Below are 144179 nucleotides of genomic sequence, written 5' to 3' on the forward strand. Positions count from 1 at the left end.
TGGCCTCCAGGTTCTGTATGATGGTGTTGGCACTGGAGGGTGCTAAGAAGGAAATGTGAAAACAGATGGGAATGGAAAGAGTTCTTTGGTCCGCTGTTGCACAGACTTATTCACCCCACCATATATGACCAAATCCATTTCTTCAAGGAAGTAAAAAGAAGCACACCACCAGCTCCCCTGCTTATGCAAAATCTTGCTCTATTTAGGTTATAAATCTAGCTGGCTTCCATTCCAATTGTAGACAGCAAAAAACTCCTACTAAAGTCAAGATTATAATATAATCTATCATTTGGGAGCACAGAAAAAATGGAAAAAGCAAGCCCTTGTCTCATCCCACATCTTCTTTCCTTTTAAGAATGCTTAATTTTAAAAAATACATACCGGTATATTGTTTGTTTCCATTGTTTAATTAGTTTCCATTGCTTTAACCCAAAATAGTGATACTACTTGACATTAAAGGAGCACAATGTTCACAAAAAGTCCTATGAAAGTTCAGGGCTGGGTGGCAAAGATGAATCAAGACTACTATTATTAGTGTTTAGTATTCAAAGTACTTCACATACATTCACTTGTTAAAATGTTTACAAGTCTCTGTAAGGTAGATCAGTTTTGTTACTTCCATATCATGGGTGGGAGATGCAAGTTCAAGAGTGCTTTAAGAATACATGGTGAATACATGGGAAAGATGGAGGGCACAAGGAGAAGGGGACGACAGAGGATGAGATGGTTGGACAGTGTTCTCGAAGCTACTAACATGAGTTTGGCCAAACTGCGGGAGGCAGTGTAGGATAGGCGTGCCTGGCGTGCTCTGGTCCATGGGGTCACGAAGAGTCGGACACGACTGAACGACTGAACAACAACACATGGTTGACACAACATTTAAACCTAGGACTTTCTTAATTGCAGCTTAAGAGTGATGCCCAACTAAGTCGTAGACAGAGTTGGGACTTAAGTTACTTAATTCCACTGATTCCAATGGGTGTATTCTGCATAAAACTAGTGACAGTGTAATCCTATGAATGCTTCCTCAGAAATAAGTCCCCCTGTGTTCACTGGGGTTTACTTCCAAGCAAGCCTATGCAGAATTACAAATTTACTAAGCAAGTCTCACTGAATTCAATGAAGCTTACTGTTCCCAGGTAGGTGAGTATAGAATGGTTCAACAACATATGGCATGTTGAAAGGATGGCGAAACAGGCACACAAAGCGAAAGAAGACAGAAAAAAGAGCAATTGTAAAAGGCGTAGCTCCCCTTTTGTCAGCTATAAGGAGCAAAAGTTTTAAGTTGGGATTGATACAATAAATTAATATTGATTGCCTTATACTGTATTTACATAGTGATTTATTACAAATTTGTTATGTATTTATGTGAATAGAACTAAAGGAATATAATTTTAATGCTTTCTACATTTATGCTCTTGCTATGATGAATGTATTATATGTTGTATGTTTGTTCATGTATGCATAATTTAGAATTATTTAAAAGGAGGAATAAATAGCTTAGGTTGCTTTTACCACATGGGTTTTGCTCAACCCTACTCATTTCCTTTTCTTAAGTGCTGATCTCTGGCCACCTTTCTTCCAGATCTGAAGAATCTGTTCAAAGCTCTGTTGCAAAAGAGCTTTTGAAGCCCAGGCTGGTCTGAGTCAATTTTGCTGTTTAGTTTTTTGTATTTTTCCCCATTTTTAGTACTGTATTTTAAATTGTACACCCCTTGCAGTGGCTTAGCAGAAAAATGCCATATGTGCAGTAAATACATAAGTAGATAAACACTTTCTATGGAAGAAAACATTCTCCTAAGCCATAAATTGTACTCTTTTTGACACCTGTTGAAAACATTCTTGTTTAGACAAGTCTACCAAGATGCTAAGATAATTTTAATTTGTTTTAGTATTTTAACTTTTGTAGGTTTTTAAGCACTGTTGTATTTTTATTTTCTTGTTTTATCTTTTCGTAAGCCATTTCATGGGTTCCCCCCTCTTTCAATCATGCGATGCATATATTTTATTGCATAAAAGAAAATAAACAAGTGTCAGCTCCCTCTTCTTTTTAAAAACTGTTCACAAAGACATCTCACAGCAGCCTGAATTATCCCTTTTTCACTGTACAGTGAAAGAAGGACCTGCCTTTAAAGGTTTAAGGTTCTTTCTTCAAATAACCTAAGACCAGGGTTTTTTAACCTGGGGTTCATGGATTGAGGAGTTTCAGCAAGTATCAACTGGAAGACAACAATTACCGTACTTTTCAGTGTATAAGACTAGGGTTTGTTTGTTTTTTTACTTTAAAATAAGGTTAGAAATATGGGGGTGTCTTATACACGGATAGTCCATATGCCCATTTTCTAAATTTGGAGTCCCCAAAAGTAGGGGGTGTCTTATACATATGGTACATGCAAAATTTTGTATTTTGGTGCATTTTTTCTGAGATCCATAGCTTTCATCAGATTCTCCAAGGAGTCCATGACCAAGAAAGATTAAGAACCATTGATCTAGACTTTCAAAGGACAGGACTGAGCATGTTCTAGATTTCCATACAAACATTCCAGTACAGAAGTTAATTCTGGGTTAAAAATCCAGCACCCATAAATTATTGGCTTTATTTTTAAAAGCATATTTTAGTCTGTATGTTTGCAAAGAGAGGCTTGAAAATATTATGGGAAGTGGGGGTGGCTCTCAGAGAGCTGGGATCCAAGTAGAATTTCCAGACTGGTGCTTCTACATTCTGTATAGGACCATACCTCTTCCCATAATTAGAAATAGCAAAACACATTATGAGCATATACAAACATTTGTATCAGTTATTGAATTATTTTTTCTTGATGGATAATTTGCCTTTATTCTTTTGAAGTGCAGTATATACATTAACCCTGTTAATGAGTTTCACCTGATCAGTCTCCTTAGCACCAGATCCAATTAGCCCTGTGAACTCTCTCAGTGACCTCAAGTCCTCTCCAGATACATTCAGAAGCCAGCCTTGCTGTTGCTGAACTGAGATTACAAAGTATGATTACTGGATTTTAAAAATAAACTTTTTGGTGTGCGTGTACACACGCACACACACACACACACACACGAGTTTCCTGCCGCTCTGCATTTAATTATCAGTAGCATTTGGAACAAGCTGGTTAAACCTGTAGAATATCATGCAAGATGCCATGCAAGAAAAGCATGTTATGGTTAAATTGTGATCAATCACTCACTTAATGTCAAAATGTCCATGTCTAGTTATTGGCAATATATTATGTGCATGTGTGGTATGAAGTGAACTGGCAGAGAGTGAGTGTAGCTGTGAGCAGCAAAAAGTGGAGGGTGGAGCCGAGGCCAAGAGATACCAGAGGTGTGAACTCAATTCCTGGTGGGTGTACAATCATTCTACACAGACCCTCAAGATGGGTGGGATGGGAGGGTGGGATTTGTTGCACAGGGAATGGGAGATGAAAAGCTATTTACATGACGTTATTTGTACTGCAGTCTTTGCAGAAAACCACCTTCGAGGTAAATGAAAGGGTAGTTTTCCATGAGAAAGGGAGTGGTACTTTAAGACATCTAATTCACTGCAGGAACGCAATGCAAAAAGCATTCGAGCTTTTGTACCGGGTATGATGAGAGAAGTGGTCAGCACGGACGAGGGAGGGAAGGAGGGAGTCAATGCAGGGTCTGGGTTTGCTACAACGCCACGGCCTATGCGGCGGGTGGGGCGCGGCACGCATCGTACCCCCAAGGACTCAGCGCTTGGGTGGCTCTTCCCCCGCAACGCTACACGCAGCAACACAGGATGGGCAGCCCCGCTACACACATCGCGCTAGTGCATGTCCTAATTACACCAGCCACGCAATAGGCACGCAGAGAGGGAGGAGGGCGATGGAGCGCGCGGCAACTGCAGCTGCTTGCAGATGCATGCGGCGCAAGTGGGCGGGGTGCTGCTACATGCGACACATGCACCCCAGCGGGACCAAAGGCTGCAGCGCTTCTCGGCCGCACGGCGCGCGCGCATTACCCCGGCCGCTGCACCTGACCCGCGCGGCGCCACTCTGGCCCGGGCTCGCTTTGACCTCGGCGAGGAATGGAGGAGCAGCAGCAACAGCCACCGCAAAACGGGACAACCGCAGCCGTCCAACCTACCCCCCCCCTTGTCCCGCCTCTATTCTAATACGCTCGGGTGACAAGCGTAAGACGCCCAGCACTGGAAGGGCTGCTTCCTTTTGATAGGCAGAGGCAGCCAGCCAATCCGAGGCCTCGCGAAGGGTCGGTGAAGCGGGAGGAGATGGAATTTCGGACGAGAAGCTTTGCGAAGGTTGCTATGAGCCTGGCTTGGACGGGGGCGGGTCTAAAGGAGAGACCAATAGGCGGCGAGGAAGGACGCCGATAGGCGGGCGAAGCGACCAACGGGGCAGCCCAGCAACTTTCTTTTTTTTCCACCCTATTGGTGGGCGGCGCCAAAGAGGAGGTGGGGAGTGCTCGGTGTGGCGCTAAAGGCGCCGGGAGCGAGGGCGGGGCGGGTAGTGCGGAGTCGGTTCGAGCGCGCGCGCGCTGGGGGGAGAGGCGGCTCCGCATACAGCGGACCAGCTTGAGCGGCCGAGAAGACGGCGCGGGCACGCGCGCGCGGAGAAGAGGTGAGGCGTGCGGGGAAAGGAAGAAGCGGGGAGAGGGGGAGGAAGCAGGGGAAGCTGCGAATACCCCCCTCCCCCACATTTTCCCGCCTAGTCTGGACGAGATGGGGAGGGGGGAGGCGAAAGCAGCGGGGTCTCTGCTCCTACCGGTGCCTCCCTAGACGGGGAGCCAGTCCTCCTCCTCCCCGCTTGCCTCGCCTTCATCTTCAGGCACCCTCCCTTCCCACTCCACCTTCTGAGGGAGGTGCGCGAAACGAATAGCCCACGTCCCCCCCTCCTGGGAAATGCAACTGAATGGGGCTCGCCTGTAATGGTCTCCCACCTCTCGTCCTTTCCCTTCCCCTCCCTTGCAGTGCGCTGCATGCGCGCCGGTGAAGACGTATCCAAAAGGGCTGCCTGTCCGGGGCCCGGGTCGCCGAAAAGCGCACGTGTCCCTTTGTTTAAGGGGTGGGTGGGATTGCTTGACGGCGTGGGGTAGGGGGTGCGGTTGAAGCCAGAGGAGTAGGCATCGGTTTAGTCCGTACGCGGCTGGGGTTTCGGTAGCATCCATCTCTGGGGGCCGTATAGGGTTGGGGTTAGGGGCGCTATCCTCTCCCGCCCTCCAGCTGCCTTTTGTGTGGCCGCTAGGAAGGCGCCGGTTAGCCGTAACCCCGTTTTCCCAAATAATCTCCCTGCCCAGTGAAGAGGTTTTGGCGCCCTTCCGTGGGTTGGCGGCGTCTGTTTTCTTCCATCTTCCCGGTGAGGACTGGGAAGTTGTCACGCAGCCCTTTTGTCCTTCACCGTGGGTGCTGGTCACAACTGGTTCCAAACTTGGGAGCTCCTACCACTTAATTTCGAAACTACCGGCCAGTTCACAACAAGCATGCAAAACTGCTTGACCTAGTGGGTTACGTAGCATTGTTCTGTTCTTAATGTGAGATGCTCCAGGTGTATGTAAGATGCTTCAATGTCCTTGAAATGGCTGCACGGTTTCAACGGAACCTCTAAAACCTCGCTCCACCCATCCTTTACTCTGCTAGTCACTGTTGTCTGATGATGTGAAAAGAGTGATGTAGCCTGACAAGTGATCTTTTCTTAACACTTAGTGGTGGTTTCTCTGAATGGCAAACAACAGAGGTCCTATCCAACTGTGTGACAAAGTAAGGTTGCCCAGGTAACCCATTTGGGAGCACACACACCCCTCCACCATGTGACTGTATTCTTCCAGACCTTAATGTTGATTCCTTCTTTGCTTTGCTCTGGAAACTAGCTGATGCACTCACCTGGAATATTGGTTCTATGTTGGTTGCACAGTGCTGGTCTGCTACTTTGTTGTGACACCTGGGCCTGCTTTGGAGTTCTGGCTTTAACCTAGAAAGGAAAAATAAATGCCTATCAATTTACTGTGATACACACACACACACAATGTATGTATATACAAGTGCATAGGGCAGCTGGAAGTATAGGGCCCCTGCTAGAATAATACTGTCTTCATGTGTTTTCAAAGGTGCCATCTTGATTTCAGTCAAATTTGTCTGTAGCAACTGTAGAGCTAGTGGCTCTTACTTTGGGCATGACTTATTTGGGTTCTATATTCAATTGGAGCAACCTTACTGCTCCTTATTTTCCTTCTTGGATCCTTCTTTGGAGCAGTTTATTCTAAAGCACTATTCCTTCTTAGCTGTGCTTACTGTAGTCAGTTCTTGGTCTACTGATGTGAATTCATCTGGTCTGCAGCAAGTAAGGCAGGCTGCTTCATGGCCCTCTGGTGGATTGAATGACTTCACACTTTATTCAGCTATAGTAACTTATCAGTCTCCCTTGAATGTAGGTGTCTCCCTTGAAGGAGAATAGACTTGAATGGGTTGTATTCAACTAACCTGTACTCAGTGTAGACCTGTTGAAATGAGTGCCTGTGATGAAGTTGGGTCCATTCTGAGTAGAAGTTAGTTGAATACAACCCAATGCGTCCATCATTCTTAAAACTGCCTCCTTTAATATGGCCGTTGGATTGTTAGACTTCATTTTAAATGGTGAGAGGCTTAGGCTGGGTTAGCACTCTTAGTAAAAATTGTTCCAGGATGGTGGTGAAAAGTCAGCACAAAGCAACCACCCAGCAGAGAATACTGTGACCTGTTTGCCTAGAGCAGTGCAGGAATTGTTATTAACCTGCATGCCGGAATGCATGGCAATACTTGTAAATGAATGTTACATTGGGAAACTTTATTTTTTATTTTTTTGTAATCTTTACAGAAGTGTTGCCCATTATAATAAAATGATTTATATCAGGGGTCGGCAAACTTTTTCAGCAGGGGGCCAGTCCACTGTCCCTCAGATCTTGTGGGGGGCCGGACTATATTTTGAAAAAAAATGAATGAATTCCTATACCCCACAAATAACCCAGAGATGCATTTTAAATAAAAGGACACATTCTGCTCATGTAAAAACACCAGGCAGGCCCCACAAATAACCCAGAGATGCATTTTAAAGAAAAGGACACATTCTACTCATGTAAAAACATGCTGATTCCTGGACTGTCCGCGGGCCGGATTTAGAAGGCGATGGGCCACATCCGGCCCCCGGGCCTTAGTTTGGGGACCCCTGATTTATATGCTAAAAAATAGGATAGCAAGTTCTTGCATTTGGAAGGCGTCCTAGCAAAACATAATTGCATGATAGCTACTTAACACATCATGAATTTTATCTTTCATGGGGAGAATTAACATTTTAACTTGCTTGACCATGTTTTTAGACAAAGCAAAGTTGGATTGGATATAGTAGTTACGCAATGCATCAAATAAATCAATGAAGCAATATGTTTCCTTAACTTTAGATAGTGTCCTCTTCACTGTTAAATTTGATGTATTTCAAAACATTACCAGTTGCATCAAATCTGAACATCTGCCCTTTGATTGCATTACTGTTCCACGATCAGTAAAACTTTGGTTCAGCTCCAGAGCACATCCAGGTGAATTTATTGGCTGGCATTCTGTGTCTGTAGCAAGTTTCAGGTAACTTATTATTAAAGGAAATGCACAGCACAGAACTTCATTTTACATGGTCTCTTAAGTTTCTGCCTAAATTTCTTAAACTTGATTCTATGCTGACAATATATTTCTAAATGCGTGTCTTGGCTATGGTGGAAATCATGTAATTTCATTAAAACTGCTGTAATTGATTTTTTTCAGAAGTTTTACTTATTCTGCTATGGATTAATATTCCCATGTTTATGTTCCAGTGTTACACATAGTCTCAACATTTATGTTGCAGTCATAGCTACTAACGTGCATTTTATGTCACCTATGCTTAAGTGCCATGCTTAAGTTATGCTGGTCACTATTTCTAGACCTATGACCGAGCAGATCTGAGTTTAGGAATTTTATTCAAGTGATTCACCTGACGATTTAAGTATGGCTGGTATTACAGCATTGATGGGGAACCTTTGCTTTTTTGGTCAACAGCCACATGCTAGTAGTTGGAATGGATGTGCCAAAGCCAAAAGTACACAGGAGGGGGTGGGGGCTTTCCTTTCTTTCTCTGAAACCACAATCTCTTACTCCCTGCCCAGCTGGCTGCTAAAGGAGGGACTGGTTACTTTCCCCAGAGAAGCAGGTAGCTTTTGTAATTAGGCTCAGGGCTGTAGGTTACCCATAAGGAATAATTTTGTATCAAAATTACGCTTGGAGAGTTAAAGACACTAGGTTAATTGGGTATTTATCTTCATTCAGAGGAAAAGGTGCTAGGATGAGAATACTTGTTTTAAGTTGATTACGCATCTCCATCCAAAAATCCCCTGAACTAAGGTTCAGACCGCTGAATGGTTTTACCCATCCCATTGAGGACTTAGAAAGGGCCTGCTGGAAGACAGAATTAAAGGAAACATTTCTTCTACCATTCTAGTCCAGGGTCACTTGAAGGACAGTAAACAACATGCAGTTCTTCCAGATGAGAAGGATGGGGGACACCCCTAAGTTCCTCAGCATTTATCAGGCCTGCTATGGATGGAATCTTTACTTTTGTTACGTTGGAATTTTGCTCTTTGAAATCTCCAAGCCGCCTCTTCTGTTCACTGTTGGAAACTCAGATATATAACCTAGGTTACAGTCGCCACAATGGACTAGGAGCTTGGGCCAGATGACCCTTGGGGTATCTTCCAATGCTACAATTCTATGATTCTGTGATCTCAACTACATTGCTTGACTAGCTTGCTCTTACAACAGTTCACTTGTCCCAGTATGCAAGAAGTAGAAAAACACACAGTGGAAATTCACTCTGGACTAAGGCAGAGGTTTTTTAATGTGTGTTTGCCAATCTTGGCATCCAGAAATCTCAAAGTAGTTGCAGTTGGACCTGCGCCAGTGGCAAAATGTGCCTGGCGTTCGGGGAATTTCGAACACTGCCCCTGTTTGCCTACCATCTTCCAGCAGATCCTAGCTGGCAATTCAGCTGGTTTATCCTCCTTCAGAAGTTGCTTGCAAGGTCTTCCCTCACACAATTCTCATATCACAGACACTAGTTTGGTTTCATGATTTCTTTTTTGGCATACAGGTATCTGCTTATCAAAACCCACTTTCTCCACCTTGTCCACCCCCCTGGGGGGTGTTATTCCTATATCATACTAACTGATTCTCATGGTTGTGTCAAATATGCAATATATAAACATTTTTTATAGAAGCCAGAAATGAATGGAAGTACTTTACCTGTTGAGCATGCATAGCATTGAGCACATTGATGCTTCTTATTTATTGGACAGTTGTGAAACTACTGAATGCACTGACAGCTGTGGAACTGTCATGGAGTGGTAATCCATTATTTCTGTTACTGCACCAAAAACAAATTGTACCGTACTAAATATAACTTTAATATAAAAAGTTAAAGCCATTATATACAGAAACTGGTATCCTGCATCAAAGTACTTTGGCATAAGAAAGTCCAGTGTAGTGTACATGCTTAATTGAAAATAAGCCCCATAGATTTGAATATTTGTCCCTAGCTTAAATGTTTATAAGATTGCAGCCTTTGGTTTGACTTGGCGGTTAAGTTCAATCAACTGGAGTTTTTCCACAGACAGCTTTCTGAGTCATGTGACCAGCATGACTAAAATGCATCTGGTGCAACGGGACACTGTGACGGAAGCCAGAGTGCATGGAAACGCTGTTTACCTTCCCACGACTCCAGTACCTATTTATCTACTGGTGCTGTTACGGTTATGCTTTCGAGCTGCTAGGTTGGCAGGAGCTGGGAGAAAGCAACGGGAGCTCAACCCCGTCACACAGATTCAAACTGCTGACCTTACGATCAGCAAGCCTAAGAGGTTTGGTGGTTTAGACCACAGCGCCACCTGCGTCTTGGTGGACTGCGGTGTCAGTGCATTGAAAGTAAATTGGAAAAGCAAGCTGAAATGCAGATACTTGCATGGCTACAGATGGGGCTCTTGTTAAGCAAGCATGAGCATTACATTGGAGCAAAGATGCTTTCTTACAGAACTGTCCTGATTTCATAGGATGTTTTGCTTACATAAGCACCCTTTTCTGCAGAATCTCCTAAATCCCCTATTTGGGTATACATCCTTGAGATTATTCAGCGCTCTAGCTATAGAATCCGCTGAGTTTGAGAAACCAGCCAGTTCAGGTTCATGTATTACTAGTGACTGCTACTTCTGTTTTCATTTCCCCCTCTAGGTTGCAGTTATTTGTTAATTCCCTCAAGATGGCGCAGAGGATAGGACAGGAGGACCCTGAGAGATATCTCTTTGTGGACAGGGCAGTAATCTACAACCCTGCTACACAGGCTGACTGGACTGCTAAAAAACTTGTATGGATTCCTTCAGAACGTCATGGCTTTGAAGCTGCAAGCATCAAAGAGGAGAGGGGAGATGAAGTGCTGGTTGAACTGGCTGAGAATGGGAAGAAAGCGGTTGTCAACAAAGATGACATTCAGAAGATGAACCCTCCCAAATTTTCTAAAGTGGAAGACATGGCAGAATTAACCTGCTTAAATGAGGCCTCTGTTCTACATAATTTGAAGGATCGATACTATTCTGGGCTCATTTATGTAAGTAATAATTATTTGACTGGCCTTTACTGGACCATGGAGCAACCAACAACAGCTTCCTTATTGACTGAAATGTGGAAAAAGTACCTGTATCTTTTTAAATGCCAGCCTGATGTTATATATAACTTGTAACTTGATCCACAGTGTGGTTAGGGTTCCGATAATCACCCTACTTTTTCTTATTAGATGGTCTGTGGCTCTTGATACTTTTGACTGTGGGGTGGTAAGGTGACCAGGACTCACAAACATTTTTGAATGCTTCAGCATTTGTGGCCGGGAAGCCTTTGAAACTGGTTACGAACATCTCTTCATTGTGTGACTGGAACATTCTCTTTCCAAGCTTCACTTTTGTTCTTCGGTTTGGAGTGGTAAAAAAGAACAATGAGTTTTTGGGCCCTGGTCATAGTTTTTGGGCATAGACAAGTAGTCAGTGGTAGTTGAGAGAGGTGGGATGGGTGAAACATTGCTCTCCTATCTTCCCAAGCATCACTGTTTTTACTGAGGGGGGGGGGGGGGACAAAGCAGCAGGGAGCTAATTTGACTCCCAACACTGTAGCCTTGCCTCCCCCTTAACATGCAATGTTAGGAAGATAGGAAAGCTGACTTGCAAACTGCTACTGCAGCCTTGACTTTTTTTTTCCAGGGCTGCACCTGTCCTTAGAATGCTTATTCGGTGTTTGGACATGGTCAGGAGCTGGATACAGGTGAACCAGCTGAAGTTGAATCTTGGCAAGGTGGAAGTGATGATGATAGCTGACAGGTCCTCCTGTGGCCTTTGGGAGTTAAGGATTCCTGGTCTAGATGTGGCTTACTTCCCCCTTGTCAGTCGAGTTTAGTAATCTCTATGCATCTTCAGCTTTGCTGGCTGGATTTCAGCTAGGCATTTCTGCTTGATGGTTGGCATCTTATATTGTTGGATAATTCAAATCACCCTCAAAGGACCAGACACTTGTAAACTGCTCTGTGTGGGGCGTGCCCCTGTAAACAGAATTTTCCACAGGGACAGAATGTGGTAGATTATCTAGGGCTGGGTTTGTTGGAACCAAATTATATCTGTGCTCCGAAGTATATGTTGCATCTGTATTGTGTCCTGTGCACATTATAAGGTGCTAGTTTTGACTTATAGGCATGGCTTAGGTGTGACAGTAATGGCCAAATAACATGGTTTATTTGACTTGGAAAAGGAGCATTGTGCCCATATTTTTCCTCCTTTTTTCACCCACATGCCATAATATAAAACTTTTAGGATTTGTTAAACCACAGTCTCCCTTTATATCTGAACCTGGAAACTGCTTCAATAAACTAGACACTGTGTGGTAAAAGTTGAATGATACCGAAGACAAGCCTTAACTGGTGGTCCCTTACTCATGGAATACAATCCCCCAAGAAATACACATGACTTCCTCACTAGCTAGTTTTTAAAAGTCTCAGCATTTTTAGATTTTTATCTGTTTTGCCTTGGTACCTCATTCCCAGTCTTACTCCCACGATGACCGTCTATCATATTTTTGCCATATTGTGTGTGACAATGAATATTGGGTCAATATGACACTGTTTATTTTTGGATTAGTGGTCTTCTAGTTCAGTGTGCCCCATCTTTCAGAATCTTGTAGTGGCTGCATGTTGGGCTTTACCAAATTAAATACAAATATACCCCCTTTTAAAATCACTCAACTTTTCCCCATTTTTCAAAAACTAGTAACAGTGACAATATTTTCTCAATCCACCTAAATAACTCCCAAAGTCACCCTTCCACCCTTTACATGGTTTTTGGATAACAGTAGATCAATAACTTCACATAAGCTTATAAATTCCTTCTCCCCTCCCTCCAATACTGAATATAGTCAAACTATAGCAGTCTGCTGCATCCTGCATACTCAGATAGCTGATTCATTCTCCTTCCCCTTCCATAAGTTCATATGTCAAGACACAACAAGAAAACTTGAAGCTTCAGACTCCCTTCTGTCCTTCACTAATATATTTCTTTCTTTCTGCTCTATTTTCTCAAGACAGAAGAAAAAGCAAGGAAGAACTACAAAGGGGGGTGGGCGCAGAGGAAAGCCCAGCACAGTATCTAGAAATAACGCCACCTTAGGGTCCTGGGTTTATCCATTGGTATATCATACATTTATCCAATGTGCATATTAATAAGGTAGTAAAAGCTCAAGGGGAGAGTTGTAGCTCAATGGTAGGACACATGCTTTGCATGTAGAAGATCCTCAGTTCAATTCTCCACATCTTCACTTCTTTTAAAAGGGGGTAGCAGCATTGGAAAGACTCTTGATTTTGATCTTTAGGTGGCTCTCATAAAATTTCTAATGGAAATGTTTAAAATTTCAAAATCTGAATCTTTCCAAGTCAGATCTGAGATTTGTTTTTGTTTTTTAAATGTATTTATTAACTTTTCAGAACATCAGCAAAACACATAAAATAAACCAATACAACACACCACAAATACAAAAACAAAAACTATACAAAATACAAAAATGAAAAACAAAAAGTTATTTGTTAAAGACTGCTTCTTTCCTTAACATTGTTGCTAGACTTCCTCACGTCTGCCCTTCCTGCGTTCATTGTCCTTCATCTTTAGTAATTTCTTTACATTGTACAAACCATATTTTCCAAAAAATCTTATCCATTTGTTAAATTATTTTCTTATTTCACATTTCATTAACACTTAACATAATTCTAAATCTGCAGTCTAACCTTTCTTCCAAGTTCTTTCTAAATTTCAATCTTACTACATTTTTTCAAATACATTTTTAATTTCTTCCATTCTTCTCCCACTGCGTCGTCCTTCTGGTCACGGAGTTTCCCGGTCATCTCAGCAAGTTCCATATAGTCCATCATTTTCATCTGCCATTCTTCAATTGTTGGTACAGATCTGAGATTGGTATAATTTACTTTGAGGTCTAGTTCAAAGTGAATAACTATAATTGAACAATACAGTTACTGTGTGGCATATTATTGGCACTGGCCTAGATCTTAATTTCTACACCAAGAAAAAGAAGTCAGCATTAATAATACCTGAAATGTTTAAATCACAGTTTTGAGTTGAGTCATATACCACATATTCTAGGCAAACAATCTATGCAGCCTTCTGTTTTAGAAACACCTGAAGTGAAGAAATTCATATTTAAATTGTATTGGGAAAGGAAAATTTGTGTTTGAGCTATAAAATAGTATTTGAAAGAGGAGCTGTAGCCAAATACAACACCACATTTGTATTTAGTGAATCAGGAAATATTGTACTGCCTTCTACTTTTCAAATTAAACCACGAAAATCAATACAGTGCAAATTTACTTTGCACTGTGTTTTGTTTCAAGTGGTTGATTTGGGCTTTTTTTTGTGAGTTGTCTTAAGGGCTGCCCCCAGAGAGCTGAGAAAGTGGTAGTCAATAGGGGGTTTAGGAGGAAGTGATTATGAAATTATGTGGGGTACATAAAGTTTACTTTGTGACCAGAGGCCACTTTGAGCTTCCGTAGAGTGACTAGAGACTCAATTTGATTAAAACAACAACAACACTGAATTCTTGCTTTGGCTATTGTGATTGTATCAACTACTAATTTCTCTACGAATTCTTCGCTTTGCAGAAGTACAGATGTACCGGACTAAACTGCTAGGATCAGTGTAAAGGACATATGCATTCTGTGATAATGAAATTATAATTAAATTGAATATAATTTTTTTCACTGCTTACAGGATAAGCAATTGAAAACCCTGCCAAATTCAAGCAACTGATTGCTTCCTTTTTTTTTGAAGAACAAGTCTTAGGTCTTATTGTTCAAAAGGGGCTAGGAATGCTGGAATGTACTCTTGACAGGGTTCCACAAATATCCACACTCCAGTGATAACTGTGACAGATTGTACCATATTTTCCTTCAGGGTGCTTTGTGGGCTTCATGTAGACTTCAAATTACTAAGCAATACTGTCTAGTGTTGTAGTAAGTTTCAAAAACCTGCTGATAAGGAGGCATAAATAAGTATTTCCCCCACGCTACCTCAAGACACGCATTCACTTTTTAATATGTGTGTACTTCGATCTGTTTTTCATCTTGTTCAGTATTATTAGGTTAAATCTGCACACTAACATGAGTTGTAGAACAGTGCACATGATGGTCTACTCGTTTATTGCTTTTTTTTATAACGTTACCATTTCTAGGCTACTTAATAGTATGGCATATATAAACTAGCCCTGTACTTATGGAATTGAGGAGCCTGCTAGTAGAAAATACTGTTCTGTTCCTCCTTAGGAAGTGGCAGCTTAAGTGAGAGCCCCAAATCGTAAGAAAGTGCACTGTTCTACAACTTTCTTAGGATTTGGGGCTCTCACTTAAGCTGCCGCTGAAGAAGGGGAATATAGGACGCAGGTTTATATGCTGCTACTGCTACAGGTTATATATTGTTTCTTCACTTGAGAAGCAGAATTTCAAAAAAGATATTTGGGCCTGTGTTTTTAGATGGTCTAATATCTTTGGCTTAAAATTTAGCAAGACTGACTTGCCACAAATGGGAAATCTAGTTATGCAAAGAGGTACCAGGATCAGCCTTGAGACTAGAGCTTTTCCATTATCCATGCCAAGACTGTGGTTATAGTATACAGGAGGCTTGCAACTTGCACAGGGTTATTTTCAGGGGGGTTGTGCGTAAAGCTGAAATCATTTATAGTCAGAACAACCACAGAATTCCCCCCTCCATGTGACCATCCCTACCTTTCTGAAGCAGGTGTGCCAAGTGGCCCTTGCCCCACCCAGAAGGCAGAGAGAGCTTTTAAGCCCTCTACATTGCTTACTAGGCTCTGGGAAGGTCTCATGCAGGTTCTGGAGGCTCCTGTGAGATGTCACCAGCCCATCCAAGATCTTGTGGGAGCCTTCCAGAGCCCAGTAAGCAAAGTGGAGAGCTTAAAATATTTTTCTGCACCAGCGAAATCCAACACTCTTTCTGTGTGCTTGGTTGTCATCTGAATTTTTCCTCTGCTGGTTTAAGTAGGAGGGCAAATAAACATCAGCTCCAGACCTTGTGCTGTTTCCCCCCACCCCCGACAATGACATGAGCTATAGTGGTAAACTATCTTTTGCAGCTGAAGTCTTCTAAAAGACCCACCAAGTACCTTTATTTCAATAATGCTGTATTGTGGAACATGTCTCCCCTGCTTGCTTGCTCGCTTGCTTGCTTGTATCTATGCAGGAGTGAAATGTGTGTAAGCTAACAGTACATTGTGTATGTTTCTAAACAAAAACAAAGCATTGAGCATTGTGTGGTTAAGGACAGGATGGATAGGAATCAGTGGCTCAGTTTGCATGTCACACTAAGCCAAATTATGGCAGTATGTGAATGAGCAAGCATGTTGCTGCATATTTAGAAAATAACAAGCATCTTTCTCCTCTCTGCTCCTGCTAGGCATGTGGTTTGAGAAACCACAAGGTGTAAACCAAAAGCAAACCTTGGTTGCATGACAAACCATGGTTTAGACAAACCATGAACCTGGGTTCATGTGTAATGCCAAGCCAAACCATGGCTTATTTTCCAACAGTGCAGTAGGAGTGAAGTAGCCACTATTTTATAACTCTGCACCTGCATGCTTGCCTGTTCACTCTTTGCCACAGTTTAGCATCGTGAATTAAACCAAAGATAATGGGGGGGGGGAGTTTTATTTATTTATTTAACAATCAGTTAAAATAAATAAATAAACAGTAGTACATACAAGTTAGGTTAATGCAGGTTGGGAGAGACTAATCAACTTTTCTTCCCCCTCCCTGTAGACATACTCCGGGCTCTTCTGTGTAGTCATAAATCCTTACAAGAACCTCCCAATTTACTCTGAGAACATCATTGAAATGTACAGGGGAAAGAAACGCCATGAGATGCCTCCACATATTTATGCAATATCCGAATCAGCATATCGATGCATGTTGCAAGGTAAGATGCACGCTTTAAACGTAAAGTGTTGAGTATGCAGCTGGGAATCGTTTTCGGTATCTGCCTATTCGTATGCTACATTTGCACCTTTCTGTTGGTAAAACTGACCTGTTTATACTTTCCCAATGACTTCATAGGTTTTTTGATATATCCATACCGTGGCTACTAACCAAAGTTTTTAAGGTAGCTACCAGTATATTTAAAAGAATGTTACAAATCACATTGGAGACATTCTAAATATGGATTTCACAAATTTTGCTTACCGCACAGATGTTTCTATCAGTTTGTATGCCATATTGTTAAATATAGAAACACCCAAATAATGCACTATAGAGTAAAATGTTACTCTACCTACCACATCTCGCTACGTTCTCAATTACCCAAATACCACTGTCTGACAAGTTCTTCAATGGCGGATGAATTAATTAAAACCTCAGATGAATTATCTCTCCCCCTCCAAGCTTTTTAGTGAGAACTAATTCTGAAACTGACAATGGGGAGGGAGGGGTGAACCCTACTGTGAAGGTGCACATTTTCAAACTTCATATTTCCCTTGCTACTTGAGGAGTTGGATGCATGGCTTCTGTTTCACGCATGGGATGCTGTGAAAAATGGCTACAAGAAGATTGTGCTACAGCATTTTGAGGGTTCCTGCACACTTCAAAGTGTTGAATACGTAGCTGAGAATCATTTTCAGTATCTGCCTATCCATCTAGTCATATGCTACATTTTTACCTTCCTGTTGGTGAAACTGACCTGTTTCACTTTTCCCATGGCCTTCATAGGTTATGGTTATTTGATATATTCATACTCTGCCATCTTAAGAACCTCAGTTAGTAGGCAACTAATATAATTAAAATAAAAAAGGAAGACTTTTTAGGGTACCAGAGAGAGAGAGAGAGAGTTTTTATCTGTCCTTTCAGGGTTATGAAAGAAAACTTTGACTGGACTTAACTGTCTAGGGGTGCTTTATGTTTACCTATTTTAAAAAAACCACATGGAAGTAGCGGGTATCACTTTGAGACACTGGTTTTCGCCCTGATGTTTATCATTTTAAAAATTGAGTTGTATTTGTCATTTTCCCATGCATTCTCTCAGTTTGGAGAGATCTTTTTGGAAAGCTTCACAACACTGCTTTGTTTAAATCACCCTGAACAATTTACCACCATCAGCAAACTTGGCTACTTCCCTGCTGACTCCCAACTCTAGGTAGTTTATGAACAAGTTGAAAAACACGGGTCCCAGTGCCGATCCTTGGGGCAGGGGGACTCCACATTCTGCACTCGAAGAGATGCTTAGTACTTACTTACGAAAGACTTTGCAGACTAAATGAAACCGCTTGCAGAAAATTTGCCCCTTGGGGGCTTCCGCTTCTCGCTAATCACATTGTTATCCCTGGAGTTTATCAGCAGAATCTTTTATGAATGGTTAAATTGCCTTAATAGACATTAATGCATTAAAGACTGTTAGCATGATGTTTAACATTAATTGGAGCCCTCAAGTTTTGGCCTCTCTCAAATGGGAATTGTGAATAAATTTCAGGCAATAGGCTTTGAGGAGATAATTCAGTTCCATGACATTCATTGCCAAGTGAAGAAAGAACTGGAGAATGGAACTCTTGGCAGCTGTTGTGCTTTAACACTTGGCATTATTAAAACTACAGTTGTTGCTTCTGGTACATGAAAGACAGAGCGTTGAAAAGCTGTGCTCTCTGCCTCCAGGACTGGGGACACGTGCATGGTTTATTTATATATCAGACAATTTATATACTGCTTAACTACAGTCGTCTCTTAAGTGGTTCGCAGGAATACAGTGCAAAAAATATAAATAGGTCAAAACTATAAAATCAAACCTCAATTACAATGCCTGCTAGAAGAAGAGGAAGAAGAAGAAGTAGTAGTAGAAGTAATAAAGTCTTCAGTAGGCGCCAGAAGTTTTTTTTTTTTGGGGGGGGGGATGGTGGCGGCTGCCTGACATCAACTGGAAGCGAGTTCCATAAAATGGAGCCAGCAATACTAAGTGTACAGCTCCTGTTGGATACGAACTATGCATTTGAGCCATGGTGCACCATTAAAAGCGACTCCCACAAAAACCTCATTGATCATGCAAGGACACAAGGAATTCGGAGAGAAGCAGTCACACTGCTTTGTACCGCTGCGTTGAGGTTCATTTAGGCCACTTGTTCTGTTTGGGGGAGTGGAGGAGCTTGGGGGAGTTTCCAACTCACATGGTGTCTAGCTTCCTGGGGGGGGAAATTAAATTTGGACAGCGTGCTGGTGATTACTAGATTTTCTCACAATTTACAGGAAAGATGAGAAAAACCAAAATTCTACTAAAGAAAATGGATGCACCCTATTTTGTATCTGCATATCAGAATTGCAAAACTGGAGGGGATTTCAGCAATTGGCTCTCTGGTGTAAAAGGGGAAGTATCTGTACTTTGAAGTAGGCGTGGAGGCCTCAGGTTTCTTGTGGCGTATATGATGTCTAAAATCCTCATCTAGCGTAGGCTGCTATGAAAGGAATCTAGTCACCTCCAGAAAATCCACCACAGAATTGAGAAAGTCATATTTGCAGTTCCTCAAATGCCCTTACAGGTTCGATCTGGATAGAGTTCAAAATGTGTTGTTAATGGTGGGGGGTTTTCTTCCTCCAATATTCAGTAGTACTAACATACAGGTGAGGTTTGCTAAACTCTCTCACTGGCCTAACTCAATTGTTCTGCTTGTTCCTGTAAGTTTGGCCTGATTTACACTGTATTGATATGCTTGTTCTTCAAAACCATTCAGTTCGAATTGTATTCCTAGCTTTCCAGCTAGCTGAAAGTTTGCAGAAGGGCCTACGATGTTTGAGTTTCTTTTCTTTCCTTCTTCTTCATTTTGCCGTTCTTCCCATTTTATCTTCCTTGCACTTTGAATGGGTTGCAGTTGTGCTTCTGTCAAACTGCCAACCCTGCTAAAGCCTCACTTAGCTCTTCATGGGACTTGGACAGACCCAAGAGTTGGTAAACAAAGTCTGCTTTTATAAAATTTAATGATAGTGTTGCAGCGGATTAGAACAAGACGAGTTTCTTAAGTGTGCAGGGAAGCACTGGAAAATGTCAGATGAATTGTGTCTTTGTCATATGCAGGAAGTGGAGCAGGGGTCTGGCTATTCTCTTCGAACTGCTGCATCAACTGTGTCTAACAGTAAATTCAGTCAAGTTGAATGTTCGTTTTCAAGGCCTTTGTGCCATGCTGTGTGTGGGATATCCTAGAGCAGGGGCTGGGAAGCTATGGCGCTCCAGGTTTTGTTGGACTCATCTCCCAGCAGCCCCAGGGGCATGTTTGGGGGGGGGGTGACAGGAGTTGGAAACCAACTACATCTGTAGAGCTTTGACCCAGAAACTGAAAGCCTTATCCTCTATGAATTTGTCTAATCTTATTTTATAGCCATCTAAGTTGGTGGCCGTCACAGCCTCTCGTGAAAGCAAATACCATAGTTTAGCTGTATGGTGTGTGAAGGAGTACTTTCTCCTTCAACATTCAGCTTCACTGGTTGTCCACGAGTTCTTCTGAGTGGGAGGAAAAACTTTTTTCTAACCACTTTCTCCACACCGTGCATACATTTTCACACTTTGACCATGTCACCTCTTGCTTTTTCTTGAAACTTAATCTTTCTTCACAACAGAGTTGTGATCATTTTGGTTGCCTTTTTTTCTGAACCTTTTCCAACTCTGCAATTATCCTTTTTGAGGTGAAGTGAGCAAAAACTGTACACAGTATTCCAAATAAGCATATGATTTCTCGCAGTGTTTGATAACTGGAAGAAATCTTGGAGGTACACTGAAGAGAATGAGGAGATAAGTGAGTGTTCTCTAGGAATGCAGGAAAAGCAGGCTTGCTTACTTTAAAGATAAAAATTCATGAAGGAAGAAAACTTCAGGCCGATCAGGTTTGAAGCCAAAGGTATAGGTTACAAACTAGTGGATAGCATCCATTTCCCCCACCCCCTGTCTTTTCAGGATAAAGAAGCATTTTAAGCATTTGCTTTCCTTCATTGCCTTTTTCAAGATAGTGCCTCTGGGTGGAATTCAACGTCACATTCTTCCAAGTGTGGCAACCTGATATCCCCCTCTTCCGCCCCCTGTTCTTGGGATTCTCTCCCCCCGCCCACAAAATTCCCAGACAGCGCATTACTACCTGTGCTGCCTTGCTAGCTGCTACTGGACTTAACTGTTCTATTAAACATTAATGCATGAAATGTAAGTTAAAGAATCTTGTAAAAAATAAGTAACTCTTGATAAACTTAGTCAGGGTACAAAATTTCTTTACTGATGTTCATGCGTGCATGTCCAGTAATACACTTTGGCTACATTATGAACATGAATTAACTCCAGAGTTCTCTTTATAAACTAACTTCATTTTTCAAAATGAGTTGTGTTCAGACAAGTGTTACTGAAAGTTTTATAACTAGGTTTAAAAGTAATAGCTGCCCTTGAATAAACATTGGCATTACTTTTCTGGCGTTTGTATATCTGCTTTGGGCATGCTGTATTTAGAGGATGGAGTCTGTTAACTCTTACAAAAACAGTTTAATGTTGAATGAGTTTCCTGTAAACTATATTGCGAAGCTGGGGACATGATTAACCTAGTTTCATTGGCATTGTTATTAATAGTTATTTTTCAAGCTGCCCAGCATTCTCTCACACACATACTTCTCTGTATTGGTTTAAAGTGCTAGGAAGGTGGGGGAAGTGTTGTGTTCCTCCAAACAGTTCATAGCAATAGTATTTCTTCAGAAGATCCCAGGTTAGGCTGAGAGGTAGTGGCTGGCCCAAGCTCACCTAGTGTGAGGTGGCTTCATGGGCACTCACAAAGGTCTTCATTCATTTTACCTGTGGGTGCTGTGTTGGTGACCCTGTATGATGCAGGGGATGGGGATGGCAGAGCGATGCAAAACAATTGCTGGAACTTGAAGGGCCTGCACTGTTGCATTCTGGTTGGTTTGGAAGCATGTTTGTGGGTGAGAGAAGTGGCAGGGGTGGTTTTCCTACTCACCTTATGGCCCAGCTTGCTTGCTGCCTACCAGCCATGTGGAGCTGGCAGCAAACACTTGCTCCCTCCCATGAAGGGGCTTGCACTTCACTTACGGAGATATTCAATTGGGCTTTACTTCACCCGAGTTCTATAGCACTGCAGATTAAAATGAAAATTGATTCGTTATGAAGGGCTATCCTTTTTATTACTGTGTTACAGACACACAAGGTGCACAGTCTTTCTTTGTTTAAGAAACAGAAATGTAGAAACGATAAATAATAATAAAAAAGAAGGAAATGGCTTATGGTGAACTTTAGCAGGTAAATCCTGTCAGGTAAATTCTCATTTAAATTTCCCCACACAAAGCTTTTCTGATATCATTCTCCTAGAAGCATACTTCCTTGTGGGTTTTTTAAGTATGCTTCTATGACTGACAAAGCAGTGTTGGTCTAAACACTTTGCTTTTTGTATTTACAAGGCTTAATATTAAACACTGTCCTCTCCCTCAAAAAAAGAAAGAAAGAAGAGCAATGCTAATAAACAGGAAAAAGTGGAAGTTGCTGCCCATGCATTGATGGTAAATTAGAATACAAACTGTAATAGTAAGTCTCCCTTTGCCCAAGATTTTTGTGGCTAGTAAAGAGTGAATTAATCTTCTGACCACTAGGGAGATTGGTGGAAAAGCTCATCATATGTTGTGTAGCACAGTCTACTAGCTATTCAAAAGTACCTTCAGCCAGTTACTTTTTTTTCATTATTTCTATTTTCTAAATTACCCCAGAAGCCCAGTCCAAACTGTGCTCTTCTCTTGCTTCATATTCTGCTTCTGGCTCAGTTTGCAGTCTGCTGTTGGTGGCAGAAATGAGGCAAAAGCATTCTAGCTGCCTTTATAAATTTTCTTTAAAGGAAATAATGCTTAAGTTTCCATCCTTTGCTCTGCGCAGACATAGGCAGCTCTATAAATTATCTGCTGCTATAACATAACCATATTTTTGTGTTCCATGAATGTCAAAGTGATGTGTAACAGCTGCATTTATTTCTGCTTATTGTTGAATGATTCCCGAAGGGTACTACATTAGTTTATATCTGTGTGTGCTTTTCAATAAGCTAACGTTACTTCTACAAATGTAAGTTTAAACATTAATCTTTTTAAGTGGATAGGGCTTGTATCTGACACAGCACATCACCTTTAAGGCAATATTTTAAAATTGTGAGTTTTCATTTCAAATCTTTCACCAGCTGGTTATGTCAAAAACATATACGTTGTATGAGCAGTCCCTGAAAGAAAAAAAATGTATGATGAAATGAGACTTGGTAGTTATATGGTTGGTGGGCACTTCAATACCAAACTTCAACAATACTTGCTGAAAGAGCTCTGTCCAGTAGAGGCTAGGTTGTATAGTTGTTCAAATAGTTATTTGTCTTTGCTTCGCTTGCATATGAGGTTTTCCGGCCATTTCGGCAGTCACAGGCAGTACCTCCTATGGTGCCTTTGTAAGGTCACAGTAAATATGCCTTCAGAAATCCACAATGCACAAGAAACTGTTTTCAGTTCCTGCCCAGTTCCTGTTTATACTTGCTCGGCCTCTCCTACGCTGAACACACACCTCTGTAACATGCCCATATATCATTAGATGCCAGGACTGGACATCCACACTCCCATCTATTCTTAACAGAGGAGATGTGCAATGAGCTGCTTTCTGAGCAAATACAGTTGCAGCTAATATAGGTGTTTCCCATTGATGGTGTGACTATTTTGTGCTCCTGTCCTTTTTTTAATGTCATAACTATTCTGTGTTATGCTTTACCCCTACAGCAGCCACTTTGTGTGACTGGTGCCCATGGCACTTGCTCAAAATCCCAAATTTACTTACTTGTCCCCAAAAGGCTGGCAGCTCCAAAGAGGGGGGCGACGTATGGTAGGCATGTTGAAGTGGTGACATTATTTTGTAGCCTTACACAGAGAGCCCTTTTGTCAGTGGTAGTATAAAATGGCGAGCCTTGGCAGCATATAGGTCAAACCTTGTATGACCTCTGTTTAAGTTAACATTACTTTCAGGGTCAATTCAGGGCATGTTTTAACCTTAAAAGTCTTCCATAGTTTAAATTGAGGGTACCTGAAGGACTGCATATATACATGTGCCTACCAGTACACTCAATTCTTTAAGACCTTGTCTGGGTGATTTGATTTAAAAATTAGAGGGGTTGTGGATGGATGTTGCAGAGGTGAGAATTTGCCTTTGAATAATATTACGGTTCTAGCTGTTCCTGGAGACTTCTTGTCACCTTTACTCTCCCTCCTCCCAGGTTTTCTGTCTCTGTCTCTGTGTACCTTATTAGCAAAATATGTGCACCAAAATGTCAATCATAAATTGTTCCCCTTTCCTTTGCAGATCGTGAGGACCAATCAATTCTTTGCACGTAAGTAAATACATTTTGGAGCTTAGCTTTGTTCTGTGATAGTGTGATGGCTACTATTTGTCAGATTCGCTGGGAACAGGGGCTCGTAAGATGAGTTACACAAGAGTTAACATTTAACTTTATTCACTGAACGATCTCACGGGTGGTAGAGATCATTATTACCAAACTATGTACTGCAGTTCCTTTGCAGGAGGCAGGCTGTGGCATTCCTGCCTTAGTAGGAACTGGATCTAGTGTGTCCAGTGCCTTCATGGAGGTGAGCTTGGAACTGGGAACTTCACAGTTCACTGCTTGCTCTCGCAACTGTAATTCTAGCTCCTGTTGCGAGCCACCTCTTGCTGCTGCTTGCTGCCATGGCTTTAGGATGGATTAGGCTATAAAGCTAAACATATCATGCATGTGAGATCTGGAAGAGTGACTTCCAGCTATTTAGGGGTTTAGTGAAGGGCAGTAACTCCACTTCACACTATCTGCGCCATTCAAATGGTCGCCAAGGCAGTCTCTGTCTTTTACCTCAAACATCTTCCATTCATAATTCACAGATTCATAAGGAATACAGAAGTCAGGAGGCAAAGGTACTGAAGATACAGGGGGAGATGAGAGGACTAATGAGGTCTTCAGTCTGTCTTCTGAGGATCAGAGAGTCATTTGTCACATAATAAAACCAATGAAAAATGTAAAAGTTTTGGGTTAGTCAGTGGGGTCCCCATACGTAACTAATAAGGTAATGGCAATGAACATATGTCTCCAGTATATAACAAGTCTATTTGGCAGTGAAATGTGAAAATCCAACATCAATCATGGAATGATCCAATAGTGTTCTAAAGGCCAGGAGTGTGTGTGTGTCCTCTTTCATCAAGTATTCCTATTCCAGGAAATCTTGTATAGTTCACCATCTGGCAACAATACACTATCGGGGAATGGGGGGGGGGGTTAACTTCATTTTCAGCTTTGCTGCCACTGCTTATAAAGAGAATAGAACCTACGCTAGACACGTTGAATACCTGCTTAAAGTTATGTTTTTTTTTTCATATATGTGCAAGCTAGATGGACCGTATGAAATTGATTATAAAATAGCAGTAATTTGGATATTGTGCATGAAGTATTCACCACCGTTTAGCTAGATCCTGTAAATTCTGTTACTCCACAAAGCATAAGGAAACTTAAGGCTCTTTCTCAAGTGGCTGCTTCATATGCAGCAATACATATTTGTGTTTGAAGAAGTCTTATATCAGGCAACTTGAGAATGGTTGTGCAAATTTATATATTGTTCCAGGAGATTCCTTTTTTGGTTCTCAGTGTGTATATCACTATCTCATCTTTCATTTTTCCTAAGCAATTGAAACAGGAGTGACAAATGTTTTGATTTTTGCTCTGCTTCAGTTGTCAATCTTAGTGGGGCAGGACAGGATTCTTGAATCACAGCATCCTACAGTTGAGTGGTGTGGGAGACTCAAATGGTATTTCCTGAGTGGAGGAGGTGACTTCAGATAGAATTGTAGAATTGGAAGGGACCATGAGGGTCATCTAGTCCAACCTCCTGCAATGCAGGAGTGTTTTGCCCAAGGTGGAGCTTGAACCCACAACCCTGAGATTGAGTCTCATGCTCTACTGACTGAACTATCCCAAACTCACTAGAGTTTTCGTTCTTTACCATTGGGTGACTGAAGAGTGCTTTTAGAAGGAAGCTCAGAATGTCTGGTTTTCCTTACTTAAAATCCACCATCCAAGTTCTTACTGAAATACCTTTAGTGTCTTTTCAGTTGGAACAGCAAGCTGCCTCATTGACAGGGAGAGTTCCTTCAGTGAGAAGTGCTCTCAGTACCAAGTGTATCTGCTGTACAACAGTGGTTTTAAATAAAACTCACTACTGAACAATCCAATTCAGCATCTTCTCATATCTCTGGAACCAGAAAGTACCTTGCAATTGTCCAAACCTGGCATTAGTAAAATTATCCTACACATTAAGTTGTAGTGAAAGCCTGATTGTTGTTTCTCTTGCACAAATCTAGCTTTAAATTATGTGTGTTCTTGCAGAGGTGAATCAGGTGCTGGGAAAACAGAGAACACCAAGAAAGTCATTCAGTATCTTGCACATGTTGCTTCCTCTCATAAAGGAAGAAAGGACCACAATATTCCTGTAAGTTTTACATGGTATTTCCTTCATTTGTAATTGCTGTATTCTGTAAATAAGGTTAATACCTTGCTTTGAGGTTTGCTTCCGAGACCCTGTCCATGATAAACAAGTGTTGAAAAACAGGCCACTTAAAGTAGGAATCAGTTTGTAAGCACTGCTGTTTGCTTCATTATCAATTCAGCAAAGAGCTTGCTTTAGTTTAAGGGAATAGCCATCTTAACAGTTTTGTTACAATCGCACTCTATTAGAAGTTACAAAGCATAAACAGTTGGATGCCAGCTTGGTAAATTTCAAATTGCTATGTGTGCATAACAACCCTCTTGCTGTTACGTTGTCTTTGGAAACAATTCTGTAAAATCCAGTATGTGTGTGTTGATACAATGAATTCTTAAAATAGAAATACATATTGTACAGTACGCCATTGGCATTAGTTCTTGTGGTGCCATATGCTAAGTTCTATAGCAAAGCAAAACATGTTCTTGAATGAAAATTCGTTGCCCCACTTTTGTGCTCTCTTGGATATTGCAATGTCTCCTTAAGTTCTTGCTGTTAGCATAAGGATTTTTGTGATGTATATTTGAGATGTAAGGAGGCCTCCAGGTGATCCTGTACCAGATACATCATGCTATTGCTTTTAGTGTGCAGTTGAGTGGCTGCTATTCCTCTAGATCAGGCTTCCTCAAACTCGGCCCTCCAGATGTTTTGAGACTACAATTCCCACCACCCCTGATCACTGGTCCTGCTAGCTAGGGATCATGGGAGTTGTAGGCCAAAAACATCTGGAGGGCAGAGTTTGAGGAAGCCTGCTCTAGATAGAGATGTACCCTGTAACTGGGGACTAAAAAAATTAAAGTCGTTGGGCATTTAATAGATATAAATCCTAGGAGTCTGTTAACTCTAGCACAGGTAACTTTTAAGTTTCCAGTTCCAGGAACCACTTTTTAACCAAATATGCTTTTGGGGACCCATTTCTTGAATTTTGCCATATATTTGCATCCTAATAGTCCCAGCTGTTACAATCCACATTGAATCAGGACACAACACACTAGTGGGTCCCAGCCCACCACTTGAAGACCAGTATTTGAGCATACCCCAAAAAATGGAATCCAAGGAAGGATTATTCATGGAACTGTATTGAATCTCAAAGGCTAGCAATGAATTCTGTGGAGCAAAATCAACAGCAAGATGAAGTATAGGACATAAAACCAGTCCCTTCCTCTTGTTGCCGGGGTTTAGTCCCATACCAAAATGGTATCCAAGTATACACTTTCCATGTTGTTCATGTGAATGAATGGTTGATTAACCCTTGTTGGCAGAAGAATAATGAATTTGGGATAGTGTTGTAGTTGGGCACAAAACATACCCTCTATCCCTGGCAGTCTATATCTTGGTTTCCACTATTTCTGGTGGTATAGGTTTGTGTGTACACTGTATGTATACACGTGCAGAGCAGATGTACTTTTCCTGCTTTATGGGGAAGTGAGAAATGGATCACCATTCAATCACCTCTGAAGACACTGTGAAGGCATACCGCATTCTGTAGCTTTTGAACTATTAAGGTATTTAGTTGCTACCCTCCTTTAATTCTGCAGCTTGCAACAATTAAGCATCTGTTTGTGTAACTTGCACCTGAAAACACTCTACTGTTGCCTTCCGAAACCTTTTCTTGCTTTGACAAACAATTGTGGAGCACAATGTTCTTCTTTAAACTGCTATTGCCTTATAGCTATGTAGAAGGCACCATGTTTTGGAACATGGGCTTTATCTGTTCACAATATTCACTGTATAGAGCAATATAAATGAGTACTTGAGTTGTCTAATTGATGTCACAGAAGCACAGGATTGAATTTTTCACCATTGGTCTTGACTGTGTTGCTTTCTATGAACCAATATTTGACCTTGCATCTTTAATAAATAGGTTTTATTTAGCATCCCTTGTGTGGATAATCCAATTTTGATAAAAGGCACTATGGATAAAGAAAACTACATCGCAGTTTGTTGGGTTTTGGAATTTTTGTGTGTGGCACAGTACCCATATGTAAGCTTTGGCAATGTGTGTGCTACTGTATCCCATGTTTGGGAAATACTCTAGAGCAATACAGAGTTCTGATTCACATAGGGAGTTCTACATGTTGGTGTGTTTTTTTCCGAGTTAGGAATTCCCCTGCATGTGCAAAACATTGCACACATCCTCTTACAAAAGATAAGAGCAGCTCTTGCATGCACACGTCTGTATGCATGTTGGAGGCCCTGAATGCACACCAGGCCTGTTGAATCCCGGCAAAAGAAACTAAAGACACTGGTTAGAGACTTCTATGTGATCCAGAAAATAAAAAATTCTAGGTGGGTTTTTTTTGGTCAGAACCTTTTGGAAACATTGTATTTAATTAAGTCTTGAGAGCATACAGCGTATATTGTATTACCAATCTATACCTTTTCTAAAAGAAGCCAGTATCAGACCTGGAGTCATGAAATGAGATTAAAAAGTACTTTTAGATCTTCAGCTTTCTTTGAATGAAGAAGTTCACATTTAATTCTATCTGGCTAAAATTTAGATGTTGCCACGATGAACACAGTGGCTAAAGAAAATATACTAGCATGTATATGAGAGTGAAATCTTGGCGATGGATGGGAAGGCAAGGTCAGATTTGCTAACATGTGAATTTGTTTGTTTACAACAAACAGCCCGAGTCACCTAAGCCAGTGAAGCACCAGGCAAGTGTCTTTTTTATGCTTCTAAACTTTATATAGGCTTAATCATTCTTGTTTTACATTTTTAGGAGACTACCTGTCAACATCCAATATAAGTATGCAAGTAATTTCTGGTACAGGCATGCAGCTAAGAGTAAACTTCATTATTGCACATGTACAGAAACACCGATATAACCTTTGAGTGTGCATATCACTCAGTGTAACTGACAAAGTAGTCAGGCACAGATTATCCCAGATTGCTGGGCATTATTGTTCCATATTCTGCTGACTTCATGAGGAAAGCAGGAGTGTTTTAGTGCTGGTATGCCTAGAGATTTCCTGCGGCTCAGGATAAATCTGAACTGCAGTCGCCCTAGGGCTGGTACAGTAAACTCTGACTGCATAGATTCTTGGTTCTAAAGGCCAGTGAGGAAAGAGGGCATGCGAATCCCAGGACTGATTGTTCTGGATTCTTCTTTCTCCCCATTCTTTTTTGACTCAAGCTGTTACCTGCCTAATTAAATAAGTGGCCTATTACTTCCTGTATAAAGTCTTGAAGTGATGCCTTGTGCTATGTACAGGTGTTGAAGTTGAAACTAAGATTTTTGGAATGAGTAGGAGTTCGCTGTGACTCTCTCTTGGCATGTGGATTTTAGGAGCAGCCTAAGTACTGCTGAAGGTTGAATCACCTATGGTTTGGTATGTGGTTGACTGGTTAGCTATTTGGTCCAATAGGTGACCTTCAGCAACTTCGGTTGTATTAGCAAGGGAAAGGCTAATATTGTTTACTTTCTATGAAAAATCATACAAACAGATTCTGTTACAGCTCTTCCCTCTATAACCCTTATGGGCCACTGCTTAATCAGTAGGAGAGCTTGGATGACTTCTTATCCATAGACTAGGGTAACTGGAGAATAACTCTTCGAGTGTAGAGCAAAACATGGATGGATCTCCTTGGTGATCCAACCAGATTAAACAAGATAAAAGTTTTTGCTACCTGGTGTCATATTCATCAGGTTTATTTTATACTGTGAAGTTGAAGAGGGGTATGATAACAGATTTTCTATATTAAAAAGATGAGTAAACTCTCCTATAGGAACCCAATAAAGCCATTTTGTATTTTTAATCCCAGTGTGTTTCTGTAGGTTTCATAAATTCATAACCATTAACATTCTGTTTCATTGTCATTTTGAACTGCAGAGTGGATCCCTGTTGTATGTGAGTAGCATGTAGCTCTTCTAGCTTCTCACCCCGCTCTCAAAATGAGTCAAATCACAGGGATGCTGAGAGCAAAGCCTCTCTTACCTATCATTACACTGTTGATTTGCATGAATATATTGCATGTTACCACACCTTCACAATATTTTGGATGCTTTTTCCAAGATCTCCCTGAATTTATGTGTGAAAGCCAATGTAGATCTTGCCTTTGGTTTCAAGCTTCTGTGATACATTGCAGAATAGGATGGTGGTCTCCATATGCCTCTTGTCTATTTCCTCAAATGGGACTGATGCATGACACCAAGACCAAGCGCTCCAGGCATTGTAGGGCCATAAGTAAGAATAACTAGGAAACCTATTTTGAAGTGTTCATATCAGGGATTAGGAACCTGTAGCACTCCCATGTTTGCTAGAGTCCTGTCATCCCTGGCCATGTTGGCTGGGGCTGATGGGACTTGGGAGTACACAAGATATGGAGTGGCTACCAGTTCCTCATTTCTGTGTTATAGGCAAGCAATTGTACAAGCCTCAAGATCTGACTTCATAGAGACTAAAATAACAGATTAAACCTGTTGTATTGACCACACACTTGGGGGGGGGTGGAAATGAACGTCTCTCTTCAGTGAAGTCTGGAATTTGATTTTGCTTGATGAGAACAGCTAGAGGCACACTATGCTAGTGTGCTTGGACTGTAACAGGAGGTAGCATCAGTATTCCATGAAATGCTTTATCTTGGCATATTTCAGTTTTTTGTAACTGTCCAAACTGAGATAAACTCGGTTCTTGACTAGATGTATTCCTGCAGACTCCATAGAGCTCATTTCTGCAGTTACAAACAATTTACCTTTTCTGCTTGTCTGATGTGTGCTCACTTGAATTGACTCTGAGCTAGCTGTTTGAGCCCCAATTACTTGGTTTCTGCGTTTTGTTTTGTTTTGTTTTTGTGCTTTTCAGTGCCCATTGAAAGGCATTTTGCTGGATAATCTCTTAGAAAGGAGGAACTAGCAAGAACCTGCCATGTAGAGTTAAGATGCAAAAGGCAACAATATGTGTTAAAAAAATCATGGATATCAACCAGCCTTGCACTTCCTCTTAATATAGATACAATGGTGTAGTCTTAGTTAGACATTTAGAAAAAAGCACATTGAAATTACGTTACATTCTTCTGCCAAAGCATTGCATATACAGGGTGAGTCCTTTAAAAGAGGCCCCGTGGATACAGAGAGCACATGTTCCACAGGGCCTCTTTTAAAAGACTCACCCTGCATAAAGCTCACTTGTTTAATTCCAACAGGAGAGTTAAGCACTTGCTTCTCTGAAACCAGTGAGTGTTTGATGTTAGCTGGGTAAGCAGAGAATGTTCAGTCAAGAGACTAAGCGATAATTCTGTTCAGATAATGCACTTTTAAAAAGGTGCTGTACGAAAATTAACCAACAGTAGGCAGAAATCTTTAACATACTGTATATTCTGGCATATAAGACTACTTTTTAGTCCAGGAAAATCTTCTCAAAAGTTGGGGGTCGTCTTACATGCCTGGTGGAGATCCTGCGGTCGAGTATATATTTTATACTGGAAAAGTTGGGGGTCGTCTTATATGCCCAGTCGTCTTATACGCCGGAAAATACGGTACATATAATTGGGACCAAACAAAACCAATCGTACTGTGAAGTATTGGTATTTCAAAGCTGTTGAATGGAGGCCACTTATTGCTAGGTAGCCTAAGGTTCATACGTTTTCTACAAACAAGATTGACTGGAAAAAGCAGACCTATTAGCGGTGCTAATATTAATTTTGCAATTATATTACAGATACAATTCCACTCTGCCACACACCTTTGCTATCCAAGACATGGCAGCAAAATCTCATCTTTCACCAACTTGACTCCTCATTGGGCTAATGGATACACACAGGTTTTACATGGACAGCAGTGGGAAAAGAATTCTCCCAGACATGTCTGAGCTGGCAACTCAGACTTAAAAATCTTTCTAAAAAAACTGCAAAATTAGTTGTGTGTCCTGTGCTTATAGTTGAAACACTGTTTCACTAAGTTTTGTTTAGATGTGGGAGCAGAAATCTGTGCTGCACAGATGATTAGTTAAAATGATAAATGTCTATGTCACAAAGTTGTTTAAAAACAAACAAACCTTTGTGCATTACTGACGTATACTTTGTCAGGCCATTTAGCTGCCTCAGATACTGATCTCAGTGGAAGATGGAGCATAATTTTTTCCCTCAAAAATTGCCTGAAAGGTGGCAGATTGTCAACCCTGTGCTTTATCCATTAGCCCTAACATAAATTGTATCTATTTCTTTAGTTTTAAATACCATATTTTCCAACTGTTTTTTATAATGTCGTCCATCTCAACTGTTAACAGCATTAAGCATATTTTGAAGATGCTGTATTGAGAAGACATATGGGGTCAAGACAATTGAAAACGGAAACCGCACCTGGGAAATTGTGCTGCTCTTGGATTGGAGTTGCCTAACTTTGTGTTTGTGTCTGTGGTTTTGTCCGTCCGTCCCCCCCCCCCATTCAGGGTGAACTGGAACGTCAGCTTCTACAGGCCAATCCCATTTTGGAATCCTTTGGGAATGCAAAGACTGTGAAAAATGATAATTCCTCTCGTTTTGTAAGTTTTTTTAATTTTAATTTTAAACCAAACAACTTTAATTAAATGCTAAACTATTTAGGCAGACCTACTCTTAAGAAACCTGTTGAAATGCAGTAGTACTTCTCTTTGGGGAGGGGGGAATCCCCCCCCCAAAAAATCTTGGTCTTCAATGCCCAGACTTACACTGGAAGCAACCAAACTTGCATTACATAGCTACATAACACTTGGGCTAAAAGAATTCTTGATTCAGGTGCATGAAATTTTAGATCATTGTCTGAGTATATTCCAGCCCCTGTATATTCTCAGATAAGTACCAGTGTCTGTGTCTAACAGTACAATCCAATACATGCCTAGTTAGAAGTCCAGCTGAGTTGAATGGAGCTTACTCTGCGGTGACTGGGTGTAGCATTGCAGTCTAAATGAGTCCATCCCCTGTTGTGTTGGTGTAAACATGCCTTGGATAAATAAGCAATTCCCTCCCAATCAAGTTTCATGTTTACCTATGATACATTTTTTTTAAAGAGCTCAGTGTTAATTTTTCCCTGAGCAAGTCATGTAACAGCTGAAGTTTACAACAGAAAGAACCAATTTGTTACCTCATTCTCTAGATGAAGAGAGGTAGCAGCGTATAGTCACTCCGTTTATTTAGCTTATGACCAGCCTTCCAATCTTGCTTTCGTTGTAATATTGATGCATTGTAAACTTTAAATGACTATTACAAGTTGAGTATCAGTAGTACCCTGTACGTGTGTGTATACAGTACATGCAGGTTAGAATGGTGGAGCCAGAACCTGGGGGACCAGGGTTCCAGTCCCCACTCAGCCATGAAGCTCATTGGGTGACCTTGAGCCAGTCACACTCCCTCTCAGCCTAGCCTTCCTCAGAAGGTGGTTGAGAGGGTAAAAATTGGGATGAGGAGGAGCATGTACACCACACTTGGCTCCTAGGACAATATAAAAGGCAGGGCATAAATGTCATAACAAAATAAACAAAAAACATTTAGTATCGTGACAAAGGGCATGAGCTGAGAGTCCCTAGTTAAAATATTTTATCTCGGCTGTGAATTCACTGAATGACATTGCAAAACACATTGTGGCCTACATCTTTTAATATTCGTAAGCACAGCCGAGAGTATGTTAAAAAAAACAAATGAGAGGCCTTTTCTTGTAACTGGGTTGGGATGAGTTAGATCAACCAAATCTCAATTTGTCCAAAGTATGATGGCATTGCAGAGTAGATGTATTTAGGCTTCTTCTCAGACATACTATCTGAAACCTAATGGTAGCTCCACAGATAGGATATTGGCTAAAAGTTCGCAGGCTGCGCTGCTGTTTTGCTCAGTTTTTATAGGAGGTGCAAAGACGTGAATGCAGTAAAGTTTCTTTCCCGTAAAAGTCCTTAAGCATCTGTTTCTTGTTACATTTTTTCCTTTAAGTCTGCATTGATGTTGTGAACATAATCACTCCAATGGCTCTGGCACTATTTTTGTAATGAGTAGTTTAATGCAGTCCAGATGGTGATTTATTTTTGTATAGAAGTAATCTCCAGTAGTGAAGGTTTTTAAATTCTGATTTGATAAGAGAGAGTTCCTCCCCTGAAGGAGAAATGCATTGTGAATTATCTTCACCTGATTGAATTGTAATAATAGTGATGCACTAAGAAATGCATTCAAACATTGATTTAATGGATGTAAAGGTAAAATGTAGCTGTAGTTGAGGGGTAAGTGTAAATAAACTTGGATGCATTGAATTTGTAAGGTAGTAATTTCTTATTTGTGTTTTTCCTACAGGGCAAGTTCATCAGAATAAATTTTGATGTTACTGGTTATATTGTTGGGGCCAACATTGAAACATGTATCCTGTTCTCAGTAGCTCATTTGATAAACTCTGATTATGATCTGGGAAAGTGTATTGATGGCTTGGTTAAAATACAGTAGACACTTCTTCAGTGGCTATGTTGGAGAACTTGGGGCTCATGCATAGGTGCACTTCCATTATTGGTTTGTAGAATAAGCACCAATTACACACAGACCTTAATATTGAGGAAATTCTGGTGCACACTCCTGACTTGCAAGGTACGCAATTTTTAAAATAGGCTGGTCAACATTTATCCCCATTCTCGGTGCTGTATAGGCTCAGGTTCTGCTGAAGTAAATAAAGCTTCATCAGTTGGGTCATCTGAAGACTGAGTTACAAGGCTCTGTTCTGTCTTGGTATACACTGAAATTGCACCTGGGTGATTTTGTTGCTGGGGAAATTACCAATGGACTAGATATGATAGGAAGTAATTAAAATGAGTAACTACTTTACAGCTTTTGTGATTGGTTATGACAATTGCACAGAGGTCTACAGTTCAGAATGCAGAAAGTGGAAGACTTAGCATGGAGTTCTTGCAACCATTTTGATTGCTTACCACATTTTCCTCAAATCTACATATGCTGCACTTCCGAATTCCCTACTTTTCCCTTTCTGAAATCCATTCAGCTGTTACAGCCAGCTTAAAAACAGTATGCAAGCAAAATGGCAATTTCATGGTTGGAGACACGACACTCTGCAAAGCTCCCTGAAGTATGAACTTCTTAAGGGCCTCTAGATTCTAGAATCAAGAGAGGAGCTTGCCATATGATTCTGTCAGCAAATAAAAATGGAACATCTAGGCTTCATGGACTCAAATGTTGTATATCTTGCTCCTTTCTGTTGTGTTGAAATTCACTGTTGAAATGCACCCCCACCCGAAATGACATATATATTTCCTACACAATACTTACCCTTCCCTTGACCATCATACCTTATTTTTTTTTACACAACATGTTTTTGTTCTGCCTTATATTTCCTTTATAATACATACTTCTGAAATCTAGCTCCCTCAGTTGCTCTTTTCACATTTCCACTCTATTTTCTTCCTTCAACATTCTTTTAAAAAACAATTTATTATTATTATTATTATTATTATTATTAGGCTCCAGGCAAAAACTTTCCTCTATAGCCAGGTCTTTGGCCTTTAACTATCTGTGGCCTTTTAGAAGTTGGCGGAATTTTTTTAATGTATTTCTTTACCTTCTTAGTTTATGTGGGGTTTTATTTTGTTGTTAATTTGGTTGTTGGCTGGTTGTATGTCACTTTGGGTTGCCCTGGACGAGACAGAGTGACTAACAAATTTAATATATTATTATTATTATTATTATTATTATTATTATTATTATTATTATTATTATTATTTTAAAATGTCACATTTTCTTCATTTTCTTCAAGTCTTCCCTAAAAGTACGATTTACTCATACCAGGGTTATACATCCAGAGCCACCTCCTCCGTTAGAGCTTAGCTGTGGAAGATTAAGTAGTATGAAAAAGGCCTGTGGCTATTGGCATATGCAGAGTGCATTTATCTTGCCACTGAGCAATTGCAAACAGGAATTAGGGGTTGCAGAATCTTCCGAATCAGAGCCTAATGGCATTTAGTAGCCAAGCACCAACAGTTCTCAGTTTATCCACAGCCTGGAAGTTCGGAGGGAGTTCACCACATGCCAGGAAAACAATCTCTCTCCTTTCAGTGACATCTCCATGTCTCCCTCTAAGCTGGCTGTGAAGTAGTATTGCACCTCTGCTTAATTTATGGATTTTGCTCTCTCTCGCTCTCTCTCTTAAGACTCAAGGAAACAATTTTGATTGGATTAATTTATGAATATTTGGAAGAAGCGTAGGACTTCTAATGATTTTAGAGGTACTAATTTCACGCATCAAATTCTACCCTGAGAATTTCTGATGCTGATGAAGACACAGTGCAAAATAGAATGTGTGAAAAGAAATGGGGTGAGGGGGATTGCTGTTGTTAATTAGGAGTTTGTTTCCTTTTCATGGCAAAAATGCATAGTTGTCCATTAAAATCCTTAATTGCTCTGGCTCAGACCTGCTAGAAAAGTCACGTGCTGTCCGTCAAGCCAAAGATGAGCGGACTTTTCATATCTTCTATCAGCTTCTATCCGGGGCAGGTGAACACTTGAAAGGTGAGTCAGTGCATTATTCTTTTGAATTTATTAGTTGCAGCATTTAAACAGAAGCTGAATTGATTTCATGGTTTTAGTATCTTTTTGCATATGTAAAGGTCACAGATGGCTCTGTTTGCAAGGTCATTTGTACTGGCGCTGTCCAAGATACCTTGGATGAGTTATTCCTAAATAATGAACTCTGCAGCTAGGCTTCAGTTCGGTATTTGGAGTTAAGGTTCTGTATTTGGAATGCTGCAGTGGTGCAGGCCTCAATGAAATCTGCATCACCCATATTAACAGATCCGACAGACAATTACAGTCTAAAGCTTTATAAAATTTATTGAGCCCTTGGCTGGACAGAAACGTGTAAGCTTCAAGCCAGGCAGTTAAAGGAGTGCTGGCATCAGCTAGCAAACTCACACTGGACAGAAGAGCACTCAAGCTGGGAATAGTGCCAAGGTGCTGTTGGTAGGCCAAAGCAACATGGTATTTACACTTTAGACGAAGCGCAAATTATTGTGAGAAGGCTTCCACTTCTTCTTGGGATCATCAGCATTCCAGATGTAGATGTTCTTTGATGTAATTTTTTACTTTTGTGTCTCCTGGAATATTGTTTGTCTATATTTGTCCTCTGGAAAGTCTTTGTTTGTTAGTTTCCAGCCCAATGTGAAAATGAATCTGGGTTTTAAGGTAGTTTATAAATACTAGGGAATTGGTCTTTGAACTGTTTAAACTTTGTCATTGTTAGAGAATAAAATGCTGGCCTGCCATAATATCTTGTATAGGCTTGCCATATGTCAGGAAAATTCCTGACATGTCCTGGTTTTGGGGTGTAAAAATGGTGCAGGGGGAATTTTGCCGAATTGGCAAAATGTCAGGGAAACCCCGGATGTCTGGCAACATGATGGAAAAAAGCAGTGGAAACCGCTCCAAAAGCTTAAAATCACTATTTGGGGGGGGGGAGTTTCCCCACAGAAGCTCAACAATTTGGGTTTGTTCCCTACAAAAGCCCAACCACTTTGCAGATGTCAGGAATTTCCCATTTTGAAATATGGCAACCCTAGGATTAAGTGAATGGAAAGTTACTTTACCCAGTGTCTTGAAGAAACCTCTCTTGCATTTTTCCTCCTCAATACAGCTGATTTACTCCTTGAAGGGTTTAATAACTACAAATTCCTGTCCAATGGCTACGTGCCCATTCCTGGCCAGCAAGATAAGGATAACTTTCAGGAGACAATGGAAGCCATGTATATCATGGGGTTTTCTCATGATGAAATCTTGGGTATGTTTGAAATGGCTTTGGTTTTTGAAGTGGGGAAATGTGTCTTTTTAAACTTAAAACCTGTAACATTTTTGTAAAAATGCAGAAAGTAAGTTCAGTATTTTATCTAGAATAGTGTGGCATCACAGCTTAATAAACATGGTACAGTGAGTGGTACCTCATGTTGCGAACCGCCCCCCTTACGAATTCTTTGGGTTACGTGCTCTGCTAACCTGGAAGTAGATGCCCCTTGTTGCGAACTTTGTCCCAGGATGCGAGCGGAAATCACGCTCTGGTGGCACGGCAGCAGTGGGAGGCGCCATTAGGGAAAGTGTGCCTCATGTTATGAGCAGTTTCTGGTTACGAACGGATCTCTGGAACGGATTAAGTTCACAACTGGAGGTACCACTGTATATGGCTCTGAATATGGACTTGAAAGGGTGTACATAACGAGCAGTAAAATATTAAAAAGTCAGAGACTTTTAATGGTCCGGGCAGGGCATTACGTAGTTCATTAACTCTCCAAGAGTAGCATAAATCCTAAAAAAGGTACAGTGGTGCCCCGCTAGACGAATGCCTCGCTAGACGAAAAACTCGCTAGACGAAAGGCATTCGCTAGCAGAAGGCTGCCCCGCAAGACGAAAAAGTTATTCTGCCTTGGTGCTTCGCAAGACGAAAAATTCGCTATACGAAGACACTCGCAGAACGAATTATTTTTGTCTTGCGAGGCACCACTGTAATCACTTCTTGGTGTAGAACTGGATCACCCCAGTGCAGGATTTCATTACCTTTATTTTAGGGTTTGTAGAACCTCTGACAAATAGCTTGACTTGTTGAAACCTTGGACTTGTCAGATACAGCTATGACCTGATCTGAAACAGAAGGGGGCCTGTCCTGTGGTTTTCCTGAACCAGTTAGATATTCTTCTTTCAGACTTAAATTGACTGCCTGTCAAACATGCATACACGATGTATTTATCTGCTCTTGTCCTCTGCTCTTTTGTGTGCCTCCAGCTATGTTGAAAGTGGTATCCTCAGTACTGCAGTTTGGTAACATTTCCTTCAAGAAAGAGCGAAACACCGACCAGGCATCTATGCCGGAAAATACGGGTAAATATAATTGCAAGCACGGTAGATTTGAATTTAGTATATTTTCTATATCAGTGATTGATATCTGCATAGATGCTCGCAAAGAAACCAGCTCCCTCTATATCAAGGATAGCCAATGTGGTGCCATTCAGATGTTGAAGACTGCAACTCCCATCTGCCCCAAGCAGAATGGCCAGGGATGATGGGAGTTGCAGCTCACATCATCAAGCACCATGTTGGTTATGCCTGCAATATAGAGGCAGCTGTGGTTGTAACGATAAGTCCTAGCCTTCAGGTACTAAGAAACTGGTACTGTTCACACATCTTGTGTTTTGTTCCCCCCACCCCCAAACCTACTAAATACTGCAGAATCCCTGAGACTATGTTGAGGTATTTCCTCTTTGAAAAAGTATTTGAACTCTAACCTCATTAAGAGCTTATCAGCAAAGTCTTTAAAACTCCCAAGTAAAATGGTATGTGCAGTTGAATTGGTTTATTTTTCTTGGGTCTATACAGTGATTGTGCTGCCAGGGACAGTGATTCTGGAGCCAAACACGACATTTTGGAGAATTGGAGACAGTAAATGCTAAGTTTAGAAAATCTGATCATTCAAGTGACAGGGTGGTATGCATAGGACTGACTTCATAATTTAATACTATCCGTGTCTAATGTCCCTCTTAATCATTGGGGGGGGGGGGTCCTGACACAAGTAGGATTTTTCTCACGTTCTTAGTTCACTTTTGTATTCTCTGTGACAAGGATCATCTGTATCATTCAGCCCTTTGTGCTTAAGTGGATTTCTTAAGGGAACTTGTTAATGCATAGAGTAGTGTGTGACTGGCTTTGTCATCAAAGTGGGTTCATTATCCCCCCCACAAGCGCTGATTTAATATTGGTTAAAATGTATGCTGTGACCTGTATGAAGCACAACTATATTTAATAAGTATTTCCTGAATCTATAGAGTTTCAATGATAGTTTTATTATATGCTAACACAAAGTTTTATTATACGCAAACCCAGGCACACGTTCCTGGTGGATGAATGCTAGAATTATGATCTTATTGCATTGGTTGTTTGGAAGGCTTCACTTGTTGAGTTGCAGAGCTTACTTATCATTAAGGTGAAGTACAGTGGTACCTTGGAAGTCGAACAGAATCCGTTCTGGAAGTCCTTTCGACTTACTAAATGTCTGGAAACCAAGGCACGGCTTCTGATTGGCTGCAGGAAGCTCCTGCAGCCAATCAGAAGCCCCGTCGGGCGTTCAGGTTCCAAAGAACGTTCACAAACCGGAACACTCACTTCCAGGTTTGCGACGTTCAGAAGCCAAAACGGACAAGTACCAAGGCATTTGAGACCCTGGGTATGACTCCACTGGTGTTACTCCTTGAGTGATTTTCAAATGGTGTTCTGGGAAATGCTGAGATTCCTCATTGATAGAATCAGTAATAGTGGAAAAGCTTCCTTGAAGGTCAATTTGCCCACTATTGCCAGCATTCCCCTGCAACACAACATGTAGCTGCCAGGCAGTGACTGAATGTGTGCTGGGGTGTACGCTTGGTTCATGTAGGGTAGTACAAGGCTCATTAAGCCTATATGAACTGAGTTGGCAGCCTAGAACATTCACTGGAGTCCTCTGCAATACACAGGGGGTTCATTGGCAAACAAGCTGACTTGGAAAGGGTTCCTTAACATTAGGAACTGTGGGAAATACTTTTTGGGGACACTTATTTAGTGTTACAACCAGTTGTTGAGGTTCTGGAAACTGATTGTATTGTTTGTATTTATAGTTGCACAGAAACTCTGCCACCTGTTGGGGATGAATGTAATGGAATTTACTCGAGCAATACTCACTCCACGCATTAAAGTTGGCAGGGACTACGTCCAGAAAGCACAAACCAAAGAACAAGTAAGCTCTGTGATGCAAAATGTCGAATCATATTCCACCCAAAGTAGCCACCAATTTCCGGCCAGCAAACATTCTCACCATTTCTCTTTGCCCTGGGGGGGGTGGTGGTTAAATATCCTGTATGTTGTAGTAAGACTGCATATGAGGCCTCGGGTTTCACCTGGAGCCCAAAAACTGCTGACAAGTTAGTTAGTTCTGGCATTTCAAAAGCGCCTGGATCCCCATCAGTGCCTCTCGGTTGAGCATCAGCATTGGAGTTCCAAGTAAGGAGACACTGAGCATCAGTACATTGGGTGCCATGGTTGATCAGTGAGATACAGTTTGATTTGTGTGTGTCCGTAGCAAAACTAGAAAGCCACATAATAGCTGGCCTGTGTCTAGGTGGTACAACATTCAAGCTTAAATCTTAATTAGAAGATGACCTCATTTGCAACATTTATACTGCTTTGGGAGGAAGGGTCAGCTATCTGTCAGGAATGCTTTGATGGTGTTTCCTGCTTGGCAGGGGGTTGGACTGGATGGCCCTTGTGGTCTCTTCCAACTCTATGATTCTATGAAATAAAATAAATATACCTAGGAAGTAGCATGTTCATTATCTTTCTATTAGAAATAGTAACTGTGTTAAGCTTAATATTTCTGTTTTCTTACGACCTCTTCCAAATTCTTATTCAAATTTTCAGGCAGACTTTGCTGTGGAGGCATTGGCAAAAGCCACCTACGAACGCCTTTTCCGCTGGCTTGTTCACCGCATTAACAAAGCCCTGGATAGGACCAAGCGACAGGGAGCTTCTTTCATTGGAATCCTGGATATTGCTGGATTTGAAATCTTTGAGGTACTTGTACTTACTAGACTGGGAGATTTTTGTAACGTATAAAATAACATTTCAACGGATCTGGTAGCTCTAAACTGCAATAAAGAAAGTTCACAGTTAAGAATCTACTCTGCACGTGACCACATTTTTCAGTGGCTTTTCCTGACTTTTAAGCAGTCTTGGTAAGCTCTGAATGAGATGGGGTTTCCATGCAAGAGATTAGCACGTCTTCCTTATTTCCTTGCTATCATAGAATCATGTGCAAAACTCTCTGCATGTTTGGCCAATTGCTTGTTAAATGGTTTGCCCTGCAAAACTTAACCTTGTAGTATAACCAGTACAAAAGCTGTAAAACTCTAAAAAGTTAACTTTCTTGATTTTTCCCCCTAGTTGAATTCCTTTGAACAACTTTGCATCAACTATACCAATGAGAAGCTGCAGCAGTTATTCAACCACACCATGTTTATCTTGGAGCAGGAGGAGTATCAGAGGGAGGGCATAGAGTGGAACTTTATTGACTTTGGACTGGATCTGCAACCCTGTATTGATTTAATCGAAAGACCTGTAAGTTCCCATCCTTGTCCTTTTAACAGCTCATAGCTTTCTCAACCAAGATATCTCTTTGATGTAAATCATTCCATACACCTTACCGATCCAAGTTTTGTTTTTTGTTTTTCTAAAGGGGCTTGTCCGGGATGTAAGTATTGAATCAAGAGACATTTCTGTAAAGTGTGCCTGTAGACAAATCCAGCAAGTGCTACCCTCCTGATTTGCATTTGTGGCTTTATTATTCTGCTTTTCTAATTAAAAACTGAACAGGCGGCTTAAAAAGCACATTTATAACAAACAAAACCCAGCCAGAAAAAATGTGTTATGAACTGAAATTCAGAATGACGTTCTTACAGGCAATACATGCCTCACTTGATCTGATTAACAAGGCACTGGTAACTTGGAAAATGCCCAAATGTACTCTAGGTTTGCTTCTGTCACAAATTATTTTGTGAGCTAACTGAATGGTAGGGAACCATGACTTTCATTGTATATGTCACTGAGCTCTTGTTTCTTTTCCTATTTCTCATCGTATACCTTTAATAGCTCTTACTTCGGTTCTGATAATTTTGATTACATTTCAGGTAGCTCTGTGTTGCTATGAGGCATCCTGTGAGGCAAAGCATCAAGTTGGTTGAATTTGATGCTTTAGAATTCTTGATATGCTTGTATCTTGTTCCCTTGTTGTATCTGATTTCAAAATCAACTGACTTGGGGGAGAATCCATTGCCATTAGTCACGTATGTCCACTGGTATCTCCCGTTGAAATGCGAATATGGATCTTATTTTTGCATAAGCACATGCTCTGCTTCAGCTGTGTTGCTCAGGGGAGGTGAGAACAGTATAGATTCTGGCAATAAAACATTTAAAGGTAAAGGGACCCCTGACCATTGGGTCCAGTCATGGACGACTCTGGGGTTGTGGCGCTCATCTCGTTTTACTGGCCGAGGGAGCCGGCGTACATCTTCCGGGTCATGTGGCCAGCATGACTAAGCCACTTCTGGCGAACCAGAGCAGCGCACGGAAATGCCGTTTACCTTCCCGCCAGACTGGTACCTATTTATCTACTTGCACTTTGATGTGATTTCAAACTGCTAGGTTGGCAGCAGCAGGGACCGAGCAACGGGAGCTCACCCCGTCATGGGGATTTGGACCGCCGACCTTCTGATCGGCAAGCCCTAGGCTCTGTAGTTTAACCCACAGTGCCACCCGCTTGCTTTATTTATTTGTGTACTAATCCTTCCTAGGCCAACCCCCCTGGTGTACTTGCTCTCCTGGATGAAGAGTGCTGGTTCCCCAAAGCAACTGACAAGACATTTGTGGAAAAACTGGTCCAGGAACAAGGAACCCATTCCAAATTCCAAAAGCCTCGGCAGCTGAAGGACAAGGCAGACTTCTGCATCATTCATTATGCAGGAAGGGTAAGCATGAAATGCTATATGATTTCTTCAGCATTTATCAGTGTGTCCCATTTGTGGGACTTCTGAGGGGCTACAGGAGCCTGTGTATCTTGCTATTTGAGAATACGTTTGGCCTCCTGAGTCTGGTCATCAGGTAGGATTGGAGAGTGAGATATGCTGCTTCCAAACTCTGGCGCCCATTTTGATTCCATGCAAGAGACTTCACATGCTACAGTACTTCAAAGAAAATCAATTTCGCACTTATGGGTATAACTTGCCCTTATAGGTATTAATCAGTTAATTTGTAGAAGAACTTAATCATTAACTATTGAAGAAGGTACCTCACAATTTGAATCAATATTTTCCCACTGAGGCTTACCTAGATGGGTTTCAAAGTGTCTATATCCCACTGTGATCTTTGCAGGGTGGTCCTGCAAATCTTGAATCGAAGTCAGCATGATCAAACATGTACTGAATTTTGGGTGGGGCGGGGTGAGAGGAAGCCATGTTGCTGTTCATCCCTCCTGAATGTTTAAAGGCTGGGTAGTGTTCCTGAGATGCAAATAGTAACTGACTAGTGCTTTGGGCCAAGGACTGGAGAAGCCTTGCTATCAGTTGTTTCCCCTTTAATACACCTCTAGCAGCATGTCCAAGTACAGTACAATTTTAAACTATATACAAATAAACAGCCATGTAAAAAATGTAATAATGAGGAGTTTCTTCCTGCTAAATTGTGCCATTCACCACTCTTTAAGAGATACTATTGACAAAAACTCAGCCAGCCTTGCAGTTACTTCCGGGTTAATGTCAGCCTGAACTTTTGCAGGCACAAGGAACAAAATCATAACCGTCAGTGAGGCACTGCCCAGGATTCCAAATGCCTCTTTGCACACCTTTGGGTGGAAGGGTGGGATAATTTTAATAAATAAGAATAAGAATTAAAAAATGATAATAACCGTACAATTGGGGGGAGGCATTTTCTCAATAGTAACCTACTGCCATGTAAACATTGGGAAGTTGTGATCTCAAAATGAGTTTGAAAGACTTATGGGTCACTTTCAGCAGAGGGAGAGTCTGAAAAGCATCATGTTAAGTGGATCCACTGTACACGTAAAAACCCTGTTCAGACAACCCACTTCATGCATTCATTGTGACGGAGGGGTTGTGCCAGCTAGCCATACACCCTTGACAGTGTGGTACATTCAGTGTTAGTCTGAAAAGGGAGTTAGTCTGAAAAGTGTGTGCAGAGGTTCTTCACAATTTCAGCACTGCTTAAATGTCAATCACATATGAGGAGATGCAACTCATATTCTCTTAAAAACAAAACAAAAAACAGGTTGGCAAGGTTGGCAATATTTGCTATTTACCCCACTTGCTTAAATCCAGGTGGACTACAAGGCAGATGAGTGGCTTATGAAGAATATGGACCCTCTGAATGACAATGTGGCTACGCTTCTACACCAGTCTTCAGACAAATTTGTGGCAGAGCTTTGGAAGGATGGTAAGAATCTGCTCCTGATCTATATAAGATGAGCTGGTAAATCCTGGTGGGCGAGTTGGGGCCTTGTCTGGAAAGCTTACACATGAATCCTTCATGGGTTAGTGCAATTCTTCTGATAACTCCTGCCAGCAATGGCAGCAGGTAGGGTTTGAAGTGCTGCTGCAGTATCAATTAATTTACTTGCACATGTGTCATTACGGGCTGATTGCACTTCCATACATCAAGCTACTTAGCTGCAAGTGTGTTTTGAGTAGACTCTTTTCATAGTCATTTAGGATAGTTTGAAAGTCTGTGTTGTGACTAAACGACTGCTTACAACACTTTCATGACTGCTAAAAGTACCGAAGCTGCTGTTTTAGTTATCAGCAATGGGTTCACTGGTAAAACAGGACAGTAAACTAAGAATTTTAAATAATTAAAGTTTAAATAGCTCTGAAACATTGTTTCATAATAGTACATTAAGTCATTTTCTTGCATTGTTAATTTTCTGTGTGCCTGGCATGGCAGAACATAAGCTTGCTTAACCAAAAACACTTCTTAAAACTTGGTTGCATTGCTTGGAGTGCTTCCAAGACGGTGTTATAATTTAGTATCCTTTCAACGACTGCTTAACTCTTAGCTTCACATTAACTTAATTTAGGAAGAGTTCTGATGGATTACACCAAAAGACATTCTTAATCCTGGATCCCTGTGTTCCATAGTGACCAAACAGATGCCTATGGGAAAACACAAAGCAGACATAAGGGCAAAAGCCTTTTATGGCTCTTGCCAGTAACTGTGCCATCTACCTGTCAGTCACTTGATGGCACCTGTCAAATTTATCTTGGGGAGATAAAGATCTGCAGCACATTGGGACTTCAAAGGACCACAAAGGGCTAGCAAATAGTCCTGCGTGGGGCTTTGAAGCCCCACAGAGGTTTGGACTTCCCAACTATTGACTGTTATCAGACTCCAAAGTCGGCTTTCTGCAGTGATAGATTGTTCAACCAATCTAGCAAGTTTGGAGATATCGCCTATCACCTGATTGGTGGGAACTCTGTATCATTGTTTTCCCTCCAAAAGAGCTTCCAAAGCCCCTTGAGCAGCACTTTCCAGGCACCTGACAACCAGCTGATTACTGAGTGCTTAGAAAGTGCTGTAGGAGGGGCATTTTCTACAGATACATAAAATATATCAAGGCAGCTGAAAGCATAAAATACAATAAAATCTAGAAACATCTATAAAACATAATTTAAAACATCAGTAGATACTGGTTGGTTTAAAAAATAAATGCATATTGGGAAGGCCTTCCAGAAAATATGGCTTTCAAGGGGTTTCTCAAAGAAGGGGAGGGCTGGTCCCTGCCAAACCCCTACAGGCCTGTAATGAAGGCCTACCAAACCTCAGGCCTGTGAGGAACCACCAGGATCTTGGGGAGTGAGGTGGTGTATAAGGGACCAGATGGTCTTTGAGGTACTTCGGGCCCAAGTTGATTTTGGCTTTGTGAGCTAACACAAGAACCTTGAACCTAGCCTGCTGGCAAAATTAGCAACAAATCAAGATGGTCAGCTTTCCTTATGTAGGGGACAAGCTTAAGGACCCTGGTAAATTTGGTTGCCATTGTTCTGCATCATTTTCAGGTCTACAAATAGCCTTTTAAATATATAGCAACCATCTGCACTATACAAGTGTGGCCCATCATAGATTTATACAAAGGCACAATATTAGCAGTTTTATTTCCTTGCTAAGGTCAACTTTAGTGAAGCAAAGTAAACATGCTGAAGACCGAAGAAATGCTTTTGAGGTTTTATAGAGCCAGGTTTCAAGAATGTGTAATGACTATGATAAACACCCATCTGGGAATATTGTATATGCTTTAGAGCAGGGACCGTGTATGGATTGTGAGAACAGGGCATTTCCACGTCTGTCATAAGTTAAGTTATAAACTTAGTAGAAGGTGTGCCTGTGGGCTTATTGCTTCACAGTCCATACATAGTTTCTCTCAGTGCTTTTTTCTGTGGGGACGCAGGGGTATGCATACCCCTAAACATTTTGTGAATCTAAGTTTAGCCTCATTGAGGGGCAGTATTTCAGTATGAGTAGGAAAATGAGAGTACCCCTAAACATTTTTTAAGGAAAAAAGCACTGGTTTCTCTGTTAAAGAGACTGCGAACCAGCCCCAAAGTATGCATGAACATAATAATTGTTCCATTTCAGAACATTTTTTCAGTAAACAGTTCCTTGTTGTGAAATATGGAATCACTGTCATGTTTCCTTGTAAATCTATAGTCTGACACCTGCCTCTCTGTGTTCGCTGTTTGGGCGCTGAAAATAAACACACTCTGCTGAAGATCTACCATTACACCATAGCAACCTGTTATGCACTTTGTTAAAGCTTGCTTGCAATTCAAAATTGTCTTCTCTTTACTAACTAGACTGTCTTGTGTATCTGCTCTTTGTTCTTGCCGTTTCTGTGCCATAGAGATTCACAATATTCAGAGAGCTTCTTTCTATGACAATGTTACTGGTCTTCCTGATACACCAGGTGAATGAATGAAAAACAAAAATAATAACATAGGCCTCCTAAAAGCAGGACTTGGATCTGTAGGAAAAACATTTTTTTGCTTGTTAGGCAAGCATGAACTTTCATTTCATCCTAACCTTATCGTTGCCTCCACAAGGCAAATGTTCTTGTGCACATACCTATTTAGTTGCTGCTGCATACATAGTCTCATTTTCTGTACTGCACTTCTAGAAGCTTTGCAAGTGAGTAGCTGCATTTTGAAACACAGGCTTGCTTCTCCAACATACCCCGATGACTTTGGGTATTTGAAATAAGGAGTCTCGGTACTCTGGTTCGGTATGATTTGTACTTGTTAATGTCGGTATACAATTTTTATTTTTTTGAAATTGCAGTCAAAGCAAGTTTTCTTTATACAACTTGCTGCGATGGCATTAAATGGCATGTTGAATGTTTATTATTTCAGAAACTGCTCAAAATTAGTATTAAATGCCTATATTTTGAATGATAGCTTATGAGGGAAGTCCGTCAGTACTTGGGCCAAGTACACAAATTCTGCCAGGGGTATATGCTGCCCATTAATCTGCAGGAGCACTTCTAAACTTGAAGCAAATCTCAGGCTGCACTCCTAAGCAGACTTACAAGGAACTAAGACTAGTTGATGGCAGTGGAATTTACTTCTGAGTAAACCTATAAGATTACCCCATTAGCAAAACTGTATTTATTTTGGTAGACTTTAAAGCTGCTCTCTAGTCTGCTTTGTTTTTCACTAAAAGTATTTTACGAAGCCTGCTTTGGCATTTTATTAGATTTTTACTGCCACCATTCCAAATGTTACGTGTCTGATCGTGCTTTTGTTGTAAGCTAATATACATACATAAGCAGGGAATTTATGAATCTCCATGGGTGTATCTAAGTTAATCATATTGATGTAGTTTCAAAACGAAGCATGTTGCTTTTCCATAAGCGAATCTGCTCTCGTGCGGTGCTTCCTTGATCGCTAGAGGGGACTGATTTCTACTCCCGATAGGGGGGGAAAATGTATTTTGTGAAATACATGGTTGTGCAAATACTTAAGCATATGGCCCAGATTCACTTAGACTTGGGGGATTGGTTACAGTTTGGCTCTTCTTTCATTGGAGGATGCAGCATGCATTGCTCTCTCATTAGTAAATACAGTGACGTAATTTTATGCATACTTAATTGAAGTAGACACGGCAGTGGTTTTAGCTGCAGGATAGATTCTTGAACTTCAAAGTACTATGAAGTGCCACTCAGTCGGTACAGGCAGCATGTCCAGGTTGTCTAAATTTTTATTTGTCTAGGGACACAGGGGAAAGGACTCCCTGAACCTAGTATGAATTTCAACATTTAAGGCTGAAGCGCTTTTGGTGTAACTGGGAAGAAGATGTTAGATTCCTGGTGCAATGACTAGGTTAATTAGCAAGATCTTAGGTTGAAGATTTTAATGTGGTGTTTCCTAGGAATACCCAGTGCTGTGGCTGTCCTGAGATTTTTTTTTACTTTATTTGCATTTCTCTTTTGCTAACTGACCAAAAACCATCTCTCCACCCCCTGTCCTCCTGCTCCAAATGTGTGCTTGTTTCCTCATGCCTTTAGAGTTTGGCTTATTTATATAATCCATAGAGGAAAACAATATAGAAAATCCTTTCCCTTCTGTTCCTCAAAAAACAGTAAAGAGCTTTACAGAAGCCTTATCATTGTCACATACATAGTGGATATCTCAGGTGTACTGTTATATTTACTATGACATACCCACAGAATTGCACTTCATACGATGTGGTAAAGGGAATGTCATTGGTGAAACAAAATGGCCTAATTATCTCTCCCCACCCCCCATTTTCTATGGGAATATTATTCCATGTTTACTTCAAGTTAAGCAGAAGTTGTTGGGAGGGTGGTCATGGTTCGTTTCTAGCAAAGTTTGATACATGTTGTCATTTCCATTTTTTGGCTCTATTGTAAACTTTTCCACATATTCACTCACATTATTTGCAGCTTCTTGGTCTAAAATTCCTTTTACGTATGAAAAGGGAATGGCTTTTGGTGCATTTTAGACGGTTAAAGCCGTGACTTGTGCTTTGTAGTGCATAATGGCAAAAGCTACAATGTTCTGCCTGGTGTGTCGCTTTCAATCCTGCTGCTTCCATATATACGTAGATTGCTTTGCCATAGTAGGCGGCACCTTCCACCGTTTTGTCGCGCAGAGCATTTGTCGAACCTTTTTATCTCTCCTGCGCTGCTCTGTTTCCCGAATCCGCTTAATTCGGTGTTCTTGTTGCCTACAGTGGACCGCATTGTGGGTCTGGATCAAGTCACTGGGATAACAGAGACCGCGTTTGGCTCGACTTACAAGACCAAGAAGGGCATGTTCCGTACCGTGGGGCAGCTATACAAGGAGTCCCTCACCAAACTGATGGCCACGCTGCGAAATACTAACCCAAACTTTGTCCGCTGCATCATTCCAAACCATGAAAAGAGGGTATGTGTTCATTTCAAACGTTAAAAGGTGCTTCTAATTTTTCCTTCCCAGTCACTAATACTATTGACATTTGATGTATTTGCTGACATGATAGGGTTTGGATTTCATGTTTTGCACAAGTATTCAGAACCCCACTTGATCCTTGTGAGTGGTTAGTTTCTTTAACTAGGTAAGGCTAAAAGCCAGAAGGATAATTATAGTACTGTCCTGTAACAGCTTTTTCTCTGCCTTTAGGCTGGAAAGCTGGATCCGCACCTCGTTCTAGATCAGCTTCGCTGCAACGGTGTCTTGGAAGGAATAAGGATTTGTCGGCAAGGATTTCCAAACAGGATAGTGTTCCAAGAATTTAGACAGAGGTACTATAATAACTAGATTTGGCTTTTACTGCAGAATGCATGTTTAGAGCTACATCATTTCAGGTGGTTAAACCCAGTCTTCCGCCTCAACATAACTTTCTGTCATTAGTCAAGCGTAGCACGGGGATTAAATGAAAATTGGTGCCTGTACATTTTGATCAGAGCTTAACTAGTTGTTTTCTTATTGGTTGGTAGATATGAGATCCTGACTCCTAATGCAATTCCTAAGGGATTTATGGATGGGAAGCAGGCTTGTGAACGCATGGTAAGTCATTTGGTAGCAATCTAACATTGCTAAAAAAGAAACCATTATCTTCATTGCCTTATAAATTTTGAAACAAATGGGTTTTGGATATTTGTGTAGATCAGAGCATTGGAGCTGGACCCCAACTTGTATAGAATTGGACAGAGCAAGATTTTTTTCCGAGCTGGTGTTCTGGCACACCTAGAGGAAGAAAGGGATCTGAAGATCACAGACATCATCATCTTCTTCCAGGCAGTCTGCAGGGGATACCTTGCCAGAAAGTAAGTGTTTATAGTAATCTTGGCAGACGCTTATATTTGAAGTGCAGATTTTGTGGAAATGTTCAGTTAGCTTAATCAAAAGCACTGTATTTACAGACAGATGCATGGTTATTTCACTGCTAAAAAGCTTGAGAAGCAGTCTGATGGAATAAGTTTATTGCCAGGATAAAAAAAACCCGAAGGATGAGTATTGCCCCCTTGCACTTGAATATGGCTTTGGAAATGCTTTGATGTAGCTGTTAAAATGCAAACATTCCCAACTGAAATGGAAAACCTTGGTTTGTGTTCAGGGCTTTTGCTAAGAAACAGCAGCAGCTGAGTGCATTGAAAGTCCTGCAGAGAAATTGTGCTGCCTATTTGAAGCTGCGGCATTGGCAGTGGTGGAGAGTGTTCACAAAGGTAGGTTGTCCACAAAGGTCAGTGGTGGTGGTGGTGGTGATGGTTAGGAATTTTCAGCAGCACAAAAGTGGCATGCCTCTTGTGTCATACTTTGCAGGTGAAGCCCCTGCTTCAGGTTACTCGTCAGGAGGAAGAACTTCAGGCTAAGGATGAGGAGCTTCTGAAGGTGAAGGAGAAACAGACAAAGGTGGAAGCAGAACTTGAGGAGATGGAAAGGAAACACCAACAGGTTTGTATACACAATTTGACCTATGCACAAAGTCAACCTTATTCTAATAGCATGTATGACTTTATTATCTACCTAGGCAAAACTAACATCTTAACTTTCTGTAGTTAGATACATCTAGCTAGTTTGTGTAGGAATAGAAAGCATATTTTGTGATCAAATAAACACACAAGGAGTTACTGTATAGTGAATACATTTTAATGACTGGCCTGGAGAAGGGTTTGAAGCTGCACAGTGGATCGCTTTTGAAATTGAACTCAATCTTTTCTGGTTATATACATATAATCAGAGGCAGATATAGGACAGTGTAACTGGTTCCCCCACACTGGGCACAGAGCTGCGGTGTGCGTCGCAACTATGACATAGCACATGTGCAGAACAGAAGGCGAGAGGCAGGGGACACTGAATTTTGGCCTTGCACAGGGAGCCACTGAAATTTGAAATTCCAAAGTATACCCCTGTATGTATGTATGTATGTATGCATGCATGCATACATGCATACACACCCTCCCTATATAGTTTCTCTCTACATATATGGCTACTGATGGCAAAAGTAGTTGGAGGCTGGTATAGTGAACAGGAGCCTGGGCTACATAAAGGATATATTTGTTCCCTCTTGTTAGTTTATTCCTCCTTGTTTCCATCCTTGAGAACAACTGGAGGAATAGACACAAGATTGCAGCAAATAGCATCACTCAAAAGTCTTCCCTTCTGGTAACTGGTTGTGCATGTTTGTTCTTTCAGCAACTTTTAGGACTGGGTGAGCTATGCAAGATGCTCCCGTAACTATGAAATGGTAGTTTTTGACAATATATTGAAGGAGGATTGACAATACTTTCTTACTGTATTTGCAGCTGTTGGAAGAGAAAAATATTCTTGCAGAGCAGTTGCAAGCAGAGACAGAACTCTTCGCTGAAGCTGAAGAGATGAGAGCCCGCCTGGCTTCAAAGAAGCAAGAGTTAGAAGAAATTCTGCATGATTTGGAATCCAGGGTGGAAGAGGAAGAAGAAAGGAACCAAGTGCTACAGAATGAAAAGAAGAAAATGCAGGCGCACATACAGGTATCTCTTGATGCGCTGATGGTAGGATGATTAGAAAATATGTCTAAATTTTGGCACATTGACTTATCTTTGGTGAGACCAATATAATATAGCTGAGTTGAGCTTTCTGTTTTTTAAGGACTTAGAGGAGCAGCTCGATGAGGAAGAAGGTGCTCGGCAGAAGTTGCAGCTGGAGAAGGTAACAGCTGAAGCCAAAATAAAAAAGATGGAAGAAGAGATCTTACTGTTAGAGGACCAAAATTCCAAATTTCTTAAGGTGAGAGCAAATTGTGACACACTCCTTTAGAACTAGTGGATGTGGAAACAATAATGCAATGCTTGAAAAGTGACTGCTGTGGGAGAGCCATCTTGTGGCTCCTCAATCTTGTAATCCAGAGAGTATCTGTTTGTTGCTTAGATTTAGGACCCTCCCTGTCCCCCACCCCCCATAGAGCAAACTATTGTCTTGTGTTGTGCTGCTATCATGCAGTGGTGTCATAAGTCATGCAAAAAGGGTGTGCTTTGCTGTTCATTCTATGAAAGATAGCTTTGATTTAATGGTCATCTTCTAGAATAGCATTCTTCAGCCTTTCCAAGCCTAGGTCCCACCTTTAACCCCAACCTGCATTTGGGGACCTGTTTCTATTTGTATGGCGGTAGTGCTATTCATCGTGACCTGAACATGCATGTATCCAGTCTACATGTGGGTAGTTCGTCACTGGTTTCTACACTTCCTATTTCGGATTCCTCCTAGATTTCAATCACCATCTCAAAATCACCATGAGCATCTTGGTCAGGGGGATGATGATGATGATGATAATAATAATAATATATTTATACCCCAGCCACTCTGGGCGGCTTCCAACAAATATTAAAATACATTAAAATATCACAGATTAAAAACTTTCTTAAACAGGGCTGCCTTCAGGTATTTTCTAAATGTCAGGTAGTTGTTTATCTCTTTGACCTCTGATGGGAGGGACAGCATGTCTCTTCAAGTACAGTACTAAATTGCCCTTGACCCAGTATCTCCACCCACAACAGTTCTATGGAGAAGTCTGCCCCTTTTGAGAATTGTAGCTTGTTTAACTTTATGATGTCCAGAGCAACCCCACCTCCAGTACACCCTTCCTTGTCCTTGGAGTTTGCATCCACTGCCCCCCACTGGTCTCTCCAGTCAACCATTCCAGATGGCCCATCTTGGCTCAGAAACTCGGTGTAAACCCCTATACACAGCATCCTTCTCCAAATATCTTTGGCACATGTGTTTACCCTAGGGAGCTCTTGCCCCTCTGCACTCTTGCCAGTTCTACTTCTCCCCTATTTGAACCATTATAAACATTTCCCCCTCATCCCTGGGGAATGATACGTCCTGAACCAGATGATTTCTGCTGTGCCCTCTAGATGAGCCCCATGTTTTAATTACCTGGAAGTAATTAAGTAACAAGGCTTCTTTTCAGCTTGCCCTGCACATTTTGCTTTAAAATCTTAGGAGGATCAGTAAAATACGGAGGGGCAATTGAATTGTCCCCTCCTGTCACATTATTCATGCAGCCTCAAGCTGTATCTGCAGGACCCATGTCTATTGCTCTGAGCCCATATATGTACTACCTAACAGTTGCTTTCTTTTTCTCAATTAGGAAAAGAAATTAACGGAGGATAGAATTGCAGAGTGTACTTCACAGCTGGCTGAAGAAGAAGAAAAGGCCAAAAACTTAGCTAAACTCAAGAACAAGCAGGAAATGATGATCACAGATCTGGAAGGTTAGCAATTTCAAGATTTGCCATTTGAAGGGACTCTCAGTAAAAGTCGAAAAGTATGCTAATACTGAAAGAAAAACAAGCTTATCGCTGCCTTTACGTGTATCATTTTCTGGGACCAAAGGTACAATAATAGTCTTCCACAGTGTCAGTTTGGCAGCTATTAGGATTGGGCATTTGGTCAGAAAACATTTGTTTGATCAAGTATTTCTAAAGCACTAACTGTTGGAGCGATGATATTTTAATCAACTGGCTTGTTACTAAATAAAATCAGTGAATTTACAAGTTGACCTACAGTCTGCCTGCTCCCATGTACATGTTTACAACAACAACAACCCAAATACAGTAAAACTCAGTATAAAATCAACAAATCAACAAAATCCCACACAAACCATGAAACAGCATTCAGAAACCAGCTTCAACGCGTTTTGGAATGCCTAGGCAGATAAAAAGGTGTTCACCTGGGATTGGGAGGAAAACAGGTCTGGTGCCAGGCAGGTTTCCCTGGGGAGGGCATTTAATATACATAGGGCCCCAACCAAGAAAACAGGCAAATGTCAAACAGGGAAGGCAAACTTCATATGGCAGAGGGACTCAGAGGAGGGCTTTCTTTCTTTCTTTCTTTCTTTCTTTATTAATAAAATAGTAAAAAGAGAACAAGAATTACAATCTGAATATTCCCCCCCTCCTTTTCCAGAACTCAAAGGCATAATTCAGATAAAAACCATAGTACATGCAAGCACTGAAGTGGACAGAGGCTGAAAAGTTGCTAATATCAATGTGGAAGAGAACACTAATACATGCATACATTGTGGAATGCAGCAGGTGCAGTTTGTCCTGTAGAGTTTTTGTTCGTGTGCTGAATGAATGGCCACCAGTCTGCTATGAAAGTCTCCCTGCTTCCCCCTCCCCACTACCCGTATGTAGTTTCTGGGTCAGTTTTTCAGAAAGTGCTATGCCACAAATTATGTCATACCATTTTTGTTCCTTTAAAGGGGAAGTGCTTCTGAGGACAAACACATTTTCATCTGCTTTACATTCTTCTAAGTATTTTTTTTTAAAGCAACTGTTGAACACAAGTTGGTTTTTAAAGACAAGTGTGCTAAATTGAAAACAGGCCAGTTCTTTGGTTACCTGTTTCCCCTGCTTTTTTCTACTGTCTGCATTGGTATGTCAGCAGTGTGCTCCTGACTACTGCAGGGTGAGGGGGCAAGCAGTCCTCGTTCTCTGTTACTACTGATACATAACTAAATAGAAAAGCTAAGCTGCAACCTATCCAGAGTCATATTCCCCTTCATGAAATATTTGGCAGTATTTGGTCAAATAGGAGGTCAGTGGACAACATTTGACCGGTTAGTGGACCAACATGCTAATCCCAGCTGTAACAAATAAGTTAATGAATTAATCAGGGTAAATACAGATTTTCAAATATTTGGACTTGCATCTCTTGGTATCTGAGTATTTCATTATTATGAATGTCAGCACAAAGAAAACTATTTAGGTTAGCAGTTTGCTTTCAGTATTGCAAATGCAAAATAAATGTGTTCAAATGTTCCTTTGTGTTTTCTTAATAGCCATTTTGGCCATTGGGCACATTGTCTTAATCTGACTTTTGTCTATGTTAAGTTGATTTTCAAAAAAAGAAAGCAGCATGTCCTTCATTACTGAAAAATACTGAATCTCATTCATATGAATTGGATGTTGCTGTGTTGGCCCTATGGAATGACAAAAGAGGAGAATGTCTTTGTTTTGTACCAACTTCTGCATTCCTAGATTGTTGTATGTTAGTGCATATATATAGGCACCTGTCATCACCAAAGCAAAATTCACTCCTATGTGTACTGTTACTTATAGAACTTCCTTCTTTCTCCTACTGGGAGACCAGAGCCATACCAACAAGAACAGGATCCCTTTTCTCACTGGGGCATTCCAGTCTTCATACCCCCCCCCCCTTCCTTACTCCAAGTTGCCTTCCAAATCTTACTGGCTTCTCTTTTTTTGCAAAAAAATTTTAGCATCACTGTTTATGCTGCGCACTAGAATACTTTCTGGAAGTTCTTTACTTAGCATTTATTTTTCCTATCTCAACTTGCTTCAAAGTAGAGTTATTTTTCTTTATCCCAGTGTTCTGTTTATAAAAATTCCCCTTTTGCTCTTGGCATTCGCTGATGGATTATGTTTTGAGAAGAAATACCATGAAATATTTGCAGTGTTACACTTGCAATATCAACAGTGTATGTAACCCCCTTCTTGGATTTAGATATGCAATAATTTTTGGCTGTAAAACGCATACATCATAGAATTCTGACTTTCCATACACATTTACTTATTTTTGTGTCCTAATTTGGGAATAGTTTCTGCTTACAGTGCTGTGGCCACCTGACTTTATTCTGAAAGTATTACAGTTCTGACATTTAGCTAGATAGGCTAAAATTGAATAACAAGGATTGCAACTGACATCCGCCATATTTTTGAAGTTCATGTTGCAATTTCTTAAGCTAGTAATAGCCTTTCCTTACACTTAGTAACCTGATACTGGAAGAAAGCATAAAGGTGTCACTATATGTCACTTCAATGGCAGTTCAGAATGGAAGAGAATGCATTTTTACAGTTTCCCAAAGTGTCTTCCTTATTGTTTTTCTCCTCTGAGGCAACAGGGGAGCACACCAGAAATCCTATAGTTAGCCTCCCAAGATCCTGGCTTAACTTAAGAGATGGATCTCCCCCAGTTCCTATTTCTTCCCTCTGCTTGGGAAGTAGACTTCCCATGAGATCTTTAGTTGAGAACCTGAAACTTAGCTTAACGCACTGAAGGTTTTGTTTTGCCTCTACCAGCAACAGTCAACAGGCAGGAGTTGTTAGTCATCTTTTTGAGAAGGAGTGAGGAGATTCTATCCCCAACACAATCTCACCCAACAGAAAATTGGCACATTTCCCACCTCAGCCTCTTCTGTGACCATCAGCCATTGACTACATATTTCAGACAAGCTCCTTGCAAGAGTTACTATTCAGTAGTGCTTTAAATAACCAACAGAGGTACTAAAGAAGTTCCAAATACTTTTCAGTTTTCTATAGGATTTCTACAACCAATAATTGTAGAGTACTTCTGGATACTCCAAAGATTCTTCAGTGGCTTCTAGCCAGATTTCCAACTTCTTACTAGCAAATATTTCCTTTTATTTGATACAGATGGGAACTTGTCTGTTGTGCTTTCCAGAAGCTAGAGCTAGCTGCCTACAAGAGTCTCTTTTATAGTCTCCAGAGAGCAAAGGAAAGTGCAGAGAACCCCTTTATGCGCAAGCTATGCAATCATGTTTCAGAATGGAAACTTTCTATAAACTAAATATTCCTTAATGAAATGCATAATGCATCAGACTCAAAATGCATTAGGTTGTCATTTAAGATCCTTCTGTTCCCTGTGAAGTTATTGCCTCAGCCAAGTGCTCTTTTTCTTGTCTGCACAAATGCAGGTGCACACACAGGCATAACTACCTTAGAAGTTACTGTGGAATAAATTGATGTTTTTCTGGAGCTTTTGGACAAGAAGGTTCTAATCATGGTTTCCCAGGGCTGGTCAAGTTCTGTTTCTTAGCTGGTGAACCTCTGCTCTTGTCAGAGAACAATCAGGCTTCCTTAACACTAAACACCTTGATTTGTATTGTCACCAAGTTGTGATTTTGGTAATAGTTTGAGGACTTTGTGGGGAGAAGTTCCTTTCCTTAAGAAGTCTGCCTCCCAGGTTCTAGAGATAGGTAGCCCAGGATATCTTGGTCCCTGGCACAGGAAAGTCAAATGGCAGTCCCATCATATAGAGTTGTTCTAGTCCCAATTTCGTTGCCTTGGAAGATAGCAGAAATTAATCAGATAAGAAATGAAACACCACTGTTCCTCTCTAGGGTTCATTTACGTTCTTACAACACTGATTTTAAACCCAGACTGCATCGCTCTTCATGTTGGAAGTGTTCAAACAGAATGCTATTTGAAACATGATAATTTCCAGGAGCTCAGTCCTGTGGTAGTGTTCTGTAAGTTAGATGCTCTAAATGTGTGCACTGAATTCTGGCATTTTCACTTGGGATTGATGCAACTCTATCCCTCAAAATCTTGAATTAGCCGTTTGGTTACCTTCATTTTTAGCGAGTTCATCCTCGGCATGCTGTCACAAGATAGCGTTTGGTAGACAAAAATCCCCCACTTACCATGATTGTTTCTCCTAAAGAGCGCTTGAAAAAAGAAGAAAAGACTCGTCAAGAACTGGAAAAAGCTAAAAGGAAACTTGATGGAGAAACAACTGATCTACAGGACCAAATAGCAGAGCTGCAAGCCCAGATCGAGGAGCTAAAAATCCAGCTTGCCAAGAAAGAAGAGGAGCTGCAGGCTGCTCTTGCCAGGTAGAATATGCAAAGATAGAGCCAGGCTATTTGGTATTGTAGGGTGCTATTAAGCTAGTACTCCATATTTCTGCTTTGTTGGTAAATTGCACACTCCACAGCCCATCCCAGTATCACATGTGTTGTTGTTTTTTCTGAGCATTACCAATTTCCTTTCATGACAAGGAAAAAATAAAATAAAAATCAGGAGCAGCAGTGGGCCTCTGCAGATGTCAAGGGGGGGTGTTGTCTGGTGGTGTCATGGCATCTGCAGGGACTCAAAATCTAGTCCCTGTTGCTACCCAACGCCGTTTGATTTCCACCTCTTACTAGATCTCCATCTGCAACTAGGTAGACAGAATCCAGTACACTGCCAAATTGCTCTTCACTAATAAGCTTTGTTGTGGAAGTCTAGAACTCTTGCTTGCACTCCCAACATTTGAGTAGGCTTTTTGCAAAGCCCGGACCCCGAGCTTCATTCTTATTCTAGAAATTGTGTTGTGTCTCCAGAGGGGATGAGGAAGCTGTGCAGAAGAACAACGCGCTGAAATTAATACGAGAACTTCAAGCTCAAATTGCAGAACTGCAGGAGGACCTTGAATCGGAAAAGGCTTCACGAAACAAGGCCGAGAAGCAGAAGAGAGATCTAAGTGAGGAGCTGGAGGCACTGAAGACTGAGCTGGAAGACACCTTGGATACCACTGCGGCTCAGCAAGAGCTCAGGTGAGTAGAAGACTAGATACATAACAAGGAATGTGTTCATAATGCTTTGATTCCTCATAAAGAATAAGCTCCATTCAGGTAAATCTGAAGTGCTGGCTACAACTCTCTGGAAGATGTAACGAGGGCAGAGCATAGTTGAAACTTTCGTTGAATCAAAGCAACATTAATGACTTACATCTGTGTAAAAACTCTCACACAGGAAGAGTTTCCAAAAGTAACGCAGCACTCCTTATATTGTAATCAACTTAGGACTGCCTTGTGTCTTCTGACACAGATTTATCTCCAGTTTGGTGTTTGTTTGTTTTTTGTAACATTTAAGTGGTGGTGGTTCTCCCTTGCCACAGAAATCTGCCTTTGGGGAATAACAACTAAAACCAAAACTTGGTTATTCTATCCAAACTGGATTCTTCTTACTCCTACTTCTGGGCAATGCTGGTAGATTGCTTGTTTCTGAAAACTATCTTAAATTTGGATAGAGGCAAAAATCGTTGGAAAATAAACACTGTGGTAGAAGCTGCTCAGACCTTCAGATCTTGTCTTGCTGGGTATTCCTTAGGACAAAGCGTGAGCAGGAAGTTGCTGAACTGAAGAAAGCACTTGAAGAAGAAACAAAGAATCACGAAGCCCAAATTCAGGATATTAGGCAGAGGCATGCAACAGCCTTGGAAGAGCTCTCGGAGCAGCTTGAACAGGCCAAACGAGTGAGTGGAAGATGTACTTGAATGCATGGGAGACGGCCTCAGAGCCCTTAGTATATACTCTGCTGGGTTCAGTTGAAGGAGGGCAGGATATTCATATATTAATACATTCGAACAGATGTTAATTCTCTTCTTTCACAATATAACTCTGCACAGTGGATATGGCTGCCATTTGTCTACTTAAGTCAGTTGATCTTGCATTTTTTTTTAACCAACCTATCAGCAGTTTTGAACAGGACAGCAGATAAAAGTCCAACAGATTAAGGGTGAAAATGCAGTGGTCTTTGCTACCTATCTCAGAAATGCAAGCTCATTTGACTTTGCTCATACGGGTGTTGCTCACAGATATGCACCTAAAAATTATAAAGTGTTAAGATTTTGGTCCTCTTGCATCCCCTGTGGAATTGTGATCTACAGTGGCAGCTCCTGCTCCACCCTAGGTATATCAGAGCATTTCTGGCAAATGAGGCCACACTTTTATGATTTAATTGCTCACATAACCATTGTTGCAACCACTGTTATGACTGTAGCCGGTAGCATACGTGTCCATGTCAAATTCATGCATTTGTAGACACTTCTGCAGTAAAGTGTTGCAGTTGTGTTGCAATGCAATATCTAAAGCTGTTTGGTTTCAAGAACAAATTCATATTGGACTTGAAGCAGCTAAGAATTCAAATCAGATGATCAAACTTGTGGTGCCTCAAATGAAGAAGCCGGTGAATTTTAGCCTGAATCTAGGGGGGGGGGGAATTCGCCGCAGGTGAAGCCTAGCTTTTATATTGCGGGTGAGGTGTGATTACCTTTCTTTTGTTTCTAGTTCAAATCAAATCTTGAAAAGAACAAGCAGTGCTTGGAAACGGATAACAAGGAGCTGGCCTGCGAGGTGAAGGTGTTGCAGCAGGTTAGATCTGAATCGGAGCACAAGAGGAAGAAGCTGGATGGGCAGGTACAGGAACTGCTGGCCAAGGTTGCAGAAGGAGACAGGCTGAGGACAGAACTTACAGAAAAATCAAGCAAACTGCAGGTAAAGATTTCTTTAGCTTTTTCTCACGAACTCTTGGTCAGACTACACAATTTAGTAAACGCCCTTCTAAAATGCTCCTGCTTGATACAGATGTAGTATTTTGAAAAATTGGTGTGGCATTAATGTCAGATAATAGGACGGGAGCTGCTGCTGATAATACTTTTTGTTGCACTAGTTATCCCTTGGTGAGCACATGCGAAGTTCCTGCTTTGCATTGATACGGTTCTTGAAAGTTGAAATAGTTTTAAGCACCTGAAAAATGCAACGTTGCTGTTCCTCTTGTGACAAGGAGACTGTTTATAGAGCTCTAGTGCCATCTCCCCTGTCTTGAAGTGCCCATTTCCCCCCATGCAAGCCACATCTGGCTCAGAGAAACATTTTGAATTTTGAGAAAGTTACATAAAAACATCAGAGTGAAAATGATTCCTCATTCTGCTCACTACAGATTCAGTAGAGTTAAAACTAAAGAATCAGTTTCTTAGGGAGGCTGCTGAAACTTTTTGTGGAAGTTTTCAATAAAAGTATCCAAAAGTTCATAAGAAATGTAGGTCTTGGGTCAGGGCTATGCTCCAGGGCCTTGCATCCTTTCCGGCCATTTAGTATATAACAAACATAATGAGCAGTAAAAATGTCAGAGAGATGGTTCATGGGTGTAGAATTCTTTGGGGGAAATCTGTACCAATCAGAAACTGCTGCAGTAGGCGGAGGAGAATAGTTTTAAAATTCTCTTACAGTTTATCATAACACTTTTAGGACTTACCATGAAATATATTGGAAGTGTTAAAGGACGGTATTTTATTTTATTTTGCGGTCTAAGCTGCTTCGTGAAAATTCTACAGTAAAAATGTGTACAGGTTCAAACTTCTAAGTAAATTTTGATCCTTTCAACTGCCACTTCATTTTGAAGCTGTAAAAAAAAACTTCACTGATGTAATACACAACTGCCCAGTCATGCAAAGAGAACTGAAATACAGTGGTACCTCGGGTTACAGACACTTCCGGTTACAGACTCCGCTAACCCAGAAATAGTACCTCGGGTTAAGAACTTTGCTTCAGGATGAGAACAGAAATTATGCAATGGCAGCGGGAGGCCCCATTAGCTAAAGTGGTACCTCAGGTTAAGAACAGTTTCAGGTTAAGAACGGACCTCCAGAATGAATTAAGTTCTTAACCCGAGGCACCACTGTACTGTTTTCCAGCCAATTCCAGTTTACCATACTAGATTCAGGTCAGAGGACTAGAACCCTATAAGAGACATGTGCATAAACAAAAGTTAGCTCTGTTTGACATAGGGCAGCAGTGATAATCTTACAGAACCTGAAGCAAGCGTGCCTAAAAGGTGGATCATCCAACTGGATTACCGTATTTTTTGCTCCATAAGACGCACTTTTTCCCTCCTGAAAAGTAAGGGGAAATACCTGTGCGTCTTATGGAGCGAATGGTGGTCCCTGGAGCTGAATTGCCCAGGGGCCAAAAGCAGATTGTGCTTTTTATTTTACAAAGAGAAAAGGGAGTGTTGAAAGGACCCCGCTCAGCAGCTGATCAGCAGGAGATCGGGAGAGAGATAAGAGTCCCTGGCTCCCTTTCAGCCCCGCCCTCCTTTGTTGAATGTGCTGCAGAGGGAGGTTGTTTGTTTCCCCAGGACATGTGACTGGCTGATTAGATTATCTGTCTGAAAACAGTAGAAATGGCTCCCTTTCCTTAAGATTTTTCAGAAATGTGAGTTAAACCCCATAAAAATGGGGCTTTTCCTCTTTGCTTTTCCCCCTTTGCAAAAGGAGCTTTGCTTTTCCCCCTTTGGAAAAAAAAGCTGCAAAACCTTTAGCTGATCCTCAAAACAAAAACAAAAAAAACCCCTAGGGCTTTTCCCTTTGCAAAAAAGCTGCAAAACTTTTAGCTGATTCTCAAAAAAGGCCTTTTGCCTTTGCAAAAACAGCAGCAAAACCTTTAGCTGATCCTCCAAAAAAAAACCCAAAACCCCAGGGCTTTTCCCTTTGCAAAAAAAGCTGCAAAACTTTTAGCTGATCCTCAAAAACAAAACAAAAAACAAAACAAAACAGGGCTTTTAGAGGAAGAAAACCAGAAAAATATTTTTTTTTTCTTGTTTCCTCCTCTAAAAATGAGGTGTGCCCTATGGTCCGGAGCATCCTATGGAGCGAAAAATACGGTACTCTAAAGTAGCTGCAAAAGAAAAGTCTTGCAAATGGGTCCACTTGGGCTACTTTTGAAATCAGTAGTTATCGAAGTACTTGTCAATGTCATGGAGGAAACTGAAATAGCAAGAGTCTCCTTAGTTCCATTGCAGTTTCTCAAGTCTGCTGCATGTTCTAAAGCGAAGTCTCGTGTAAATAGTTGCAGACATAGCAATGAGACATCAGAACATAGTTATTTCAAATATTGCCTTAGATGAATACTGTTAGGAATATCCTATACTGAGGATGTCGCTTTGGAAAAACACATTTTCTCACAAGCAAGATGTGAGTATATTACCTCTAGATTCCTTTGCTTTACAGAATGAGCTGGAGAGCGTCTCAAGTCTCCTGGAAGAAGCAGAGAAAAAAGGCATTAAATTTGCCAAAGATGCTGCCAGTTTGGAGTCTCAGCTACAAGATATGCAGGTGTGTCTACAATTCTAGAATGCACGTTTCTTTGAAATTCTTTTATTCTGCTATTCTGTTCTCCAATAAGGGATCCCAAGTCAACAAAAAACCTATATATAAGCCAAGCAAAAATTAAAATGGAAGTACAAGGGGCTGGTTGTAGTTGTGATCTTCTGCTCATCTAAGAAATTTTGATCCAGTGGACACCTCAGCTAACTGAAGAGGAGGGGAGACTATTTTTTGCAGCTGCTCACCCATGCCAAAATATTGGAGTCCTCTAGAACAATGTGGATAAAAGCTGCAGTGGGAACTGGTGAAAATTGCCTCTTTCATTAGTGGGGACCTCCACTAGATCAAAGGACTCCTGTTCATGGAAGGGCACAAGCGAATGCAATCCAGAGGCTGCTCTGAGTATAAATCAGTCATTATATATAAAATCATTAGAAGAGAAGCAAATTAATTCCAGCTATGAAGGCCTTGCAAAATAGAAAGGTGTTCACGGCAAGCTGGAATGCTAATAAGAGGGAAGCCAAGCTGGGCCTCCATGCAGCTGTTAGAACGGCGGCGGCTGTAGTGCCGATAATGCAAATCCTGTGAACTTAAACGCCTGTTTCTGGAAGAGTTGAGGCCCAGGCATTTCTGAGCAACAGTGTACAGGTGACCCAAAGTGTTTTCAGATCTAGAACAGGGAGCAGCACCCTTTGATGTCCTTGGTTTATTCCTTATCTGCACAGTGGAAATAAAGGTATTCTGTCTCAAGAGTTGTGCTGAAGATGAACAAGACAAGGTTTTTAATTGCATGCTCACATTTAAAATAATGGATTCAACTCCTCCCTTGCAAAGATTTGTTCAAACCTTTAACACAACATTGGACATTTTATGGCACAGGGTTCCCTATGTCCTTTTGATGCTTACACTTGCTTCTGAGGAGCATGATGGGTAACGCTGCAGTGATAGCATCTCCCAGTTTCCACTGTAATGCATGACCAGCTCTGGCAATTCCGAAGTGCCCTTTTCCTGTTGTGCAATTAATGTCATTTTTCTAATGGCAGTAATCTCATCCCGTTCCCTGACAGTAAGATGCTGGGACAATCCCTCATTTTAACGGATGACTCCTTTTGGCTGGGACCAGTTAACTGCTTTTAGATCTGTAATGATGCATCTCATTGCCAAATTGTATAACAATGAGCTTTCAGATCACCTCAGCATAAATGTGACATCCTTACCCAGCCCCATGCCATCTCACAGCAAGTAAATATCCCCATTCCATACTGAAGACCACCGTGTCAGGCTAAGTTCAGATTCTCTCAGGACAAGTGATAAACATGAGTGCATTTTTCATTCCCACAACAGGAGCTGTTGCAAGAGGAGACTCGCCAGAAACTGAACTTGAGTAGCAGGATTCGACAGTTGGAGGAAGAGAAGAACAATCTGCAGGAGCAGCAGGAGGAAGAGGAGGAAGCCAGGAAGAATTTGGAGAAACAGGTGTTGACTCTGCAGTCTCAGGTGAGAAGCCATGGAATGCACAGGCAATTGCGTATCTCTGTGTTTTTATTGCAGCCAGGTTTGTCTTAGACTAGTTTAAACTGAATTGGCTTTTCCTGACTCCTCATTACTGTATCTCCAGTACAGGAAAATGTCAGGAGCGGTGAACTTTTGGCAAGATGCACTGCTCCTGATTTCTTGCAAAGCATTTCAAGGTTACACCAGTCTATTTACCTGTTAGCTTGGATAATGGATGCAGCTGCTGTTACGGGGGGAGGTATTCCCACCAATTCAATACAATAAATTCAGTAAAAATGGATCTAGTTCACACTGCAGTAAAAACAAATGTGCAGGTAGTCTGTACTACTGCAGGTGGCAACTGACCTGAATGAAGGAATGTTTCTCCATTCTATCTGGTTGTAGCCAAGGTATCTATTGTCCTTGTGTGTAAGCCCTCACCTGCACACAGCTTTGCCGTGAGAACCTTGCCATCTCAATGGAAAACAAGCCAACCTCCACCTGCACAAAGCATGTCTGTCTCTTTGCCAAACACAGAAAGGTTATAATGACGTTATTTTCTGTTGCTCATTAAATTCAGCTCGCTGATGCCAAAAAGAAGGTTGATGATGACTTGGGGACTATTGAAGGATTGGAGGAGAACAAGAAGAAACTACTGAAGGACATGGAAATTCTGAGCCAGCGTCTTGAAGAAAAGGCAATGGCGTATGATAAGTTGGAGAAGACCAAGAACCGTCTTCAGCAGGAGCTTGATGACTTAATAGTGGACCTTGATCATCAGCGCCAAATTGTTTCCAACTTGGAGAAAAAGCAGAAGAAGTTTGATCAGGTATGCCACTATATAAATCCTCTTGCTTTCTTCTTGATGATACATGTAGCAGTTAGCTATTATTTGCCCAGTAGATAATCTTGTTACATAGGCATTTTCATGTTTTACCTGTGAGCTGTTGGAATATCTAAACTGGTTTTCACCTGGCTACGTAACTTGGGGCTTGCAGGAATCCTAATGCATTCTTGAGAAACAGGATCAATATTGAGGAATTGGGGAGATGAGAAGAGATGCATCTTCATATCTTACATTCACTGCGGTTGCCCCAGAGCTTCTCAAGGTTGAGATGCAAAGTATCAAACTACCATGGTAATTTGGAAGCTAAGAGCTTGAAATCTATATTTATGTCTGACTTCTTCCAACTTTGCACATGTTGCGATGCTCAGATGCTGGCAGAAGAGAAGAACATATCTGCCCGCTATGCAGAGGAAAGGGACCGTGCAGAGGCCGAGGCAAGAGAAAAAGAAACCAAAGCCCTCTCTCTAGCGCGAGCCCTGGAGGAAGCTTTGGAGGCCCGTGAAGAATATGAGAGGCAGAACAAGCAACTCCGGACAGAGATGGAAGACTTAATGAGTTCCAAAGATGATGTGGGCAAAAATGTGAGTGGTGTACTATTTGCATGACGGAGAATGGTGTAGTGCAGTTTGAACAAATGCTTAAATGGTTGTATGTCAAATTGAACTTTGGGCAGTTGGAGCACATTCATTCTAATGTTCTGAGAAGACTTCTGGAATTCTGTATGCTTCAACAGCTGCGTGCACTGGAAGGCTCTTAAAACACAAACGCTCATAGTCCTAGGGTTAAAGTTGCATGTCTCTGTGCATTTTTGTCATTGTTTAACTTCAGCTTTTACACTCTTCTGAACATAAGAGCTCTGCGTTCTCTACTATGGTAGCGTTTTCCATCCGTGTGCTCTCCAAAGGCAGAAGCAAATGTGGCGTGAGCATTTGTGTATGTGTTCTAGGTCAGTGGTTCCCAATATTTTTGGTATGGCAACCCACAAGCCCAAATCTATTTGGTCTGATGACCCAACAGTATATTGTTGTGTGAATTTTTGGACCTCAGGTCTTGGGCAGGCATCATTGGCATGCATTTTATCTGCAAGTTTGGCGATTTTATACCTATTACTTGAGGCATCCAAGCAAAAATCTTACTTAATGCCCCTATTAATGTGGGATTTATGGAAATAATTATACTACTTAAGAAGCTATTCACAGGTTTGTTTGTTTGTTGTTAAAAAATGTGAATATAAGAACACTAATCATTTGATTGTGGCTGTAGGTTCATGAATTGGAAAAATCCAAGCGCACCTTGGAGCAACAAGTGGAGGAGATGCGGACACAATTGGAAGAGCTGGAGGATGAGTTGCAAGCCACAGAAGATGCCAAATTGCGCCTGGAAGTGAACATGCAAGCCATGAAAGCACAGTTTGAGCGGGATCTCCAGGCTAGAGATGAGCAGAATGAGGAGAAGAAGAGGCTCTTAGTAAAACAGGTAAGGCTTTTAACATACGGAAGTAACCATACTGGTGGCTGGAAGTTCTGTTGAGCAAGTGTCCCTCAAACTAAAGCGGTAGGTCGTTGGATTTTATTAAGCTTTGAAGCTGGAATGTTAGTCACCTGAAGCACAAGTCCTTCCAACCCCAAGAGCCAAACAAAATCTGTCTTCATTCATGACACTAGCAATCTCCATGCATGCTGGATTATTCCTTTGAAAAGGCAGTGGCTAAAGTGTTCTCAAAATGCCAGATTTTGTTACATTTAGGCTTTTTTCCACCCAGGTTTTATAGGGTACATAAAGCTGAAAATCTTAATTTGTATTAAGTCCATAGCGATTTATCATAGTCTTGCATACATGTTGTTGTTGTTGTTGTTCAGTCGTTCAGTCGTGTCCGACTCTTCGTGACCCCATGGACCAGAGCACGCCAGGCACGCCTATCCTCCACTGCCTCCCGCAGTCTGGCCAAACTCATGCCAGTAGCTTCGAGAATACTGTCCAACCATCTCATCCTTTGTCGTCCCCTTCTCCTTGTGCCCTCCATCTTTCCCAACATCAGGGTCTTTTCCAGGGAGTCTTCTCTTCTCATGAGGTGGCCAAAGTACTGGAGCCTCAACTTCAGGATCTGTCTTTCTAGTGAGCACTCAGGGCCGATTTCCTTGAGAATGGATAGGTTTGATCTTCTTGCAGTCCATGGGACTCTCAAGAGTCTCCTCCAGCACCATAATTCAAAAGCATCAATTCTTCGGCGATCAGCCTTCTTGATGGTCCAGCTCTCACTTGCATACATATGTAATGCCTATGGATTCAGTATTCACTGAACCACTGTTACAAAAATCCCTTGGGTGGGGGGGAAGCAGTTTGCTGGCTCTGTGGTTTACATGAAGGAGGGCAGGTAGAGTGAACCTGGATCATGGAATTTATAGCTTCCTTTCTGCTGTTGTAATTAATGTACAGAGTGCTGAGCACTATGAATATGGAAACAGTCAAGGAGGATGGAGACTGCTGGCTTAGGAGTTTTGCTTAGCGCAGGTGTCCTTCAACAGTTCTCTTTCAATTCTAGTATGGGTGCTGCTGCTGGCTGGAGGTTCTTATTGAGGTAGAAATAGGTGTTGCTTTTTACTGTATGCAAGCTGCTGTATTTCTCATACATATTAGAAATAGTCTGTTAAGAAAACGTCTTTCAAGTTCTGATTCAGGAAATGATGCCATATTCTTTGCCTCTTTCTTTTTAAATTTGGTTTTGCGGTAAAACACATTAAGTTGTTTATGAGCTCTTCGGGAGGTTTTTTAAGGTTTTTATTTTTTGCATAGTTGATCATAAATTACTTTCCCTTTTGCTTTGAAGAATTAATGAGACTACACAAAGCTTTTATTGTCTCCATTTTGGGAACTGGTGTACCATGAACAAGTGTGCCCTTTTGGCCTTACTATGAGGTTAACAATTACGGTTGGCTTCTTTTGCAACTTAATAACCTGTAATATTAAGCTTTTGCACAGAAGCTATGGATCAAAGGAGATAGAAGCTCTCGGTGAAAAACTGCTCATAAAATCACTGGGCAAGTGAAAACATAGCTGATTGTAGCCCATGTAGCTCTTCTGCATTTTTGTCTGCTTATATGCCCTCTGCTTGGCTTGTCTCCTGAACAGCTAATGCAGATTATCAGAGGGTTTCTTTACGGCATCCTCATAAGGGCATGTGGATCCTATAGTCTGTGTTTTTATTTAAATATTGCACAAATGTTTTCCCCGGATTTGATCCTTCCTTATAGGCAGCTCCAAACTGCGGGACTTATTTTGAATTCTTCTCTTTTGTCTTCCTGTTTTGCTTGTTACTGATTTACCCTGTAGGTCCGAGAGCTGGAAGCAGAATTGGAAGATGAGAGGAAGCAGCGTGCTTTGGCTGTGGCATCCAAGAAGAAAATGGAAGCAGATCTGAAAGACCTAGAAGCTCAGATAGAGGCTTCAAACAAAGCACGCGACGAAGCAATCAAACAGTTGCGCAGGTTGCAGGTGTGCACAGCTATTCCAGAAATAATTTAATCAAACCTTGGCCCCCAAGTCCTTATCAGCTTCTCCTTACTGTAACAGAGAAAAAAGACCTGGATGACCTGAATATAATTGATCAACATTAATAGAAACAGGATCTAATCGAAACTGGATACTCTAGATGTGTAGAGTAAATTCTGGCCATGTGATTGGTTGGCCAAGTTCTCAGAATAAATATCAAGTCTTGGTCTTAAGATGCCTTTTAAATTTCAGGCTCAGATGAAAGATTATCAGCGTGAACTAGAAGAGGCCCGGGCATCTAGAGATGAAATCTTTGCTCAGTCGAAGGAGAATGAGAAAAAGCTCAAAAGCCTTGAAGCAGAAATTCTTCAACTGCAAGAGGTATGGCACTGAAAGCTGCCTGAGATATACTCGTGGCTTAAGGTGGAGATAGGAATGTTTTGAATCTTGACATTCTGCAATTTGAGTGTGTATATTTTACAGATGCTTTGCAGTTGAGTGTGTGTGGTTTTGGCACAACTTTTAAAGCGTACACACTAAAATGGTTCATCTGTTTGAAGTAGTTGATTTGAATAGTTTTCAAGGATCTGGTAGAGTCAGGCTTCAGTATCAAACTCTCTTGGGCTAGGGCAATGTTATAAACAAAGTCCAATTTGAACAGAGCCCAAATACAAAAGGAAGAAAATGGGAGAAAACAGTGATTGTGTGCTGAACAGTTGACCAGCTAAAACTAGGTGGAACTGTGAATCACCAAACATTGTGGCTCTTTCAGTTGCCCCAAGATTCATGAAGACTTTTTGGATGTCACATGGAGGGGGAAAGCATAGATAATATTTTTTGGGAGCTTGTGCTCCTCCAATAGAAATGACTGCCAATATCTAGGCCCCTTTGCATGTTGGCAGGGGTGCCTTACTTTTTGAGAACCAGGAGATTGGGGTCAAAAGGTGCCAATTTAAAAAATAGATTACTCAGCTATGTCTGGTAGACTTGAGTAGCTCAAAAGTGCCTCTGATGTGTACTAGAAAATGCCAGGTAATATGTGAGCTGGGGAACTTCACAACATGGGTAAACTAGGCTAGAAGCAAAGCATATGAATTTCTTAAAAGCAAAATGCTGCTTGATATTGATATTGGGCATAACATGGTAGCTTTCTCCCCCCCCCCCCATATGTTTGAAAATGGTTTTGCCTGCTGAGATTCCCATGAATATATATTTTCAGGAACTTGCTGCCTCTGAAAGATCCAGACGCCATGCAGAGCAAGAGAGAGATGAGCTGGCTGATGAAATTGCCAACAGTGCCTCTGGAAAGTAAGTAACTTCCGAGTAGACTTCTCCACCTTTGGCAGCCATTTATGTGGCAGAAGCGTTCTGTGTCTGCAGCAGTTGCTGCACAAACCTCAATACGTGTGACAGCACCCCAATATCTTAGCTGAGTTTGTAGTGATCCTCTGTTGCCCCCCTGTGTAGATCTGCCTTGCTTGACGAGAAGCGCCGCTTAGAAGCCCGAATTGCACAGCTGGAGGAAGAACTAGAAGAAGAGCAGAGCAACATGGAGCTCCTCAATGATCGTTTCCGCAAAACCACTCTGCAGGTACCCCCCTTTTGTGTTAGCTGGATGTTTTCTTCTTGCCCCTAAAGGGATGAGAGTGTTTAAACAACTGCTTGCCTTCCTAAAGGTTGACACCCTGAACTCTGAGCTGGCCGGAGAGCGGAGTGCTGCCCAGAAGAGTGAGAATGCACGCCAGCAGCTGGAGCGGCACAACAAAGAGTTGAAAGCTAAGCTCCAGGAGCTGGAAGGTTCAGTGAAGTCCAAGTTCAAGGCAACCATTTCAGCGCTGGAAGCAAAGATTGGGCAGCTCGAAGAACAGCTGGAGCAAGAGGCAAAGTAAGCATGGCGTGCTCTGAAAATAGTGTTTCCAGGAGGCTAAATCGTGATTTGATTTTGAAAAAGCACAATTTATTCTGAAACACCTTTTCTGGTAGCTATTAATGAAACAAGATAGTCATCCAGCAAGAAGCTTGCAAGCCCAAGGAATCATAATCATCCAGCGCAGGCATTTGTGTGGTCTTAATCAAGTTTATTTCTGATGGTGTGATTTATTGCTTTGATGTTAGCACTGCTTGGTGCATGAATTGTTCCTCTAGATCAGTGGTGGCCAAACTTGGCCCTCCAGCTGTTTTGGGACTACAATTCCCATCATCCCTGACCACTGGTCTTGTTGGCTAGGGATGATGGGAGTTGTAGTCCAAAAACAGCTGGAGGGCCAAGTTTGGCCACCACTGATCTAGATGGTTAAGGGAACCCACTTCATCATCATCATCATCATTTTTTCTATTATTATTTCATTTATGAATCTCTTCTCATGTAACACCTCAAAGCGATTTCTAATAACATACATAAAACAGTACATAACTAAAAACAGTTAAAACAATTGCATACAGTTTTAAAGACAACTGCAAATATAAAAACAGCAGCACACACACAAACTCAGTTCATATCCAAAACAAATACCAGCTGGGATACAGATTTTAGCAGTGGAATGATGTTAGCAGGTGCTGAAAAGGCAACAGAGACTGCACCTGACTGATATGCAATGGAAGGGAGTTCCAAATGGTAGCTGTTGCCACACAAAAAGCCTCATTCTGACATCATATGGAACGGACCTCCTAAGTGAATGATAATTACAGGTTGCCCACTTGTGCTGGATGCGGTGATCAATTGGGTATGTAGGCAATGAGGCAAACTATCAAGTATCCTGGTTCCAGGTTCTGTAGGGCTTCATACACTAATACCAGCACTTGAACCTAGCCTGGTAGCTAATTATGCTCACTAGTGCTTTATTTTTCTGCTGTGGGTTCATGGAACCTTCACCTGTGGTTGGTACACATTTGGGCTCTGTTGCACTAATGACTAGTCTGTTACCTTTTTGACATCAAGTTGAGTGATCCTGCTCTGTTGACTTACCTTAGGGAGAGGGCAGCAGCCAACAAGCTAGTACGTCGGACAGAGAAGAAGCTGAAGGAGGTGTTCATGCAAGTCGAGGATGAGCGCCGACATGCAGATCAGTACAAAGAACAGGTGAGGAAGTACCTGTGCCACTTAGAATCTCTGCTGTGGCTAGCCAACTATAGAAAATTTTCCCTGCTAATGCACATTGGGGGAAGCATAGGTTGTTTACAACAGCCTGTGTTGTGGACGGGGAAGGAACCTCAGCCCTGGAGGCTGAGAGCACTCCCTGGTGACTTCCCTTCCTTGGCCACAACCTCTTTCTCGAGGCCAACCCCACTCACTGGTCCTTCATCGCACTCTCCTTGAGTGTTTTTGCATGGCTGAAATGTGTCTTTGAACTCCGATAATGCCTCCTGCTTGCCTGGATGGTGTGAGAGTGGGTGCAGAAAGTAGCCTAGTTAAAATTTGAATTCAGCGTCCCACCCACTTTTGCTGCTGTTCCCCACCCACCACTGGAATGTACTCCCACAAGGGTGCCCAGGAGGGAATGTTCCCTTTGCGCTGAAAAGGTTAGTCACCCTTGGCCAATAACCTACATAAAGTTCTTTAAGTGAGCAGGTGTGTGCACATCCTGCAGCATCTCTGCTGCTATGGATCCCATTCACTTGGCTGTGGAGTCAGGGGGGCTTGTGCAAGCCTCTTCTGCAGCCCATTCAAACTTCTGCTTCTCTTCCCTCCTGACCTGGAATAATTGCAAAATCCAGAAGGGTATTTCTGGAGCATGCAACTTCTTGTCATAAGGTTAAGGAAACAAATCTCAGGTAGTGAGAGAAGAGTTCAACTGAAGTTTTGTCAAATCCATGTGGGCAGCCCAGGCAGCCCAAGGCAGTCAGCACTGTCTGCTTTGTGAAAGTGGATGAACTCGTCAATCTGCCCCGTGGACATCCCACAGTGGATGGAGACCGAAAGATTGTTAACACCACTATCAGAGGTTCTCCGTCTTGAAAAGGGAGTGTAAGTGAAAGAGGATCTCTAATCTCATCTGGCGTGTCGTGCAGATGTTTCTTTCATGGGGCCTGTTTCTGATGATGCTCTGTAGATGGAGAAGGCCAATGCCAGGATGAAGCAGCTCAAACGGCAGCTGGAAGAGGCAGAGGAGGAGGCAACACGTGCTAATGCCTCACGCCGTAAGCTGCAGCGTGAACTGGATGATGCCACTGAAGCCAATGAGGGTCTTACCAGGGAGGTCAGCACTCTGAAGAACAGGCTACGGTGAGTCATGTGGTGGAAGGAAGGTCGAGGCAGGTGTGGGCAAATGCTTCAGGGCAGATCGCTTTTGGGTTGTTGTGAGGGACTCATTTGATTCGCCATTTCCAGTTCTCTCCCTCCCCCAGTTTGTGATAGCTCGTCTCTAATGTGGTCCAGAATTTAATGGGAGGGTGCTGTTGAGTTGCCAGAATTGAACATTATGCTTGAAATTCAATGTAGCACTAAGTGGGGGATGTGGCCCTCTCAACAACAGGAAGTTCCCCAACCCCCCAGAGCAGATTAAATGGGGGGGGGTTGAAGCTGGAGGGGAGTTTTGTTGAATCCCACCCCATGTCTACAGGGTCAGATCATTAGCTCATTTTGTGCCAGGTAAGCTGAGTGCAGGCTGCTTACGACAAATGGCCCTACTCAACTCCTATACCAATGAACGAGAGGGCAAAGTGATGTTTCCTGAGCTATAGTCACACAGGTACCAGTCATAGTTGTAGGCTTAAGTCTGTCACTGGAAACATGATTTAAGTGGTATTGTGATCCTCATCTGTGAGCGCTATGGTCTCAACAAGGGGGACTCCTTTATGCTAATGTGGTAAGTAGCCAGACATCCTCAGGGTCCCAGTAGCTTTCTCTGTGGAGCAAAGGTCTATGTCCTTCCAACAACTCACTCCTTTCCCTCTTCCTTGTAGGAGGGGCGGGCCAATCACATTTTCCTCCAGCCGATCCGGGAGGCGCCAACTGCACATTGAAGGGGCTTCCCTGGAACTTTCGGATGATGATGCAGAGAGTAAAGGCAGTGATATCAATGAGCCGCAGGCTGCCCAAACAGAGTAGAGCCACCCCGGCCCACACCATATCTTACAGCGGGCATTCCTGCCAATGTGACTTTTGCTCCATGCATTTGGAAGAGGAGGAAGAAGAGGCCCTTACTGGCCACCAAATTGCCTTGTGGCCCTAGACTTGCCTTAGGCAAAACTGGCACACTACCTGGTCATGCAGGTCAGCCCCAGCATACTGCTGCCTGGCTTTGCCATGATGTAGCCTGCTTTGGATATAGGTACCACTGCTTCTTTAGAATGTATTAAAAATGTCTTCGTTCAGTGCTCTTTGTCTTCAAGGTATCCATTGTAAAGCCATTTTCTAAGGCACTGGGTGATAGGATTATCCCTCTGTCCCTTCTGATACACCATTCCCAAGCAAAGTTTCTGACACCTGCCTCTTCCCCTTTTCTATGCATGTTTAGCTGTATAGCAATCACTTGCATTTCTTTTGGCCTCCAAAGTTCTGCTTATGTACCAGCCCTGACTGCGCCTTTTTCCTGATCATTTTATGATAGATTTAGGTCATTGACTGTGAAAACGCCCTGAGGGGCTTCAGGGGGTAACGTACAGCTGAGAGTAGCATCTCTACTTACTAGCCAGCAGTTGGTGCTACATAATGAGAACTCTTCAACCGTGGGACCTCCAAATTGGGTTGGTGCTATGTCCTGGCAGATTAGAGACCAAATAAGATACTAACCACTTTCTTCAGTACAGTACTATTAATAGTGCTCAGTGCAAATTGGATAGTCTCAGTCTGGGAATTGGATTACCCCCCGCAGCTACCCAGCAACTGCTTCCTTGCTGGGGGTAGAAGTGTTAAGATTAGAGCCGAAGCTCTTGCCAGCTATCTTGATGCCCAACATCAGTGTGTCTGCCAGAGGATAGCACGAGGACATTGCCTGTAAATGGATACAGCCTGTGGAACTGCTCTCTCCCTTTCTTCAGCTTTCATTTGGACAGTGTTAACTGCACCTAGCTTAGCATCATTATTGTTTCATAGCTGTGAACTGACATTTACAGAAAGTGCCTTAGACACTACAGTACTAAGACAATGTTACATATATAATTTGCCTATAACAATGATTTAATGTATTAATTTTATCATATCATGTTACATACACATCTTCTCTAGTCCAAGTGGTATTGATATTCAGTGATGAGGAATCAGTGTTAACTATGAAATCTTGATCTGTTGCAACATGCTTGAAAAAAATACTTTTCTTTGGTTACAAGCTTTAACATCCGTTATAAAGCTTTTGTTTCTGTGCATTTGGGTATTTCTTAATCATAACTGGCTGTTGACCACCAGGCATCTGACTGCAAATACCTTGTTTCTTTGTATCTCCATATTTCTAGACAATGATTTTTGTAAGACAATAAATTTATTCATTCTAGAGACTCATTCATGCTTTGGCTGCTTACTTAGAAGAAATGCTCTCCCTCCTGAACTCAAGATAGAAATGAATAAATGAAACTTGCAGGTTTGTCCCTATTGATAATCATTCAGGATTTAGGCAGACCAAAGAATTCTTACTTTGACGTAAACTGATGGTGCTATAAAAGTAAATGATGTTGATAATACAATTTAAAAATGATTCAGTATTTAATATTATTAAGTAATAGATATAGTTACTTCAATAATTCATTTTCTTGGGTTTAAAATTCTTTTAGCATTTGAGAAACAGGTATGCTGAGTTCAGCAACCAATACATAAAGCAAGGAAAACTAGTCACAGTAACTTTGGGGGGGGGGGATGCTGCCTCCCACATTCCTTAATTTAGAACAAGGGAGAAGAACCTTTTATCTGTAAGCCAAGTTTGACGCCACACCTGTCAGAAACCTTTTCCCTTTAGATTTTGTTTACTCTTGTAGCAGTGTGTGATAGCTTTGCAACTGGTGTATAACTTAAGGCAGTACCTACTCACCACTTTACCAAGTTCCAGAGGCCTGTTAAAACCCACTAATGCATGCCCAGATCTTTCCATCTTTCCCCAATCTACTTGCATAGTATGCTATAGTATATAGCATACTATGCAAGTAGTAGCCTACATTTCCATTCTGGCTTTATGGTGTTCTCTCTCTGTAGCCAGACTGGAAATGCAGAAAATTTCGCTTGCAACAAGGTTAATAACTTTTGTGGGCTTATTTACAAGGTTCCCATGAAATTCCCACCAGTCTGAAAATAAAGGCTTGAAATGAATTACTGCAGATAAAACAGCTGCCACATGAAAACCTGTCTACATAATTAGTCCTGGGACATGAATTTGTAAAAGGAGTCTTTGTAGTAGGTTTACTAGCAAAAGAGGGCAGTGCTTGCACTATAAGCCTTATACAAAGTAAGTCTATTTCAGTAGTATCCTAGCAGAGGCTACACATTTGCTATTCCTCTTCATGGTTGGCCCTAGCAGTTTTAAGTTCTCTTCTGATACATCTGTGTCCCATAACAGACCTAAACAAGTTTCTAGGGGCATGCCAGCAGCTGTTACTATTTCAGCAACCAGTCATTTTATAGAGGAGGGAAAGTAAGGGACGTTTTCAAGAAATAAAGGTCATTGATGTCCAGAAAATGCTCGGGAGCTGCTGGGGGTTGAGGTGGCAGTGTTGGTTCGGCTCACCCGCCGGGTACATGGAGGCAGGGTGGCCAGGGCAGGCTGCAGCCACTCATGGCCACAGTCCCCTTCCAGCTGCAGCACTGTCGAGGCAGAGATGTGGGCTGGGGGTGTTGTGCAGGAAAGAGTTTAAATCAAACCTGGATGAACCTGGATAGCGAGGGCAGCAAACAGAGGAAGGGGAACAAAACCAGCTGGGTTACATTTGAGGTTTTTTTGGGGTGGGGGGAGGTGGCAGTGCCTATCTCAACTATGTTACCCTTGCCTAGAGAACAATTGAAGAGGAAGAAACCACAGCTTACCCAGTCGATTAATAATAAAATATTTATACCCCACCCATCTCTGGGTTTTCCCCAGCCACTCTGGGCGGCTCCCAAGTGGAAATCCATTTGTACACTAAAATAAAGGAGCCCAAAGTAGTAGTATATATGTAGTAAAACTTGTTTCATGACATCCTCTATGCAGACATTTTTAACACTGTGTAGTGGTTAAGAGCGGTAGACTCATAATCTGGGGAACCGGGTTCACGTCCCCGCTCCTCCACACGCAGCTGCTGGGTGACCTTGGGCTAGTCACACTTCTCTGAAGTCTCTCAGCCCCACTCACCTCACAGAGTGTTTGTTGTGGGGGAGGAAGGGAAAGGAGAATGTTAGCCACTTTGAGACTACTTAGGGTAGTGATAAAGCGGGATATCAAATCCAAACTCTTCTACTCTTCTTCTTCTGCATGCTGGCCTTTCCCAGCAAACTTTAGCAAAAACCTGTTTCTTCCTGGCGTGCTCTGGTCCATGGAGTCACGAAGAGTTGGACACGACTGAACAACAACAAGTGTGCTCTATAGCACAAGACTAGGAAAGAGAACATACTGTCCTACAGATGTTAGCCTCCCAAACTGGCTGGGGCTGAGGGCAGTTGATTCATGGTTTGAAGGGCCACCAGTTCCCCATGCCCAAACTTAAGAGGCAAAGGTCTCAAGGGTCCAACAACTGTTACCTAGGCCAAATTTACCGTAAAAACTAGCTTTTAAGTTTTGCTTACCATTAACAATGGTGACAGTACAGGAGTGGTGGATTGGTCCATTATTACTGATCTAGGAGAAAAAGTCCTACCTGAAGCTTGGTCTTTTGGGTGTGTACTTCAAGATAAGAAACTATGAAGATGAATAGGAGCACATGATACTACCAATCATGGTGGATGTTAACAGTAGTGAACCATCATGCATAAAGTTTCGATTTTGGCTGGAAATCTTACTAGAAACAATCAAACCTGAATTTCAGCTGCTAGCTGTGCAAGACCTGAATCCTCTGTTCAGTTGCCATCTTGACGTTAAACAAGTTATAAGTACTCTTCTTAGTTCTTAGTGTAACTTAGTCTTTCCTGGCACTCGTCATGTGCTGTAGCAATCCAACATAGGTTAGGCATGTAAGACAAGAGAGCCCCCTCCCTGGCTGCCACAATTCCAAAACACATGAAAAAGGATGCTCTTTGATCAGACCACCTCCACATCCAGCTGTAGATGCACTCACTTCCGTATTTACCATCTACTGACAGCCACAGCTGTGGAAGGGAACTTGTGTCAACTTTATAAGGGGAAGAGGCTGCTCCACAGCTGCCACAGTGACACCACCCACTCACCAAAACAACACACAAAGCATAGGCAGAAGCATCTTTTCTGCAAAAGCCAATGTGTCCACATTAAAAGATCTTTATTTTTGGACCATCTCTCGTTGAACCACAGGATGGCAGTCACCACAGAAATCTGATACACTGTCCTAGGGAAAACATGCCTCAGAGATTCTGAATAAATAAAGCTACAAAGCCCAAGTTATGTACAAATATCTTAGGCAAAGATATTATGTTTACAAACCTATGTACAGTAAAACAAATGTAAACAGTAAATGCAGCAAAGGACACACAAGAAAAGGGCTGACAATCCAAGCTGTGAGTGGCAATTTGCCCCTAGCCTGCTCTGGCTTTTACTCCCTTCTCTTTCCCTTGCTCTTCTTGCTCTTAGGCAATTGTCACTAAGAAGCCAGAGCCCCAAACCACTGGTTTATTGAAATAAGGTAGGCAAAAGCCAGCAGCATAGGATGAAGCTGACTAAATTTTTAAAAAAAATTAAACGGGGGTGTTGCTCTACTTTAAAAATTACCAGCTTTGGTGAACAGAGACATAATTGCACAACACACACATTTCTTGTGCTCCACAGAGGTGATACCACAGCTAGATCTTTAGCAGGACTGCTCCATCAGGTATCAAGCCCACTGGATACATCATCATTTCATTGGGAGTATGGAAGGTCCATAGAGGTTCATCCTGCATCCCAGGTGTATCAGCTGGCTAGAGAAGTTCTAGGCCTTCCCTGGCTTCCCTTGAATATGAGCTGTCTTGTCCAGAAAGGGGGCGGGGGGAAGAAATACAGCACTGGGATCCTGTGTGCCTATGTGCAAAGTTTGGGGAGCATTGGGAGGAGGTGGAGAGTTGCTAAGGGGCCATCCAGCATCAAAGCAGGCCCAACTTAGCAGAGGTACAAAACTGGAGGGTGGGGCAGCAGGAGAAGGTGATTTAGGCAAGTGCAACTCCAGCATCCTGTGAGACAGACATCAGCGGTGACCACGTTAAAGAACGTCCACGATGGAAATAGAAGAAAATAGACTGTATTGACATAAGGAGTGCTCTGTGTGTGCTGGGATCTTCTCCAGGCAGCTTCTGAGTGCTACAACCCACTCAGCTCCAGCAGGGGGCACTAACGGAAAAGTTTTGCAAGCAGCTCTTGTTCCTTCACGAACTAATTAGAGTCCCATCATGGCCTTGCAACCCCTTCATACACTCAGAGGGAGCATGCCTGGTGCTGATGATGGTCTGGACCCTCCTAGACCTGGTGGTGGGCCTTGGTCAAAGCCATTGACTGCCCTGTGGAACAGTAAGAGAAAATGGTTAACAAGAAGTACTGACAGGTAAAAACTGCACTTGTTGCGCCACATTGCAAACAGATGCAAAGCTGAACTGTTTGTCTTGCAAGGGCTAGCCAAGTGTGTAAACTGAATTGTGAAAATCTAAAGGACTGTTAATCCTGCAAACTAAAGGCCAAAAGTTCTGCTCCCAAAATGCATGCAGCAAGGGCAAGTCCCTTGACAGACACTTCTGTCTCCTTTCAGAATAATCTTCCATTTGTTTTCAATTTTGGTATGTTTGTTTATATTTTACAATTGTACAATTTTGGGGGCTAACTGCAAAAGGCAAAGTACACATGTATTTTCTATATATTCAACAGGAACTTCTGCCTTTGGGACTGTCATCAGGGGTAACAGGGCTTTTTGCTTATCCAGAAATAAACCAAATGCTTTGTAAGCATATCTGGCTGTAGGAAATGGGTATTTTAGTGTGGCAGCACCTATACTTTGGAACTCCCTGCCTACTGACACCAGACAGGCACCTTTACTATATCCTGTTCTACACCCACCTGCTTAAAACATTTTTGTTTAGACAAGCCTGTTCAGTCACACAGATGTTGACATGTTTTAATCTTTTAAACTGATAATTTTATTATTTCTTGTAAACTGCTAAGATTTCACTACCATCAAGGTGTGCATAAATAACTTTGTATGGTATGTTGCCTTAGCATTACCACACAACCAAACACAGAAATTATCACCCAAGTTTTCCAGTCTATCAGAAAGCTATGAGAAGTATCAAAACACACAATATGCATTGACCGAGCATCACACCTCCATGTAGAGGTGCTCCCTGCTGCCACACAAATACCAAACCAGCCTGTTTCTACCTCTTGCTCTTGGACCTAATCTCCATTTGATAAACTAGAGGAGGGGACTCATAATTTACCACAAGTCCCCAGAGCTAGGCTGCATGCGAATGTGGGACACTCCTGCTGCTGCAGCCCAGAAGAAAAGCAAAAATGAATTACATAAAGAAGGACTAGGTGGCTCACAGAGCTAGTTAAATCTTTGCTGTGGGCTGTGTTACAATAGCTAAGAAATAGGTCTCAAATTCAATTATTCAAAAGTTGCAGAGTGACAGAAGTGTTTCAGAGTTAATTTGTATTGCCAATGAATTGGAATTCCCATTGGTTCAGTCTATCTAATTGTGATCTACACCCACAGCAAGCTCTTCATTCAAGTAGAGGTTTCGATGAAAGGAAGTCCTGGTTTTGCAAATTCCCCTTTTCTCCTGCAGACCCCCCCTCCCCCACCGCTTCCAAGGGCTCCCCAACTCTCTGGAATGTGTGTGGACTGCAGAGGGAAGGGAAAATTCCCATAAGCCTCTGATGGATCAAGAAACCATTCATTAGCAGAATATAATTGGATGCAACCCCCTAGCTACTTTTAGTGTGGTAGAGACAGAGAAGATGTATATGACGCTAATGAACAGAAAAGTGTCCTGGGAGAAGGGACAGAACCATGGCATTGGGCATTGAGACAGCATGATAGAACATATATGCTCCATCCAGGTCAAGTGGTTTTGCACAAATTGCCTGTGTCTCCAAAATTTGCAATCCAATCACCAAGAACTGGGAAAATGCCAGATTCTGTGCTAGAAGGTGGATTCAGAAAGTTCCAGCAAGGTCATGGTTATGCATAGTTCTAGGCTCCCAAACCTACAGGCAGGGGACACCACTTTTTGGATACAAACATTCACTGATGAGTCCAACTCCTTAACAGACCTGAACTTGCTGACTAGTATTCCCAGATACACTAATGTGGTGTTACCCGCAAAATATGTACACAGCCCTTTGAATATACAGTACTGATATTTCCAATTTCAGGTTTTTAAATGTACTAGGTTTGGGCACAAATTAAGCACACAATGATGATGCTGAAATGAAACCCAATATACATGTCCAAACATTCTCCCAGTACATAGCTGGTCCTATACTGGACCGAGACAATTCCTACACAGATTGCAGCTGGAGGCTGCATCACAGCTATGGAAGTTCACTTAGCACTGAAAAGATTGTCTTGGTCAATTGTACAATTCACTGATTATCAGGCATCTAGTGGACTGCTAGGGCTTCCCAGAGTGAGCTAAATGATGGTGATGTGAGCCCTACAGATAAGAAAAACTGACTATTTCTAGGTCACAGATATTCTGAAGATGGCTTAAGGCAATTATAGGCTAACCTGTTCCTACAAAAACCACACAAAGTGCTGGGGCTAGTCACACAAGGAATGTCGTGGTAACAGCTGAGAACTGAGGTACAAAACAGTTCAAATCCAGGCCATTCACTGAACTGCAGCTCTGATGCAATAAAGCCCTTTCAGACAGATTGCCCTCATAGCAGTGCACGGTCGGTCAGCCATTTCTAGCCCACTTATCTCCTTGGAACTGGCTGAAGCAGGAGGCCCATTAAAGCCTCCCTCTGCCTTCCTGATTCAACAACAGATTGAGCTGGAGAAATGCCGCATCAATATGAACAGGCAAAGCTTCTTGCCTGTGGCATACTTCTCACTCAAACAGCAGAAGTGACTACATTCAGCAAGCTTCCCCTCCCCTTCTTAAACAGAAATCTATTGACAAAGATTGGGAGGTGAGGGAATGCCCTTCTCCCTTCAAGGCCTTCCCCCTCCATTTTTCAATGAAAAAGAAAGGATGTTGTGGAAGAAAATTTGAAACTTATTAACTATTTTCACTTTTGGAATTATGGACAGAAGGGTCAAACCTCAGTACTGGGCAAGCATCTGCTTTGCCTGCTGAAGGTCCTGGGCTTAATCTCCAGGTAGAGCTGGGAGAGACTCCCTGCCTGAAGCCCTAGAGAGCCAATATATCAGTGCAGACAATACTGAGCTACAGGGACCAATGATTAGGCAGCTTTCTGTATTTAGGTAAGCAAAGGGACTTCACTTCCCCCTCCTCATGTGCAGCAGACTTCCACACAGTCAGAATTTTCTCTGAAGGGTCTCTAAACCTTCTGGCGCAGATTTTGGAGGTCTATTGGTGGCAGGGGCAGAATGGAAAAACAGGCAGGTGAAATCTTGTTAGGCGAGTGGAATTCAATTCCACTTATGCACAGACAGCATTGGAGCCAACCTAATGTGAATGACACCTTTTAATACAGGGCTTTAAAATATTGTTTCATCTTTATCTTACTTCCTTAATTTCTGGTGTAAAGTGTTAAGTACTTCTTGAAGACATGCACAATTCTTAATGCCTACTTCAAATTCCTCCACTTGAAATTTGAGCATGAAATAAAATGATGCAAATTAAGTACACACTGAATTAAGAAACAAGCTAGCATGCAAATATTGTTTCAAGCAGCAAACCTTCAGTTCACGGATTATGGAGAAGGAAACAGAAAATTGGAATCTACTGATCTTTCAGAAACAATCATGATTAGAAACAAATTTTATTGTGGGTATTTTCAAGGGTGTGCTTTATTGTTCAATTAGGGTTTCATGTGGCTTATTTATGGTATTTTTACTGTTACCTTCCCACAATGGCTGTGTGCTAATGACTAAAGAGCTCAATCCTGTTATACAGGCAGCAACCATTTTAGGCACGTCCAACTGACGCATGATTGCAGACGCGCAGGTCCTTTTGGACCTGGAAGAAGGCTTATACGCACTCCACTGACGCGTTTGGGGGCTGGGAACGGAAGCCCCGCATGAAAAGGTCACCACCTAAATATAAAGCAGTTATATATGAATCTTGTTTGTGATATGTGGTATCAATCCACTATCGCCTCATGTGTCTCCAATTTTTTTTTATTATTTTGGTTTCTCTCCCCCCCCCCCCAATTTCTGGATAAATGCTATGGACGGAGGACTGTTCCAAGGCCTAATTGTTAAAAACTTGCATTTTGCTTATCACAATACTGATTGTTCCTGCTTTATGTGATCATTTTTTCTCATATTTTCACAAAAAAACTGTTATTTTTATATAATGTAAGGTTGAGCAGGTAGTAACTATCTCTGGGCTATTTGTAATTGATGCTCAAATACAACTAAGGCATTTGTTTTTAAATTTTCATTAAATTTTACTGTTTGCTAAAGTACTAACATTTACACAACACATTTAATATTAAAGTTCAAAATTGATAAATAAGTACTTATATATATTTTATTTTGTTTCAAAATTTCTAGGGGTTTGTTTTTCCATGGTTTGCAAATTTCCAGAAGTTTTATTTCTGTACCAGCACACACCTCAGATCTGGCACATATCTGTCCCACTCAAGTGGCATGCATGAAGAGGACGAGTTCAACAGAAGTATAGCATCCTGTTACGTAAAATCTATAAATCTAGTTACATGGCAATAAAAACCAAAAACCAATTCAGTCACAAGATTAGTATCTCAGCCCCACACATCCCTGATAGGTGACACACACTCTCATCTGCAAGCATCAGGCATCACACCAAAACAGTTGCAATTACCCATGAAATGCGCAGGGAATCTGACCTATCCAGAAAGGAGAGATGGAAACAATTCATATTGAAAACATCTGTTATGTCAAAAGACTTCCAGGCATCACTGATGAAGTTGAGGTTCTTGAAGTCAATGTAGGAACTAGTATTAAAGCCAAGGGGTGCTTGCTTTCCAAATTCCACCAAGCATAGCACTAAAACACCAAGATTAGAGTTGCCTGAAATCAATCCAGTTTACCATCTACATGTTTACCTTGCTTTGGGAACACTTTGCTGTCAGGGGTTGTGCCTGCACAACTGGCATTCATGTATATTGTATATATTTCTAGTAATATAGTCAGTGGTCCTTAATGGCCTAACAGAGACCATTTTTAGTACTAGCTTGTACAACGTCAATACAGCTGTGTTTAGAATTTGATAATGCTGTACATTAATGCATTAATTACATTAATAAGGTACAAAGACACCAGCATGGAATTCTGGCTTGGGCTGGGATCTAAAGTGTGCTCTGCTGATGGTGCTCTCATTCTGCAATAGAAACGTGTGCTACTACAATGCAAGCAAGGAACACACCCAACTGTATGTACTCTTGGCAATGAGATCTAAAGCAGGATGAGATCTAAACCCTCCAGGGATTGCACACACACCTGCCTTCATATCACATGCATTCACTCCCCCAGTCAACTTGGCTTGAAAACAGTATTTTGGGGTTTTTAAAGCCCAACGCCTGGAGGAGGGATGATCTTTTGGAGATTGCAAATGGGGTGTGACAGACCATCACAACAATTAGGCTTGAGAAAAACCTACTGAGGGCAACAGAAGGCTATTTATCAAGTTTAGTTGCAGAGCACGGGGTGTCTGGGTGCAAAGGGAGTGTTGACAGTTTCCTTCCTAGCTGTGACAAACAAATGCTCTGAGAAAAGCCTTTTTTCATATTTAATTGTAGCAGGGAAGGGGACACTGTAGGCCAGGTGGGGAGGTCTTAGGGATGACATATACCCCACAGGCCTGTGGTTCCTCATCCCTAGTCTAATGAGCTCAAAAGACAAGTTCACATGAAGTCATCTCAGCCACTTATCAGCCACCACCAATTCTCAGTATTACAAGGACATCAATAACTGGTTCATTCTCTGGTTCAGTCAAAATTGCCAACTTCACTTAAGCTCACTTGGCTTCAAGTTTCAACAGCTGACTTAGTTAACTTTCCATATATGCAGCCCTTAACAAGTTGTTCCTGCATGTCACTAGGTAGAACAGTACCCACCACACCCCAATTTAATAGCCACTCAATTCCAATGCACCATAGGGAGTCAACAGTGTAAACAATTGCTACTAGCAGAACAGCAGCAAAGCCAGCAATAGAGCAATGTGTGAGTTACCTCAATCAGTCCCACCACCCAACCATAGGCCAATCATAAGGCAGCGGCAGCAGCAGATTGGGTTGGGTCCATAAACATGCGTGGCTGTTTCAGGATCCAGCGACAATTGGGGGCAGGGAGAAGACTACAGGGGCTAGAGAAAGAGAGAGAGAGAGAAAGAAAGAAAGAAACAAACAAACAGGGGAGTAGGAGAAAAAGAGCATGCCTAAGCTCACTTTCCATGCCACGATAAGCTATACTCAGCCCTAGCCAGCATGGCAATAAGATGGTAGCCAATTCACAATTACTCAGAAGGGCTTAACGATATGCAAAAAATAAAAAATAAATTGCAGGTGGACTGAAAGGGAGGGTGGGGGAGAGACAATGAGAAGAAGCAGCAAAGGAAGAGGGACAGGATGCAAGACCACAGAGTGTCAACATCGGGGCCAAAAGCAGAAGGAACTGAGAAAAGAAGTGTGGTTTTTTACTCTTATCTGCATGCTCCTGAGCAACTTGAATACCTCCCTGCTTGCTGCTCAAGAAAACCCTATGTATCTGCTTCATGGGATATAGCTTGTGGTTATTTGTTCCCCAGCCCTACCTTGAAGACAGGATCACCAGATCTCTGTTAAGCATATTCTTCAAGAGACAAGCTGCAAGAATCCCCTAACCACTGCCCAAAAGTAGGACTGCAGCTGCCTAACAGTACTGTTTACCAATTCTGTTGTTTCAAGTCTGTACTAGTTACTATAAACAGGGAGTTCTGCACTGAATGGGATATGGCATAGTGCAAGGTGAGGTCAGGGTCTGGCAAAATAATAAGAGGACCAAACAGAAAGAAATCATTTCTGCAAAAGTGCAGAATGAGACCTGGGGAAAACCTGAAGAGAATTTTGGAGAGAGACTTGTAAGAGGAAAGCCAGGGTGTTCTAAATGAAGGGATGAGCAGAAAGCAAAAAGAGGAGAGGGCAACAAAAACTAAGCCAATATAAGATGAGCTTAAGCAGATAAAAAGCACAAAGGAACTGAAAAGAGACACGAGATGATGACTGATGCAGCAATAGAGGGATAATACAAAATATACACAAGCCATGAATACTTCCAGTGGGTCAACTGCATGTTGCATGACACAAACCAGCCCAGCACGCAGGTACCATGGGAATCAGACTAAGAGTGACCCTTTCCTACCTTACAATCTGCTTACTGTTCACAGTATGGCTCAAGATAGCAAGCGTGGGTTTTAAGAGGCTTGCCTCTGGATTCATGACCATGAGAAGCAAATCACACATTGAAGGCACACCCAATTCACATTGAGACTAAGTGTAGAGACAAGCAATTTCCTATCCCACCTTTGTGCAAATGGCAAAGATGCAGCTTGGTCTGTAAGAAAACATCATTAAGCCAGGCACAAAGGCAGCCAGCAGAGCTTCTACTTTCACTTTCCCCTCCCAAACTTCTGAAGGACTCAGCTGCTTATGTGGATTTAGTTTTGCACATGAAAGATGTACCACACTTTGTCCTAACCACACTTAGTCACATCTAGATTAGATTGCTGTCTTGAGGTCTGTCACGGGCTGTCTTAGAAAAAGGTACTAGAAATGCAGCTGTTAGATTGCAACTGGTGCAGGCTGCATGGAACACAACACTCCAGTTTTACAACAACTTCATTGCCTAACTCCCTGTTTATTTCACCTGAACAATCTTTGTGCAGGGTAATTTAAGGATGACCCTGATCCTCCACAATCCAAAGTTTGGGGGAAGGTGGCATAGGGCGGGGCTTACTTTGCAGTGGCTCCAAATCTCTGCAAAAAGAGTAGGAACATGGTTGACCATACACTATTTAAAACCTCACAAATGCTCAAGGCAGCATAGCTCCTGAAACTTTTCAAACAAACAGCTCTTAACTAGAGCTGGACCGATATTTTTGGCACAGCTCTTTTTGCCCATTTGCCTGGGAGGGGCATAAAAGGCTAGAATAAATTATGCCCCAAATTGGGAAAAAGCAGAAGATATTTCTGAGAAAGTTCTCTCAGTGGAAAGAGTGGAAGGGGTTTACCTTACGTTTTATAATGAAATTACCAAGAGTGTGTATCATTTCAAACATTCCCAAGTTTGTCTTCCTGTACTTGATATGACACAGGAAGAGAAACTCTGTAGTCCTTCACATTCTCTATGGCAGTGGTTAAGAAAACTTCAGCCCACAGGCTGATTTGTTAAGCTTCACTTAACTCTTGGGAAGAAACCAAAGCATGAACTGTCACAGCAAGCCAAACAAATCTGACCTCATGATGCCTTGCTTATTTTGAGTGATGTTCCACTATTTGCTATTAACACCTTTCCCCCAACTGTTCAGAACACTATAAAGGGCCCACTACAATTGCTTGAGGTTGCCATGCCAGCTTCCTAGTGCTACAGCTTAGGTGCCAAATTGGAGAATATGAAAGCTCAGGTTCCCATCCTCAGAGGGTCAAGGTATCCTGTTCTCTGGCTTAACAAGAGGCCTGTAGATGATGGGCTTCCTTAAGTTGCACACTATATCCACAGGAAATATGTCCATAGACCAAAGGTTGGAAGCTTTTGTCTATTAGCATACAAACTACATCCCTGAAACATTGAACACAACCAGAACTTACGCTTTGTCATAGAATGTCGTATGTCCTGAATGACAGAACTTCATGCCATTGCTGTTGATCATGCTGCTGTTTATGTTCCCTGAAATGTAAGATTTCCGCGATGCCTGGTCCTTCGCAAAGTTTCTACAAGCAGCTAATTTCGATTCCAAGGCCTGAGAAAGAAGCGGATAACAGAGCTTTTTATTTAAAGTAATTTGCCTTAATGAGGGAATAGGAGAAGCAGAATCAACATCAGCAGATTCAACAAAATAAAAGATGGAGCGATGACTCAGGGCAATGAAAAGTCCTAGGCTGCTTTAGACTTAGCCTGGAACTCTGAAAGAGAGAATAAATAAGTCATGCATAGTAAAGAAAGGCTCTTACCCCAACTTTCCTTAGGAGATCACCTACAATATTGAGTGCAGATATTCTGGCAGAGGGAGTAAGGGGACTGGTACCAAAACCATTGGGAAGAGCTGCAGAAGGGGAAAGACAACAGACTAGTCACATGGATGTACATATAAAAAAAAGGAAAATGAAGAGCATACCTACTCATGTTCCCTGGCCCCCAAGAACAGTTGCTCTCTGGGAAAATATCACCACTACACGTATTTATGAAGACCAGCTATCTCAGTCAGTTCCCTAAAACCTTATCTCACAATCTTCAAATATCTACATTGTCATTATATGGGATAGGATTTTATAACTAAAACAAGAAGCAATGGAAAAATAATCAACTATTTTATTTGTATCCCACCTATACAAAGTTAAAAACATGCTCAAGGCAGCTTATAAAAATGTAACAAAGGTAGTCATAAAATAGAAACAAAACATCAAAAAGTATACAACCAAACTGAACATTTCCACATAAATAAGATACAAAATAAAGATACAAAAAATGACAGCAACAACAGCAACACATGCACACAACAAAACACCCGCTCAAGATTATTTCAGCAGCCTCAGCTTTTGTAGCTGGAGTCAGTCAGGATCATACCCTCCCAGGCCAGGTGGGAAAAAATAAGTCTTAATTAATAAATCTTTGTTGCTTTATATGGCTCAAAATTTGTTCTTTAATTTCTACTCTGACTGATACTGGCCCACTATTTCTACATTACTACAGCTGTGCAAGAACTGTGCAAGTTCTACATTCACATACAATGTAAACAATTGAACATTCAGAGCATAACATGTGTACTGTATTGTGTTCTACCTTTTGGAGAGGGAAAGCTGTTCTCACAGCTTTTCCCAACAGGTGTTGCTGGCAGTGAGAGTGATGCTTGGACAGCTGAATCCATCTTCTCACAGTCCAAGGTTGGGGAACTAGGAGCTGACTTCCTGGTCACTTCCTGTTGCCTTTCCCGTACTGCTAATTCTTGCCTTAAATCTGTAAGTTTGAAGAAGAATATATTGCAGATGTGTCCCATAACACAGAGAACACATCCACCTTACCATCCAACTTCTGTTGTACTCATTTCTCTGGAGATTCCTACCATCTCTGAGTAGGCTGTGAAGGTCGAATGAGACACAAACAGAACGTTGGCTGGAGCTGCATGCCTTGATCTGAAAGCCTAACTTGGAAAATACCTCCTTTGAACTAAAGCTTGAAGTCAATAATGAACAATTTCCATTGTCTATGAATGAAAGTTACACAGAAGTAGCATAACTAATAACCCTTAAGCAAAGGCAAACTGCCCATCAGGTAAATTCACCTCCCTCCTCCCACTAGCTTTTATGAATGTACTCCTTGGCAATCAAGAATCTGCTTGGCTGACACAGCATATTCATATTTTGAATAGCACCTCACACTTCCATTGTGGAAAAGATACTTTTTGTTGAAACGTCAAAAGAACCCAAGTCTATAACATATACACACTTTTTTTTTTTTACCAAATTATAAGTGCAGGCAGCACACCACAACAGGGAGAGACAAGAGGTATGTGCAGAATTGCACAGCAAGGTCTTTTTAGTGTCTTGCCAGGTACTGGTTGCCAGGAGCTGAGGCTGCCTCAAAGCAAGCAAGGGAGCCCAGCCAGCCAGTCCTTGACATTGGGAATGGACAGACAAGTCCCAGGACCTTGTGGGGCAGTGTGAGGAGGCAATTCTCTTTGGGGCAGGGAAGCAACTCAGAGACCAGGGGCAGCAGCAGCGGCTGCCCAGACAACTCCCAAGGAGAGGGGAGAGGAGGCTAAGGGAACACTCTACAAGGGAGTGTGTTTGAAAAACAGTGAGAGACTGCCAGCTCTGCAGGCAAGGGGTGACATAACTTGGCTCCTGAGCCTTACAGGGGTGCCGCAGAAAGAATGCTGAAGGTGCCGGACATGCCTTTATCTATGTACTGCTGAAGCCTATTCTGAGAAATGTTCCATAAACCAGGGATTTCCAAAGGAGATTAAAGAAGTACAGATGGGTTTCAAAGTTACTTAATATTTATTTCTGCATCAAATCTGGTCTACTGATGTCCAATAGATTGTTGACTCGTGTTCTGAAATATGATAGCCATTACATAGAGCATGGTTGGGAAACCTATTTGCCTCCACAGGTCAAATCCCTATCAGGATCAGCCTTGCAAGCCAAATATGACATGACAACACATGATTGATAAGTGGGCAACCCTACCCATCTCTCAAAATACCTTGTGTGGACTTTCCAGGCACCCACCTGGCTGTTTGGTGCTTGGGAACCAGTAGTAGTTCAAAGCCCTTTCACTGTTTCTATGAACCTCCCAGTAGGGCTAGGCGATACCTGCTTTCCAACATCGTAATATATCGCCAGCTAAACTTCACGATATGGCAATATATTATGATTTGGCTTACAGTTGTATCCAAGGTTCATTCTAAAAGTTCCTATTTATTCCTTCACAACCAGACTCCATCTTCATTAACTAAGCATTAATTTAGCAATACCTCTTGCTTCATCCTTCAGCCTTTGTACAGAAACTAGCAGAGATTCCTTGTCATCTAACTCGCTTTCCAAAAAGGCATTTCTCTCAATGGCCTGATTCAGTCTTTGTTCAAAGTCTTCCAAGGAAACAATTGTGGCCCTAGACACACACAGAGAAAAACACGAGGATATAGCTCTTCAGTGCACATTCAAGAGTCACTTCTAAAACTATCATCTTATAAGTCATGGTTAGGTTGTGGTCAACAAACTTTCTGAATTTATTTACAAGGATGCCCTAAACCCGAGAGCAGGGGTTTCATTTTAAAGGTGTCTGCGGCTCCTATTCATGATGTACAACATTTAACTAATATATATACTTAACTATAAATAAAATAAAATATTTTTTGGCACATTTGGTGCCAACCTGATCCTGTGGGCTGTAGATACATATATATATAGATATACAGTGGTACCTCGACTTACGAATTACTCGACATACGAATGAAAAAAGTGCCCCCACGCCTACGAATTTTTCAACATCTGAAGGACATCCGTTGGCGGTTTTAGATGGGGTTTACTCGACTTATGAATTTTTCGACCTACGAATGTGCATTCGGAACGGATTAAATTCGTAAGTTGAGGTACCACTGTATATAGATATTTAATGGGGACTGTGCAAAATAATTTGTTGTATAAATGGAAATTATAGTCATTGCATGTTTTACATTAATGCTTCAAAATTCAATCATATTTTCTGCTAACCTAAGAGGCTACCAAATGAAAGAGGTTTTGGAAATATGATAAGCACTGTAGATGTTTTAGTTACACAATTGCATCACTATCAATTCACTATTTATAGCATACAAGGTTCTTTGGAAGCTACTGAAACAAAAACCTGAGCAGCAAAGCAATATAAGTATCTGTCTCAGGAAGGGAACAGACTACCACCCAACACTATGACCCTTACCTCTTAGCACGCTCAAGGTCATCATTGGATTGCTCTAGCTCTCTCACATATTTATGCAGCTGGTCTTTAATTGCCCGGGTCTGACTCAAGTCATCCTCCAACAAAGACACTTGCTTGTAGCTTTGTGAATACTGGTGCTCAAGCTTCTCCTGAAAGCACAAGAGTATTAAGTATTCTGCTGCTTTGAAATTAACAAAGTGATTTAGAAGCATTCCTGCCACCCCCTGTGCTGCTTCCTCAAACACACATTCATGTTTGCAGATACATTTACAGACTACCTAGCCTATATAAGCAGACCAAGTCACACCCGGCAGGACTTAACCAATTTTCTTCTCTTTTTCTCCTCAATGCCTACCACATTTCTGAAAAGCAAATTCACGTATGAGATGTGTAGCTACAAAAGAGCCCCTCAGGTAAGAGACTCATATTGATAGGGACAGCTCATCTTAAGGGGTGCAGTGGATACAGTATGCTCAAGTCCTCATCTAAGACCACAAAGCAAGCATGTTTTTTCATTATACTGGATGGTTGTAAGTAACCAAGTACTCAACATACAGAAGATCCAAGTTACAGCACCTTTAGGTTTATGGGAGAGAATGCAATTCTCCAGAAGCATGTCAAGGCAGTATGGCAGTTCACTGTGTCTTTGAACTGCAACTAAACTCTTATAGCCTTGCAACCAGAGTGCTGCCAACAGCAATGCATACACCTTTCAGACAGGATTCTGCCAAAACATCTTCCCTTCCCATAGTATACTCATAGCACCAAGCAGTCCTTTCACATGTAAAAGGCATTAGAATATACCAATGCTCACTCTTAAAAGCCCTTAATAGACATTGAGCACTAGTTTTAAGCTCCAAGGCCTGTTAGCCTGCTCACTTTCCAGTGACTCTTGAAAATCTGGTGGGCTAAGAGACTACAAAAATAAGAGAAAGGATAGCCCGCAATTAACTGGCCCTGAAACCTAAGTGTAACCTTTAGAGCAATGTCTTGATAATGAAGTGAGCTATAAATGCAATGATAATTTCCTATTCCAGATTTGCCTCCACCAACACTGCTAACAGATACAGTTGTACCTTTAAAGTTTCCACTTCTTGCTTTAATCTTTGGTTGTCTGCTTGCAAGTCCCGGTTCCTCTGTTCAGCCTGTACCAGCTGAGCCTCCAACTCTGCTTCCAGTTCTCTGCTGCCCTCCTGAAATTCTGCCAGCTCGTCACGGGCCTCCTGGAAACTGTAAGAAGAATGGTGATAATGAGTGAGGCGTCACTCCAACCATACCTCCATCCTGTCAATGTGGTATTAGCAAGCCCATAGCTACTTCTTCCCACTGAACCTCAAAAGGACCAAAAGTATTTACTGCTGCATTATGTGAAGGATTATTGTGTGGAGGTTAACCACGATTCTTGCTGAAAGCCTACTGAAAGAATTGCTGCACACTATCTATGTGCATCCCCACAGAAAGAAAAAAATAGTCTTCCAAACAATAGAATCCTTTGTGTCACTTGAGAAACATGCTTATTCAAAATACTGTGTCTCTTGTGATGCTATACTGTTTACAGTTAATAAAGAGATTAATAAACAAGTTGTTTGGGCACCAAGCAGTAGAAATCCCTAGGGTCCCAGAGAGCTGCTGTTTCCCCCTCCCCTTTAGTGCACTTCTCTTGCATCTAACTTACTCTCCATCCAGTGGAATATTTGTAGTTTGCCCTTCCTTTTCCCCTAGCAACCAGAATCCATCTTTCCTGTGGTGAGTTCACCTGAAATAAGGTGGTCCCTCCCTAAAAAGATTACTAAAGTAAGTTTGGCTGGATGTTAAAGAATCCTGTCCCTGCAAAAGGCACAAGTGAAGGCTTTGCAACGAGGCTTAGACATGTCTCCTGCACTCATTCACAATTCACTGTATAGTTAATTTACTATACAATGGTCTACAAGTCTACTCAGAAGTAAGTCTCTTCAAGTTTAATGAGGCAGCATAGGCTTTAGTTTAGGGTTGACACTGTGGAAAATCAGGGTTCGTATTTTATTTATGTTTCTAGTATGAAAATATAAATATGGGGAAAGATTAATCATGTCTGTACTCTAATTTTGGGTTATGTCATGCCATTTATGCAGGGTGCCCACAGCATTCTCAAAATTCAAAAACTGCCCACTGCTCCAAAAAAGCTTGCAACCCCTGGCCTAGCTTCTGTTGCCCACTGAAAAGGTGTTTGTAAACTGCAGCCAGTGCAAAATTGAGTAGCTAGAATGTTGACTTGACTGGGATCAGATGGTCTGAACATAGTAACACCGATCTGGCCTGACTACATTGGCTAACAGTTAGTTTCTGAGTGCAATTCAAAGTGTGGGCTTTGACCTATAGAGCCTTATGCGGCTCAGAACACCCAATACTTTAGGGACCACTTCTCCTTGTATGAACTTACCCAGACCCAGGGATTTTCAGAGGCCCCTCTCTGTGTGCCTCTTCAGAGGGAGGTAGAGAGTGACAACTTGAGAATGGGCTTTTTCAAGGGGTGCTATCCATTTGTGGAATCCTCTCCCTATGAAAACCTAGCACCATCACTGTCAGCTTTCAGACACCAGGCTAAGACATTCCTATCTGCCAAAGCTTTTGATTAATTGGGATAATACTGTAGTATGTTTTCTGGTCTGTTTGTGGTGTTAATATTTTATTTGGGTTCAGTAGGCTTCATCTTTTTTACAATATTACTGAATGAGTGCCTTTAGATAAAAACTGTAAGTCACTTTGAGACTCTTAAAAGTGATGAATAAACAAGGTACTAATAATCTGAGGATGCTGTGGAATCCTTTTTGCTATTGCTAAAAAAATAGAAACTGAAAACCACTGCCAACCCCCCGTAAATTTCCCAATACTGTAGTTTCTACCCACCCCTGTATTAACTCCTTAAAAACTCACAACACATACCTTGTTTAGGAAGCCAACATCACTTTTTTTTCTTTCTTTTTTTCCAAACCATACTGCTCTAGGCAAGAAGAAGCTAACAAGACTATACAAAAATTACCCACCAAGTCAGAACAATGAATCTACTATCTATCTAATCTCTGTGGGGGTGGGGGTTTCTGGTAGCCCATAATGGCTGTCTTTGTCTTTCATTCCATACTAGTATTCAGGCAGGAAACTGAATTCATTCAGATCACGCATGTGCTGGGCTGCTATCATGCAATATACAAGAATCAGAGGCTTAAACAGCATCCTAATCACTAGAGGGAGCCATAAGCTCCTATAACCTCAGAATGACCTTATTTACCAAAATTAGGCTGCCCTGTACCTAAACTAAACTTTAGTAAAACTAGAACTTTTAAAGATATACAGTTTAACCCCACAGTGAAGCATGAGACAATCTGCTAAGGGCAGCAATCAGCAGCATTCTTGAGATGATAAAGGACCCCATTGTTTGCAAAGGCAGATTTCAAACAGTGCAAGGCCACTACTGACAAAGAAATTCTATTCCTGCATCCCAGAGCACTTAGCTCACAGCTTTGCTGAAGACACGTGGCTTCCAACCACATGCTTCTTACTGCTGCAACAGACATTTAAAAGGTTACCTCAAAGAAAGTAATTTAAATGCATTAACTAGCTAGAAGTGAAACTCAGTCTACTACTACTAGAACCATACCTTTGTTTATATTTCAAAGATAACTCCTTCCAGTATGCAGTTTCTTCCTCTGGACATGAAAACTCAGGGATTTCTTCACAGTCCATGATCATGGTCACCTGCAAAATCCAGAGTGTTTAACAGGATGCTCCTGATATGGCCTACTGGTTTCAGATAAGCCCCAGGACTATCAACATTCCAAAGCAACAAGTAGAACTATACGTCACCTTCTATTCATCTCAAAAGAAATGAGTATGAGTGATTGGCATATTTTTTATCAGCAATTAAAATGTTTTAAGTCTGGGTTGAACCAGGCTGTCAAGAGTTCTCTGAAGATGCACTGTTGTATTTAAATTGAATCCCACTTTAAATGTTTTGGGGAAAATAAAATAAAAACACACCCAAAATGTACCACGCTATTCAAAGAAGCTCGAAGCTACAAACATGAGGCAGTGGAAGACAGGAGTGGCTGGCGTGCTCTGGTCCATGGGGTCACAAAGAGTCGGACACGACTAAACAACTAAACAACAACAACAACATTCAAAGAAGGGTTAACGGAGATGGAACAAATCCAGCTAAGGAATATGCAAATGATCACATTTTAAAGCAGGCATTGGCTTTTCAGCCAGGTGGTAAGACCTGTAATTACTGGAACTAACACTTCTATCACCAACTGAATAAGATCATAGAAGTAAAGTCTGGTCAGCAATTTCAGCTGAGCAAAGATTTTTTCCTGCCCTACAGACAGTGAGAGGCTGACAGTGTTTCAAACTGCCCTTTCTCTAGCACCTGAATAATGAATAGAAATTGGCAGAATGGCTCTACAACATTATCTGTTCAGAAGCACAAAGATAATGAACTGCTTTGACATGCCAACAAAAACATAGGGTAGCACTTCAAGAGTACATTGAAGGCATAGACAAAGCACTATAGCTGATGGAGGCTAGAAGCTCTACTAGAGGTATGGGGAATCTCCAGACTGTGACCCAATTAGGCCCTGCATGGGTCCCAATTTAGCCTGCTATCTCCCTTATACTACACAAAACTTGTTCCAAATCTGACATGGTATGTGACATCAGCTGAGGGCAGGTGGAAACATGGTTGCCAGTGCACAACCTTAAAGTAGACTCCTGGTTGTGCTGATAGGTGCTCAGTTCAAGCTTCCTGGAATCAACTGTGCTATTGATTTCTAGCAGAGAACCTGCACAAGCGACGCTGACACAAAACCCCACACATACATTAAGTAAAATAGAAACATTGCCACCCGACCCCACTCCCACCCACCATGGCCCCCTCCATCTCTTTCCCCCCTTTCTTCCTAATGTAACACTAATGTCTCAACAAATGAAACTGATCTGTAGAAAATGTAGCCTGAAAAAAGAGACATTGCACATACTTTTATAAACCAAGAAATCTTTAATAAAAAATACATTAAACAAAAAACAAAAGAAAACTGTGCTATTGATTTCCTCATAGGGAACTCCACAGTCAATCCTTGAAGCGACTTGCAAAGAATGCAGCAGCATTTTTTGCAAGCTCCTAGCAAAGAGCCCTGGTCAGCACTCCCCCTAGTGCTATGACCCTAATCCAAATCACTGAAGCTTTTTAAAATGTTAAACATAGGCAGTCTCTCATAACACATCTAGTTTAGCCCTCTGTGGTGCACAATTCCAAGCAGCATTTGTTCCTCCTGATTTATTTTTCTTATTTAACAGGATTTATATAGCACTTGATCAAAACCTCTTAGCAAGTTACATTAAGATTACCAATAAATTTAGATATCAAAAGCAAGTTCAATTTTTTCAAAGGCCAATAGGACTCATTATATATCATTTTTACTGCCCTTAAATCACATTCCCACAAAAGTTTGAAAAATAAAATAATAATTCAATTAAAATTTAGTCAGCTGCTTCCTTCCAGAGGACTGTTAAAGCCCCCATTCCTACAACAGATGATCACTGCTAGCATCTGAGTCAATGTTGTAGCCACTCCACTACAAAGAAGGCATTTGTTTTACTAACTTTTGAGGTGCCACACAGGAAGGAATGAACTGCATTCATGATAGCTTTTCATCCTCCGCATATGTAAAGATGCTAATGCTGTTAACCAAAGAATACTGCTGAATTCTGACAAGCATCAATAGCCATTTCCCCCTCCAGGGAAACAAACTGGCACATCCCATATTTCTGTGACCCACATTTCTGACCTGAACATTCAAAGTACACACATAAAGTATTCATCTTACTGTACAAAACATGACAAAGAAAAAAATATAACAGTTCAGAACTACAATTCTTAAAAAGCAGTATCGTCTGAGGCCAAGCTTGAGAAAAGTATCATGAATAATGATAGTGGAGAAATATAAACACTGAGTAATCAAGAACAAGGCAAATGTATTTCTTGCCCAATACTTTATAGATACAAAAAAGTCAAGGTGACTTATAAGTTAAATATAAATCTACTGCATATACCGGACAACTTTTAAATAATTTTATAGAAACAGTATCATAGTCCAATGGCCAACAGATTGGAGGTCATGGAGATGAATATTTTGGTCACTGGGCTATGATATTGTTTCAACTTATGGGTTACCTTTTTATTATTAATTTATTATTACCTTGACTTTTTTGTGTCTACCTAGAGTATAAATGTTGACCTATCATTTCTTACATTCTGTTACCCCCCTTCCAATCACATGATAACTGCACTGGATCATAACCAATGCACCTGATCCAGTGTAGTCTCCCTGAACTGGGACAAAGAACCCTAGCATGTAAACAGACATCATTGCGATAAGTGACTCATGGAATAGATCAAATTGCTAAGTGGCATTTTGGGACTTGGCAGACACTGCCTTCTCAGTGTGGCAACATCAATGGTGTTTGTGCCAAAGTACTATTTAAAACACTCTGCACCATTCCAGGAATGAACTATTTGTGGGTTCTTCCACCCCATAGTGTGCCTTTTTCAAATGACTTCTTCCAAGGACAAAACAAAATTTTTAAAAAAATCCTTCCAGTAGCACCTTAGAGACCAACTACCGTATATACGTGAGTATAAGCCGACTTTTTCAGCCCATTTTTCGGGCTGAAAAAGCCGCCCTCGGCTTATACCCAGGTGAGGCGGGCGGCTGCAAAGGGACAAGCGGCAAGAAAGGGATCCTTTCTTGCTGCTTGTCTCCCCTGCCCTGCCGATCCCCCATCTGTGCCTGCTCTCTGATCCCTCGTCCTGTGCCTGCTCTGCGCAAGGCATCGGGGAGTGAAAAGTGGTGAGAAATTGCTCCTTGATGCTTTTTCCTCTCCGATGCCTTGCACAGAGCAGTTACTGCTCTGTGCGAGGATCGCCTCCTCCTCCTCCTCCCGTCCCTTCTCCACGAAGAGGAACAGAGGTAGCGACGGGGGCAGCGGGAGCAGGAGGAGGACAAGTATCGAGCAGGCGCGCGAGCCGGCTCAGCCCCAGAGAGCCTGTTGCTTTTGCCCCCATCCCATCCCAGCTCAGTCCACCATAGAAACTGCCCACCCTGAAACTACCCACCCCTGAAACCTTCCCAGAATCTGTTCCCTTAATTCCTCCCTGAATATGCCCCCTCCCCCTGAGCCCTCCCTGTAAAGAGACCCTTTCTTTCCAAGCCTTCCCTCTTAACCCCTGTCCATCCCAGCTCTGCCCACTGTAGAAACTGCGCTGAGACTCTATGATCCTGTGCCTGCTCTACCCCTGCCCATCCCAGCTCTGCCCACTAGAAACTGCGCTGAGACTCTATGATCCTGTGCCTGCTCTACCCCTGCCCATCCCAGCTCTGCCCACTAGAAACTGTGCTGAGACTCTATGATCCTGTGCCTGCTCTACCCCTGCCCATCCCAGCTCTGCCCACTGTAGAAACTGCGCTGAGACTCTATGATCCTGTGCCTGCTCTGCGGAAGGCATCGGGGAGGGAAAAGTGGGGAGAAAGTGCTCCTCGATGCTTTTCCTCTCCGATGCCTTGCACAGAGCAGTCACTGCTCTGTGCGAGGATCGCCTCCTCCTCCTCCTCCTCCCCCCGTCCCTTCTCCCCGAAGGGGAACAGAGGTAGCGACAGGGGCAGCGGGAGCAGGAGGAGGACGAGCAGGCGTGCGAGCCGGCTCAGCCCCAGAGAGCCTGTTGCTTTTGCCCCCATCCCATCCCAGCTCAGTCCGCCATAGAAACTGCCCACCCTGAAACTATCAACCCCTGAAACCTTCCCAGAATCTGCTCCCTTAATTCCTCCCTGAATATGCCCCCTCCCCCTGAGCCCTCCCTGTAAAGAGACCCTTTCTTTCCAAGCCTTCCCTCTTAACCCCTTCCCCCATCCCAGCTCTGCCCACCCTAGAAACTACCCACCCTGAAACTTTCCCAGAATATGCCCCCTTGCCCTTGATGCCCTCCCTAAATATGCCCCAACCACCCCTGAAACATTCCCAGAATCAACCCCCTTCCCCCTTAATCCATTCCAGAATCTGCCCCCTTAATTCCTCCCTGAATATGCCCCCTCCCCCTGAGCCCTCCCTGTAAAGAGACCCTTTCTTTCCAAGCCTTCCCTCTTAACCCCTGCCCATCCCAGCTCTGCCCACCCTAGAAACTGCCCCCATCCCAGCTCTGCCCACCCTGAAACTTTCCCAGAATATGCCCCCTTGCCTGTCATGCCCTCCCTAAATATGCCCCACCCACCCTGAAACCTTCCCAGAATCTGCCCCCTTCCCCCTTAATCCATTCCAGAATATTCCCCTTGCCCCCTGAAATGTACCCACAATATGCCCCCTTACCCCCTGAGCCCTCCCTGTAAGAGACCCTTTCTTTCCAAGCCTTTTATTGGTATTTATTTTTATTTTTGAAATTTACCAGTAGCTGCTGCATTTCCTACCCTCGGCTTATACTTAAGTCAATAAGTTTTCCCAGTTTTTTGTGGTCAAATTAGGTGCCTCGGCTTATATTTGCGTCGGCTTATACTCGCGTATATACGGTAAGTTTGTTCTTGGTATGAGCTTTCGTGTGCATGCACACTTCTTCAGATTCTTCCAAGGACTTCACTTGGATTTACAGTTTAAATTTAAAGCACCAAAATGGCAACATGAGACGTTTCAAACAGGCATGACTGAAGTAGTGCAATGGTAGTTTGCCCTCAGAGGCCTCTCAGAAATGAAACTCAACAGGTCTGGAAAAATATACAGTAGTCTGTTACAAGCTGATTATGTTGTGGCTTAGGTCTAGTAACATGGATAGCACAATTTCCAGAAAGATGATAATTGGCAACCATTGTGGAGAAGGCATTTCAAACGTAGTACATCTTTGCTTGCAAGTTTCCAGGCAGCTTCTTCGCAAATCAGTTCTAAGCAAAAACACCACAGAAGTATAGAGGAAGTGAAAAACTAAGCAGATAAAGAGACTTCAAAAGCAGGCTAAGGTCCTCAGAACAGGTGGTTTATGAAGCATGAAGTCAAATCCTCCAACAACATTGACTGACATTTTGCAAAGCCTAATGAGAGTATAACTAGTGATCTGTAAACTCTGTTGGCCAATTAATGGAAAGGAAAAGAAATAAAATCTAAATGTGCACCAAGAATGCAAAATAGTCTTCAAGAACGGGGAGTCCTCAACAGATAACTCTTTTCTCCCCCTCCACTCTGCAGCTCTAATCTGAAATCTTCAGAAACTGCTCGCACTTAGGAAATTCCCTGTTGCAAAATGCACCTAGAATAACCCCCCCACACACACACACAATATGTGAACCTACTATAACTGCTAACTATGGCTAGCTAATTTCAATCTCTGATTAAAGGGCTAATCGTTGTTTCAATTTCCAAATTAAAGGCAACGTATGTCTAACGGGTGGCACTGTGGGTTAAACCACAGAGCCTAGGGCTTGCTGATCAGGTCAGCAGTTCGAATCCCCGCAACGGGGTGAGCTCCTATTGCTCAGTCCCAGCTCCTGTCCACCTAGCAGTTCAAAAGCACGTCAAAGTGCAAGTAGATAAATAGGTACCGCTCCGGCAGGAAGGTAAATGGCGTTTCCATGCGCTGCTCTGGTTCGCCAGAAGCAGCTTTGTCATGCTGGCCACATGACCCAGAAGCTGTAAGCCGGCTTCCTCAGCCAGTAATGTGAGATGAGTGCCACAACCCCAAGAGTCGGACACAACTGGACCTAATGGTCAGGGGTCCCTTTACCTTTACGTCTAATGTTAACTATGATTGCACTGGAAATGCTTAATCATACTTAACACTAATCTGGGGAAAGTGTGGGGAGCAGTTGGAGGGGGATTGCCAATTGACCCAGCATAGTGTCATAGCAGCCCATGGACTGCAAGAAGATCAAATCTGTCCATTCTGAAGGAAATCAGCCCTGAGTGCTCACTGGAAGGACAGATCCTGATGCTGAGGCTCCAATACTTTGGCCACCTCATGAGAAGAGAAGACTCCCTGGAAAAAACCCTGATGTTGGGAAAGATTGAGGGCACAAGGAGAAGGGGATGACAGAGGATGGGTTGGACAGTGTTCTCGAAACTACCAACATGAGTCCAAACTGCAGGAGGCAGTGGAAGACAAGAGTGCCTGGCGTGCTCTGGTCCATGGGGTCACAAAGAGTCGGACACAACTAAACAACCACACAACAACAGCGTCTGAACAGAATTAGGGATAAAGCCCATCATCCAGAGGCACTGCCACATCTTCTGTGTTGCTTTCAAAAAAGAAAAAGGATTTGCAAAGCAGAGGTTCAAACTGAAAAATAAGTTTGTGTGCATATGTACCACTAAGTACAATCTTCTAAGAAAAATTATTCACATTATTATTCCTTAATTGCATTCTTACAATCTATGTAGGAAAGCACCTAGAAAATGGCACAGACACACATCTTTGTGATGTGTAAGATTAGAGCACAAGTATGAGACAAATGGACAGCAGACAAGCTTGAGTTCTGCCAGATACATCTCTAAGACTCCTCTCTGATCACATCCCAAAGTCACATGTTTGAGGTCACTTCATGTTTACTTCACTGCACATTTTAAAATGCATGTAGGAAGCAGTCATAAATTTATGAGGGGGGGACAAATACCAAAGTCACATTTTAAGTGGCAATTACTCAAGCAAACAATTATTTATCTTCCTCAGAAGTGTGTTTGAGCATTATCTTAAGATCTAACTCACTTCAGAATACTGAATCATATGCTTCTGGCAACTGGCTGGGAGAGGATGTCAGCACTTCCTGAAACCTGTGTTTATCAGATGCTGCTCTGGAATCTACAGACTAGTAAGGTCACATAATGATTACTCAATGAAAGGTCTCAGTACTACTAAAAACAACCAGTTTCATCAAGGAAAGGAAGAATTTACAAACTGCAGCCTCTGATCACCTCTTCACTGATACCAGCTGCCCAGTAAGCTTACAAGAAAATGATGAATGAAGTTGTAGAGTACTAAAAGAAGAGAACAAAACTATATCCACCCATGGGGGCAGAGCAGCAGAATAAGGTGTGTGGCACATGTAGAGAACCAGGGCAGATCAGGGTTCAGAACAGTCACTGTTCATTTCCTTTTTGTACCTGTTCAAATACAAACAACACCTCTCAAGACCGTATGATGGCAAATAAGAACTGTAAAGTGAATCTACACTGTGGTTGCCTTTAGATGTACTGTACATGGTAAGCTATGGTTATGGTTTATCATGGATGCAGAGATCATTCTCACTTTACTTCTCCCTACTAATGAGCAGCAGCAACAAGCTATAACGCTTGGCTCAACAGAACAAGGGATTGGGATGTATTTTTCTCCAAAGAAGCCGCTGTTTGGAGTAAAGCAAACCATGATGCCCAGTTTGGACATTGAGCGAGAGCCAACATGTTAGCTGTGGAAGTGGCAGTATGGCACAGCTTAACTGCCACAAAGTACAATAAACGTAGCAAATAAGCAATATATTTTGAACGTGCAAGTCACTCAATGGATTTGGCTGTTGCTCTGAACAAGACTCCTGCTACCAGGATGGCTCTTGGATGAGTGGTTGCTACAAGTGACTATAAATCATAACACTTGGCCAAAGGTGATGGTTTGTACTTCCACTTGCAATCAAAAGCAGTTTCTGCATTCAATGTGAACTAGTAACCATGGCTTACTATGAATTACCCAAAGAGAGTGCTGCATTTATAATTTTTTTAAAGCCATCTGCAAGAACAAGGACAGCAAATGTGTGTTGTGGTAGGGGAAACTTAACATGATTCTTTATAAGATAACCTAAGTTCTTCTGAGAAGGTTTATCAAAATTAAGGATAATATTCATTCAATAGGACCCATGGAGGGGAAGGTGGGAAGTCCAGAGATTCAGGGAAATATCTAAATATGGATATGTAATTTGTATTGTTATAACTATATTTGTAATATCAAATAAAAATTATTTCCAAAAAAAAGTATAACATTCATTCAATCTTGTCCTGCCGTTTTACCGGTGGGGCGGGTGTGGGGGGGACTTATTTAGTGTTCCTCTGGCAAGTACATTGATCAAACAAAAACTACCTCAATTGCAATAGCCTCAAATACACATTTATTTCCAGTTCCTAAACTTAGATGCAAGAACGTCAGAAAACCACTGAGTGGGGAAAAAACCTATCAATCCATTGTCATTAGTCTACATTTAGAAGCACAGGATTATGGTGCCAGACTTCAGTTTTTGAGACCAGTTAAATGTTCTCAGAACTGCAGAGTCTCACTCTCTCTAAACTCAGTTGTGAATCACCCACTCCTTCCCCTTTGTTCTTATTATTGCCAAACAGCAAGCCTCCTGGGCACAGCTCTGACGCTCTCAAGTACTTATTACAGTACAAAGCTCTACACTTTTTAAGAGGAGTCATCCTAAATCAGGCCCTAACTGCATATTGTGGCCAGAAGCCACACTGCATGCACACACAGTTCAATGTAAACTTCCCCTGACTTTTTTTTTAATGAAAAGTAGGCAGGAGAGGACTCTTACCACTTTCCCTGCTAACCATTCTCCTTCCAATGTCACCCATGCAAGACTGCACCCCAACCCTGCAACATAAGATACATGTTCACATATTTTCACCTGCAGTGAGAAAGGAAAGCTTGAGGTGAAAGTATTTTGGAAGGAAAGGGAGGGAAAAAATTACAATGAATGGGCAGTTTCACCTAAACAGCAGGAGGTTGATACCTGCAAGTCCTTGCAAACATGCAAAAAGCAATGCTGAAGACATGTATCAACATTTCAGTCTAATATATATTGTTGCAGATAATGTATCATAAAGACAAACTGACAAGAACCCTCCACAATAGAATATTTGCCTATGTTATAGAACCAGCAGTGTAGTGTGCCCATGCACTCAAGACCAGATTATGATGTTTCATCTTGACAGAAGACCACCCAACAATTATACACTACTGCTCCACATTCATTTTCAACCTCCAAGCTCTCAATAAACCCACAAAAGAACATAACCTACCAGTGCCTGGCTATTTCCCTACCAATAAAACCTGCAAAATGTGTCCACTTTCTTCCTGGGGCTCTAGGACTGGACTATACTGTAACCACACAAGGCTTTTAATTGAAGCTATACTGGAGTTCCATGTCACCTCTGGCTTTTAAGGTTTGGAGGGAACCAGAAAAATTAAGAGTTATGTTTTCAGCATACAAACCATTAGGCAAAGAGGTCACCAGGCATTTGAGAAATCTGCACCAATAGTTATAATAATCATACTTATTATTAACATTTACAAATTCTTACAAAAGAATGTCAAGTAGATTATCCATGAAAAGACAAAATAAAAACATCAACATTACACATTTTAAAATACATAGCACAAGCAATCATTAAGTACTGTATATCACAGCACAATTAAGAAACATCAATCTCTCTTGACATCAGTATGTTCACTAGAAAAAGTGACCAATGAAATAACAAGTTAAAATATAACCTCAAAAGCAGGAAAAGTTTGGTCTTTGCCTGGTGCCGAAAAGATGTTAATGTGGTTGCCAGGAAAGCCTCTTTGGGGACATCATGCCAAGACATCAAATCTATCCACATCGTGAAATATAAACTAAAGGCTTTCACTTCCTATCCTATTTGAAGTAGCTGAACTCTCAATGAAGGCTTTACTTTCCATCTCATATGAATCTGCAAGGGCCAATAACATTAAAGCAGTTGTATCACCATAAATTTGAGTGTAAGTTATGTCTAATACCAACAATGCAAAAACTGCCTCTGTGATTGCAGAACATGGTTGAAGACATACATAGTAAGGGCAAAAAACCGGATGGGTCAGGGAGCAACAAGAACAGCAGCAACTAAGATTTTACTCTGCAGCTGTCTCAGACAAAAAGCCTTCAGCTCTTTGGGGCAGAAAACTATAATTAGGATTTGCTTTGCGTGATTTGGTGGGTAGGTGGGGTTTTTTGTTGTTGTTTACTTTTGATCTAGAATAGCCACCTTCCAACAACTTAATTATCTCCAAAATAAAATGCAGCATCTGTAACCAGACCTGCCTCTTCTCTCCACTAAGCAAAAGAAAAATATTTTCAGTGACTCATGGGAACTTAGTGCTCTGACATCATCAGTATATTTGTGTATCCTAGCAACCACCTGACAGCAAAACACCTAAGCTTTTCCCTTTCCCAAACTTGGCAGGCTAGTAGTTAAAAGGATTCTACAGTGAAAATCAACATTAACAAAGGAGGAGTTGTTTGTATAAAACATCTGCTATTATCATTATTACAGTACTGGTGTACATGTAGCAGACAGACCATATCCAGTGTGATCAACTATTTGACACAGGAGAAGGGTACAGAGGGAGTGGAGGGAAATGGAGGCAAGAGTAATAAGGGGAGTCGGGGGAGATATGCTTTCAGTTCACTTCACAGTTGCATATAATGGAAGCAACCTCATTTTTTGTTTTCATCCCTATTCACATGTAAGAAGTGGATGGAGGCGGGGAGGTTACTGGTTTATATTGTTTTTGTTCTTTGTCTTGTATTTTTAGATGTGCACTGCCCTGAAATCTATAGGTGAGGGGTGGTATAAAATTTCATAAATAATAATAATCTCATTTTCAGAGTAAAAGGAGACCCAGGGCAGTGGAGTTGAACCCTGACCCTTCCTCACCTTATCTGTCCATTTCCAATCACTGCAGGCTTTCTCCCCTGGATGAGGTGCAACACAAGAAGTGAGCCCAATGGGAATTAACAGAGGAAGAAATTATTCACCTCACCTAGACAGCCTTCAGATGTACCGGTAAACATTAAGAACCTACGCATTTAATATATACAGTGTGACATGTGACCAAGTAAGTGTGACTATCCTCAGCATCTCCAGCTTAACCTTAAAGGGTTAAGCCAAATCCTTAAAGGGGGCATTCTTCTTTTTCCTATCACAACACACAGAGACTCAGAAGGAAGGTTATATACTCTTTGACATTTCTCCTAATTTAAAAGCAGGGTTTGCTCGCTTGAGAAATTCACAAACATCCCAAAAAAAGATCTTGCAAGAGAAGACCCTGAGTCACTCCTGGGAACAGACTTCAATACTGGAAAGTATCCAAGCCGCCCAAGATTTTACACACAAGGGGTTTGGGGCCTCGCTTGTCGTAGAGCCTTATCAGCTGGAACAAAAGCTGCGGGAGGTACCTGGCAAAGGCTGCCAGAGGCAGGAAGAGAAAGGATAAATCAGGGCGGCCACAGGGTTGGCCAGGAGTTGGAAGTCACTCACAGGCCAAACGCCGAACTGGCAGTTCAACAGACTGGAGCCTGGAGCGCTTAAATGAAGGCCTGAGAAGCGGCAACAGGATGCCCGCTTCTTACTAAGCCCTGGGTTGGCACGAAAGGGAGCTGGTGCCGGCGGTGCAGAACCGGAGGCAGGCCTTCATCTGAGGCCGGGGCCTAAGAGGTAGCGGGGAGGGCGGCGGCAGCGGCGGGCCGTGAGGTGAGTCACGAGGCCAGCAGCAGCCGGAACCCTTCGGCGTTAACGGTCCAGGGCAAGGAAGGGCAGGTTCCGGGCGGGCGGGGCGCCGAGGCGTCGCTGGCCGACAGCGTGGCGGGCGGCGGTGGCGCCACCAACAGAGGAGCGACAAACGGCAGCCTCCTCCCCTGCCTGAGCGGTGGCAGGGAAAGGAGGGCAGCGAGCCCTCGGGGGGGGGGGTGAGGAGGCCGCCCGCCGCTCCCTGATGTATGAATGACACGGCTTCAAGCCAGTGACAGTCGGCCATGGCTCCCCTTCCGACTAATAGAAGGCCGGCAGGGGCGGAATCTGCCCCGTTGTCGCTTCGCAACCAATCCGGTACGAGCTCGCGACGAGGGAGTGAAGCAGTAGTGCGCCCGGTGGGGGTGGGGGGAGAGATAGGACCGGGGTGGGGTGGGGGCTCACCCGGTTTCGGCGGTATCCCAGCCCCGCTCGCGCACTTCAAAAAATCCACCCACCCTCGCACACAACACACGGGCTCTCTCTCATACACACACTTGCTCCTCTAGACCCACCCTTGTTCCTCCTCGCGCTCCTCAACCGTCCAGCGGCGCTCTCCTCCTACCACTGCTGCCGCTGCTGCCACCGCATCGCCTCAGTCGCTGACACAGCTCCGAACCCTGCCTCATCCGGGCAACCCACCGCCTTGGCTACGTCACAGCAGAAGGCGAGGTCCGCCACGAGACAAGCACAACCCCGCTCAGGGCGGAGCCAGCCAGCTTGAACGGCAGGCCGCGGGAAAGTGGGCGGGGCCATGTAGATATGGTTACGCCCTTTTCGAGAGAGCGCCGTGCCTATTCTGAGACTCGCGCGTGAAGCAGCAGCGCGGGTTGTGCGGCGTGGTCCTCCTGCTGCACGAAACGTGATACTGTAGTAGTACTAAAAAGCAAGATTAAAACTTTAATGTTCCTGTAGTGGTTTTGCTGATTTTGTTGCGACAAACCAACCCACTGGCGACCACACATGTATTCCAAATATTTACATGCCAAAGGTGTGCAGGATTGCAACCTAGTTGTGTGTTCTGAATATTCATTCAGTGTGGTCAATCTCTCCCTACCTGCATGGTTTCCAAGACCAATCAGAACGGATTTTGTTCCATTTCTTCCCTATACCTATCCAGCAATGTAAAAAGAAAAGAAAAGGCAAGAAAGAAATGTCTTACATTGTTAATACTGTATAATTAATAGTGAGTTTTTGGGTGTGTTCTATTCCCCCCCCCCTTTTCTTTGGGTCAAGTGATGCTTAGCTTCTTTCACTGGTGGATAGGATGCATATAGCAGAACCCAAGAAATAATACTTACTGGTATCATTTGTACTTGGAAGATCTACACGGGTTGCCTGTTTGATTCCAGGTGTGATGCAAAGTGTGAGTCTTACTTACAAAGCCTTAGGGTGGTCTCTAACTAAGCTTTACTCAGAGTAGGCCCATTGAAATTAATGAACATGACTAAGATTAGACCACTGATTTCAGTAGGTCTGTTCTGAGGAAAAAGGTTAGTTGAATCCCACCCATAAACTGCAATATTATGTACATTTACATGGGAAAAACACAGTGGGACAAATTTTATTAGAGAACATGCATAGATGTGTGCTACTAAAGAGTTTGAGACTTCCTACTTCTTGATGAAGAAACTGGTTTCTTAAAGATGAAGCCCTCATACCAGTGCCCCTTTCTATACAAAAGAGGTATTTTCTGAACAGAATGGCAAGTTACCGGGTAAGTGTTTCAGGAAGATGATGTAGTTCATGCTAAGCTGTGTGAGAAATTCTATCTTGTTCACAGGAAGTTAAAACAGGAAGGAGACTTAGCTGAGATCTGCTTCCTAGATATGCCTGCCAGTATTGAGATCTTCCTGAGATAGTTTCAGAAACAGAAATAGCAAACAGTTTTTGCTAAATTTGAAGAAGAGACTGGCAGAAAGTGGCCAGACATATTGCTAGTGTTTTTAATTTTCTTTCTTAGTTTCCTTAACTCTGTTCTGAGATGTCCACCACCTCTTGTTTTTCTCTCCAGCACTCTCCCTCTTTCTCTCCAGCACTCTCCCTCTTATGACCCCAAGCAACTGGTATTCAGAGGAATGCTGCCTCTAGTGCTGGAGGTGGTACGGAGCTATCATCACTAGTAGCTATTGATAGCCTTGTCCTCCCATTAATTTATCTAATTCCCATTTAAAACCATCCAACTTTGTGGTGTGGTGGTGGTGTGGTGTGGTGTGTGTGTGTGTGTAATATATATATCATATCCCCACTTCCCATTTTTCTAAACTTAAAAGGCTAATATGTGGTAACTTTTCCTTCGTCTCTGAGCTGCTTCAGCTTCTTGATCATTTTGGTTGCTCTTCTTTGAAATCTTTCCAGCTCTGCGATATCCTTTTTGAAGATATTCTAGGAGGCAGAGCTGTATAAGTGCTTAACTGTGGCTGCATTGTGCCTAGTGCTTAACAGCACTGGACTCAGGACAGACCTTTAAAGAAGACCACTTACTGCTTCCCAATCTATGACGGCTACTATTACTGATAAGACCAAGACCAAAGTATAGTGTCTGGTTCAGACTGAATAAATGAAAGTAACTGGAGCGCCTGCTATTTAGACTGTAGTCCCCCTAAAGGGATGAACCAAAGCCTTTCCTGCAAGATTGAGAAGAATGAAGTAGGAACTATAGGCGCCTTGCTTTCATGTAAAAACTATCCCTAACAGCTGCTCCCCCTTATGTGGTACTGGAAGTGACTTTGGTGGTTTCCTTGCTTGCTGTGGACTTCGTATATGTTGTCCAAGGCTGGCCTCAGTGGAGGACTCTGGGCTCTCAAATTTCAGCAGGGCACTGTGTGATGCTAATATTTTGCACCACTCGCGCTCCGCTCTACAGCATTATTGTGGCACCCCCTGCAGCACAGGCCCCAGTGCGACCACACCAGTCTCACCACCCTAAAACCACCTCTGCTGGCCCTACCATTAGGCGAGTGAGACAGTCACCTCAAGCAGATGCTCAGCAGCAGGTGGCCCCTGGCTGTTTCTCCAGAACCTCTGGCTGCACCCTTCAGTTGCAGGGTGATTTCTTGTTCCTGGTACTGAAGTAAGATTCAACTACCAGTTCAGTCAACTTCTGCATATGGAAAGAAGGGAGCAGTGTTTCTCTATCAGAGGCGCCAACTTTGAGAGAGAATGGTGCCCCCGATGTTACGTGTGTGATGTCACATGTGACATCAGAACACTGGGAGGAGCCGGGGCGGAGCTGAACACAGTGGCAATGTGGCTTCAATGGCTGATGGATCCTCCTCCTCCTGCCACCACCACTGGCCAGGGGCTGCTTCCCTCCTCCTTCCTCTCCATGGGAGGAGGAGGAGGAGGAGATGGCCACTGAAGACACACTGCGCTCAGCTCCATGCTTGGCCTCCTCCCCCCCCTTTGAACACTGGGGAGGCCAGCCCCCTCCCAAAAAATAAGAGGGGAAGGGTTCAGCCCCTAGGAGATGGCGCCCCTGATCTCTACCATTGGCCTCAGGCATCCAAATGTCTTGGGCCAGTATTCCATAATAAGCCATCTGGATTCTTGAAGCGCAATGATCTGAAAATGCTGCTGTCCAAAGTCCAGGGAGATGTTTGTGATGGCTATAGTGACACCCCTGCATTCTGCTTACAACATTTCTGCGCTTAACTGTCCTCCCCACCAGAGCTGAGATAGTCTGAATGTCATCTCACACCGGGAGAGCGTGGCTGCAGATGGAACTATCTCTGAAGGATGGAGAGGTGCAATGGACCTCTCCTCTGAGACTCTGTCCTCTTCACTTACTTCCCCTGCATTCTCCTTCTTAGTTGCTGCACCTGACACATGGCAACATCCCTTGCACATTTGCCTTTGTCCAATACTGACGGGGCTTTCATAGAATTAACAAAGAGACAGTGTTGGGGCCCCTGTTTCCAAACTTGCATTTAGAGGGGGCTGCCTGTCTGGTTAACACTGATTTAAAGTCGATGTTTGTTTTCAGCGTGTTTTTTTTTAACTTCTTTTGCTTGCACCCTGTTGTAATCTGCAGTTGTTCCCATGCATTCTCCACGGGCTCCGAGTCCCGAGGCTCACAAAGGCACAGTCACTTAGCATTAATTCTCTCCTACACCGAGCAGCCAGTGCTCCTCTTTAGCCATGGTGGGGCTGTGCTTCCCAGGCAGAACCAAGTCATCTATTGAAAAGCAGACCAAAGAAAAGAGACTTAATGGATTCTATTGAAGTGGGATCCGTCTCATGGGGTGGGGTGATGAGAGCACAGAGGGGCCTGAGAGCAGAGACTAAGGAGTGTCTCATGAAATCTGGGGTCAGGACTCTTGACAAGGCATGCTCTCTCTCTCTCTCTCTCTCTCTCTCTTTCTCTCTCTCTCTCTTATAGGAGTACACACAGGGTGGGCATTATAGATTGAGTGTGGGAATGCAGAGACAGATGTCTTTCAGAGCCTGTGAATGCTTCATTGAGCACAGTCTATCCAACTATACCTGCCCAGGTGTGTGGTACAGTACCTGTTTTACATTCATTGCCCCAACTACACATGTATATCAGTTTTATCTGCAGCTACAGGATCTTACAGCTTTGCTACTACGGACTGGAATTGTTGGCATTTGGGGACTGTCTTTGGCAGTAAACCCTGTGCCTATTTGTGAGCGGTCATTGTTTAGATGATAATGGAAGAAGAAGAAGAAGAAGAAGAAGAAGAAGAAGGTTGGGCAAGCCTGGAGAACTCATGCAAGCAATTTGTACCTACTTGCACTTCTCACCATCACATAAACCTCCCCCCCCCCATGAATTTATTTTCTGGTTAATTCTCATCAGGGCCGCCAAATTTAGTTTAGCCCTAAAATTTAGTTTAGCCACCAGGGTGCAAAGATCTGCCCAGCGCCCCCAAATTTAGTTAATTTCGCATGCACGGTGCCATTGAGAATGACAAGCACCACCGTTGTGAATGACAAGTGCCGCCGTTGGTGCGGTGCGTCTTTGGTAAATGAGCGCACAAAGTCGAAAGTCCTTTAGTAAAACAGTAGGTATGCATTTCGGGTGCCTCAGGGTTCTGTCCTCTCCCCCATGCTTTTAAACATCTATATGAAGCCGCTGGGAGAGATCATCAGGGGGGTTGGGCTGGGTGTCCATCAATATGCAGATGATACCCAGCTCAACCTCTCTTTTAAATCGGAACCAGTGAAGGTCCTGTGTGAGTGCCTGGAGGTGGTTGGAGCATTGAGGTTGAATTCTGACAGGACAGAAGTACTGGTCTTGGGAGACAGGAGGTGGGCAGGTGTGGAGGACTCCCTGGCCCTGAATGGGGTAACTGTGCCACTGAAGGACTAGGTGCACAGCCTGGGAGTCATTTTGGACTCACAGCTGTCCATGGAGGCACAGGTCAATTCTGTGACCAGGGCAGCTGTTTACCAGTTCCATATGGTACGCAGGCTGAGACCCTACCTGCCCTCAGACTGTCTCGCTGGAGTGGTACATGCTCTGGTTATCTCCCACTTGGACACTGCAATGTGCTCTACGTGGGGCTACCTTTGAAGCTGACCTGGAAACTACAACTAATCCAGAATGTGGCAGCTAGACTGGTGACTGGCAGCGGCTGCTGAAACCATACAACACTGGTCCTGAAAGACCTACATTGGAACCCAGTACATTTCTGAGCACAATTCAAAGTGTTGGTGCTGACCTTTAAAGCCCTAAACGCCCTCGGCCCAGTATACCTGAAGGAGCGTCTCCACCCCCATCGTTCTGCCCGGACACTGAGGTCCAGCGCCAAGGGCTTTCTGGTGGTTCCCTCACTGCGAGAAGCAAAGCTACAGGGAACCAGGCAGAGGGCCTTCTCGGTAGTGGCACCTACCCTGTGGAACGCCCCCCCCATCAGATGTCAAAGAGATAAACAACTACCTGACATTTAGAAGACATCTGAAGGCAGCCCTGTTTAGGGAAGTTTTTAATGTGTGACATTTTAATGTATTTTTAATCTTTGTTGGAAGCTGCCCAGAGTGGCTGGGGAAACCCAGCCAGATGGGCGGGGTACAAATAATAATTTTTTGTTGTTGTTGTTGTTGTTGTTATACCTAGGCATATATGTATTTTGTTTTTCTAGCTTGATAAAAAATATTATTTAATAACAGGTAGATAGTTAAGAGCTTAGGTGGTTTCAGCAGTGGGCGCCTGGCGCCCCTCAGAATTTGGCGCCCAGGTGCCCCGCACCCCTTGCACCCCCGAGTAAAGATGGCCCTGATTCTCATAATTCTTCATTTGTTTGCATGGTAGGGCTGGCTAGCAATAGGCAAATCATATCTATGAAAATAGCTATTAAGGGTAGAATCTGTGGGAGTGCCTGTTTGCACTGTTCCCCCTCTCCACACAAATACCCCTACCAGTTTCAGATGTTCTCTTGTATGGTTTCCAAGTCATGTAATCATAAATAGCATGTGGGAGGAGTTGTGAGGTAGTACAAGTGGTGCAGTCCACACAAAGGAATGATACGCTTTACTCAAAACATCCCCCCCCATTCTCCTTTGTGCACTTCTAATCGCTCAGAAAGGCACCTACATGCCTATGAAGACATATGCTTGTCTGTCTTGATAGCAGAGTCACATCTGACAATATGGTGAGTGCTAGTGCTTCCATAATGTCCTTCCAAAGAAATCTCTTCTGTGCTCCATTGAACGGGAGTCAGGAAATGGAAATATTCCAGAATGTTTACATCCGTTCCACATAAGAGTGTATAGAACCATTGCTGTGCACCTTAATTTGGTGACTGTACATACCCATTTCAGAGTTGCACAGCAGCATGAAGTGAGCAGCAGGGTCACACGTGGATATTTGGTTGTGGTTGTGAGAATGCTGATATTGCAAGAATATGCAATGTTTGTGCAAGGAACACATGGAGACAGTGACACTTACACACACACACACACACCCAGGATCAGAAATGAACAACAGTGAGGCTTGGGATCCTGTGCACCCTCTGCCATTCTGGTGTGCACAAGGGAAAGAGATTTACAAGTTTCCACTTCTAGTTTGTAACAAATCATAGTTTGGTATTAATTTGCAAAATCCCAAATCAGGTCAATTTTTTATGTGAAAACCTTCAAAGCCAAAACAAAATGCATATTTGGATGAACGTCCCCAGTCAGTTCAGAAGCAGAGAGAATACAAATGGATGGTTTGAAAGAAGGTGACAATCGTTTCCCTATTTCTGGCTGTTTCGTTTCGTTTACAAAATTCCAGACTGTAACCAAAGCAAAACTCAGGTGCCATCATTCAGATTACGCTGGCAGGGGTCCCCAAACTAAGACTCAGGGGCCCAATCGCCTTCTAAATCCAGCCCATGGATGGTCCGGGAATCAGCATGTTTTTACATGGGTAGAATGTGTCCTTTTATTTAAAATGCAACTCTGGGTTATTTGTGGGGCCTACCTGGTGTTTTTACATGAGGAGAATGTGTGCTTTTATTTAAAATGCTTCTCTGGGTTATTTGGGGGGGCATAGGAATTTGTTCCTTTTTTTTTTCAAAATATAGTCCAGCCCCCCACAAGGTCTGAGGGACAGTGGACCGGCCCCCTGCTGAAAAAGTTTGCTGACCCCTGGGTTACAGAATTTGGATGTCAAGACTTTGAGATCTGTTTTAACCAACTTCTTCGAAAGCTCTCTTTGCAGCCACCAAACAAAACAGGTTTTGAATTCAAATGCATTTTCTCACATTTGTTCTAGATCTGGTTTTTTAAAAAATTAAGGCGATAATTTATTTCAAGGCATTAGTCAAAATTTATGGAAATAATGAAATGTCTGAACTAATGGGCGTAGCCAGGATTTTTGTTGGGGCAGGTGGAGGCAGTTGTTAAGATTTTTTAAAGAAAATCACAAGTAAAAATACCCTCTAAATAGGCAGGCAGCTAAGTTGTGGTGAGTATCTCACTGGTGCATACACTTTCCCATTTTATCCTCACAACAACCCTGCGAGGGAGGCACTGACAGGCCCAAGGTCACCCAGAGAATTGCAGGGCTGAGTGGGGATTTGAATCCTAGTCCAACACTATTAAGCATTGCACCCAGATCAGTCGGTAGAGCATGAGACTCTTAAGTCCAGGGTCGTGGATTCGAGCTAAATGTTGGGTGAAAGATTCCTGCATTGCAAGGGGTTGGTGACCCTTGTGGCCCCTTCCTCCCTACAATACTATGGCTCTATAATTCTATTATTCTGCCATGCTGGTAGGATGTTGACACATAAATGTGTGTTTTGTGCTGGAGTGTCTGTACCAGAGTGCAACATATCTAATAATGAGAAGCAGCCATTAAACACACACTTAATTAAGGAAAGTGCCCAGTTTCACAGGCAGTGCTCTGATTCTGCCATAGCCATTTGCATCACTGTGCTTCCGGCCTAATGAAGATGAGGACGGCTGCAGCCTTCTCAATGCCTCTGGCTTAATGCCCGCTGGATATGTGGTGTCTATGAGGAAGGAAGCTACTGCACACCTCTCTAAAGCCTTGCCATAAAGGAAGTGCCCATGGAATGCCCTCTCTGTCATGGTTCCTGTGCCACAATATGGCAGGAGTGCTGCTGGCTATAAAGACCAATGAGAATACGCCAACTCAGATCCACAGTGCATCAGTTCCCAGGCACTGCTTTCTCTCCGCCCCCTTCCCCATAAAGGCACATGTAATGGATTCAAAGCCATTGATATTCCAGCAATGGAAGGAAACTCGCTTTTCAAATGCAAATCGCCCCACAGGAATGATCGTGGGATTTTGCCAGGGAGATGAGCCTCCCTGTTGCTGGGTAACAATTTTTTCAACAGAAGAGAGCAATTGCAATTTGCAGCGCTGGGGGGTTAGTAATCGAGCCCAAGCCACCACCCCCGCCCCCCTGGCAGTACAGGATCCATCACTGTGGATCCTGCCGGCAATCCACGATGACAAGAACTGCCTGCAACAGCCTTAGGTAGTAAAACAATGGGCATTGCTTCGATTGTGCAAAGGTCAGACCATTGATCCATCTTGGCTTTCAGACATGAGTCTTTCCCCCTATTCTGGAAATGTCAGAATCTGAGCCTGGGAGAAAACATTATGGGGGGGGGCCATCACAGATGGGGTCTCCCCTTACCTTTCTTTCAAGGTGGTCAAGGGATGTTTGTAAGCGTACCTCCTTCCATTCTAAAATTCCTGTAATATCTCTGGTGGTCTGCACTTTGTAGCTTCCCTTTCCTGAAATTTCATGTTGCAGGGGCGTACCCAGGATCAAAACTAGGGCGGGGGGGGGGGGAAGCCATGGTCGTTCAGGTTCAAAAACAATACAGCTTCAAAAAAACAGAAAAACTCCCCCCCCCCAAACAGAAAGCCCCAAATGGCTGAAAAACTCAGTTTCCCAGGATCTTCAGTCCTCACAAAGGAACTACTCACTATGCAAGGGAACTCAGTTTCCCAAGCTCCCTTGCAATGATGAATCCAGGCAAATTCAGAAACTGTTCCTCTCTTGCTAGCAGATGTAGCATAGATACAAAAAGCAGGCAGACGAGGAAGGATGAGAACCCAGGCTAAGACCATGGTCAGCCCTCGGATTCGCCCCCTGACACTGCCCAAGTCTCAGCCTGCATCCCCATTTGACCAAGCAGGGTGCAGGTTAGGATCCGGTCTCTGATAGGCACACCAGCTCTTTGTCGGCATGAGGGAGGGGGAAACAGCCGGCGCAACACACACACACACAGTGGCCAACTATGCCTCAGCAAGAGCTCAATTGTTATTGAGATTTTGGGAGGGGGAGAAAGACCAGTCGTTGAGGTTTTTTTCAGGAGGAGAGCTTTTTTTTCCTTTCAGGCTGCCGATAACCATTTAATTTTTTTTTTGCTTCTGGGGGGGCACCTGCCCCCCTGCCCCCCCCGGGTACGCCCATGTCATGTTGTCCTCAGCAGGGCTTTCTAGAGAGGGAGAGTGCCTACCACAGATCTTATTTATTTAAACTAAGTTGTTTTACTTTTAAAGGAACCAGGTTTTTTCACTTTTAAAGGAACCAGTTTGTTTTCCTAAGGAATGCCTTTTTTCTTGAGCTAGTTCCTTTTTAAAATGAACTTTCCAAGCTCTGTGAAAGACTCCAGACATAAAAGACACTTTCTGATGGTCACTATTTTTGGGTGAGACTCAATCACATACCAGCAAATTCACATACCAGCAAATTCAGGCCTTGCAATTATAGTAGATTGGGAAGTCTTACACGAGAGCCTCGCTTTCCCAAAATATCAGACTTTTGTGATAAGTAAAGTGATGGGGAGATGCTCTGGGTAGTGTGAGATAGCTCCTGCTTTGACACAAGGTCATCTCGCCTCCCCACAAACAAATCAACGAACAGGTAATATGGAAGCACCCTTATTTGCTAAGAAAGAAAGACAGAAGCTGACCTGAGAAGCTGCTATAGGTAAAGGACCCCTGGACGGTCAAGTCCTGTCAAAGGTGACTATGGGGTTGTGGCACTCATCTCGCTTTTCAGGCAGAGGGAGCTGGCGTTTGTCCACAGACAGCTTTTCCGGGTCATGTGGCCAGTGTGACTAAACCGCTTCTGGCTCAACGGAGCACCGTAATGGAAGCCAGAGCGCATGGAAACGCAGTTTACCTCCCCGCCACAGCGGTGCCTATTTATCTACTTGCACTGGTGTGCTTTTGAACTGCTAAGTTGGCAGGAGCTGGGACAGAGCAATGGGAGCTCACCCTAGAAGCTCACCCTAGCTTCCCCTAGAAGCTGCTATGAAACAGCAGCAACCCCTACCCCGTTATTTAATATGGCAGAAAGAAGGCGAGGAAACCATTCAGTGCACTGTTGCTGGACTTAAAAGGAGCCAAGAGAAGGCAGGCAGGGCCTCCAAGGAGCGCCTCTTGCTCAGACAAACTCCTCCACGGCCAGCAAGAATAATAATCCGATTTGCTCCTGCGCCTTAAAGAGCTGGAGCTGCTTGGAGAGTTCCCATCAGGGTTCAATTGGATACCGAGTTAAGCAGGAATTACCTCTCCTGGGTATATAATCAGGGATAAAACCATCTAAATCTTGAGGGAAGAAATTAGGTTTATTGGACATACTGGAGAAAATTACATTGTAGGCACAGATGCAGAAAGGCACAGAGACAGGGAGCTTGGGGTGGGGGGGGGCAGAAAGGAAGAGGGGGAGGATGGATAGTACTTAATCCCAATTGCCAGTTCTTCCTGTCTCCTTATTAACACCATCAGCATCTTTGCTGAGGTGCTGCTGAGCTGACACTCTAGATTATGAAAGTAAATTAACCCCTAACCTCCTTTGCTTGTTGGTGGAAACTGCTTGCTGGTTCCCACTCCTGGGGAGAAAACTGTAATGCTCTGGTGACTATCCTGTAGTTTTGTAAATTAGAGAGAGGAGGAGGAAGCAGGGCTTCCTTACTGTCTTCACTGCTGGGTAGAGAATGTTGCATTTACGGTGCCTTATTCCCCCTTTTAATGACAGGAAAGGGTAAAAATTGAATGAGAAGCCCAAGGAACAGTGCTAATGCTGGGCTATATTCCCTTCCTGCTCATCTCCCATTACCTCACAATGCAGAAAATAGCTTCCCTCTCCTCCACTGTCAGGGACGTGGGTAGCGCTGTGGTCTAAACCACAGAGCCTAGGGCTTGCCAATCAGAACGTCGGCAGTCTGAATCCCCATGATGGGGTGAGCTCCCGTTGCTCGGTTCCTGCTGCTGCCAACCTAGCAGTTTGAAAGCACATCAAAGTGCAAGTAGATAAATAGGTACCCCTCCGGCAGGAAGGTAAATGGTGTTTCTGTGCACTGCTCTGGTTCGCCAGAAGCGGCTTAGTCATGCTGGCCACACGACCCGGAAGCTATACGCCGGCTCCCTCAGCCAGTAAAGATGAGCGCTGCAACCCCAGAGTCGGACACAACTGGACCTAATGGTCAGGGGTCCCTTTACCTTTACCTTTACCTCCTCCATGGTCACCTCCCTTGCCTAAATAAGAAGATGCCACTGAACTCATTCAGGCTGACCCAGTGTAGGCTATCAGACCTCAAGGGCTCCCCCACCCCAGATGCCCCTCCCAAATTGTTCCTTTGTCATAGGCACTTATAAAAAGTACTCACAAGGGAAGTGTGTGTGTGTGTGTGTGTGCAACATTTGATTTGTGTCTACATATTATGCTTTGGCTGCCTGACTTTTCCACCATATACCTCCAGCAACTCTTCCTCCCTTACAATATCTCCACCTAGGGAAAATAAAACCCTCAAGAACCACCAGTGCTGCTGGATGAGGCCAAAATAAGATGTAGTTCAGCATCCCACTATGGCCAGTTAGATGCCCTAATGAGAAGCTCACAGGGAAGACCTGGGGGAAGGAACCCTCTTCCTGTTGCTCCCTAGCAACTGGTATTCAGAGGCCTGCTATCTGTGATCTGGAAGGAAACATATAAGTCATCATGACCAGTAACCACTGCATAACCTTCATGAATTTAACTTCGTCTTACAGGTGTCTGGGTTGGTCGCCATATCTAGTGGTAGCAAATTCCATAGTTTAACCATACACTGGGTGAAGACATATGTCCTCTTGCCTGTCTTGAATCTTCTACTATTCATCTTAATTGGATGATCCTGGATTCTAGTATTATTGGGGGATGGGGCTTCTCTTTCTTCACTTTCTCCACACTTCTGTCATGTCCCCCTCCCCATCTATTGACCCCTTTTGTCTAATCTAACAAGCCCCAAACAGTGCCACTGTTACTCCAGTCCCCTTCATCATTTTGCTTGCCCCTTTCTGCCCCCTTCCCAGCTCCAAAATATTCATGTTGAGCTGCCTACTAATGGCTTCCTTCAGCTAAGATGCAGTACCAGTCAGATACCAAAAGCATGAATGAAGTCAGGTTCTGGAGGAGGGCAGGTAGTCTTCCTTCTGGGACACCAAAGGTTGATTGATTTCATTTCATTTTGGCTGGCTTACAACTTTTCCCTATTGTCTTCCTTCAGAGACAGTGTGGTGTCAGCAGTCCCTTTCATGGTTTTGTTTTTAAAAAAATGTTATGCAATACATACTTAGTCATACGCTCTGAGCCAGGTTAAAGGAATCCGCTAGATCACATTCTTGACCTCCCATTCTTAACCATATTCCTTAACTGCCACAATGTTGGACACAGAAAAGATGCATTCAGATTCACACACACACAAATACTCGCGCACACACACAGCAATCCATGCTCTCTCAATGATCTGCAAGCTCATTTGGAGTATAGAGAGCATTCGGTTTCTCCTGACACCCTGAAGAGCCATATATTTTAATTTACAGCAACTGGAAAAATAGCCACTGCCTGCTGATTAGGATGGAAAGGGCAGTTGTCATCATGAACTGCAGCATTTTTTTTAAGACCTTCCGAGTAGCGAGACAGATGGCTACATCCTTTTTATTGGGATGCTCCATATAATTAGACCATTCTGGAGACCCCAGCTTGACCTGTACTGTAGCCCTTACTTTCATCATCTTATGCAGCTGACCTGGATGTAGTTTAGTACTCATCTGCAGGCCCTCCTTGCTTACTGTAGATTAGGGGAAAGTTCTTGAGGATGGGAGGGGGCAGTGTTAAGTGGAAACACTCCTGCTCTTTCAAAACGAGTCTGGTTTTCATTCCCAAAGTGGTAGCCTGACCTGTACCCCACCATCTCCATCCCCACAAGCTCCACCAGATGGCTGGAGTTGGATTTCTATCCAGACAGTCTAAGCAAAGATAGGTCAGTCGGGCGCTAGCTTAGTGCTTCGGGGGGATAAAAAGCATCAGCTGGTGGCAGGTTTACTGAGGCCGACTAGTAAAGCAGACAGTTGGTTTGTGACTTTTATGTCGAGCCCACTCCTCTGGTCTGCACAAGCTGTGTAATGCTGGGAGAAGAGCATGAAACAGAATCAACCCCCCTTCCCCCTACAGTGTACAAATCCAGTGTTAGATTTGACCAGCAGTTCAAAAAAGAAAAGGCTAAATTTGTCATGCTTTCCTCCTGACTGACCCCCGCCCTCTCCTGCCACCTGGAATCCAGGATCCATCCACATTACAAACCTAAATCCACTTTAAAAGCTGAGGGTTGCAGTTTTCTAGTTCTGAGAACGCTCGGTTTGAGATCCTTTGTCCCCTCCTTTCACAGAACTCTCATTCCCAGAATTCCTTCACAGGGGAAAGGTCGTAGCTCAGTGACAGAGCATCTGCTTTGAATTCAATCCCACAATACCTTCTTTCTTGTTTTGTTGCACTCTGATATAGGCTTGGCTTGGAGAAAGTATCTGCTCCTTTAATAGCTCCAAGTTACACTAATTGCCATTACTTAATAAACGCTCATTGGTCAAATAGCTGCATTTTTTGAGCATACAGAGAGTAGCACTCTGGACTATACAGAAATCCTTTTCCCAAGCCAAGCCTTCACTAATTGTCCTTCAGACAACACACAGACAGACACAGTGCAAAGCCTTTCTCTCAACTCCCTTTGCAGTTCTCTCACCCCCTGAGCCCATTCTTCCTGGAACATCAGTGTTGGTAGTTGCACCAGAAATTTCCTGCAGACCTTCTGCGCACATTCTTAAACCAGCGGATGTCTTCTTACCTCCTCCTGGATCTCAGCCTTCCTCTGGTGGCAAGCAAAGAGGATCTCTCTCCTAAGAGGCGCAGGGACAAGTGAATTGTATTTTATCTTCTTTAGGCAAACAAAGGTGCTCATCCTACAAAAATGAAAGAGGGTTGAGGCAATTGAAAGGATTGTGAAACACACCTTCATCACCAGATCTCCTCCTGTGGTTGATTATGCAGTTGTCCTAAGCCTTTGGGAAGTAGATAATCGAGCTGTTAACTGCAGGCTTGGCCTGCTTACAATGAGGACAGCTTGGAGCTACTGGCATCTTTAAGATATTAATTCCACCTTTGTAGTTCTCACTGTGAGGGGCCCTGGGGACATATAATGCAAAGAGTGGCATGTATGAGCTTCTCAATAACCTGCCCATTCCATAGTTGCACTGGGCATTGCAAGGATGCAGTCCAAGTGTTGGCATGCCCCTGGCCCTGCAGCTATGGGGTTTTTTTCTCCCCTAAGCAAAGAATAAAGGTCCTAAGAGATGAACGCCAGGCAAGGGTTGTTGATGCCTGCAGAAACATCTCTGCATCACCTGGCTTTTCTGACCTGCTCCAGCATGGAGAGAGCCTGGGGTTCCCTTTTCTTGCCAGCACCAAATGCCAGCTGGCATCAGCTGGCATTTGTGGGCGAAAGAAAATAGATGCCTCGAGAGATAGGGCCATAGTTCCCAAATGATGCATCCCTTTTTTTAAAAAAAAGATGTCTTGGCATCTCACCTCACATATAAGGAGGTTCAGCAGAGCTGATTCTTGAAGCTGGTTCCCATCAAGGAGCTGCCAGGTTTCAACCCACTTTGGAAATTGTTGTCCACCACATTAAACTATTTTAGAACATTGCATAGCAGATGCCACCACCTTTCACTTCTCTGGAGGCAAGAACTTTCTTTAGCTTAGTTCTAGGATGATCTATGAGGTCTCAGCTTCTTCAGAAAGAAATGCCGTTCTGACCCTCTTTTAGTAGCACCCCTCCCTCTCTCAGCATGAAACCACTTGGAACAACTTTTTGATTCATGGCTATGGACTTACTTTCCCATACTTTTATAATAACCTCCAGTAAGAAAATAAGACTGCAAGAAGAACCCTCTGGCATCAGGACAGCATCCTGTTTCCACCATGGCCAACCAGATGCCTCCGAAAAGCCCATATGCAGACATGAATACAATAACACTATTCCCATTCAAATTCCCCAGCAACTGGAATCTGATGTTGAAGTAGTATACACCCCTTATGAATAGCAGCCGCTGATAAGCCTTCTCCTCCATGGAGTGGTCTAACTCCTTTTCAATGTCATTCAAGGTGGGCTGTGGCAGCAAATTCCATAGTTCAGCTATGCACTGTGTGAAGAAATACTTCCCTTTGTCATTTCCCAGTCTCTTACCAATTGGCTTCATTGGGTGATTCTAGGCTGTGTGTACACCATACATTTAAACACACACACACCTCAAAGAATACTGGGAACTGTAGTTCACACCCCACAGAGCTACAACTCCCAGCACCCTTAAAAAAACTACAGCTCCCAGGATTCTTTGAAGGAGTGTGTGTTTGACTGTACTTTCTATATATAGTGTGCACACAGACTTGGAGAGGAAGAAAAATTCTCTATCCAGTTTCTCCACACAATACACACGCATATCTTTCTTGACTTCTATAATCTCCACTACGCACTCTTGCTAAAAAGGCCCCCAACACTGTAAACGCTGTTCCTTGTGGGGGCATTGCTGCAGCCACTGGTTATTTTCCTTGCCCTTTTCTGCTATTCAGAAGAAAGTATTTAATGAAAACGAATCTTAGGATTTGCACAAGTAGCCTAAACTAGCACAAAGGCTTCAGATGTTCTGCATTGCCTTAATCTGAGAATATGCACTGGTTAGACTAGAAACAACACATTGTCCTTTCCGACTCAGACACCCACCTGTTTGACACCCAGAAGCATAAATCTAAGCATAAATCTTGTTTAAGGCATGAGAATAATCTGGCGAGGGAGTCTCAAACAGAGAGGGATAAGCACAGCCTCTTGAACCCCAAGGCAATGCATGCTGAAACTTAAACAAAGAAATGTTTATTTAAGAAGAAAGAAGCATTATAGTCACTGGCCTCATAGAAAGAAAAAAACAGCATAGAACTTGCATGCCTTTATTGTGCTAAACCGACTCCTGCACACTGCCGGGTTGCCCGGCCTAGTGGGAGGGGCATGACCTGCGACCCCCAGCTGCGCTCCGTGATGGAATCCATATGAAAAAATTAGAATGCAACACCAATGTGCATTTGGCAGGAAGATCCATAACCCTGTCTGTGTTAAAGGGAAAAGTCATCCAAGCAGGAAAAGTGACAGATAAGTCCACAAGAAGAGCCCTGCTGGATCAGGCAAGTGGCCCATCTAGTCCAGCATTCGGTTCTCAAAAGTGGACATGTGCTTGTGGGAAACCAGCAAGCAGGATCTGAGCAAAGGATCACTCTTCCCTCCTGCAGTTTCCAGCAACTAGCATTCAGAAGCATTACTGCCTCTGACTATGGATGAAGGTTCAGGTGGAAGGGGAGAGAAAGCTGCTATTTAGGTGTCATTGAAATATGGGTGATATGAGATGCCATGGGAGGGACTTGACAACAAGGGGGAAGGATAACTGCACAGGGCCAAGAGCAGAGCTCTAGAAGTGGAAGACCTGGGGCAACAGAGGGGAAGAACAATCCAGGAGCTCCCATTGACTGTCCTTGCATGTATGATTCAAAGGGTAGAAATAAAACAAATTGAAGGAAGAAGCACTGAAGACGACATGGAGTAAACTGCTGGAGACAATGAATAAATGACACAAGACTGGGGGAGAGGTAGGAGCAGCCAGCAGGGAGGGGAGCTGCCACAGACCAGGCCACCTGGCAGCTGTGTCCCTGTTGTGTATACCAGGACATTGCAGGGCAGAGTGGTGGCAAGGGCAGGGTGGTTTGGGCACACCAGCTGAGCCAATCCAGCACTCCCAGCGGTGTGTATGCACTGTCTTGGCATTGCCTACACACACACACACCCTGCCTCGGTATGGACTCCTCCCTGCTGGCTACTCCCAGGGAATAGAATCAAACCAGAGACTGAGAAGGACCCGAACCCATTTTTTTTAACCGTTCAACTTTCTACTCCTAGCAGCACTCATCCATGCCACTAGCCTCAAACAACCCATTGATAGCATTTTATACAGTGGGCTTGCCGATCGGAAGGTTGGCAGAATTCCCGCGACAGGGTGAGCTCCTGTTGCTTTGCCCCAGCTCCTGCCAACCTAGCAGTTCGAAAGCATGCCAGTGCAAGTAGATAAATAGGTACCGCTGTGGTACCCTGCTATTTGACCCAGATTATAATAACCTCATATCCTCTAGTTGTCCTTACTTTCCAGAGATAGTTACTCCTCTTTTCCTTTGCTTGTCTGGGTAGCATTGTGCTATTGCCAGTGCAAGTAGATAAATAGGTACTGCTGTGGCAGGAAGGTAAACAGCATTTCCATGTACTCTGGCACTCGTCACAGTGTCCTGTTGCGCCAGAAGTGGTTTAGTCATGCTGGCCACATGACCCGGAAAGCTGTCTGTGGAGAAACACCGGCTCCCTCAGTCTGAAAAGCAAGATGAGCGCTGCACCCCATAGTCGCCTTTGACTGGACTTAATCGTCCAGGGGTCCTTTACTTTTATGTTTTACAGTGCCTACAAAGGAGTAAAGTTTGATGAAGAGGGGCCTTGCAGTTGCAATGCTTTATCTATCTGCTGATGTAGTCCTGATTGTTAAGTTAATGGAATCCGATAGATTCTCTTTCCCCACCATATAACAGAGACAATGTGTCTCTGATGCATCTCCCTGCCTCCATGGCCTCTGCTGCCCTAGAGCTAGACTGAAGTTTGGCACCAAGCATAAGCAAGAGGAGCAGACTCATTAGGACCTCTAGTGTCCAGAGAACAAATAGCAAAGATTTCCTTTTCCTCCCTCGGCTATCTACAAACCTCAGTAACCTGTAGTGATAAGATCCAGTTTGTCTGACCAAGGAATGAGCCAGCTGTCTCATTGATATTAACTTCATGAAACATACACTCACACACCCCTTATCCCCTGCACACTTATGCATGCAATTTCTAGAATTTCACCACTAGGAAGAATCTAAAATAACATTATCTTAATTGCCTTTTCTCATTTAATCATTTATGCAAAGAATACTCTGAAATGCACAACAGCCAAATTGCCTTCATCTCACAGCTAAAAAAAAGTGCACTTTGGTGCAGAGTATGTGTTGGGGCACATTTCTGAGCCGACCCCAAGAAGCATAGTGAAATCTCCTCTTCTGTGATTCAGAGGAGGAGCAGGACCTTACTATGGACCCCAGCTCAGAGCAGGGTTGCAAATGGTTCACATGTCCTAATAGGACCCCTAACCCAGCTGCAGACCTTGCACTATCACCCCAGGACCACAGTCTGTTTTTGAGCTGAATCCCAACTGCTGGTTTTGACTTTAAAGTCCATCACGACTTAGGATCAGCCTATGTGTAGAGCTGCCTGTCTCCACATTTGCCTACCTGTACATTAAGGTCTTAAATGGAGGTACTCCTGCAGGTGCCCCTTCCACCTGAGGTGAGGCAGGTGCCTACCAAGACAGAGGGCCTTCTCATTGGTGGCACCCTAGTTGAGGGATACTCTTCCCAGTGAGATTTTTATTGCCCTTTGGTGCCAGGAAAAAAACTTTTTTTATTATTTTCCCGAGATATTAAGATACCATTTTAATCCCGCTGACTCTTCTGTGTTGCTTTTATGATTTTGTGACTTGCAAGAGTGTAGTAAAGGTAAAGGTAAAGGGACCCCTGACCATTAGGTCCAGTCGTGTCCGACTCTGGGGTTGCGGCGCTCATCTCGCTTTACTGGCCAAGGGAGCTGGCGTACAGCTTCCGGGTCATGTGGTCAGCATGACTAAGCCGCTTCTGGCGAACCAGTGCAGCGCATGCAAACGCCGTTTACCTTCCCGCCGGAGCGGTACCTATTTATCTACTTGCATTTTGACATGCTTTCGAACTGCTAGGTGGGCAGGAGCTGGGACCTAACAATGGGGGCTCACGCCATCGCGGGGATTTGAACTGCCGACCTTCCGATAGGCAAGCCCTAGGCTCAGTGGTAGTAGTGTAGTAGTTACTGTTTAATTCTTTTTGTCAACTGCCCTTGGGAATATGATGGAAGGTCAGAATAAATTATTTAAATTAATCAGTTCAAGTAGGCCCTGCTTAACTCATCAGACATCTTCCTGACAGTGTTGCTCCCAGAGCGATAAACTGGATGGTCCAAAAGTGGCATGTCACAGTGCCACCTTGTGGGCATACATGTCCTAGACTAGGTGTGGAAGTGATAGCTGAACAAAGGTCTGCAGCAGGGGTACCGGTAGGCAACCTAAGGCCCATGGGCTGGATGTGGCCCAAACCCCTTCTCAATCCAGCCCGCGGACGGTCCGGGAATCAGCATGTTTTTACATGAGTAGAATGTGTCCTTTTATTTAAAGTGCAACTCTGGGTTATTTGTGGGGCCTGCCTGGTGTTTTTACATGAGGAGAATGTGTGCTTTTATTTAAAATGCATCTCAGGGTTATTTGTGGGGCATAGGAATTTGTTCATTTTTTTCCCCAAAATAAAGTCCGGCCCCCCACAAGGTCTGAGGGACAGTGGACCGGCCCCCTGCTGAAAAAGTTTGCTGACCCCTGAACTACAGTGTGTGTCCGAGCATCACAGAGGGTGGCTCGAACTCCGAAGAGACAATGCTGTTGGTGAAAAACAGTGCATTCTGGAAAAAGGAACGGTAACTCCGAGCTAACCATCTTTGCTCTGGAGTCAAGAATCGTGGGGAGTGTGTGACTCAGGTCAGACTGGCCCAACCTGCTTTCAGGAGAAACAGAAGGCACCAGAGGCCTCATGCAAATCACTCACAGTCATGAGACGCAGGGGAAGGCTGTGATGTTCTTAAATGCAGTCCAGCCTGTAATCCGCTTAGATCACTACTTGCTCAGAGATGTTGTCTCCTTGAGAGGGTGCAATCCACAAAGAAATGTTGCTGCAGTGTGTGTTATGTAACTTTGAGTTGTATTATCAACCTAGATGGACCTTGTCTTCTGTATCTCAATTAGCCAACACAACTGTGATTTGAAAGCCAAATGAGAGGGATGTTACCCAAGTGGGAAGAATGGTGCAGGACAAACAAAGATTTCGTAAGGTGTAGAAAGTCACCTGGAAGCAGCAGCAGCAGCAGCAGCAGCAGGTGTTTCAGGGAACTGACACCTATACTTCTCTCTGGCCCTGTGGGGAAGATTGAAGCCTGAATCTCAAAGTATTGAAGCTGATGGCTGGGGAAAACCAGCCAGATGGGTGGGGTATAAATAATAAAACAACAACTACTACTACTACTACTACTACTACTACTACTATTAATGTATGGGGCCTCCAGTAGAACTGAGGCAGCCCCAAATATGCAAGCTATGTGGCTGCTCGCTGGCTCTTCACACTAGGCATATGAGGCAAGTAGATCGCCCTTGCATTCCTAACTGGAACAAATGTTACCAATTTCAGAGTGTCCCAAGAGTCCAAGGACTGTAGGATGAGCCAACCCTCAAGTGCCCTCTGAATCATCCCATACATTTTCCCAAAGTTATCTGTGACCAGCCACTGTGTGAGACAGGATTCTTGGCTAAGTGGGCTGTTGCCCTAATTTCGTAGGCACTTGAATGATCTTGGTTGACAGGAGAGGCAGGTCCTGCCGGTTAGGAACATTTCAGGGTACGGTCTGAAGGTACACGAGGCCTCTACCTTCTTAAAGCCAAGGAGGTCTGGGTCTGGCAAGAGACCACCTGGGAACCACATGTGCACACTGCCTTCCATTCTGTTATGGAAGAAAGGCAGGATATAAATAAAATTTGCTCTCAGGATCCATTCCTTCCTCCAGCCTCACCTGTCAGGAATCTCTGCAATTTACCCTATACACTCTGTTCTCTAGTGGTGGGTTCCTGTCTGAAATGACAGAAGGCTTTTCAATTATTATATGCAGGTAGAATTGGAAGCTGGTAGCTGAAATGTAACTGCACAATAAGGTTGGGGAGCCTTTATCAGCCCAAGGTATGTAATTTTAGCATTTCATGATGATGATGATGATTTTACTTAAGTTTTATGCAGTTCATTTTTTATGTTTGTCTTAGATTTTGCTTAGAGATCTTTCTTGTTGGAATTGTCCTTCTGCCACCTGAGAAGGATCCCAACGGTCTCATAATAATGCAACTAAACGCTGGGCTACTTTGAGTCCCACAGAACCTTGTGTCAGTATCTATACCTGTTTGACTAACTCAGTTGTATTTCTCAAATTCCCAAATTAGTTGACTAGAGAAGAGGTAGAGTGTAGATGTATTTATACTCCTGGAGAATGGGGACACTACCCACCCTAGCCTGCAGCAAGGAGGTGCCCACTTGATCTGCCAAAATGTCTCTGTTCCCATTGTTGCTAGAAGTAGCAGGAGCTGATGGGCCTGTTTAGCCGGAGTCTATAAATAAATATGGTGGTGAGCTCATAGTTTCATTTTGGCCTAGTTCTCACTGAGGGTGTAAATCCTGAATCAGGACTGTACCACTTTGGACTGCAAGTGAGGTCCAGATGATTAAATGTTCCTCAGCCAACAAACAAACAAACAAACCATGCACATGGAAAATTGGCACACCGGAGAGATCACCCTAGTCCAGACTGCTCCCCAACATGCTAGTTTTCTATGAAGCAGATTACATGGGATATAGAAACACAGGAAACTGCCTTATAATGAATCAGGCCACTGGTCCACTTATCTCAGCATGGTCTACCCCAGTACTTTTTTCTGGGGAGACACAGGGGGACGCATACCCCTAAACAGTTTGTGAATCTAAGTTTGGCCTCATTGAGGGGCAGTATTTCAATATGAGTAGGAAAATGAAAGTACCCCATACATTTTAAAAGAAAAAAACCATGGGTCTACCCAGATTGGCAGTGGTTACCCAGTGTTCCAGGCAGGGATCTTTTTCCAGCCCTACTTGAAGGTGTTGGGAATGAACTGGGGACCTTCTGACTGTAGAGCAGATGGCCCTTCTCCTTCCATGACTAGATACCCTGGTATTGTGTAGGTATTGTATATCCTGCCACCTGTTTTCCCCAGTGGAGCAAATAGCAGCTTGGGAGGCACAGATTAGAAAGGGGAAATGACCCAAGGTCAGGATGACCCACATGTGAGGATGCTCCCAGCAGCTCCCAGCTAGTTGCCCAGGAAATTATAATGACAAGGAAAAGTTTCTTACAGTCCTTTTTTATTTCAATCTTTACAGAGAGAGGCTATAGAACCCAGCCTCTTGGATAATGGCATTATCCTGAGTGATCTCCACCCCCATCTCTCCCATTTCCTCATTCGTCATACTCATCATCTCTATGGGTGCTACTAAGTGCCCTGTGTCTTTGAGCTCTTTGCTCTCCTACTTTTAAGGCTTGCCGGCTTCTGGGAAATGGAGGGTCTGGGATGCTTTCTAATGACAGTCACCCAGGTGTTGCTCTGGCTCTCCCATGATTTTCCAACTTTGCCCCTCATCTGTCTCTGAGCTGCGACCTCCCTCAAGCCCCTGTTGTAAATTTATACTGTCTTCCTCCTTCCTGGAAGGGTCAGGGTGCCCAGTCCCTGACACTGCTGCTTCTGTCAAAACTGGAGCACCTTCATGGGTGCTTCCAACAAAAAGATGAGAAGATCCAATTGCCAATTCCATGTGGGTCATGTAGTTTGACCCAAGGAGGAGGGTTGTTTATTCATGGTGGAATATTCCATGCTTCAAACTGTAATTCTGGATAGTCCAGAGACACAGGCTCACAGCCTCTGAGAGAAGGAATAGCCCACAGAGAACGAACTGTATCCAAATCATCAGGCAGGCATGCTTGAGTACCACATTTGTAAAAAGGGAAGAAATTGGCTCAGAATTATGTGTCTTCTTTGTGTCCTTCAAATACACATTATTTGGGACTTAGGTGGACTATGATGGGTTCATCAGATATGCTGATGATACTACCTTGATGGCAGAAAGTGAGGAGGAATTAAAGAACCTTTTAATGAGGGTGAAAGAGGAGAGTGCAAAATATGGTCTGAAGCTCAACATCAAAAAAACTAAGATCATGGCCACAGGTCCCATCACCTCCTGGCAAATAGAAGGGGAAGAAATGGAGGCAGTGAGAGATTTCACTTTTCTGGGTTCCATGATCACTGCAGATGGTGACAGCAGTCACGAAATTAGAAGACGCCTGCTTCTTGGGAGAAAAGCAATGACAAACCTAGACAGCATCTTAAAAAGCAAAGACATCACCTTTCCGACAAAGGTCTGTATAGTTAAAGCTATGGTTTTCCCAGTAGTAATGTACGGAAGTGAGAGCTGGACCATAAAGAAGGCTGATCGCCGAAGAATTGGTGCTTTTGAATTATGGTGCTGGAGGAGACTCTTGAGAGTCCCATGGACTGCAAGAAGATCAAACCTATCCATTCCCAAAGAAATCAGCCCTGAGTGCTCACTAGAAGGACAGATCCTGAAGTTGAGGCTCCAGTACTTTGGCCACCTCATGAGAAGAGAAGACTCCCTGGAAAAGACCCTGATGTTGGGAAAGATGGAGGGCACAAGGAGAAGGGGATGACAGAGGATGAGATGGTTTCACAGTGTTCTCGAAGCTACTAACATGAGTTTGGCCAAACTGCGAGAGGCAGTGAAGGATAGGCGTGCCTGGCGTGCTCTGGTCCATGGGGTCACGAAGAGTTGGACACGACTGAACAACTGAACAACAACAACAACAACAACAACAACGATGGGTTCCATTTCTCATTGGGTGGCCATTGACCTAACTGTGGAGGGTGCAGGAAATCTGGCATTAGCTTCAATTAGCTGCAAATCCTGACACGCTGCTTTCCTTCTCTGTGCTTTAAGTTTCCAGGAAACTAAACGGGGTCAAGGATGACGAATTTATCTTTTCATTCCAATACCTTCTGGGAGGCTGGAATGCTAAGAGTATTAAGGCACAGCCCTTGCTGGACAGTACCACTTCCGATTGCAGGTCAAAGATTGCTTGTTGAAATGTCCCTCAAAATAAAAGCTCCCTGTACATAGAAAATTAGTAGATCAGAGGTGAATGAGTTTATGCTAGCCTTCTCCTGGGCCTGATAGCTTTTTGTTTTGGGACACATTTACACTTAAAAAAAAAATTCCACGCCACTTTCCTCCAGTGAACTCAAGATGGTGGACATGGCTCTCCCCGCTTTCCATTTTACCTTCACAACCACCTTATGAGGTAGGTCAGGCTGAGAGATGGTGATTAGCCCAAGGTCACACGGTGACCATTTGAACCCTGTTCTCCCAAGTCCTATCCCAACATGTCCCACCTCCCATCTGAAGTGGGACAGTCTAGCAACAGCTGCACCTTCAGATCTGCTGGTCTGGAAGCTTCTCCCCCAAAGCAGCTCCCTTTATGGTCACATTGTAGGGCTTGTTGCAGTGGGGGGGGGGGTCTGCCAAAGCAACTGCCTCCCCATGTTGCAGGATCCCAAACTAGCCTACAACAGATACAGTCATCCTCATGTGACTAAGTTTCATCATTTCATGAGCCTCCCCCAGAAGGTACCGGAACATGAAGGAAAGGGATTGCGGAAGAGTCACAACGTGATCACCATAAGTCACAAAGGGAGTACAGTACTTTCAAAAGCATTAGTACAGGGACAAGCATTTTTCAGCATGGGAATATTGTTCTTCCCTGCTGTCCTGTGGCAACAATCCCAGCCCTGGTAAGGTCTGACCTAAGGAGTCTTTCAGAACAGTTGGAGAGTAGCTCCCGAAGTACTGCCTCTGACCATGGTGGGTAAGTAAACACTGCGAGTGATCAATCACAGAAAATGAGGGAGTGAAAGAGCTTTATACAGGGCCCAGTGCATGATGCAGGTACCAGTCTATTTCACCAAGAAGGGTTAGAAACAGCTTTGGGAAGGGGGCAATTTAGATCAGGAAAACAGTGCAAGGAAAGGGTTAAACATCTCCACCAACCCATTGCTTTTATCTAAATCAGAGCCTCCTCCTTTCAATGGCTGCTTTAAAGTTAAAAGCAAAGTGTCTGGAAAACTGATAATAGACATGCTGCCTGTTCTGGCTCTAAGATGAGTGGAGAACCTTCTGTGAGGCATGGGGGTAAATGTCCAGTGTGGAACAAAGGCACCTGCCATTCTGCATAGTTCCCCCCCCCCACGAGCTTAGCAGTACCTGCAGGGTACAGAAGTCTTGTCCTCCCTCTATGATGTTAAATCACTAGAGATGCCGCTGTTTACCAACCCTTTCTCATTTCCACACTGGGATACATTGCAGCGTGTTTGTCTGATAGGGAGTCGCTGTTTTCACAACACAGAATAGTATGCCAGGTGGTCCATGGTTGGCCTGGTCTTAGACTGCAAGATGTAAAGTTTGGGAGTACATTTGGAGACAAAAGGCCATTCAGCCCAACAATGGCCTTCCAGGTAGCATTGCCACACTATCAGGAATTCCGAAGAAATGACTCAGAAATGGAAACGCATTTATTTATTTAGAACACTTTTTACCCTGCTATTTGACCTGGATTATAATGACCTCATATCCTCCAGTTGTCCTTATTTTCCAGGGATAGTTCCTCCTCTTTTCCTTTGCTTGTCTGGGTAGCATTGTGCTATTACAAACGCTCTGTCTGTACAAGCACATCAGCTTCAATGTTCCACCTGTGCAAGGACATCAGCTTGCCAGATGGAATGCTTGCCCTTCCTCTTGCAGTTTTCCTGACTCCCTGAGCTGATTTCGGGGGTGCAGCTGGAGGAGGGGGAGAAGCCCCTTTGCTGACAGGGTTTGCTAGATGAATCTTGCCCCCTGTGCCTTTTTAAATATACCTCCCAAAGGCAAATGTAGGGACAGGGGGGTGGGATTCCCTGGATGAATCCCATCAGTGGAAGCCCTGCACAATGGCGATGGGGCTCTCCCCATCTACTCCCCCCATGTGCCTTGCATGCCCCTGTCTCCGCTGATATTGGCTCAGACTGAGCTGGGGTGCAGTCAGGAGAGCCCACAGAAAGAGCCTGTAAGAGGAAAGGGGATCACATAGCCTCCAACATTTCTCCGATGAAAACAGGGACATCTCATTTCACAATGATAATTTTACTATTTATACCCCACACATCTTACTAGTTGGGAGACTTCCAACATATATAAAAACATAATAGAACATTAAACATTTTTTATGGAAAAAAAACTTCCCTATTGCCTTCAGACGGATTGGGGGTTGGATAATTCCATACCCTCTAACATTTCTCTAATGGAAATAGGGGCATATTAAGGAAAAGCAGGACATTCTGGGAGCATATCAGAAACCGGGATGGCTTCTCTAAATCAGGGACATCCCTGGAAAATAGGGACACTTGGAGGGTCTGGGATCATCCAGCGCAGACAGGAAGTTTATAATAGTGCTACATTGAATTCCACCCAGGAGTTCGGTTCACCAGAGACAAGCAACAGAAAAGTAGATAAGCTATCTTTGAAAATTAGGGACAAGTGGAACTTATGAAGTCATCGTAATCCAGGAGCTTCTTTGGTTGAAGAGCAGGATTAAAAATTGAATTGCTCTAATTCAGGGGTTGTCAACCTGGTCCCTACCGCCCACTAGTGGGCGTTTCAGGATTCTAGGTGGGCGGTAGGGGGTTCTACGGCACAAGCTGAATCCTCCTTCCACCGAGCACTGGTGGGCGGTAAGGAAATTTTACCATCAAGAAAGATGCATTAGTGGGCGGTAGGTATAAAAAGGTTGACGACCCCTGCTCTAAATAATTAAAAAAAAATCTCTTTCTGAGTCATCTCTTCAGAAGTCCTGATCTTCTTGCAATCCTATCAGAAAGAGCTCAGATGTTCTTCATATCAAAATGTATGCCTTAACCTACATCTCTCAGGGGCAGAACAGACCAGGTACAGCTGGCATTCTGTGCTGTGAACCAGGAAGTCCCCAGTTTGGTTGTTTGCCAACTAGGTGATCGCCCATTCAATTATTACCCTACCATTGGCATAGTTTGTGGCCTACGAAAAACCACCCCTCTGCAATATAGGAATACTTTACCGAGCTACCTTCCTGTGTTCTTGTAAGAATGGATTGCAAGATGGCAAACTATGCAAAGCAATTGGAACACACCAGAACCTGCTCTATAGATGTTTTTAATGGAGAATGCACATTGGTTTGCCAGCCTAGTTGCAGGTACTTGCAATTTAATTTAACCTTGATCACTATGTGGATTTAGAGCTTTTTAAAAAGTCAAATTGTATCTTCTCCATTTGCCTGGGATAACAGTGTTGGAACTAGACTTATTCCTAGAAAATATTATCAACCTAAACTTTTTTTGGGGGGGTGAGGGAGCTGATATGCAGAGCAGATCCTCACCAAATGCCAAGGGTGTGGTGGGGTCTACGTGGTAGGAGGCAGTGCTTGAGGTAGTCACAGAACTGGCCAATTACAGGGTTATAACTGCAATCGTTTGCACAATTACTGCCATTTAATGCTTAAGTGCCTTCCTTCTGAGAAAACATGCAAGTAAAACCTATCACCTTGAATTGATCTGTGAAATGAACTGGTAACCAAAATGGTGCACTCTTAATACTGGTCTTATTTGTGATTGGTGTTAGCCAGGTAGGTATATTCTAGACCGTTAAAGCTATGGTTTTCCCAGTAGTGATGTATGGAAGTGAGAGCTGGACCATAAAGAAGGCTGATCACCGAAGAATTGATGCTTTTGAATTATGGTGCTGGAGGAGACTCTTGAGAGTCCCATGGACTGCAAAAAGATCAAACTTATCCATCCTTAAAGAAATCAGCCCTGAGTGCTCACTGGAAGGACAGATCCTGAAGCTGAGGCTCCAGTACTTTGGCCACCTCATGAGAAGAGAAGACTCCCTAGAAAAGACCCTGATGTTGGGAAAGATGGAGGGCACAAGGAGAAGGGGACGACAGAGGATGAGATGGTTGGACAGTGTTCTTGAAGCTACTAACATGAGTTTGGCCAAACTGCGAGAGGCAGTGAAGGATAGGTGTGCCTGGCGTGCTCTGGTCCATGGGGTCACGAAGAGTCGGACACGACTAAACAACAACAAATATTCTAGACCAGACTAGGAAACCTTTATGCCCTCAAATGCCATGTGGCAGTGGATGGGTAATTGGGGCCCACATGCCACAGGTGTGGCTGGAGCTATCAGTGGGAGGAGCCATTAATGCACACATTCAAAGCCACACACATGCATTCACACACTGTTGGGAAGGACACACAGGGGGAAGGGAGGATCAACAGCTGTTTGATGGGCTGAAGGAGCACAACTTGCATGTCCAGGATGGTGGAGCAGGGGTTTCCCATGCAAATCAGGGAAGGTCATAGATGTAAATTGGACTGGGATAGCCTAACTTCTGTTTTTTATGCTCTGGCTGCACCCAACTCTAGTTTAATTACTGCAAGATGTTAAGAGTGGGGCTGCCTCTGAAGGCAGCTTGGAAACTTCAGCTAGTGCAGAACACAATGGTGCAAAGTCACCAGGGCAAGACAGTTTGTGCACATAGTGCCAATCCTGGCTGGACTTCACTGGCTGTCAATTAGTTTCCGGGCCCAATTCAAAATGCTGTTTTTGATCTATAAAGACCGCCTCTCCCCATATGAACCAACCCAGACCCTGCAATCATCATCTGAGGCCCTTCTTTGTGTGCCTTCTCCACAAGACGTCTGGAGGCTGGCAACACAAGAACGGGCCTTTTCTGTGGTGGCTCCCCATTTGTGGAATGCTCTCCCCAGGGAGGCTTGCCTGGTGTCCTTGTTACATATCTTTAGGGGACAGGCAAAAATTTCCCTCTATAACCAAGCCTTTGACCTTTAGCTCTCTGTAGCCTTTTAAAAGTTGATGGGATGTTTTTAATATATTTATTTTTCCTCTTGATTTTTTTAAAAATATTTTTGTTCATGCATTTTCCATTTTTCTTTTTACACATCATGCTTTCTCATCATACAATATTTCCATACAGACTTCCCTCTTTCCTCTTGGATTTTAATGCATCTTTGCAAGTGGAAGAGGGAGGAGGTGTTCTGCCTGCTTGTAAGCCACTTTGGGTTGCCCTGAGCAAGATAACACAAAGCAACTAACAAATTCAATAAACAACAACAACAACAACAACAACCCCTGTGGGCGTTCTTGTAATATAATTGCCTTTGAGGTTCTTGAGGACAGTTTGGTATTTCTCCTTTTTGTACATCGTAATGGCAGATCCTCCTGGCTATCTCTCTCAAGTAAATTGCAGGCAAGGTGAAAAGTTTAATACTGTAAGCCCAACAGATCTGCATCTCAGTTTCAGTATCTCATTCAGTAGGAAGACCACATGATTTCCATGCATGTCACAGCCTGGCACAGAAAGAGGTTCTCATAGCGTCTTTGAGGTGCCATGATTCAGACACTGAGTTGTAGTGACTCCTCCCCAAGTCCCAAATCGGGAAAGAGAAACCTTCGATTCACAAACGAGTTCCTCCACATTCACTCCTCAGGGAACCGCCCTCCTGCCTACCTGCCTGCTTAAAGATCTGACGCAAGGCAAAGGCATGGATACAGAACGAACCACCCAGCAAACACCCATTGTTGTATAGCTAGGGCTTGTTCATCGTGAGCTTGGGAAGGTCAGAGGCACAAACACCAAATGTTTGGAGAGGTAGCTCCTTGCTGGCTTTGAAGAAGGGAGGTATGGTGCTTGGGAGGAAAGTGGAAGGATGCTGGTGGGAAAACTCCGGGATCTACGGAAGAGATGGTGTGCTTCAAATGATCTCCATGGACAAGACACCTCTGCAGACCTTTTGACCTGTATGTATCTGTGTAGCATATCCAAGCGGTTTTGTTTGTGCTATTATGAATGTGGTTTTATTGTTGATTTTATACCGCTTGCCACCAATACATTTTTTCTGACCGTGTGTTGATGGCACAGAAATGTTTACAAACAAACAAAAAGTTAATGAGGGGAAGGGTTGACTTTTTTTTGTTTTGCGCTCAAAATAGCTTTGCTTCTGTTTCTAGGTGCATTGTGCTCTTACGTTCTTAGATTACTTAACCGCCTTGAATGTGGGATAGGATGGGTTGCAGCGTATTCACATCTAGCTTTCACAATTTCTTTTCCCCAGCCTAAATGGCAAGAATCTCTACAATCTCTCTTTAAAGCTAGTTTCTAGTCCCCTTGCTTATGGGGAAATGTTTGAAAGGCTGTTCAAAAAGTGCTTTAAAAAAACAACAACAACCAGTCCACTATTAATTATTATTTTTATTATCCTTTGGGGGCTTGTTGCTTGATGTTTCCATACTGAGGTTATTAATTCTGCCACCAGTCTAAATGTACATGGGCTAATCTATGCATCTGCAGAGGGACTGAAAGGGGCCATCTCCATGTGTATATACAACCCACACTTTCTTCCCCTTCTCACCTCATCTTCTTCTGGAGTTCTTAAAAGTATTTGTGTTCTGCTTTTCATCCAGCTGGTGGCTGCATGTGAGCAAGTGGACAAGGATGTCTGTGACCAAAACCAGTAAGGAGATTCCTGCTGCTGCCCCTTCGGTGGAGTGCCCTGTCTGTTATGAGCCATTTCAGTCTCCGAAAGTGTCGCGCCGGGTGCTGAGCTGTGGGCACGCTTTTTGCCACGACTGTCTGGTCAAGTGCCTTTTGGTGTCACGTGATGAGGGCCGGCTACAGAACTGCCTCACCTGCCCCATCTGCCGCTTTGTGACCTTCCTCTGCAGGAAGAGAGCCTGCTTGCCTTCCAAGATCTCCTTGAACCCTCCACCTTTGGAGCTGCCGCTCTCCCCTTCTTTGCTGTCCTTGGGGCCAGCAAACACTTTAGTGGTGCCTGGCCATTTCCTGCTGTCCTTGCGTGGCTACACCAGCCACCAGAATGTGTGCGGCTGCCCTAGCACGGTGCACCCTGGTGGCTTGGAGCGACAGTCTCACGTCTTCATTATCACTCAGTGCGGGATGCCGCTGATTGAAGAGAACATTGGTGTCACCGCTCTAAACCACGATGTGGAAGCTGCGGGGTCAGTGACGTCTCAGAGATCCCTAGTAATGGGCTGCTTCCAATCACCCATTGTCTTGGCAATCATCCTGGTCTCCACTGTTGCTCTGTTGGGGGCTGTTCTCCCCTGGCTACTATTTCTGAAATAGAATGAATGGACATGATGAATGGACTTCCCTAGAGGCCTACTCTGCAGGATCCACACCTCCCCTGCATCTCCCTTTGGGAACCACATTATGAAAAAAGTTATCCCTTTGGCACACCCGCAAAGAATTGCAGGATTCAGGTTGATGGGAGATCCACGAAGGAAACAGAACTACAGGAAATGGTATTTGTACAATCCCTCCCTTGTCATGCATGATGGTATTGCCAAAGTGTGGTTCAGAGGAGCAAGGAAGGTCAACTAGACTAGAGACGGGGTCTAAATATCCTACTGAGGATAATTAGTGTGTTTATTTAATTGTTACATGCATATCCTGCCCTTCAAGGAGCACCTCCAAGGAGCTCAGAGTTGTATTAAAGTTTCCCTGTGAGGTCAGGGTAGATTGAGAGGTGACAATATTTCTCAAGACCAACCAATGAGCTTCACAGCTGAGCAGGGATCTGAGCTCACACCCAAACTCAACATTGTAGGTGCCTCTGGTGCCAGTATTGCATCCAAGGGGATATGGGCTGTGCTGTGCTTGTTTGGAAGGGCTCACTGAAGCGATTCAATGCCATTCCACCTCTTCCATTCCACTTCTTCAGATACCAAGGTATCCACCAGATACCTTGGTATCTGAAGAAGTGTGCATGCACATGAAAGCTCATACCAGGAACAAACTCAGTTGGTCTCTAAGGTGCTACTAGAAAGAATTTTCGATTTTGTTTTGACTATGGCAGACCAACACGGCTACCCACCTGTAACATTCCACCTCTTACTTCAACACTCATGGTAATTTAATAAGGCATAGTCCATGACTGGACCTAACAGTCAGGGGTACCTTTACCTTTAAGGGCATCTTGGGTAGTTGCAGCATCATGGGAATCCTTGTTCCACCCAGGCAAATCCAAGCTGTTCTGTCTACGTTGCTGCACATTGCTAACACAGAAGGATTCTCATCCTGCACACCATGTGCACCTATTGCATTTAATTCTGGGCGCACTACAGGTGAGACAGACCCTCCCAGCTGAGATGGAGTAGAATTAATTTAGGTCTCCTGCTCCAGTCATTAGCAATAGCTGCTCTTCATCTGTTATTGCTCTATTGTTGCTGACCCCTATCATCTTGCATCAGTCTTCATGTTGTGAAGATTTCAATCACTTGATGGAATATGTTAATTTTGGTTTTATTTTATTTTTGTACCTTCTGTCCTGTTTTCTACTTTTGATATTGTTGTCACACTAAGATTAATAAAAAGATTTCATTGCTGCCCCTTAGCAAATGGGCTTCCTTAGATTTCAAGGGTAGTTTTATCAGATGGTCTAATTTCATCCCAGGCCTCCTCCTCCTCCTTCTCCTCCTCCTCCTCCTTCTCCTCCTCCTCATCCTCCTCCTCCTCCTCCTCCTCCTCCTCCTCCTCCTCCTCCTCCTCCTCCTCCTTCTTCTTCTTCCAAATCTGCCCTTGCTTTTGCCTAGGCAGGCAGAGAGGGAGGCCTGGCAGTTGTGCATCTAGTTGATGAGCACACAGGTCACAAGCACCCTCTTCCGGCAGTTAGGAGAACAAGTAATTTATTATTTGAATTGCTCAGCCTTAGGTAGGGCTGTGGATTTTCAGTGGTGGGTGGGACTAAGCAGAAAGAGTCCAAGGGTGAGTTCACACAACGTCACCACTATATCAAGTGATGACTAGCAGGTACACAACAGCTATTGCAGGTCAAAACACCACAGGGGTGTGTGCAGTGGGGATTGTGTAGTGGGAAGCGAGGGAGAGGAAGTCCCATTGTACAAACTGAAGGTCATTCCACTCATGCATTTATTTAGTTGAACATGACCCAGAGCTTCCATGTCACATGGCATCACACAATACTTTTCAGTGGTGTCCTGTTCATACATTCGGCAGACTGTGTCGTTAGAGTGGCTTATGTATGTACAGATGTGGATCCACTGTGAAAATCATGGTTTCTAGACTTCATTCATAGGTATCCTGGAAGGTGCTTTCAAGGGCTCTAACATTACCCAGGTTTACATTTCACTTTTATTTGCTATAAGGAGTGGCTTGGTTTATGTGCTTTTTTTAAAAAAAGTGTTGTGACCTACTTCTCATTGGTGTGACATGGGGATGTATCATTGTTATTTCCCATGGGCGGGTTTTGTTTTTTGTTTTTCCTTTTAAAGAAAACTAATTAGCAGCTCTACGTAGCTGCTTCAGATATGAAGTAGTGGCATTCTGGGTGTTTCCTCTCAAACCCTTTTACCAATGAATCTGTCTCTCTCTTACACCCACAGGCATATATACACACCCAGGTTGCCATTAGCTCCACATGGAGGGGGGGGGAGAGCCAGTACAGATGTTTTCTAAGGAGAAAGAGATAAGTGGAGAGAAGCAACAGACAAAAAGTTGTGTGCGGTTACTAGGCCCTTCTAGCTTGTCCCATCTTTTGTTGAGGGAATTTCAGAATTCCCAATGGGCAGAGTCAGGCTGCTGTCAAACAGTGAGCATAATTTGTAGTGCAACCAAGTGGGCTTGTCTGAGACTTCCTGGTAGCTTTTTAAAAAGTAAACACTCATGCTAAATTCACCTACAACTCAAGAATTGGATCAAAGAGTGACTCATGCCTACATCCATGTCATAGTAGCTGTGGAACACTAATTTGGAGCGTGGCATCCTGTCTCTCAAAGTGTGCCAACTGATGTTTTGTTTTGAGCAACAACCTCAGCAGTACAAGGAACAAACCAAAGTGAAGTAGGGCAAAGCTAAATGGGGCAAGGCAAGAAGGGCACCATGGACAGCCCCGTTTGGGATTCAAGTTGGAGACTCCATAAGAGCAGAGCTCCAGTGATATTCTAGGGCAGGCATATGCAAACTCGGCCCTCCAGATGTTTTGGGACTACAATTCCCATCATCCCTGACCACTGGTCCTGTTAGCTAGGGATAATGGGAGTTGTAGTCCCGATACATCTGGAGGGCCGAGTTTGCCTATGCTTGTTCTAGGGGCACTCATCCTGAGCCTTAAACAGGAGCTGCAGGTCTGTCTGTGTAGCTAGTACCACATTCCGTGAGCAAAGCCTCTTCATTAAAGGGGCCCAGCTTGATTTAGTAGTCCTTGACCTTGATGGAAAATGGGAGCCATTAAGGTGTCTGAGCTGGAGTCCTCAGAGTCAGAGGAGGGCCACCCTGGTGTCCTCAACCCAGAAAGGTACTGACACAAGAGACTTCTCTTCTTCAAGTGCCTCTGGTTTACTGTGGACTTCTGGAGGCTGTCCCTAGGGGAAATTTCCTCTCCCACTTCAAATCCACAGTCTCCCACCCTAATAGTAGGAGCCCCAACTCTGGTTCATCACATTAGATGCCCTGGGGAAGCCCACAAGCTAGCCCTTTCCTACTCATGTTCCCCAGCACCTGTTATTCAAAGGCATGGTGCCTTTGATGTTAGAGGTGATGTAGCTAACATGCCTAGTAGCCATCTAGTCTTATCCTCTACAAATTAGTCCCATCATCTTCTAAAGCCATCATAGCAAATTCCATAGTTTAAACGATGTGATATGTGAAGAAGTGTATTTCCTTTTGCCATCTAAGATTCAGCTTCACTGGATGGGCCCAAGTTCAAGTATTATGAGAGGGGTTTAAAAAACAAAAAACAACTATCTAACGGTACTTTCTCCACACCATGCACTATCAAACTTCTGTAAAATTGCGCATAGTATGGAGGAAGTGGATAGAGAAAGTAGGTACGTGTGAGAGAAGGACTATGAACCTGTCCTGGCTCTGCCTCTATCCAGTCTGATGAATGGAACTACTTCTGGTAATGAAACCAGAGAGGAAGACTAGAGCCAGCTAGGCTGTAGAGGCCTTTTCCCACCTGGTCTGGTAGGAGGGCAGGGCCTGATTGACTCCAACTACAGAAACTGAGGCTGCTGAACCGACTTGTGGCATGTGGTATTGTTTGGATAAGGTTATTTCCTGTAATTGATATTAATTTCTTGTATCTTTATTTTAGATATTCTTATTATTTATGTTGAAATGGTTCAATGTGTACTTTTTGATGTTTTATTTATTGTTCATAACTACTTTTGTTAAGTTTGTAATTATGTATTTTTTTACATGGTTGTAAGCCGCCTTGAGAATGGTTTTAAGGCGGCTTAAAACAAATAAAATGACTGACTGATTGATCAACACTAAAC

General features: G+C 43.0%; 3 protein-coding genes across 11 annotated transcripts; 2 read left to right on the top strand and 1 right to left on the bottom strand.

Moving 5' to 3' along the window:
• Positions 1-4274: 4274 nt before the first annotated feature.
• MYH10 (myosin heavy chain 10) lies at positions 4275-76162 on the top strand. Of its 5 annotated transcripts, none has more exons than XM_033139574.1 (43): positions 4275-4294; positions 10271-10643; positions 16407-16563; positions 23974-24001; positions 26039-26141; positions 28824-28853; positions 30030-30047; positions 32586-32678; positions 34450-34513; positions 36565-36663; positions 37784-37927; positions 38920-39015; positions 40782-40900; positions 41581-41733; positions 42103-42276; positions 43509-43682; positions 45048-45162; positions 49972-50165; positions 50400-50521; positions 50717-50786; positions 50886-51046; positions 51337-51445; positions 51543-51674; positions 52526-52732; positions 52851-52988; positions 54352-54475; positions 58692-58863; positions 59353-59565; positions 60122-60266; positions 61081-61287; positions 63801-63905; positions 65241-65393; positions 65971-66219; positions 66606-66818; positions 67501-67713; positions 69568-69729; positions 69979-70107; positions 70946-71034; positions 71194-71317; positions 71403-71611; positions 72697-72805; positions 73776-73948; positions 74629-74773. In XM_033139574.1, the coding sequence occupies exons 2-43, from the start codon at positions 10299-10301 to the stop codon at positions 74771-74773; spliced, it is 5979 nt and encodes a 1992-aa protein (XP_032995465.1). In that variant the 5' UTR covers positions 4275-4294; positions 10271-10298. The 5 variants fall into 5 exon arrangements, with proteins under 5 accessions (XP_032995465.1, XP_032995464.1, XP_032995466.1 ...); XM_033139573.1 differs by lacking the exon at positions 4275-4294 and adding an exon at positions 4491-4613; XM_033139575.1 differs by lacking the exon at positions 4275-4294 and having other exon boundaries at positions 10299-10643; positions 74629-76162.
• Positions 76163-79036: 2874 nt separating this feature from the next.
• On the bottom strand, positions 79037-108807 carry NDEL1 (nudE neurodevelopment protein 1 like 1). 5 transcript variants are annotated; one of them, XR_004425935.1, is made up of 11 exons: positions 108657-108807; positions 96200-96297; positions 93642-93795; positions 92566-92714; positions 91622-91758; positions 89929-90102; positions 89100-89191; positions 88737-88888; positions 86125-86257; positions 84755-84779; positions 79037-80281 (listed from the first exon to the last, which is right to left on the bottom strand). XR_004425935.1 is itself a non-coding variant. In XM_033139578.1 (10 exons), the coding sequence occupies exons 2-9, from the start codon at positions 96289-96291 to the stop codon at positions 86158-86160; spliced, it is 1050 nt and encodes a 349-aa protein (XP_032995469.1). In that variant the 5' UTR covers positions 96292-96297; positions 108657-108807; the 3' UTR covers positions 79037-80281; positions 86125-86157. The 5 variants fall into 5 exon arrangements, 3 of the variants coding, with proteins under 3 accessions (XP_032995469.1, XP_032995472.1, XP_032995471.1); XR_004425936.1 differs by lacking the exon at positions 108657-108807 and adding an exon at positions 107290-107377; XM_033139578.1 differs by lacking the exon at positions 84755-84779.
• A 29519-nt stretch (positions 108808-138326) lies between these two features.
• On the top strand, positions 138327-140594 carry RNF222 (ring finger protein 222). Its single transcript, XM_033142544.1, has 2 exons — positions 138327-138659; positions 139323-140594. The coding sequence occupies exon 2, from the start codon at positions 139354-139356 to the stop codon at positions 140002-140004; it is 651 nt and encodes a 216-aa protein (XP_032998435.1). The 5' UTR covers positions 138327-138659; positions 139323-139353; the 3' UTR covers positions 140005-140594.
• The last annotated feature ends 3585 nt before the right edge of the window (positions 140595-144179 follow it).

Source organism: Lacerta agilis, chromosome 2 (genome assembly GCF_009819535.1).
Source record: "Lacerta agilis isolate rLacAgi1 chromosome 2, rLacAgi1.pri, whole genome shotgun sequence".
Classification (NCBI taxonomy): Eukaryota; Metazoa; Chordata; class Lepidosauria; order Squamata; family Lacertidae; genus Lacerta; species Lacerta agilis.

Excerpts from the sequence above, each read along its gene's own strand:
- RNF222 (XM_033142544.1), top strand. The coding sequence starts at position 139,354 with ATGTCTGTGACCAAAACCAGTAAGGAGATTCCTGCTGCTGCCCCTTCG.
- MYH10 (XM_033139574.1), top strand. The coding sequence starts at position 10,299 with ATGGCGCAGAGGATAGGACAGGAGGACCCTGAGAGATATCTCTTTGTG. Across the intron at positions 51,047-51,336 it reads AGGGGATACCTTGCCAGAAA|GGCTTTTGCTAAGAAACAGC; the intron begins GTAAGTGTTTAT and ends GTTTGTGTTCAG. Across the intron at positions 65,394-65,970 it reads TGTTGACTCTGCAGTCTCAG|CTCGCTGATGCCAAAAAGAA; the intron begins GTGAGAAGCCAT and ends CATTAAATTCAG.
- NDEL1 (XM_033139578.1), bottom strand. The coding sequence starts at position 96,291 with ATGATCATGGACTGTGAAGAAATCCCTGAGTTTTCATGTCCAGAGGAA. Across the intron at positions 89,192-89,928 it reads CAGCTTTCCCTCTCCAAAAG|CTCTTCCCAATGGTTTTGGT; the intron begins GTAGAACACAAT and ends CCCCTTCTGCAG. Across the intron at positions 88,889-89,099 it reads ATCTCCTAAGGAAAGTTGGG|GCCTTGGAATCGAAATTAGC; the intron begins GTAAGAGCCTTT and ends CTTCTTTCTCAG.